Genomic DNA, 144,179 nt, shown 5'->3' on the forward strand with positions numbered 1-144,179 from the left:
GATGGGGAATACACGTAAATCCATGGCTGATTCATGTCAATGTATGACAAAACCCACTACAATATTGTAAAGTAATTAGCCTCCAACTAATAAAAATAAATGAAAAAAAATTAAAAAAAATAATCATAAAAATACGCTATTTTGTAATCAAAACATAGATAAACCTCTTTAAGGTGAGGAGATGGAGCTTGGTTAGGATGCAGGAAGATATCCTAGAGGTTCAAATATGAACCTTAAAAAAAGACTAATGGAAACTTTCAGAGTAAGGGTAACATTTATTTTCCTGTGTTTGGATTTGTGTCAGGTGTATAATAGTTGAGTGAAACAGGAAAATTAAGAATTTGGATTCTATCTTTGTTTTTCAGTGGGAGTTTCAGTGGGGCAGACTAATGAATACCTACACTCAAATGAATTCTGTTATCCAGAACCGTAGAAGAAAATCCTATATCCATCCTAGAAAATCCAGGTCTCTGTAAGGTACACTTCCAGTATCTTCAGACTACTGATAACAAACTCTCATTAGAATGACTGTGGAAATTGCCACTGAGTTTTCGGGTAAAGCTATGAAACAAAGACAAAGTTTAAAAAGATATAATTTTAAATTTATAATGGTTAAATAATCCCAAGATAAAATGTTAAGAATGCTGGCATACACTAAATTTCAAATCTTTTATGCCCAGGCAGAAGATATTTTTAAATCGTTAAGAGTCAAAGAAATGACAAGATCTAAACCTGAGATGAGCCCAATTTGGAGATATAGACTTCATATATTATGAAATATATGTGACATATTTGACATACATACAGTGATACCTTTGACAAAGGCCATTCCCTCTTGTTATTATGGGTTAGCTGTCAAAGCAACTCTAAGAGTTTAGAGCATCCATTCATTTCTATGATAAGAATCCAGTCAAACCCTTGACAAAAACTCCCATGCTTACTACCCTGAAGGACCCTGGAGAGGCGATTACCAAATTTTTATGGCATGACATAACATTTCACGTAGTTCTAAACACTATACTTGGCCAAGTCTTTAATGGAAAATGGCTTCAACTAGCTAGACTGGGGATTCTTTTCTTCTCTGAGTAGGTATCTTGATTTCAATAAGATATAGGGCTTCCCCGGAGGCTCAGTGGTAAACAACCCACTTGATAATGCAGGAGACACAGGTTTGAGGGTTCAAGATCTCCTGGAGAAGAAAATGGCAACCCATTCTAGTATTCTTGCCTGGGAAATCCCATGGATAGAGAAGCCTGGAGGGCTACAGTCTGTGGGGTCACGAAAGAATTGGACACGACTTAGCTACTAAGCAAAAATGATGGCATAAGTAGGCATAAAGCATAAAATGTTTTAAAGTATAAAATCTTTAGAAATATAGCAGTAGTATTAATAACATTTCATTGAAAAATGCGTACTAGTTTAGAATAATTTTGTAATATTTAAGAAAATGTAGCCTATTTAAATGCACAATAAATTCAGTTTTAAAATTTATAGTTGAGCAATCATTTAATTTTTTCTAAGTTTGATGCTTTTGAATTGTGGTCTGGAGAAGACTCTTGAGAGCACTAGTCAATCCTTAAGGAAATCAACCCTGAATGTATGGACTGATGCTGAAGCTGAAGCTCCAATAATTTGGCCACCTGATGCAAAGAGCTGACTCATTAGAAAAGACCCTGATGCTGGGAAAGATTGAGGACAGGAGGGGAAAAGAGCAACAGAGTATGAGATGATTGGATGACATCATCGACTCAATGGATATCAGTTTGAGCAAAATCCAGAGATAGAGACAGAGTTAGAGAAGGACGGGGAAGCTGGAGTGTTGCAGTCCATGGGTCGCAGAATTGGTCAAAACTTAGCCACTGAACAACAACAACAAGCTCATATGTAGAACTGAATCATTAAGAGTATACATGTCAGCAAAATTTAATTTTAAAATATTAGATTTGTATGAATTGAATTCATACAATGTATGTATGAATTTTTCAAGAGATGGCAATACGAGACCACCTTACCTACCCCTTGAGAAATCTGTATGCAGGTCAGGAAACAACAGTTAGAACTGGACATGGAACAACAGACAGGTTCCAAATAGGAAAAAGGGGTATGTCAAGGCTGTATATTGTCACCCTGCTTATTTAACTTACATGCAGATACATCATGAGAAATGCTGGGCTGGATGAAGCACAAGCTTTAATCAAGATTGCAGGGAGAAATAGCAAAAACCTCAGATATGCAGATGACACCACACTTATGGGGAAAAGTGAAGAAGAACTAGAGAGTTTCTTGCTGAAAATGAAGGAGGAGAGTGACAAAGTTGGCTTAAAACTCAATGTTCAGAAAACTAAGATCGTGTCATCAGGTCCCATCGCTTCATGGCAAATAGATGGGGAAACAGTGACAGTCTTTATTTTTTTGGGCTCCAAAATCACTGCAGATGGTGACTGCAGCCATAAAATTAACAGAAGTTTGCTCCTTGGGAGAAAAGTATTGACCAACCTGGACAACATATTAAAAAGCAGAGACATTACTTTGCCAACAAAGGTCCATTTGTCAAGGCTATGGTTTTTCCAGTAGTCATGTATGGATGTAAGAGTTGGACTATAAAGAAAGCTGAGCACCTAAGAATTGATGCTTTTGAACTGTGGTGTTGGAGAAGACTCTTGAGAATCCCTGGGACAGCAATGAGGCCCATCCAGTCCACTCTAAAGGAGATCAGTCCTGAATATTCATTGGAAGGACTGATGTTGAAACTGAAACTCCATTACCTTGGCCACCTGATGCAAAGAGCTGACTCATTTGAAAAGACCCTGATGCTAGGAAACATTGAAGGCAGGAGAAGAAGGGGATGACAGAGGATGAGATGGTTGGATGGCATCACAGACTCAATGGACATGAGTTTGAGTAAACTCTGGGAGTTGGTGATGGACAGGGAGACCTGGCGTGCTGCAGTCCACGGGGTCGCAAAGAGTCTTACATGACTGAGTGACTGAACTGAACTGAACTGATGAATTGAAGAGTTTAGATGCTCAAACAGTTGAAATACTTAAAAGTAAAACTGGAATCTAAATATTTAAATTTAGTTTAAATGTTTAAAATATTTTAAGGAATTTGTTATTGTAAACAGTATCACTCAAAAGTTCTTTGGAAGCAATTACTAAACTTTGTTGTGCTTTTTAACATAAATGCAAAGTAAATTATAGAAAAATTAGTTTCTTGAAGTTCAACATTATTAAATTCAATGTTGTTTGGTTAAACATAGAAATGAACTTTTCTGTACGTAAAAACTATGCTCAAGAACTTTACAGAACCTCATGTATACCACAGCTCATTTTGGAGATGAGGAACTGAGATCAAAGAAAAGTGTCTTTTCAAAGAGGAAAAAGCTAGAAAAGATGAACTTAAAATTTCATTTCTTGCTCTTCAAAGAATTATTTTTTTAAACAACATATTGTTAGACACATTTAGGCATATTAAATATGTGATGCAGTCAGTCTAACATTTTAAATAATTTATTATTTCTGATTGTAGCCTTTTATTTCCCATGTTGATATTTCAATTCTTTGGGTATATTCTGACTGGCATTTTTCTGACTATACTGTGATTTCATTGTTATAATTTCTACTGGCATTTATTTGTAGGTTTTCAGAGAGAGACTGAACATGAGTTTATTTTATCTTCTCTTTATTAAAATATACACAAGTTTCACAATTTGAAGGGCAAAAAATTCCAATGTTTAGTCCAAGCCTTTTATTAGCTGGAGACCCTCTAATCAGGTAGGATAACTTATGAACCCCTTCTCAGGTTTTCCTTGGAGATCAACATTCAGGAAAAGGAGGTTATACATTGCATACCCTCTTACTAACCCAGAAGTTGGATGGTGAGTTAAAAAACCAATTGCAACAGACACAGAGACATAAGGATACATGTACAGTTGGAATCACGTGGTATCTATCCATTTTAGATCAGCCACTCTTACTTAGTAATGCTCAATAAAGATTCTTTTGATGACTTACTAGATCATCTCTTTTTAATGTTGAATAATATTCCATTGTCTTGTTTGCCACAATTTATTTATCCATTAAGCTACTGAAGGGCATCCTGGTTGCCTCCAAGTTGTGACAAGTATGAATAAAGCTACTATAAACATTAATTAACAGATTTTTGTGTAAATATGAGTTTTCAACTCCTCTGGGTAAATACTAAGGAGCACAATTGCTAGATAGTATCATAAGAGTATGCTTAATTTTCTAAGAAACTACCAAATTGTCTTAAAAAATGGCAATACCATTTTGCATTTTCACCTGCAATGAATAAGAGTTCCTATTGCTCCAATCCTTGCCAGAATTCGGTATTTCCAGGGTTTAGGATCTTAGCCATTCTAATAGTTTTTTGCCCATTTTTAAAATAAAGTGCATTTTCCTATTGCTGGGTTTTAAGAGTTCTTCGTACACTTTGGATAAGTCTTTTATCAGATAGCTCTTTTGTAAATATTTGGCACAGTCTGTGACTTCTCATTCTCTTGTTAGAGTCTTTCACAAAGGAGATAAAAAAAAATTTTTTTTAATACCATCCAGCTTATTATTTCTCTCTTTCTTTCATTAATTCTGTCTCTGGTTTTGTAAAAACACATTGCCACATTGAAGGTTTTTCATCTGTTATTTCCTAAAAGTTTTAAAGTTTTGCATTTTACATTTAGATCTGTGATTCATTTTGCATCAATTTGTGTGAAGGATGTAAGGTTTGTTTTGATTCTTTTGTGTGTGTGTGTGTGTCCAGTTGTTCTAGCACTGTTTGTTGAACAGACTATCTTTGCAACATTGTATTGATTTTGTTCATTTGTCAAGGTCAGCTGACTATATTTGCATAGGTCTATTTCTGGATCTCTACTCAGTTCTATTGATCTATTTGTCTATTCTTTCACTGAAATCACACTATCTTGATTACTGAAGCTCTATATTAAGTCTTGAAGTCTGGTGGCATCAGTCCTCCAACTTTGTTTTCCTTCATCAATATTGTGTTGACTATGCTGAGTCATTTGCCTCTCTGTGGAAACTTTAGAGGGCTACCCATGTGTCACTAGTGGTCAAGAACCTGCCTACCAATGCAGGAGATGTAAAAGAAGTGGGGTTTATCCATGGGTCAAGAAGATGCCCTGGAGAAGGGCATGGCAACCCACTCTTGCCTGGAGAATCCCATGGACAGAGGAGCCTGGTGGACTATGGTCCATAGCATCACAAAGAGTCAGACACAACTGAACCAAAGTAGCATGCAAATGCAGAAATTTTAGAATTAGTCTGTCTATATCCACAAAACTAGTTTTCTGGTATTTTGATCGAAATTGTACTGAATCTTGAGATCAAATTGAGAAAAACTGACATCTTGCCAATTCTGAGTCTTCTGATCCACGAACTTGGAACTCTCCATATATTTGGATGATTTAATTAATTAGAATTTTGCTTTCCTTGGCACTTGGTAAAGAATCTACCTGCCAATGCAAAATGCTTAAGAGACACAGGTTCAAAACCTAGGTAGGAAAGATCCCATGGAGAAGGAAATGGCAACCTACTGCAGTATTCTTGCCTAGAAAATCCCATGTAGAGAGGGGCCTGGCAGGCTACCGTCCATAGGATCACACAGAATAGGACACGACTGAAGTGACTATGCACACAGTGATATGTACAAAATATTTTAATAGTTTTATAACTAAATATTGCTTTTTGAAGGAGTGCTAGCATAAAGGGAAACAGTTGTATGTTAAACTTGTATCATGCAGTCTGGCTATAGCTCAGTTCAGTCACTCAGTCGTGTCCAACTCTTTGTGACCCCACGGGCTGCAGCACGCCAGGCTTCCCTGTCCATCACCAACTCCTGGAGCTTCCTCAAACTAATGTCCATCGAGCTGGTGGTGCCAACCAACCATCTCCTCCCCTGTTGTCCCCTTCTCATCCTGTCTTCAAGCTTTCCCAGCATCAGAGTCTTTTCCAATGAGTCAGCTCTTCGCATCAGATGGCCAAAGTACTGGAGATTCAGCTTCAGCATCAGTCCTTCCAATGAACATTGACTGATTTCCTTCAGGATGGACTGGTTGGACCTCATTGCTGTCCCAGGGACTCTGAAGAGCCTTCTCCAAAATCACAGTTCAAAAGCAACAATTCTTTGGCACTTGGTTTTCCTTAGAGTCCAACTCTAAGATCCATTCATGACTACTGGAAATACCACAGCTTTGACTAGATGGACCTTTGTTGGCAAAGTAATGTCTCTGTTTTTTAATATGCTGTTTAGGTTGGTCATAACTTTTCTTCCAAGGAGTAAGCTTCTTTTAATTTCATGGCTGCAGTCACCATCTGCAGTGATTTGGGAGCCCCCAAAATAAACACCGTCACTGTTTCCCCATCTGTTTGCCATGAAGTAATGGGACTGGTTGCCATGATCTTAGTTTTCTGAATGTTGAGTGTTAAGCCAGCTTTTTCATTGTCCTTTTTCACTTTCATCAAGAGGCTCTTTAGTTCTTCTTCACTTTCTGCCATAAGGGTGGTGTCATCAGCATATCTGAGGTTACTGATATTTCTCCCAGCAATCTTGATTCCAGCTTGTGCTTCATCCAGTCCATCATTTCTCATGATGTATTCTGCATATAACTTATATAAGCAGGGTGACAATATACAGCCTTGACATACTCCTTTTCCTATTTGGAACCAGTCTGTTGTTCCATGTCCAGTTCTAATTGTTGCTTCTTCACCTGCACAAGATTTCTAAGAAGGCAGGTCAGGTGGTTACTATTCCCATCTCTTTAAGAATTTTCCACAGTTTGTTGTGATCCACACAGTCAAAGGATTTGGTATAGTCAATAAAGCAGAAGTAAATGATTTTCTGGAACTCTCACTTTTTTGATGATCCAACAGATGTTGGCAATTTGATCTCTGGTTCCTCTGCCTTTTCTAAATCCCTCTTGAACATCTGGAAATTCTCAGTTCACGTACTGTTGAAGCCTGGCTTGGAGAATTTTGAGGTTTAGTTTGCTAGTGTGTGAAATGAGTGCAATTGTGCAGTAGTTTGAACATTCTTTGGCATTGCTTTTCTTTGGGATTGGAATGAAAACTAACCTTTTCCAGCCCGGTGGCCATTGCTGAGTTTTCCAAATTTGCTGACATATTGAGTACAGCATTTTCACAGCATCATCTTTTAGGATTTGAAATAGCTCAACTGGAATTCCATCACCTCCAGTAGCTTTGTTCATAGTGATACTTCCAAAGGCCCACTTGACTTCAAATTCTAGGTTGTCTGGCTCTAGCTGAGCGATAACACGATTGTGATTATCTGGATCATGAGGATATTTTTTCGTATAGTTCTTCTGTGTATTCTTACCACCTCTTCTTAATTTCTGTTCTTTATCATGCTCATCTTTGCATGAAATATTTCCTTGGTATCTCTAATTTTCTTTAAGAGATCTCTAGTCTTTCCCATTCTATTGTTTTCCTCTAATTTTTTGCATTAATCACTGAGGAAGGCTTTCTTATCTCTGCTTGTTATTCTTTGGAACTCTGCATTCAAATGTGTATATCTTTCCTTTCCTTCTTTGCCTTTTACTTCTCTTCTTTTCACAGCTACACAGCCATCTTTCCTTTTTGCATTTCTTTTTCTTGGGGATGGTCTTGATCACTGCCTCCTGTACTATGTCACAAATCTCTGTCCATAGTTCATCAGGCACTCTATCAGATCTAATCCCTTGATCTATTTGTCACTTCCACTGTATAACTGTAAGGGGTTTGATTTGGGTCATACCTGAGTGGTCTAGTGATTTTCCCTACTTTCTTCAATTTAAGTCTGAATTTGGCAATAAGGAGTTCATAATCTGAACTCCCAGTCAGCTCCCAGTCTTGTTTTTGTTGACTGTATAAAGCTTCCCCATTTTTGGCTGCAAAGAATATAATCAATCTGATTTCAGTATTGACCATCTGGTGATATCCATGTGTAGAGTCTTCTCTTGTGTTGTTGCAAGAGGATGTTCGCTATGACTAGTGCATCCTCTTGGCAAAACTCTATTAGCTTTTGTCCTGCTTCATTCTATACTCCAAGGCCAAATTTGCCAGTTACTCCAGGTATTTCTTGACCTCCTACTTTTGCATTCCAGTCCTGTATAATGAAAAGGAAATGTTTTTTGGACATTAGTTCTAGAAGGTCTTGTAGATCTTCACAGAATCATTCAGCTTCTTCAGCATTACTGTTTGGTAGCATAGATTTGGATTAATGTGATATTTAATGGTTTGCCTTGGAAATGAACAGAGATCATTCTGTGGTTTTGAGATTGCATCCAAGTACTGCATTTACGACTCTTTTTTTGACTATGCTGGCTACTCCATTTCTTTTAAGGGATTCTTGCCCACAGTAGTAGATATAATGGTCATCTGAGTTAAATTCGCCCATTCTAGTCCATTTTAGTCCGCTGATTCCTAAAATGTCAATGTTCACTCTTGCCATCTCCTGTTTAACCACTTCCAATTTGACTTGATTCATGGACCCACCATTCCAGGTTCCTATGCAACATTGCTCTTTACAGTACTGGACTTTGCTTCCATCACCACTCACATCCACAACTATGTGTTGTTTTTTCTTTGGCTCCATCTCTTCATTCTCTCTGGAGTTATTTTTCCACTGATCTCCAGTATTGGGCACCTACCGATCTGGGGAGTTCATCTTTCAGTGTCCTATCTTTTTGCCCTTCCCTTCTGTTCATGGGGTTCTCAAGGCAGGAATTCTGAAGTGGTTTGCCATTCCCTTCTCCAGTGAACCACGTTTTGTCAGAACTCCCCACCGTGACCCGTCCTTCTTGGGTGGCCCTACATGGCATGGCTTATAGTTTCATTGGGTTAGGCAAGGCTGTGGTCCATGTGATCAGATTGGTTAGTTTTCTGTGATTGCGGTTTGGCTATAATCATTTAGCCAAATCATTATCTGTCTATAATCATTTATTAATTTCAGGAGTCTTTTTTCAACTTTTTCAAATTTTCTACATAGACAAACATGTGAACAGCCAAATTTTGTTTATTCCTTCCTAATTTGTATACCCTTTGATCTTCTTCTTTTATTGCATTAACTAGAACTTCCAGTATGATGTTGAAAAGAAGTGGGGAGAGGGGACATGTGATAGAGAAAGGGAGTATTTTTTCTTGCAGCTAATATTATGGGAAAGTTTTGAATGTCTCACATTTTAGGTACAATATTAATGGCAGGTTTCTTTGAAGACATTTCTTATCAAGTTTAAAAATTTCCAATTTTATCTCTCTCTCTCTTTTTTTAATCACAAATGAGTATTGGTTTAGTCAATTGCTTTTTCTGCATCTATCGATATGACCATGTTATTTCTCTTTCTTGTCTGTTTATGTGAAGAATTATATTAATTGATCTCTAAATATTGAATGAACCTCTCATACCAAGGTAAATTCCACTTGATTGTGGTGTATAATTCATTTTATGCGTTGTTGAACTCTGTGTGTGTGTGTGTGTGTGTGTGTGTGTATGTGTGTGTGTTGTCACTCAGTCGTGTCCAACTCTGTGCAACCCCATGGACTGTAGCCTGCCAGGCTCCTCTGTCTATGGGATTCTCCTATCCACTAATAATTTGTTGAGAATTTTGCATTCTTGTTTATGAGAGATAATGGTCTGTAGATTTTTCTTGTAATGTTTTTGCTTGTTGTTGACATTAGGACAATGCTGGTCTTATGGAATAAATTAAGAAGTATTCCCTCTTTCTAGTCTCAGAAAGAGATTTAGAGAGTTGTTATAATTTCTTCCTTAAATCTTTGGTAGAATTCACCAGTGAATCCATCTGGGCCTTGGGGTTTTTGATTTGGAAGGTTGTTAATTATTGGTTCAATTTCTTTACAAGATATAAGTCTTTTCAATTGTTTATTTCTTGTGTCAGTTTTGGCATATTGTGTCTTTCAAGAATTTTTTTTTCCATATAAGTTATCAAACTTATGGGCATAGATTTTTTAATATATTCTTTTATTATCTTTTTAATGTCCATGGAATCTATAGAGATGTCCCACATTATTTTTGTGATATTAGTAATTTGTATCTTCATTCTTTTTTCTTTGTTAGCTTAGTTAGAGGCTTATCAGTTTTAGTGATCTTTTCAAAGGACCAGATTTTGGGTTTATTGATTGGTTTCTTAATAATTCTCTGTTTTCAACTCCATTGAGTTCTGCTCTAATTTTTATTATTTCTTTTCTTCTGCTTACTTTGTATTCAATTTGCTCTTCTTTTTCTAGTTTCCTAAGGTGGAAACGTTAGATTATTTATTTTAGACCTTTCTTATTCTTTGTCTATATACTACCATCACTGCATCCCACAAATTTTGAAAAGTTCTGTTTCTTATTTCCCTTAGGTCAAAATATTTTTAAATTTTACTTGATGCTTCTTGTATAAATCATGTATTAGAAATATGTTGTTTAATTTCCATATATTTTGAGATTTTGTCATTATTTTTCTGGTATTATTTTATAGTTTTATTTCATTGCAGTCTGAGAACAGACATTGTATGATTTGAAAGTGAAAGTGAAATCTCTCAGTTGTGTCAGGGTCTTTGCGACCCCATGGACTGTAGCCTACCAGGGCCCTCCATCCATGGGATTTTCCAGGCAAGAATACTGGAGTGGGTTGCCATTTCCTTCTCCAGGAGATCTTCCCCACCCAGGGATTAAACCCGGGTCTCCCACATACCATCTGAGCTACCAGAGAAGTTTTGTATGGTCTAAGTTATTTTAAAATAGCAAAGTTGTGTTTTTGTGGCCCAAAGTATTATCTCATTTGGTTATTATTCTATGTGGGCTTGAAATAGGAGTGTGCTCCATTGCAGTTGGATTAAGTTGTCCATGAAAAATGAAAGCTAAAATTTAGTCCCTCAGTCATGTCTGACTCTGTGACCCATGGACTGTAGCCTGCCAGGCTCCTCTGTCTGTGGAATTCTCTAGTCAAGAATACTGGAGTATAGCCATTCCCTTTCCAGGGGATCTTCCTGACTTAGGAACTGAAGCCAGGCCTCTTGCACTGCAGGCAGATTCTTACCATCTGAGCCACCAGGGTGTCATTTATATCTGATTGATTGAAGGTGTTGAGTTCAGCTATGTCTTTACTGACTTTCTACCTGCCAGATCTGTTCTTTTAAAAAAAATTTTTTTTTTATATTGGAGTATAGTTGATTAGCAATGCTATGTTGTAATGTGTTATTTTCAGGAGTATAGCAAAGTGATTCTGTTATACCTATACATGAACTTATTCCTTTTCAAATTATTTTCCCATTTGGATTGTTATATAATATTGAACAGAGTTCTCTGTGCTAAACAGTAGGCCCTTGTTGGTTATCCATTTTAAATATAGCATGTGTGGATATATTCATTTTTGATAGAGGTTTTTTGAAGTCTCCAACTATGATACTGGATTAATTGATACCTCTTTGCAGCACAAACTGTGGAAAATTCTGAAAGAGATGGGAATACCAGACCACCTGACCTGCCTCTTGAGAAACCTGCATGCAGGTCAGGAAGCAACAGTTAGAACTGGACATGGAACAACAGACTGGTTCCAAATAGGAAAAGGAGTACATCAAGGCTGTAAGTTGTCACTCTGCTTATTTAACTTATATGCAGAGTACATCATGACAAACGCTGGGCTGGAAGAAGCACAAGCTGGAATCAAGATTGCCAGGAGAAATATCAATAACCTCAGATATGCAGATGACACCACCCTTATGGCAGAAAGTGAAGAGGAACTAAAAAGCCTCTTGATGAAAGTGAAAGAGGAGAGTGAAAAAGTTGGCTTAAAGCTCAACATTCAGAAAACTACGATCATGGCATCCTGTCCCATCGCTTCATGGCAAATAGATGGGGCAAACAGTGGCTGACTTTATGTTTGGGACTCCCAAATCACTGCAGATGGTAACTGCAGCCATGAAATTAAAATATGCTTACTCCTTGGAAGAAAAGTTATGACCAACCTAGACAGCATATTAAAAAGCACAGACATTACTTTGTCAACAAAGGTCCATCTAGTCAAGTCTAGTCAAGTCTATTAAAAAGCACAGACATTACTTTGTCAACAAATGTCCATCTAGTCAAGTTTTTCCAGTGGTCATGTATGGATGTGAGAGTTGGACTATAAAGAAAGCTGAGCACAGAAGAATTGATGCTTTTGAACTGTGGTGTTGAAGAAGACTTTTGAGAGTCCCTTGGGCTGCAAGGAGATCCAACCAGTCTATCCTAAAGGAGATAAGTCCTGGGTGTTCATTGGAAGGACTGATGAAGCTGAAACTCCAGTACTTTGGCCACCTGATGCGAAGAGCTGACTCGTTTTGAAAGACCCTGATGCTGGGAAAGATTGAAGGCAGGAGGAGAAGGGGACAACCGAGGATGAGATGGTTGGATGGCATCACCGGCTCAGTGGACACGAGTTTGGGTAAACTCCAGGAGTTTGTGATGGACAGGGAGGCCTGGCGTGCTGCGGTTCATGGGGTCGCAAAGAGTCGAACATGACTGAGTGACTGAACTGAACTGAACTGAAGTTTTTGCCTCTCGTAATGTGCTGCTCTATTGTTAGGTGCATACATATTAAGCTTGGAGAACTGACCTCTTTATCATTACCTAATACACTTCTATATTTATCTTTGATAACTTTCCTTATTCTGATGTTAGCTCTTTCAGCTTTGTGAAATTATGCCTGCTTTCTTTTGCTTGTGTTAGCATGATATTAATATATTTTTCTTCATCTATTTCCTTTTCAGCTATATGTGTTTTTATACTTAATGTGGGTTTCTTTTAGACAAAAAGAAGTTGAAGTTGGATCTTGTTTTTAGTCCACTCTAACAATCTCTTGATGCATTTTTATTGGCATATAATTGCTTTACAATATTGTGCTATTTTCTGCTGTAAGACAAAGTGAATCAGCTGTAAGTATACATATATCCTCTTCCTCTCTTGATATATTTAGACCATTGACATTCAGAGTGTTCATTGGTATAGTGGGATTAATATCTATTCTTTTCATTGTGTGTATGTGATTCTATTCATTAGTCTTCTATATATTGCCTTTGTTCTTTGTTCCTATTTTTGTCTTCCACTCCTTGTTGCCTTTTTTTGGTTTAATTGAGCATTTATGTATTTCCATTTTCTTTTCTTCCTTATTTTACTGGTTACACTTCTTTTCATTGATTTTTATTTATTTTGCTTTTATTTTACTTTTTAGTGGCTACCCTAGAGTTTTCAGTACATATTTACATATTACTTCACCTGAGGGCAGCCTTTGTTAGTAACAACATAATGTTCTAGTGCATTTCAAAATGGTTGCCCCTCCTCCTCCTGGAAGTAGGAGGAGGAAATTTTTCACTGATATTTTCTGTAGGAACCTGGTCAGATTTCTGGAGGTAAATTTCACAGTACTGTGGGGGATACCCTCTATGATAGATTTCTCTGGAATTTTTAACTGCCATATTTTTCACACTGAGGCTCCGACGATTTGTCAGTTATAGTTCAGGTTTTCCCATTCCCACCCTGGATCCTAAGATGGTTTCTGCTTGTGAGTCTGTGCTCTGGTAAGCTGTGATTCACCACATTTGCCTGCCTGTTTCTCCAATTTTGGGGGCAGAGGTTTGTCTTATGCCCTCCTGCCTCTTACAAATCCAAAAAAAGTTATTGATGAAATTTTCTTTATTATTATTGAAGTATGCTGTGTTGTACTTAGTTGCTTCTGACTCTTTGTGACCCATGGACTGTAGCCCACAGGCTCTTCTGTCCATGGGGATTCTCCAGGCAAGAACACTGGGGTGGGTTGCCATGCCCTCCTCCAGGGAATCTTCCCAACCCAGGGATCAAACCCAGGTCTCCTGCATTGCAGGTGGATTCTTTACTGTCTGAACCACCAGGGAAGCCCAGGAATACTGGAGTGGGTAACCTATCCCTTCTCCAGGTGATCTTCCTGACCCAGGAACTGAACCAGGGTCTTGCATTGCACGCAGGTTCTTTACCAGCTGAGCTACCAGGGAAGCCCTTATTGAAGTATAGCTAGTTTATAACATTGTGCCAATTTCTGCTGTACAGCAAAGTGACTCAGTAATACACATATAGTCATTCTTTTTAAATATTTTTTTTCCATTATGGTTTATCACAGGATATTATGGTAGCTAAGATGGTAAAGGATCTGCCTGCAATGCAGAAGACCCAGGTTCAACTCCTGCATTGGGAAGATCCCCTGGAGAAGGGAATGGCAACCCACTCCAGTATTCCTGCTTGGAAAACTCCATGGACAGAGGAGCCTGGAGGGCTACAGTCCATGCAGTCGCAAAAAGTCAGACATGGTTAAGTGACTAATCCTTTCACTTTCATTGACTATAGTATGCTATAAGTAGGACCTTGCTGCTTATTCAAAAGTTATTGATTTTAAAATTTGTTGAGCTTTGTACTGGTGTTTAAGATGGAGTGGCGTCTTCCAAGCACCTTACATGCAGAACTGGAAATCAAGTGTCACCAGTAAATGTTAAAAAAATAGTTTAAAAATAATTATAGTTATGCAGGAAGTTACAAAAATGTTAGAATGCTGTATACTATTCACCAAGCTTCTTCAAATAGTGACATTTCACCAATGGATTTTTACTAAATAGGGAAAAAATAATAGAAATCTTACATAAACTTCTAGAGAATAGTAGAGTCACTACCAACTTTCTTAATGAAGTCAGTATCATCTGGATATCAATATTTGATAAGGAAAATGCACATAGGAGAAACCACAGGGTAATCTCTCTGATTAAAAATTATAAAAATATTTAAAAACTGATAGATAATGGTTTATGAAAATTAAACATATTATGACCAAATGGCATTTATATCAATAATACAAGTGATTTAAGATTTTAAAATTGGTATAATTCACCCATATTAACAGATACAAGGGGAAATCAAATGATCAGATGATGAGAAAACATGTATGATTAAATTCAAACTCATATATAAAAGAACACTCAATGAACTAGGAATGAAAGGGAACATCCTTAATATGATGAGGTGGATCTCCCCAAAACCAATAGTAATATGTCATGATGAAATGTTGAAATCTTTCCCTCTGGGATCAAAAACAGTGGAAAATCTTACACTTTATATTCTAATTGTGCTACTTCAAGAAGAAATGTCTATTTTAGGGCAGTTGGGCACTTTCCCTTTATGGAAGATCCAAAAATCAATGGGCAGTATTCAAAAGTAGGCCTGCCAACAGGCGTTTCCTATGAAGAAATCCATTGTCTTTTAAAGGAAAGGGTTTGACCAAGAAATGCAGTGACCTAATCCAACTATTTTAAATGGCTTAATTGTATGTTTTGTTCTATTTGGATTGGATGGTAACTATGAAATTAAAGATGATGCATTTTGCTAATGTTGAAATCTGACTGGACTATGATTAATGAGATGTCTCATATTCTAGTCACATTGATTGCCTTAATCATTGTCCATCTCTTTTTTTCGTACCTTAATTACAATATGAATTTGTATACTTTTCAGTAGACTGACATTTTTTACACACGGGAATAAACTTAACTTAAATTAGTTGTTTAGAAAATTGACTTCAGCGAACCCTCTGATACCAATCATCCATCTTCATGGATTTGTATCACTGAGTAAAAGTGATTATTAAAAAGTCTAATTTTCTGTTCCTCACTAAGGTTAAACCTAGAAAAAGTTTTGCATACCCAAGGGCAATTGTGAATTTTCCCACATTTGATGACTACTCTAGTTCTCCCTTATCTATTTATTTTAATAATATGATTTTTATATTGGGAATTTTAGAGGTCAACAATCAACTTTTTCCCAATGCTTTGAAAATTGACTCTACTTGAATGAAATGCACTATTTTAGGAAGTCTACTGTTCCACTGCTGAAAAGTTAATTGTTGGGAAATTCTTCATTTCTCAGCAGATTCAAATATATTACTTGTGAGTGCAGTTCCATGTTTAACTCATTGATTGTTCAAACTTTCCCCTTTTTCCTTATCACATCATCATATTCGATTCACCATGTTCAGTACTCTATTTTAATTCTGTATGTTTTATTTTATTGTTAACTTATTTCATTTATTCTAGAAATCTTCTAGACAAAGACTCTAGCATTGTTCCCTCAGCTGCCATCTTACACAGTTAGGCGTAATTGAAGACATGTATGGTACACACAGTGGAGAACACAGCTGCATTATGGTCCTTTGAAACTTATTTGTTCTGGTTACTGACAATGGACCCCAGACCTGCTTATTTCTTTCCTGAAAATTTAATACATAAAATGGTCTTTCCTCTCATAGCCTTACATAATAACATAGCAATGCAGTAACATATCATTACAAGAGCTTCACTTCCATGAAGGCAGGGATAATTGTTTCTCTTACAATACCATGTACATGAAACCTAGCACAAAGCTTGGCATATAGATAGAATGTGGTACATATGCATGGAATGGATTAGTGAGGACTTTTTCTAAAATGTATTCACATCAGCATCCAAGAAGATTGTTCACCAATAATAGATGTGCCAGGGATGGCAACAAATCTGTCGATTTCCCTCTTCTTTTTCGTCTTCTATTAAGACCAGTAGCGTTTCTTGATTGGAGGGGTTAGTGTGTAGCCAGAAGATGATTGTAAGAAGATGGTTCCCTAATCTCCATTGTCATTCCACCTTCTACCCCAGTTCTTGATTGATTCTTGGTTCTTCAGGTTGTTGCTTAATGCAGAAGCACATCTGGCAGAGGTTTTGGGCAGGGACAGATGATAATTGCTTTCTGATGCTTGTTATGACCTGGTTTCTAAACATTCTGCTCTTGAAAAACCTATAACGTTGGTTTTCTGATGATTTGTGCAAATCATTGTTTGGATTGATATTAAAAATAGGACTTTAGAGAGGGTCATTATGACAATAGGACTTCCCCGTGGCTCAGCAGTAAAGAAACTGCCTGCAATGCAGGAGCCGCAGGAGACACAAGTTCGATCCCTGCATCAGGGAAGATCCCCTGGAGGAGGGCATGGCAACCCACTCCAGTTTTCTTGCCTGGAAAAATCCCATAGACAGAGGAGCCTGCCAGGCTATGGTCCACTGGGGCTCAGAGAGTCAGGCATGACTGAAGTGACTTAGCATGCTTGCATGCATTATGACAATAAAGATAAGAATTATGTGCACAAAGATGTAAAATGCCCTCTGTAGTCAAATGTAAGAGAAAAGGAATGGGGAATCTTTGATTTTTGCTTTATAAACATTTTCAAAAAATATAACTGCTGTGTTAATTCTAGATTAATATTCTTGTATAAAATAGATCTGCAATGAGTATAATAACTTTTGTTGCTCAAACGACAGTATTATATGTATGATGTTTCAGTTGATAACAAAATTTGATCCAGATTCTAACAAAGACTATAGATCTGGCCCAAATGCTTTTGCTCTCATAGTTCATATCAATGAGAAGTTTGCTATGACATTTAAAGGTTTAAAGAAGCCAATAAAATTATAGAATTTAGACTCTTTTATTTTTCTAGCTTTCAAAAATACCAATTTGGATGTTTTAAAAGCATACTGAGGAATATTTGAAGATAACAAACTTAAAAAAACATTTTCACAAAACTGTAAGAGGTCTATATATATATATATATATATGAATCATACAGACTACATATATAAGTATGTGTGTATATGTATGTATTTATATATATGTGTGTGTATGTACATTAGACATACATATGTATATAATATGTAATGTTTATGCATACATACATTTTATATATGGACATTTTGAATTTTTGTGAAATGAAAATACACATTTTTGTTTTTAAAATTTTTTAACTCTTTACTGAATTTCTTACAATATTGCTCTTGTTTTATGTTTTAGTTTTTTGGCCACAAGGCCTGTAGGGTCTTAGTTCCCTGACGAGGAATTGAACCTACATCCCCCACCAGGAAACTGGTTGTCCGGTGGTCAAGACTTTTCTTTCAAATGCAGATGGTGTGGGTTCAATTTCTGGTCAGAGAAAATGTACAGGATAGTGGGAAAGACTTAAAAAGTTTTAGGACAAAAGTCCTAAAAATACACATTTTAACTGGTTTTTACTATAGAATTCACTAATGGATTAAAAGTTCAAAATGCAAGGTTATATGACAGCAGGTGGTACTTGTTGCCGAAAGATTACCACCACTACTCCTGCAGGTCTTTCTTAATTATTCTGTCTTGGTTATTATTCTTTGGTTATTCTCTACTACCAAACTCTTCATAGGCTGCCTAGCACCCAACCTTCTATTATATTGAACCAATTGTTAAAGAGTTTCAGTTAACTTGTCCTTACCTTTCCCACTGTCTTGTTCATTTTCTTTGACCAATTCATTGCTTGAATATATAAAGGGAGCAGGCAAGTCGTGGGCAAATCACAGGAAAATCAATAAATGGGATACACAGGTGTAGAGTACACAGGAGTATCTTACATACTCTTTTCGCAGTTTGACTAAAAAATGTTTTTGTTCCTATATCTTTCGTTCTCAACCTTTTGTTCCCTCACTACTCTGAAGATATTTGGTTATCTGTGGAGATATGTTTAGTTGGGGTAAGGATTCCACTGCCATTTAACAGATAGAGACCAGTCACATGCATAAGACCACTAGCTACAATAAATAATTATCTGGTCCAGAATAATAATGTCAATAATGCTGAAGCTGCATAAAATTTTCCTGGATAACCTTTAAATATCTCTCATCAAACTCAATGAATCTTGCTGCCATGCATAATCACACTGCCTTATTTTTCTTCCCTCATCTACATTTTTAACTGCTTAACATTTAAGTGAAAGCAGAAGTACCATGGCCAACCCTTATCTGCTATTTCATTCTCTATGGTTTTAGTTACCCATGGTGAAACTTGGTCTAAAAATATTCAATGCAAAATTCCAGATAAACATATCTTAATTGTTAAATTGTGTGCCATTCTGGCTAGTGTGGTGAAATCTCACACTGTCCTGCTCTGTCCCACCCAGGATGCGAATCATCTGCCTGTTAGTCACTGAGTAGCTATCATGTTTACTGCAGTTCTTGTGTTCAGGTAACTCTTATTTTACTTAATCATGGCTCCAAGACAAAAGAGAAATGATGAGGCAATTCAGATATGCTAAAGAAAAACCATTAAGTGCTTCCTTTAAGTGAAAAGGTAGAAGTTCTAGACCTAGTAGGGGGAAAATGTATTCTGAGATTGCTAAGACCTATGGTAAGAACAAATCTTCTGTATGTTAAATTGAGAAGGCGGCAAAAGAAATTCAAGCTAATTTTGCTTCCACATCTCACACTTTAAGGCCTCAGAGCAAAATAAGTACTTAATTAAGACGGAAGAAGCATTAAATTTGTACAATTAGATATTTTGAAAGAGAGCCTACATTCACATAATTTTTCTTGCAGTATATAGTTATATATGTATATTTTGGATAATATTTTGACTGCGCCACATAGCATGAAGCATGTGGGATCGTTTCCCAACCAGAGATAGAACCTGGGCCTCCACAACGAAAACACCAAATCCTACCACTAAGCCACCGGGGAACTTATCATTGTAGTTATTGGTCTTTAAATCTTACTGTGCCAAATTTATAAATTAAAATCTATCACAGGTATGCGTATATAGAAAAAACATTATATGCAGGGTTCAGTACTATGAGTAGTTTCAGGCATTCACTGTTTTTTGTTTTTTTTTTAGCATTAAGGAGGGACTTCTGTAATAGCTTTGGAAGAGGCAATTGTTTTTCATTTAAAAAATACAAGTAAAGGTGATCTGAATTCACAGCTGCACTAACGTAGGCAAAGTTGGGATTAACGTGATGGATTTCTATCCTTTGCTCACGGTCTGTGATATAGATTCTCATACTGAAGAGGTGGCCTGTCTGCCTTGCTTCACTTGTTTCAGAGTTTCCAGCGGCAAACAACAGATCACATTCTGACTGGTTTAAACAGAAATGAAACTTACTGAAGGATTGATAGTTTAGAGGATCTACAAGAGGGTCAGATGTCAGAGATAGAAGCTATGTGCGCAAAAGCTGTGGCAGTTGCTGAAGCAAAGAATTCATTGCAGGGACCTGGAAACCAGCCAATGACACCCATGATGCTGGAGGGTGATGCCAGAGGCTTCCCTGAGAGAACTGACTTCACTATCCTTGATCAGTTCAGTCAGTTCAGTTCAGTATTTTATTATGCTGTCCAGGTTGGTCATAGCTTTTCTTCCAAGAAACAAGTGTCTTTTAATTTCATGGCTGCAGGCACCGTCTGCAGTGATTATGGAGCTCCCCAAAATAAAGTCTGTCACTGTTTCCATTGTTTCCCCATCTATTTGTCATGAAGTGATGGGACCGAATGCCATGATCATAGTTTTCTGAATATTGAGTTTTAAGCTAACTTTTTCACTCTCCTATATCCCTTTCATCAAGAGGCTATCCTTGATACTCTTCAGAAAAAATGGATTATTTCTGGTACTTCGTTTCTCACATTGCTTTCTTATAAATTGAAGTTCCATACTGGTGGCTATCTTTGTTGAAGCCTGGTTACACTTGTGTCTTATTTGCAGAAGCAGCTGAGACAGCAAACTATTGACTGGCCATGTCGAAGATTATTTAAGTAACACTGGGTAGACACAAACATGTGAAGTGTTTGCTTTACTGTTACTCCTCCATACTACCCACAGCAAAGCATAGAATTACATAATGTCTTTGCTAAGCACTAGGATGTAGTACTATCTAAGAGGTTCAAAATCAGTGGAGCAGTATGCTTCAGAGTGAATGTAGGTGCAACAAAACTATGTCCTGGTCTTAGTTCTTATAATGAATTAAAAAAAGAAATCAACTCTTTTGCCTAGAGGAAAATTTATATGATCTTTTGGGAAAGGCAACTGAGCATAATTTGTAACTTAGTGTGTACTTTAGAGTGTATTTTACTCAGGAATTGTTTAAAATAGATGCTGTTATAATTGCCATTTCATATATGAGAAAATTCAGGCACAGAAAAATTAAATACTTTACCTTGGGTTGCACAGAATATAAGCCAGAAACATTAGCATTAGAACCAGACATTTTCTCCAGAGTGCATATATTTAATCACTTTTTATTACTTTCAATTTTATACATGAAGATACTGAGGCTCTAGTGTTAAAGAATTTGGTAAAGTTTACACAGGTAGGGATTTGAACTCAAGCAATTAGATTCCAGACACTATTTTCTTAAATGTTACCATATATGACTCTAGGAGTGGGACAAATTTAACCCACTCCTGTTAAATCACTATCATAAAATACAAAATAAACAAAGGTGTGTAAATGTCAGGTTTACCTAAAAGCCATATGGACTTTCCTGATGCTCAGATGGTAAAGAATTTGCCTGCAATGCAGGAGACCCAGGTTCTATCCCTGGTCAGGAAGATCCCTTGGAGAAAGGAATGACTACCCATTACAGTATTCTTGCCTGGAGAATTCCATAGACAAAGGAGCCTCGAGGGTTACAGTCCATTAAATTCTACATATAAAATGTGTAGTTGATGCAAGATGTAGTGTTCAGGTGTAAAAGTGGATCCCATCCACCAGATAACAGTGCTCACTTTTTAGTCACCTTGGGGGAAGCATAGCCAGCACATCCTAACCAGAAATCAATAGAATGTATGACTTCAGCTGGGTCAAGACTGTCTTATTTTTCTTTCATTTCTGGAAATACCTCCTCTGGCAGCCCCTGATGATAGCCCACTCAATAGACATCCCTCTTCTACTACACTCTCCAACTTATACTCCTCTCTGCCTCTATTAACATAACTCTGATTTTTCTCAGGTGGTATTTCTCAAGGGGTCTTATTGGACTTTAGGAAGAAGACGTTTTGTTGTATATCTTTTAATCATTGCAAATCATTTAAGCACAATTTAGGAAGTAAATTAGAGAAGGAAATGGCAACCCACTGCAGTATTCTTGCCTGCAGAATCCTATTGACAGAGAAGCCTGGTGGGCTACAGTCCATAGGGTCACAAAGAGTTGGACATGACTGAAGTGACTTAGCAGGAAGTAAATAAATTATAAATTGACATCAACAAATTAATTATTAATATTTAAAAACAAAATCTTACTTGTGTTGGATTTAGTTACAGTTTAACTGAGTGAATCTATAATTACCACTTATCATTCAGTAGAATCACGTGTCCAAATTATTTATTTAAAAAATCTTTTGGATTATGTTATCATATATACCTGGGTCTTTGACCCAACTTCCAGATTTTGCACAAATCCCATAAACACTTTTATTTTTATTTCAAGTTTAATTATAGACAGTTCTATTGTCATTCAGTAAGTAGCATGACAATCACTTTCCAAAAAACTTCAGCTCTTGGAGGTATGGCTCTGTAAAATATTTTGGAGGAGTTCCAGGAGACTGGGAGTAACCGGTAGTCCTCCTGTTGGCAGCATTCTTGGGGCAGATGTAGGTGGCATGACAAAGGACAGGGGTGATTCAGTCTGGTATTGAATATACTGCATATTAAATCAGAACTGCACCCTTTTACTAAAAATCCACCCATCTGCTATTATCAATGATGATAATATCACTTTTTGGAAATGTGACATAATTGTTTAATAACATTAATGGAGTTTATAGCTTTTAGTACATTGTTTGTGTTCTCAAAGAATATCTTTGAAAATTATCTAGTAATACTTGCAGTATTATTTTATGGTTTTTAGCTACCATTTCACAGATAAGCTTGGAATAATATGTGCCTTGTGTCACTTCGATTGTGTTTTCCAATTTCTGAGGCAAGGACTGAAAAATATTTAATTAAGAAGACAGAAGTCCTGAGCAAATATAACACCATGCTGTCTATCTTTTCCTTGGGCTGAGGGTCTGGATTAATTTGGGGGCAGCACTTAGGATGTTTGGAGGCCCCTGATAGGCAAGATGTCTTCTTATAGCTAAAATGATCAAATTCACTGTGAATCTGGAAACAAAAGGAAAATATTTCAAAATAATGACTGTCATTTGTAAGTTCTTGAATATTTAAATTGTTACTTAAATCAATTGAGAAGTTTCAAAATGTGCATTCCTCTTTTATATTAGGCACATATTTAAAGGGTTCTATGCAAAACAGAGACACAGATGTACAGAACAGACTTTTAGACTCTGTGGGAGAAGGCGAGGGTGGGATGGTTAGAGAGAACAGCATTTAAACAAGTATACTATCAAGGGTTAAACAGATCACCAGCCCAGGTTGGATGCATGAGACAAGTGCTCAGGGCTGGTGCACTGGGAAGACCCAGAGGGATGGGATGGAGAGGGAGGAGGGAGGGGGGATCGGGATGGGGAACACATGTAAATCCATGGCTGATTCATGTCAATGTATGGCAAAAACCACTACAATATTGTAAAGTATTAGCCTCCAACTAATTAAAAAAAAAAAAAAAAAAAGGGTTCTAGTCAGAAAGCAGGAGTCAAGTCACCAGTGAAAGGGTCTCTCTCTACCATTGAAAACTCTCTCCCTCTGTTGATGTTATGTGGGAAAGCAGTGGACAGAAGTGAGGGAGAAGGAAATAGGAAAATCCTGCCCTATTCTCCTGTAAGTTTCAAGCAGAAGAGGAAATGGGTACCTAATACAACCAAATTTCTATTTATAGACAAAAGTTACAATGCCAGATTATACTATAAATTAAAGCTATTTTTTATTGAACAGATTGAGGCCCCCATTAATTGGTGATTTTAACTTTTCTCTTTTCCCATGTGGGAAAATAGACGTAGTAGGGGAAAAACAGCAAAAAAAAAGAAAAAACAAACAAACAGACAAAAAACCACACATACTTTGACAGCATTTATTAGAGAAGATTAGAACATCTCAGCTTGGTCTGTTATGAGGGGAGAGTGGTTAGTTAAACTTCTACAATTTTTAATAAGAGAAATAAGATAGTATTTGTTTGATTTAACTTCCACTTTTTAAGGAATTGAGGAAACATAGCCGTTTCTTTCCAAGGAATTCAAGAAGGTCCAAGACGGTTGTATCCTAAGTGTGTGAAAATGCAACTTGCTGTGTGGGCCGCTCTTTCTCCCATTTGCCTTCACAAACTCAGCCTTCCCAGGGACAACACATTTTTCTGTCTTTGATCTGACTGTTGGTGAATGCTGCCCTTTGCCTACCTCAGTACCAGATGAGAACTACAGGCTCACATCTGTGGCTTTGGTCTTCTTTCTATCTGCCTCTTGGATTGGACGTCCTTTCTCACATTTTAAGTCCTTTTTATGCTTAACTTTTCTATCTATGTTCTGAACTGAGGAAAATACCCTATTTGGGCAAACACTGTGTATTTTAATAGTAATAAAAATGCAATTATTGTATAATAATAAACAATATTATAAATTGTTCAAAGTCAAAGTGTTAGTTGCTCAGTCCTGTCTGACTCTTTGCGACCCCAGGCAAGAATACTGGAGTGGATCACCATTCCCTTCTTGAGGGGATCTTCCCAACCCGGGGACTGAACCCAGGTCTCCTGCATATCTCCTGTATACCTTTACTGCCGCAGGGAAAATGCCTGTGAGATGGGACAAGCAGGAAGGGACACAGTACATACTTACTATGTGATAGGAGCTCATGTGTGTCATCTCTTCCTACTTTGTTCCATTGCACAGGCATTTTCCTCCACCTGGATGGTTGCCTTCATCTTGGACCTTCTCAATGCTTATTTATACTTCAAGCCTCTTCTGTTGACCAGCAGTCTTTTAGGAATTCTTACTAAACCTCCCCATGGCATCATGAACTGCCCCTTCCCAGTTTACACCATTGTTGTAGTTTGGCATTTGTTTGTGTGATTAGTGTGAGCTTTAGGAACCACTATACTCAAGATCTCTCCTCCATCTAACTTTTCCCCCCAAAATCTTCCCATCTGAAACCGTCTTTTTCCCCATTAGCCTAACATCACTGACAGCATGACATGAGGGGAGGGTAAGATAAGCTGGTGAGATAAGAAGGAAAGAGATACTCCAAAACAATGATCACCAAAGTTTGGGGCTTTCATGAGTGATGTGAACCCATGGAAAATGGCAGAAGAATGGCTGTAGCTGATTTGAGACCTTCCAAGTCTCCAGAATACAGAGCCTTATGCTGCTCAAGCGTGGCCTTTAATTGGGGACTGAAAAGAATCTACAAGCCTGGATGGTAAGCCATTCAGTATTGATCATGTGACCAAAGGATGTCTTGAGGGGCCTGAGTGAGTGTGGGGTTCTGTATACATCCCTTAGTCCATCACAGACCATGGCTGTGAGGGGAGAGTAGATGCCAGGGAGAACTGGGTGAACTTTTCACCATCCAGGCAGAATGCAGTGTACTGTGACATATGAGGAAAATAAAGAAAAACTTCATTTTCTGCACTCACATTTTTTTAGTAACTTTCATACTTATCATATTTATGGTGATGGTGAGAAAGAAGAAAAGAGGGCATAGTGGTGGTCTTGCTTTCTCCAGGTGCTGTCAGGAATCTGACATTTGAGTTCCATTCCCACTGAAGTTATTTTTCGCATTTTCAAGGGTGTTGAAGGGGAAAAAAAGGGAGGTAATTTGTCCTTGTCCTTCCCTACCCCATTCCATTATTCATAGCTCTGTGACTTTAGCAAGTGATAATACTCTATACTACTAGCTTGAAAATAAGAATAATCTAGTGATTTACACTGAAAAAAAAAAAAGAAAATAAGAATAATCATATTTTGATTATTTTTAACTTAGGATGTTTGGTTAGAGGAAGTCATTAACATTCTTCAGAAAAGATTACTTTAAATATCTTCAACAAAACATTCTTCAATTTTTTTTTTGAGGTCAATATTTTAGCTTGAAACATTCCTGGTGCTGATATTTACTTAGTTCATCAGTGTTAGTTTCTGTATAGTTTTCCATTATGTGAACATATCACTCACTTCCTTTTTATGTCATTCATGCAGCAAATGTGAATTAAGTGTCTTCTTTAGTTAATATACCAGGTTCTAGGGATATAAAGGGGGACCAAACAGATGAAAGTACATTATGTAGCTTACATTCTTACTGAGAGAAGGAGAAACAGGTAATAAACCTATTGGCATATTATATGTCAGCTAGTATGTCATTTAAAGAAAATAAAGCTGGATAAGGGAATAGGCAGTGGTAGAGTGGGCTGTTTTAGATAGTGGAGTCCAGAAAGGATTTTCTTGTAAACTGACATAAGCAGATTGGGATTACAGTGAGACAAGAATATATCAAGCAGAGGGAATAATATTTACAAAGAAGAATGAACCTATTTCCAGGGCAAGAATAGAAACACAGAGGTGGAGAACAAACTTGACCTGAGTTGGGGAAAGGGAGGGTGGGATGAACTGAGAGAGTAGCATTGAAATATATACACTATCATGTGTAAAATAAATAGCTAGTGGGAAGCTATTGTATAGTACAGGGGGCTCAGCCTGGTGCTCTGTGATGACCTAGAGAGGTGAGATGTGGGGGGCATGGGAGGCAGGCTCAAGAAGGAGAGAATATATTACATATATCACTTCACTGTAAGCAGAAACTAACACAACATTGTAAATCAATTATATTCCATTAAAACAATAACAACAAACAAAGATGGGATAGGATATATGTATGTGTATATATATTTATATACATAGTTTTATATATATATCTGATTCACTTCACTGTACAGCAGAATTAACACACTATTGTAAAGCAATTATATTCCATTTAAACAACAACAACAAACAAAGATGGGAGGATAAGAGCATCCTTGGTACATTCCAAAAATAATGAGGAAGCACATGTGACAGAATTGAAGAAAGAAAGGGAGATAATGGTTAGAGATGAGGTCAGAAAAATAATGAAAGAACAGGTCATCTAGGACATTTTTAGACCATATTGAATATTTAATTCTGAACATGATCTGTTTCAATTGCAGGAATAACTCGATGTAATTTTAGTTACATGAGGATTATTCTACCTTATTAAGAATATAATGCAAGTTTACAAGTTTGGAAAAAGAGAAACCAGAATAGCATGGAAACATATATATTACCATATGTAAAATAGAGAGCAAGTAGGAATTTTCTGTATGACACAGGGAGCTCACCTCAGTACTCTGTGACAACCTAAAAGGGTGGGATGGGGTAGGAGATGGGAGCAGGTTTCAGGAGGGTGGGGACATATGTATACCTATGGTGGATTCATGTTGATGTACAGCAGAGGCAAACAAAATATTGCAAAGCAATTATTCTCCAATAAAATTTTTTTTAAAGATGTTATTATAATAGCCCAGGCAGATGATGAAGACATGGACCAAAATGGTAGTGGTGGAAATGATCATATTTGTATTATATATTCAAGTCATCAAGATACGCTGATGCTTGTAATATGGAATTGATAGGGAAGAGGAAAAGGTAACTCCACACTATATTAATAAAACTTTGTATTGATATTCAGGCTACTTTTACTTCCTAGTTTGTTCTCATTTTAAACTGCTGAAGCTGCTGCTAAGTCGCTTCAGTCGTGTCCGACTCTGTGCAACCCCACGGGCAGCAGCATACCAGGCTCCTCCGTCCCTGGGATTCTCCAGGCAAGAACACTGGAGTGGGTTGCCATTTCCTTCTCTAATGCATGAAAGTGAAAAGTGAAAGTGAAGTCGCTCAGTCGCGTCTGAGTTTTTGCAACCCCATAGACTGTAGCCTACCAGGCTCCTCCGTCCATGGGATTTTCCAGGCAAGAGTACTTTAAACTATTTGGTTTTAATTATTCACAATATGGTTTCCATTCTCACTCTCTCTCTTTAGATGTGTGTGTGTGTGTGTGTGTGTGTGTACTCAAAGATAGATATAAATATATAGCAAGTATACAATTTAAGTACTAGTAAAAGATCCAACTTGGGTATCATATAGGAAAGAAACATGAAAGGGAAGAGTTTGAGACAAACCTCGGAAGCCACATAAAAAGAAGATGTTAAGGAATTTGTACATCATTTGTATAGCGGAGAATCATCATTGCCTTTAGTGAAGTGATGCCATGTTAAGAAAGCTTCAGGAAGATTAATTTGAAGATTCCAGATTGGCAAGGAAATAGACAGGACAAAAGGATTCAGATAAGAGGTTCTGGAAATGATCTAGGAAAAAGGAAATGGGGGCCTGGGTTCAGATAGTGGTAGTGAATTTTTAAAGCCACATTTTACAAAGGGGAAACCTAAGGAACTACTCATGCTCCTCAAAGTCTAGTTATGAGTCAGTGATAAAACTGTAATTTATTCTGCAAAGCAATCTTTTAAAAATGGAAACCTTATCACATAGCTTTGCTATTTTAAGTCTTTTAAGAATTTCACATTGCTCTAAGATCATCCTAATTCATTGTTTTTGTCTACAAGGTTCTACCTGTTCTGAGCCCTGCCTAACTCTCCAACCTCATCTTATATATGAGTCCACAATGTTAAGACCATATTCCTCCCTTATCCACAGCTGCCTCACTGTCATCCTTCACATCTCAGACCAAACTTAATTTCCTCAGTGGCTCCTCATCACTCCCTTTTCCGCAGTGACCTTCTACAGACCTTCCCTTTATCAGCACTAATTAGACTTTACAATAATCTTGATAATTAATTTACTGAATTGATTATTGTTTATATGGTCAAGTCTTATAAGCTTCATGGAGTAGCACCCAGGTCATATTTAGCTGTTTCTCTAACATCTAGCACAGTGCCCAGTAAGGGCTCATAAACATTCACTGAATTCTAGCTATTACTTCAAGAATTTTTTTTTTTACTTCAAGAATTTGAGGCTTTTATGAAATGATCTATTTACAAAATTATTTGCTTCTGCCTACCAGATTTTAATTTAAAAGCTGTTAATAGTCATTAAATCCTTCTGAAAAGATATCATATTCATTTGGTAGTTAGAGTCTATCTAAATTGATAAGAACCAGCTCCTTTTTGTAATAGTAACAAGACTGGGTTTGAGTACTCTGAAACATTTATTTTTTTGATAAAATCTCATTAAGAATATGATCAGAAAATGGATCAATGAAACAACCAATGCAAAATCTTGATACTTGTTGAATCTTGGTGATGACTACATAGTCATTTATTTAATGTGCATGTGGGCATGGTTTTTCATACTGAAAAAGTCCATCCTAAAGGAAATCAGTCCTGAATATTCATTGGAAGAATTGATGCTGAAGCTGAAACTCCAATAATTAGGCTACCAGATGGTGATTGAAGCCATGAAATTAAAAGATGCTTACTCCTTGGAAGGAAAGTTATGACCAACCTGGATAGTATATTTAAAAGTAGAGACATTACTTTGCCAACAACGGTCCATCTAGTCAAGGCTATAGTTTTTCCAGTAGCCATGTCTGGATGTGAGAGTTGGATGGTGAAGAAAGCTGAGCGCCGAAGAATTGATGCTTTTGAACTGTGGTGTTGGAGAAGACTCTTGAGAGTCCCTTGGACTGCAAGGAGATCCAACCAGTCCATCCTAAAGGAGATCAGTCCTGGGTGTTCATTGGAAGGACTGATGCTGAAGCTGAAACTCCAATACTTTGGCTACCTCATGGGAAGAGTTGACTCATTGGAAAAGACCCTAATGCTGGGAAGGATTAGGGGCAGGAGGAGAAGGGGAAGACAGAGGATGAGATGGCTGGATGGCATCACCGACTCGATGGACATGGGCTGGGTAGACTCCAGGAGTTGGAGAAGGACAGGGAGGCCTGGTGTGCTGCAGTCCATGGGTCGCAAAAGGGTCGAACACAACTGAGCCAGTGACCTGAACTGAACTGAACTGATGCAAAGAGCTGACTCATCTGAAAAGACCCTGATGCTGGGAAAGATTGAAGGTAGGAGGAGAAGGGGACGGCAGAGGATGAGTTGGTTGGATGGCATCACCGACTTGATGGACATGAGTTTGAGTAAACTCCAGGAGTTGATGATGGACAGGGAGGCCTGGCATGCTGCAGTTCATGGCTCACAAAAAAGTCGGACACAACTAAGCCAGTGAACTGAACTGAACTGAACTGTGGGCATGCTAAGTCGTTTCAGTTATGTCTGACTCATTGTGACCGTATGAACTATAGCCCGACAGGCTTCTCTGTCCATGGAATTCTCCAGGCAAGAATACTGGAGTGGGTTGCCACGCCCTACTCCAGGGGATCTTCCTGACCCAGGGATCAAACTCACATCTTTATGTCTCCTACATTGGCAGGCAGGTTCTTTACCACTAGCGCCACCTGGAAAGCCCCCATTTACTTCATACTTCCATGTAATTCTGTGTTTCTTTGCAAATTATAACAGTAAAACATTAGAAAAGACATAATATATCCAGGATGTATCTTTGAGTTTTCCTGAAGGTAGAACCTAATGGGAGACCTTGAGTGTAAGTAGTTTGAGAGATGGTCAGTGAAAGGAGAAGGGAGGAAGTGAGGAGAATAAAAGGATGCATTGACGAGCAGGCTATCATTGTGGGCAACTGAAGATAGATCCAGGTGGAGACTCCCCGAGGAATCATGTGAAACACCACAAAATTGTTCTTCCAAAGGGAAGGGAGATGAAATGCTAATCTATTGAAGTCAAGGCCAGTGATGGAGGATTTTTCTCATGGTTTTGACTTCCTGTGTGTCCAGGCTAAAAAGGTTGAACAACCTACCATGGTTTTGGAGAAAGTTCCGAGGTGGCAAAGCAGACAGGTACAGATAACTTTCTAAGGGTGGAAAGGGAGTGGAATTGTCAACCACAACTGATGACACTGATTTGGGTTAAGAGTTGTAGCACTGGACACCGCAAGAATTTGATATGATACATGTATCTGTGGATTTGATAACAGAACAGCTGTTTTACTACCTCCTCCATTTATTTGCAAAAGAATTTACATATCCATTGCAGCTACAATGAATCCTCCATGACTGGGAGATTGGCATGTTGCCTATAAAGCAGGGAAGTATTGACTGTTTATTTATTATCTAGATGTAATTGAAAATACGATGTAGTGAACTTTGCTACTTTGTGACTTATCTTTTGAATTGTAGATATCATTTTTTGGTGATGTCATCTTAAGAGCAATGAAAGAAAGCCTGTAAGAAAAAAATCTAAGAGGAGCAAATACAGGTCATAGGAATTAGATGAAATGATTAGTCCTCTTATTTATCAAGAGTAATATTACAAAGTGTACTTTTGTTACCTTGTTGATCCTAAAGATTTTAGCAGTATGAACTTCTTAATATATTTTACTGTATTAAAACTTCAACCTGAGACTAAGATTTGATAAATGAAATAAAAACTGTAGCCTATAATGCATGAGTAGTGATAAGATTTACATATATTCCTACATATATCTGAACTCAATTTTAATACATCTAGACATAGACTAATTTCCCTTACTAATAAGATCAGTTCAAGAACATCTATGAAGCATGTATACTGCACTAGACACCTCATGATTTTGGGTCAAGGAACACAGTCATTCACTAGGCAAAATATCCCTTCTGAGCCCTCAGTTTTCCCCTCAATGTAATGAGGACAAAATGCAAAACATGCAGTACTTAACTAAAATGTAAAATTTAAGGGTGTGTCCTTAAAAAAGTTGTATCATGAATAAAATAATTACTTTTCTGCCTTTAGTGAATGAAAAGAGACAGACAATGAGAGAGGTAGCTTTACCTCAATCATAGAACCATAACACTTTAGAACTTCAGGTGGTTTGTCAACTACAATCACCTAATTTAATAGTTAAGTTCACACATGCACAAAAATGTCAATTAAGAAACGTGGGGGTGCAGTGGGTCAGGCTGCTGAACAAAGGATAAGAGTACTAGTGGGTCTTCTTAAGAGAAATTTCCAAACCCATTTCAAATTCATAGCTGGTCTTAACAAAATTTTTATTCTATGTATTTCTGATACTAATATTTTCATGGTCTCTACTGGTTGTTTCAAGTTTTCCAATAAGCCCTCATATTAGCTCAGAAACGGCAGTGAAAGACAGATATCTCATCTCATTTTTCCTTCCTATCAACTTTTATTAAAAGAGCTGAAGGATTAAGTAAACCAAATAACAAAAATATACTAATTAATTTGAGATCCCTATCAAGTAATAATTTTATCTGCTCTATCTATCTTCTATCTGTCCATTCAATCAACTGTTTGTCCATTCATCCATACCTCCATAATTAGGTATTCATAGACTTCTTCCCCAGTGGTTCAGCCATAAAGAATCTGTCTGCAATGGAGGAGCCGCAGAAGATGCAGGTTTGATTCCCGGATAGGGAAGATCCCCTGGAGAAAGGCATGGCAACCCACTCCAGTATCCTTGCCTAGAGAATCACATGGACAGAGGAGTCTGATGGATTACAGTCCAAAGGGTCACAAAGAGTTGGACACAACTGAAGTAACGTAGCATGACACCTACTCATTGATGGCACATATATAGTGGTGTGCTTGGAGAGAGCTTGTACTAAATGATGAGAACTGATTCCATACATCTTTTCCCAATTCCACATTTAATGACACTAAGGCAATAGCTTGAAATTGGACGTGGTGATACTTTTTATACTATAGAAAGCAGTGAATGCTGTAAGTTATCATTACCACTCCTGCCACAGTGAAGTGCTGTTAAATATTTACCGGCTGTAGCATAGTTATGTCAATATCTCAACTTGGGCATGGTTTGAAAATTTTAAAATAGTGCAAAATAGATGACGAACTTGAAGATAATGGGGAGTTTACTAAAGAAATTGTCAAGTGAGCCCCAAATTTAAAGAATAATTTGTTTGACTTAAAAATCATAAACCTATAAATCCTCATAAAATATAAATATTTCCTTGCAGCAGAACTGAGTCATATATATATATATATTTAGTATTGTAAAAGATGCTGTTGAAATAGGCAATTCTTTTGATGATCTATGAAGGCTAAAGTTATGCTATTTAAGAATATATGTCATTTGTTACTTTATCAAATTACAAAAGTATCATATCAAATATTGATTTTTCTAGCTTCTTTAGTTTAGATTATATAGTTTAATATTAGTTGTCATGAAAAATATTGTTTTCATTTGAGTTTAAAAAAATTTTCATGAATTTTTACATGTACATCTTCAGTTACCATTATCACTCCAAAGAGCTACTTTTGTTTTTTTCCATTCCAAATATTTGACTTGTAAATGTCACTCCTCTGCTATGAAGTTCTAGCATTATTTCAATATGATCAAAGCATGTAGACTAAGTAAATTCTACTCTTTCAAATATAGCAATTTTTAAATTACAATTGGATTTTTTTTGTTTAATGAACATGTATAGAGTTTGTGTTATATAGCTATTAACATCAGTTCATCTTTCAAATAATTAAATTTATCTGACTTTATCATATAATTTCTGTCTTCCTTATCTAGCATTGATGAAAGTAGATCTTTGTCAAGTCATCATGTCTGTATCATTATAATTTTAATATTACTTAGGCTAATCACTTATGTTTTACATGTTTCTAAATTTTTTTTTTCTAAAACTTTTTGACGCTTGAAATTTCAAGGCTAGACTATTCCTTCTTCACTGTGGACTACACCTTTATCAAGACAAGATGCCCTTTTCTTAAGATTTAACAGTTTTACCTAGAATTCTACTTCTCCTTATAGTCACATCAATATACTTGCTGTTTATCTATAGTTTCCTGTCATAGTTTGCATATCTCTCTATTTTTAAAAAAGTGTCATTTATTTTACCAGTATATTTTGTCATTTTTCAGTCACTAAGTCATGTCTCACTCTTTGTGATCCCATGGACTGCAGCACACCAGACTTCCCTGCCCTTCATTATCTCCAAGTTTGCTCAAACTAATGTCCATTGAGTTAGTGATGCTATCTAACCATTTCATCCTCTGCCACCCCCTTCTCTCTTGCCCTCAATCTTTTCCAGGATCAGAGTCTTTTCCAATGAGTCAGCTCATCACATCAGGTGGAGTTTCAGCTTCAGCTTCAGTATCAGTCCTTCCAATGAATATTCAGGAGTGATTTCCTTGACAGATTTGATCTCCTTGCTGTCCAAGGGACTCTCAAGAGTCTTATCTAGCACCACATTTGAAAGTGTCAATTCTTTGGTGCTCAACTGTCTTTATGGTCCAACTGTCTCATCCATATGTGATTACCAGAAAAACCATAGCTTTGACTATATGGACCTTTGTCAGCAAAGTGATATCTCTGCTTTTTAATGTGCTGTCTAGGTTTGTCATAGCTTTTCTTTCGAGGAACAAGTGTTTTTTAATTTTGTGGCTGCATTCATCATCCACAGTGAATTAAAATCTGCCACTATTTCCACCTTTTTTCACAGCTATTTGCTATGAAGTGATGGGACAGGATGCCATGATCTTTGTTTTTTGAATGTTGAGTTTTAAACCAACTTTTTCACTCTCCTTTTTCACCCTCATCAAGAAGCTTCTTAGTTCCTGTTTGCTTTCTGCCATTAGAGTGGTATCATCTGCATATTTGAGGTTGTTGATATTTCCTCCAGCAATCTTGATTTCAGCTTGTGATTCATCCAGCCTGACCTTTTGCATAATACTCTCCATAGATGTTAAATAAGCAGGATGACAATATACAGCCTTGATGTACTCCTTTCCCAATTTTGACCCAGTCCATTGTTCCACGTCCTGTTCTAACTGTTGCTTTTGCCCTGCATACAGGCTTCTCAGGAGGCAGGTAAAGTGGTCTGACATTTCCATTTCTTGAAGAATTTTCCACAGTTTGCTATGATCCACAAAGTCAAAGGCTTTAGCACAGCCAATGAAGCAGAATTAGACATATTTTTTGAATTCCCTTGCTTTTTTTTATGATCCAGTGGTTGTCAGAATTTGACCTTAGTCCTTCCTTCACAGTGTGTACATTCTAATTAACAGAATAGATTATTTTAATATGAAAATAACCAAAGGGAATATAGGCAGCATATGTAACTTAAGACAACTATAGGGAGAAAAGAGTTAAGAAAATTTAAACAATATCTCTAAAGGGAATATGTAAAATAAGGAATCAATAAATGTATATTTTCACTGATTTATTTTTAAATGACAGGTTCTTTCTTATCCAACAATTATTTTTTGACACTTGCAAGCTTCATAACTATATTTATAAGAGTTACTCAGACACCAGACTTGTGTTAGGTTCATTACTCACCATCTTTTCTTTTGAACCACACATCCCCTCAAATTGAGTTAATTTATTGGTTTTGATTCATTTCTTGTTTACGTGAAGCACTTCCTTGAGCAATTTTTTTCAAGACAGATAACTGAGTGGCACACTTCTTGAGTCACTACATCTCTGCGAGGGTCCTTCTATCTTTACTAATGAAGTAGACTTGGCTGAGTTTAGAATTCTTGGGTGCCGAAGATTGCTTCTGAAACCCCCAAAATATCTCCTCATTGCCTTATTCAATATAGTGCTGTGGAAGAGAAGTATGAGGGTATCTTCATAGGTCTTGTTTTACTCTGTCTAGAAGCTTCTAGAACACACTTTTTTATACTCAAAGAAATACAAAATAAATTATCATGTTTGTTTAATTGTAGGTTAATTTTTATTAATATCTAGTATTCTTAGACCTTTGAACTATTTCTTCAAAAGTTCCTTCAGTTCATAAGTTTTAAAATTAATTTGATTATTGCATCTCTTTTCTTTCTAAAATTCTGTTTCATATTTATTCTATCTCCTGGTTCTAAATATCTTACTTCTTACATTTTTGATCATTTGTTTTCTCCTCAGTTCATTTTACTTCTGAATTTTCAATAAGTTTCTTGAGTCCTCAAATGTCTCCTTTAGCTTTCTGGAATACAGCCAAATCTTTATTTGATTTCTTTTAAAACTTTGATGGTGATTATTTTCACCTGCAAAAATCATGCTAATAGCAAACTATCCTTTTCATAAATGTTATATTCTTTCAACCTGGATTAAGAATTCAGATTAGTAATTTCTTAGAGAAAAATTATTTCATGGTCAATACATGTTCTCTGCTTTTGAAGACATTTTATATTGAGCTGCTGTATTTTTCACATATAATAAAATATGTGATTCCAACTGCATTCTTTTAGAGATTATTTGAGTCATTAAAAGAGACAAACAAATAATCTCAAATGAGAGAAAGAGATTATATTTTCTATGGCTTCTTTAATAACTATTTGGGGATTTAATAGGCCAAAAGGAATAATGGAAAAGCTCTAGGAATCCAGTGTGCAGAAGGGAAGTTCATGGGGGTCTACAGTTTCCTACTCAGCTACTTTATGTACCTGTGGGTAGAGTTCCCAAAGTTGTTCTTTAAGTTTCTGTGCCTTGTGTAGACTGACCCTTGCCTACGTTGAACTCCATCTCCTGTGCATAACATAAAAATTACTTCAACTGTATGTGGCAAATTCCAAATTAAAAAAGCAATGACTAACTTTCTATTTTTCTTTCACTGCTGAATGAATAAATGGTCAATGAAGACATATAGTATTTTGAGAAAGGAAGAAGTAGGATAAGGTGCCCAGTTATATTTTTTGAGATTGAATAAAGGAAGCCAGAGGCCTCAACAAAGATATTTAAAACAAAAAGCTTTAAGAATGATTTTGATAAGAACATTTGACTTTAACAATGCAGATCATCCCTAGTGGAAACTATATTGCCATTATCATCCACAAATATTGAAGTCATATTAGATACTGTGGTAATCTAGAATATGGGTCATAGATTCTTCACATTTGGGTCCAAATCTTATCCTTGCCACTTACTAGCTATATGACCTTCAGCAAGCTACATCACTGCTCTGTGTCTCAGATTACTAAACTTTAAAAGGGGTGAAAGATTCTCTTACATGCTAAGGAAAGGACAGGCAGAAATATCTATGAAAAGCAAACATCGCACAGAAGTTCTCATTCAGCCTAGATATTATTATCATATAGAATAACAATGTCTTCCTAGTATGTAAGACATTGAATTGATCAACAAGCTAGAAAGAAAAGAATATCTCTCTTATTAAAGTATAACATTTGAGATGTTCTCAATTTTTAGAATTCTCTGATTAATATCCCAGGCTATGTTCAACAAATTCAGAAAATTAATGACTTTTAAGAACTCACACTCACAAGAACTCCACTATAAAAGAGTATGCGGTTCTATCTTGTTGCCAAGGAGTTTCTAAACTTTTCTTTATATTTGGATTGCCTAGAGATCTCTTAAACATTTTGAAGCCAATGTCATTCCCTAGACCAAATAAACTATAGTCTCTTGAGGTGGGACAGAGGCATCAATATTTTTTATGATTGTGACTCCAATGTTCCTATAAGTATAAAACCACTACTCTAACATCTGATACCCTTATCTGACATTTAGTATCTTTATTTATAGAATTTATAGCACCTCCACAAAAAGATAAACTTTAAAATTAAGTAAGAGATATGCAAACAGATATATATTCTAAATATTATATAACTATGGGCTCAATGAAAGTTTAATTCTACAAACTTAATTTTCTTTCAATGGATGCTTTAAATGATTTGAATTCATTTAGGCAGAAATGAGTGTTATATTTTTCTTCCAATCTAGAAAATGTCACCCTTTTAATTCTGCCCTTGTAAAGAGATGTGTCTCAACCAGATTTTAACAAAATTATCATAGCCTATTCCAAAAGAAAATGTTAAGACAAGAGATTTTAGAAAATGAACACATTTGTTTAAAAGTTCTATTGTGTAAACCTTAACATAATAGGGTAGTTAAGATAACACTACATGCTTCAGAGAGAATCTGTGGACTTCTAGGCCTCACTTACAGTTATATTTTTCAAAATCAAAATATTATATATCCTTTTCTTAAAATCTTCAATGTGGGAGAAAGACTATTGTCAAAAATTATATTAAAAATTCTGATTTAAAAAATTTTCTCACGTCCTTTTATTACTAAGAACAGTAAAATTGTTTATCATGTCTGATTGAAGAATGAGCAATACATTGGTCATTCTTTATAAGAGAAATACCGCATCACACAACACACTACACTGTATTGACGTCAGTATTCTGAAGCAATTTGTTTGCTAAAAGTCTCACCAAATCGATGAAAGTAAAAAGTCTCAAGAATTTTTTTTTTAAACGTGGTTTGTGGCTAGTGGCAAAACCCCACAATATCCACACATGCCTAGAAATGTAACTGTTTTATTTTTTTAAGATCTACCCACAAATAGGTGAAAGGACATTTAAAAATTGGCAGGCATTTTCATTTCTTTTCAAAAGAGCGACATCCAATATTGTTTTCTTAGCATTATGAATTTCTATGTGTCATGTCCACTTTTGTGGACATTTCCACTTTTATGGAATAGACAAGGGTGTGGTGAGAAGACACACTAGCTAGGACCACATAAGGAACCCCCAGTTGTGGGTAATGTCAGGAATTAGGACATCTTATCTTTAAAGAATCTTTTAATCTTTTGAAGGACAAGAATTTAAGACCAACATAGCATCTCTGGGGATAATTAATACATTGCAGGTATCATTCCAAGTATCACTTACTTCTATAACTCTGTTTAACTAAATTCCATTTCTTTAATCAAAATTAAATGGACCCCTGTCTCAAACATTGTGTACTGTAAAGTTTGGGGTGAGTGGCTCAGATGCTCAGTTGTGTCTAACTCTTTGTGACTCCAAAGACTATAGCTCACCAGGCTCCTCTATTCATGGGATTCTCCCAGTAAGAACACTGGAATTGGGTACCATTTCCTCCTCCAGGGAATCTTCCTGACCCAGGGATCGAACCCATGTCTTTTATGTCTCCTGCATTGGCAGGCAGGATACTTCACCACTAGTGCCACCTGGTTGGAATCAAATATGGAGTCACAAACCCTTGCTGATGTGGAACAGGTTAAAATAAGTTCCCTTTCACCAAATATTTTCAAAACTGGCAAAGGCATAGTAGAAAAGAGAACCACTGAAGGGAAATGTTTTGCATTTGACAAGATAATAAACTATTGATGGATTTGGGCTAAGGGATTTATAGATTCCAAGTTTACATTCTTCTATCTGAGTTTCTCACGGGTCCAGTGTATACAGAGTCTAACATTCTTATTCTGGACTTGGTTAAGAAATTTAGATGCTACTATCGGGGGGCATTTTACATGCATAAGCTTTCTGTAAAATTAGCATTAAACTATATTAAAAGGAATTAGAATTTCTAGCACTGGTGTAAGCTGTCCCTGAAGTCATAAGACAGGCTTTTGACATTTGTCAATGCTTAAAGATATCTCCCATCACATTGGCATTAGCTTTAACTGCCAGATGGAGAGGATATTGAAAATAGCTTGTACTCCAAAATTTAGAGTGAATATAAACAAATAATGTTCTCCAACCCCAAATACTTTCCTTGTAAGAAATTGCAACAATTCTTATTATTGCAATGTCTCCTTTGAAAGCCATACTTTGTCCTCTTGAGAAAAGAAAAAAAAAAAAAACCCAAAAAACTTTCCCATCCTTATGGGACAGCAATTATCCAGGAATGGAGCATGGCAGGAAATGGAATCAGGCGTGCTGGGAAGTACAGAGCTGGGCTGCATGGTCAGCAGAAACCCCCCCAGAAAATAGGCATTCAGAAAAATCTGTTTTCCTACTTAATAGTTTTTCTCCTTTTTTTTTTTTTTTTAAATAGTGGATGGTCTCAGACCAGGCTACTCTTTGTGTTTTCATCTCATGGTGTCATGCAAAAGCATGGCAGGTTCATTTTTCAGATGATGTGGGATGATGTTCAAGACTCAACACATAATCAGCAGTAAGACCGGCACCCTGGCCAACAGAGTGGAAATATTCACTTTGAAAAAGGATATCATAAACCAGAATATGGGAAGCACATTAAAGCACACGTCTATAAAACACAACCTCTGCCCCCAAAGCTGACATTTGACCTGTAATACTTGCATATGAGAAAACTATTTTCTGCTGCCTAAACATGCATTTCAGAAATTGATATGAGGAGAATTGATGACTTTTTTCATACACGGACAGGATTTAGAAAACCAAGCTTCTCTCTGAGTTTCATTTCATTTACTCTCACCTGTAAAGCTGAAGAACTAGAAAGTTATGTCTAAAAAGTTAAAAAAAAAAGTTCTTCCCTGTGACATTTATCTTCACTGTAAGAGTTGGCTTATGTAATCATCCTCCATTTTCCAATAGCAGCGAGGTCAATCCTACTGGATTCCTCCTCTTAATATCCTGTTGTTATCATAATTAATCTTCTTGTTCATCATTAAAATACATCAAATGTTGGTCTATTGGAGAGGAAACATACTCTTATTTTCATCCTAGTAGTGCTTTTTATTATCATTCAAGGTGGAATTTATTACATTTTAGACTTGGATAAACTAAGTTAAATAATGGGAAGCTCTTTCTCCCTAGGGATCCTGAAATCAGTTGTATGACTACATTTTAAACAAATTTGTCAACTGTCTTGTCATATGTCCCTTGTATCATCATGACATGGCAGGAATAAAAAAACAACTTTGGAAAAGGATGCCTTGAATTGAATTGAAGATGCTTCTCCTTTAGACATAGGGCCTTGAACAATTTGTTTTATCTCAGTAATTCCCCATTTTCTTGTGTATAAAATGGGTGTAATAACACCTACCTCCTGCAGAGTCCTTTTTAGAGCATCAGACAGAAATACTTGAGCCTTAAGTAGTCACACAGGCAGTATGCTTATGTAAATGTAAGAGGATGTGAAGAATAAAAATGGAGATAGGAATTTTGCTGCTTTCTGATGTTACTAAGGTTGTTCTGTAGACGGAAGGAATGAACAGGTACTGATCTGTGGTGATGGAGCTGATAATGAGAGTGATCTGCCCAGGTGCTTTTAGCCTCACAGCCGCGGCCTGGCCTCCCACCACTCGGCCTTTCTCTGGTGGGATCTCAGCACCGTGTATCTGACTCAGGACCTGTGGTCCTGGGGAGCTGGAAATCAGTGTCTCCCTGTACCTCTTGATTAAAGATTCATGAGAATTGGAGAATAAAGGCACTAGCTCCTTGACCCCTTGGGTGGGATACTGTGGAGGTGCATGTTCTACCTTGTCTCTTGGTTGCCTGGAAGCTGGATGAAACTCCAGGCCCAAAACAAAGACAAGAGGCTCCTACCGTTCTCTGGACCTTGCAGGGCAAAACTCCTTCTCTGCCTCCAAGCCTTTGCCCACTTCCTTCTGGCCCCATGGAGCTCTTTCAGTTCCTGAAACAGATTCAGTCTGTCCCTTTCTCGGGCCTTTGCTTGTTCTGATTCCCCTCACTGTACTATCTTCTGCCCTTTATCCCCCTGCACATCAGTTAATGCGTACTCATTTTTCTGATAGACTTCCCCAGTGTCTCAGGGTAGAGAATCCACCTGCAATTCAGGAGCCGCAGGAGATGCGATTTCAATCCCTGGGTCAGGAAGATCCCCTGGAGGAGGGCATGGCAACCCGCTCCAGTATTCTTGCCTGGAGAAACCATTGAACAGAGAAGCCTGGTGGGCTACAGTCTTTAGGGTCACAAAGAGTCCACAGAGTTGCAAAGAGTTAGACACAACTAAAGCAACTTAACACACACTCATACATTTTTCTGTTATCAATTCAAAATATTATTTTTCAAAAATTTACATTTCTGCCAAGAATGTTTTTCATCTTTATACACATCTTATCTTTAATCTTCATAGTATTGAGTATAGTTTTTTTTTTTTTTTGAGTATAGTTTGTAATTATATACATGTGGAATATTTGACTGTCTCCCCAAAAGTACTGTAGAACTCTAAGAGGGCAAAGAGCATATCAACTTTACTCAACTAATTTTTCCTAAACTCCAGGCCAAGTGCTTGTTGACTGTTTATTGATTGAATGAGTGTCATAACAAATAAACCAGATTATATGCATATTATAACTGTATTGATTTATTTTTAGCATAACTTTTCCTCCCAGAGATTTCACTTTAACAGCTCTTCCTTTTAGAACAAGACTCTTGGGACACCTACCATGAAAGAAATGGACCTCTGTCAGAACTTTTTCTAGGGTAGAGGAGGCAGGGCTGGTTGAGGATAGTGGAGATAAGGTTTGTTATAGTAGCTACGATGGACAGGAGGAAAGGAAACGACCCAGCTAGCTGTTGCCAGTGAAGACCTGAGTCTATGGGTCAGCTTGTGGACTGTTCTGGGGCTGAGGTTGAACACTGGAAACCCATATCCTCCATTTTGTAGGCTGGTTTCAGACGTTTTCTCTTAGAGGTTGAGTTTCCTTTTATGAACCCCATCCCACAGCTGCTCAGTGTACTTTTTAATCTATGTATCAGAATTTACCTGAATCAGAATTGGGTCACCTTAGTTTCCTTGGTCCATTGGACTCTCTGCTGGCATGGCCCATTTTATGGATAAAAATTATGTCTAATTTAAATTGTTATTTTAAAAAGTCTGAAAGAATGGATAACAATGTTCTAATATTCCAGTGGAGTATTAGAATTCTAAATAAAATTATTCAGCCTAAAATGTAAATCAAAACATGTTAAGTATATAACATTTAAGGAATTATACCAAATTCTCATAGGAAGTGTGTCTAGAAAACTTTGGAAGACAAAAACTTGTAAATCCCTGCAGTTCACCTTTGCAGCTTCCATAGGAGTGCCCATGTTCCTCACTATATCTCTTTCTCTTTAAAATTAATTAATTAGTTTGGCTGCACCAGGTCTTAGTTGTGGCACATGCCAGGTCTTAGTTGCGTGATCAGGGATTGAACCTGGGCCCTCTGCTTTGGGAGCGCAGAGTCTTAGCCATTGGACCACCAGGGAAGTCCCTATACCATATTTCTATATATCAAATCTGTCCCGGAAAAAATCCACTCAACTATGAGAATAACACAATCAACCTTCATCAGCCCTTGCCTTAGAAATCTCCAGATATCTGAAACTGAATAATAAAATTGTTTTCTATTTTTCTGTTTTGCTTGAACAATGACCTAGTTCTGGATTTTGCTTTGTGTGTGTTGTCATTATCCTTGTGCTCTGAGCAGGTATCTATGATCAACTGCACCAAGTAAGGGAATCACTCCCTGAATTTGGTATTAGAAATGATAGGGAGGTTTATGATGAGACCTCAGGAAATGACTCACATGTACAGAGAAATCATAGTAATATCAGTGGAAAGGATACCTGTTGGGTTTGGGTTTGTTTTTCTCTCCTTTTTTTTCCCCTAGAGCGACTAAAAAAAAAAAAAGCCTTAGGGGAACCGAAAACCTGGTGAAATGGTTACTCAAATTCATTTAGCAATTTTTCCCCCCCCCCCCCATTCCTGTAGGGGAATTAGCAGAGCGCTAAAGGTTTTAAAGAATTCAGATGAAAAGCCATCTGTTCCCTGGGCTTTGTTCAATCTCAATTTAAGGATGGCTTTTGAGATTTCCTATTCCCTAATTAATTCCTCTAGATGAGCTTGTGGGGTTGGCTCAATTTATTTTTTGAAAGATGGAAAAAATGCTCCCATCAATTAGTCCTTTGTTATGTTGTGACTGAGATGGAAATAGCTTTTTGCCAAGTGGAGCAAGGAGCTGAGAGATGCCTGTGTGTGCAGTGGCCAGGTGGCCTTTGTTAATAGGCCTGGCTTTGATGTAAGTACCATTTTATGGGACTTTCAGATAACTGGTGAGAAAGCACCCAGCCTGGCAGGAATCTGAGTAATATTTAGCCTGAAGCACAAGGGTGGGGAAACTGAAGCAGTGAGTAAGTCATATTTTAAAGAACATAATTGTTAGAACAATTTTTTTTTTTTTGTATTGCCATGTGTAATGCACTCTAATTGAAGGCTCCCTGAATGCTGTCCTCTGGGACTGTGTTTTCTGTGTGGACAAGCACTAGAAGGGCAACTGAAAGACTGAAAGGGGAAAAGGGAACGGAAGAGAGACGGGAAACTCAACACCATCAGCAGCAGGTGTACTTGTATGTTTCCTAGTGCCCTTACTGAGTCTGGGGCTGAGACCCAGGATCTGGCAGGGACTAACTTCTTCTTTGCAAGAGAAATTCTGACCCTTGGACTGTGGAGCTTTGGATATTACATGATATTAGGCCAAGATGTGATCAGGGACCAGGGTATGATGGGAAAATAAATTGTAAAAACTTAGAGCCAACTTTCTTCTGCCAGCTCAGGTCTTGTGACTGGAAGTAAAGGAGCCACAAGTCCCTGCCCTGGCACAGTCAGGAAGCTGGTTTTCAAGACCTGTCACTGCAGCTGGATTACACACTGACCGAGCAGCACGGTTAGCCAAGTGGGTGTTCTTGGTTGGGAAGGCATATACCTCCTTCCTTGACAGGACTGACAGTGGGAGAAGTGTTGGGGTCCAAGCTCTGCTGTTACCCAGAATTGATGGGCTAAAACCCTGACCATCGTAGGTTTCCCACAGAGCACTGCAGAAGGAAAACTTTTATGAAAGACCAGGCTGCAGGGGTCAGTCTTGGACAAGTTAACCCTTATCTCTCAATTATTACTTTATCTGCTCCTACTCCTTAAAAATGACACCTGTATCTATAAATATGGGGAATAGTAAGTCAAATAATGCATTAAACACTGCTGGCACAGTTCTTGGCAGGTAATAAGAAATATTTTATAATCATTATTATTTTTCTATGGCAGTTCATACTGCCATAGAAAATTATTGAAGATTTGCTTGCAACATTTCATAAAATACTATTTTCTACAAACACAAACTAGACTATATTGACCTTCTCTTTTCAATCTTGGGAACCTCCTTTCTGAGTAGTATAGTTGAGTTCCATCCATATTGTACTGTTCTCTATTGGTTTCCTACATATGTTCTGATTTCTTAACTAGATTGTAAAAGTCATGGGTTATACTTTTTTGTGCCCTATGGCCCTGATTCCATACCATGGTCTAGAGCTACAAATACACTCAACAAATATGTATTAATTATTAAGGTAGTTATAAATACCTTAAAACGGATATGTTTTATATCTCATTAAGTTTTAGCTCATATGGTCATACCTAGTTTGTAATATTTTCACAAATATCTTTCTTATTAGAATTAAATATAGAGTGCCACACAAAACCATATAATATCACTTATATGTGGAATTCAAAATATTGTTAATCTCTCTTGTAGCATTTAGTCTAAAGGAATTGATTCACTGATTTGACAGTTTACCAAATATTTTCCACACACATAGCTGTTTTATGTCCTCTACCTCTATTTTCTTCTTCTTTTAAAATTTTACAGATTTTTATATTTAATAACTTTTTAATTGAAGTATGGTTGATGTACACTATGTTCTCTATCTTGTAAATAAAACTGGTAATTCTAAAAGCCTAATTCTGTCATATTAGCTTAATGACCATCAAAAAATTTGCAAATCACTTAATTTTCCTACAGTTCCATGTCCTTTTCTCTAAATTTCATATAAATACTTACCTTACTTCTCTTATTTGGAGGTGAAATGAGAATACTAAAGATCTCCTAGCCATGCATGTATTAATACAAGTCATACTTATATGTTCTACTCCAGCCCCTCAAACCTCTCCCCACTGAGATTCTCCAAATCTCATCCAGTGCAGTGTATAGCGCTGTGATTGGAGAGAACACATGTTAGCTCTCCCTTTAAAACCTATAATTTACTGCAGGTATTTACCCTATTCCTGGCTGATTGATATAATTTGCATAAAATCCTTTGTGTTTGGCTTACCTTCTGCCCTTAGGGGGCTGCCCTGATAGCTCAGTTGGTAAAGAATTCACCTGCAAATGCAGGAGACCCTGGTTCCATTCCTGGGTCGTGGGGTCAGGAAGATCCACTGGAGAAGGGATAGGTTACCTACCCAAGTATTCGTGGGCTTCCTTTGTGACTCAACTGGTAAAGAATCTGCCTGCAATGTGTGAGACCTGGGTTCGATTCCTGGATTGGGAAGACTCCCTGGAGAAGAGAAAGTCTACCCACTCCAATATTTTGACCTGGAGAATTCCATGGCCTATGTAGTCCATGGGGTCACAAAGAGTCCACATGACTGAGCAACTTTCACTTTCACTTTCTGTCCTTAGGGGTAGAGAAAGATTTAACAAACAAAACTGAAATGAAAAAAGAAATAAGATGTGTAGAGAGAGACTAGGAAGGAGAAAAAGAGAATGAGAGTTGACCCAGTATGGACATCCTGGCAAGTAGAGAGTGTGGATGGACTTGTTAGCAGTAGTTAGAGCTGGGTCGGAGTAGACAGTTACGGAGGGAAAGGTGTAATTAAGGTGACTAATAGACTCAGTTTGCATGAGACTGAGGGGTTTCTTGGGACAGGAGACATTCAGTGTTAAGTGTGACAAGCTGATCATCTCAGGTGGAGTAGATGTACAGTGTACCACATTTAGAAACAAGAAACTCAATCAGAAGGCAAATGAGCTAGTTGTTGTGGAGAGTGGCTACAGAAACTCAAACCACTGGTTATTAAACCACTAGTTTGACCTGTGGTCAAAAGATCATTCTCACCTGAGCATGGGGAGCAGCCTGAATAACCCCTCAAGCAAAACACAATGAGGACCCCAGGTCAAGCCCACATCATTATGGATACCCCACGCTTTTCAAAAGTTCTCTTTACACCACTTCACTTTTGTGAAAGATCTGCATTAGTACCTGTTTTTGCTAAGTAAAAGAAATCCAAAGAGGAATTTTTTTTTTAATGGAGAAAAGGTGAAAATTGAAGCCCCAGGAGAGGCAGTGGGACACCCCAGCAAGGAGAAGGACATCCCTAAGCTCCTTCCCCAGGAACTATACTAAGTATCTCAGCATCAAGCTGCCAGAACTTTGTACTGATTCTGTGAGCATCTCTGCTTTATCCCAATTTATTTGTGCATCTCTTAGCAAGAAGTGTTCTAAGGTAACTGATTCTTCACTTTATGCCATTTGGGCTTACAACATTTTCACAGGGCTAGTGTACTTGTATTGTGGGGAAACTGAACTCCCTGTGAGTCAGTTCCAAGGATGATCTACAAATGAGGCAGCCTTGTCTGATGAGGCCCTGTGTACTGTTCCTCTTGAGTTCTAGTACTGCTTATGGGAAGCAAATAAATTAGCAAATGTCTCCCTCTCTCTTACTATCAATTTTCTTACCTTGGGCATCATCACTATGTCAGGCCCTGCCATAATCATCTCTTAATACAAAACTATGTGCCGTTTGTGCTGTGTTCAGTCACTCAGTTGTGTCCAACTCTTTGCAACCCCATGGACTGCAGCCCCCCAGGCTCCTCTGTCCATGAGATTATCCCGGCAAGAATACTGGAAGTGGGTTGGCATTTCTTCCTCGAGGGATTTTCCCAACCCAGGGATCAAACCTGCATCTCCTGTGTCTTCTGTATTGGCAGGCAGATTCTTTACCACTGAGCCACTGGGGAATCCCTAGTACAAAACTACTATGGGTCAAAAGGGAACTATCTCCAGAGAAAAGTTGATCTTTTCCATTCCAAGGCATAAGGAAGCAGTGGTGTGCTAGAACCTGAACTCAGGGTTTAAAATCTTCCAATCCATTGGAATGGGATCATTTTCAGCTTATTTAGTTTTCTATAAATATTATGGTAATTTTAAAAAGGATTTTCAAAATATGTGGTGCTATAATCAAATAAACAATCTGGAAAGCTCAACATTAAAACTCCTAGAACGACCTTGAATTATCATTAGTGCTAGAGATAGGCCTGCAATTTGAACTGTAAACTGTTCTCATTTGTGACTAGTTCTGATACAATTTTGTTTTATCTTTTACAGTATCAAAGAGCTGATAGAACAGGGAAAATCCAGATTTCTTTTCTCTGAGTTACTGGCCTCATGACAAGCTACATTAGACAGGCCCTTGTGGTGAAAGATTAAAATATTACCAGCTTTGTTTTGAAACTGTGACACAGAGTACTTTTTTGGAAACTTTCTGAGGTGGTTTGGGCCCTTAACTTGCCTGGTAACCACAGCTTCTGGACTAATCCGACACACCATTTGGGAATTTCCAATTTGGGAATTACTAATAGGGGCACTGGTTTATGCAATGCTTTCTCTTCTGGTTTGCAGGTGAGCAGACTCTTATTAAAGAAGAGTCTAATTACAGCAGGTGAGGGGAATTTTTTACACTCTACTTCCAGACAGCAGATTTTGGAGGGATTCTCTTAGACCAGAGCATCTCCAACTATAATGTGCGTGCCAATAATGGAATCTTCTGGACACCTTGCTGAATAATTAAGTCTCTGGGGTGAGGCATTTCCAACCAGGTGATGATGCCACTACTAGTTCATAAACCACAATCTGCACAGCAAGATCTTAGAGAGAAGTCAAGTGTGCCTGTAGTGGCAGGAGAGGACCATGTGCTTTCAGGGCACTTACAATTTACGTCTCAGGATTTCCCTGGTGGCCCAGTGGTTAAGACTCTGTGCTCCCAATGCTGAAGGCCTGGGTTTGATCCCTGGTCAGGGAACTAGATCCCATGTGTGGCAACTAAAAGACCACCTGTACTGAAACTAAGACCCAGTACAGCCAAATAAATAAATATTAAGAAATAACTTATGGATCTAATTTGTCTTTGGGCACCAGTAGAGCAATGCCAAATAGAGTAAACATCTTTAGCTGCAATAAACTTCCCTAAATTTATATATTATAGAATCTCTCCTGAGATAATTGTCATCATGGTATTTAACAGTACTCTGCCTGAGTTTAGCTGCATCTCTTCTGTGTTGCTGAATCTAATTGGGCAGGAATTGAACATTTTATTTCTTCAGCTGTGTTTGGTGTCCTTGCTTCCCACCTCTGAGGAACTGGTGATTCCTGCCAAGGTATATAATAGGTGCACTTTCTGATACTCTACCTAAAAGTGACGAGTAGACACAAGACATCATGTGTCCTCAGATTCAATGAAACAGATGGCTCTTATTCAAGGAAACTTACTCAAAAATATTTAAATAAGCATGGTTATTACTGTGAAGGGAAAGTGAGATATAAATGTGAAAACGTGGAAAAAGAATATCCAAAGACAAGGCTAAGGAATTAAAGACAGTGGTGCTATTTTTCGTTTATTTCACCTGGCCTCATGAATAGAGGGCCACAGGTCCTTGATACCAGGCAGAGTCTTAGGCATAATAATTGAGTTGGAATGCTTCTAGATTAGAAGCAGAGGACTTCACTTGTAAAGAATTAGAATTTGCACACATGAATCTCACTTTATACTATGTGAAGAGGGTATGTTTCTGAAGAATTTAATGGAGACTGAACTTTGTCCAGTTCTTTAAGAACACTATCATTTGGAAATCATCTCTCTTTTCTCAAGAATTTAATTCACAGTCATTTCCCACAATTGAGACCTATTAAGTATTAAGTCGAAAGGAATCTCTTAATGTGACCTTCTAATTCACTGCTGTGGCAATGTGGCTTTTAGATCTGAAAGTTTTTCCTCAGTGTGCAATTGATTGGAAGACTGTTTCCTAGTAAAGCATATTGTTACATTTCTGTGTGGTTGGTAAACAGAGAACAAAGGGACACTCACCAGAGGCTTCTGTTTGCACATCAAATAAAAGCCTTGTGGTGGTGAGAGATTTTGTGTTAACCAAAATAAAAACCCAAATGGGACAGGTTCCCAAAGGATGGTTTAGTCATTTATACAGTTACATGACTAACTTATATGTATGCCTTTTGAATATGCATTGATTTTTTACCTTCACACAAAGGTGATCGTTTTCAGTTTTTAAGTGCTTGTCATCCATTCACCAGCCATTTCTCCCTTTTCTATGACTCCAACTTCTAGTTGAACAACAGAAGAGTTGAATCATAAAAGAAAAGTCCAAAAAAACTTTTATTTGTTTGAAGGAAATTCTTTCCATGTGTCCCTGCTCCTTCCTTTGCTAATTTGGGTCATGTGCTCGGCTTTAGTCATCTGTCCCAGGCAGAGAGGGGCCAAGCTCCTCCCCCGCTCACCGCAGGGAGGTCTGGAGGTCTATGAGTGGTAACTGAAGATTGCTGGACCCACCACATCCTACAAAAAATGTAATAGCTGCTTGAGGCTTAGAGCTTCCACTGGAATTTGAGGCTAAAAGCATAAAATAAGCCAAAAACTAAAAGGTTTGCAGGCAAGGCATGAGTTGATTGAAGGAGAGGAGGAAGAAGAGGAGGGTAGAACAAGAAAGAGGCAATATCAAGAGTGGAGATGATGAGCCAGGAGGAAGAAAGGGACCTTTATGTTGGAATAACAGAGGCCCCTGTATTCTTCTGCACACCTAGGAGTACAGGTGGTATCTTCACATTAAGGATGGAAGTCAAGCTATTGGTGCAGATATCAGTTCCTGATGATAAAATGGCATGTGTATTAGATAAACAGAAGGACTGGCCTCTAAGAGTTCAGAATTGCCTAGGTCCATGCATAACTTGTACATGACAAGCTCCTTTAAAGTTTTAGGGAAGTAGAGGAATACGCTAGAATTTTGTACTTTGACTTTAGGAAAACCAGCAAACATTTTTTTTGGAAGCCAAGCTTACTTTCTCTCAATGATTTATCCATCTATTCTTTGTGAAACATTTATTGTCTATGCTACTCACTTGGCAGTAATTCAGAGTGCATGACGATGTACATCATTTGTACTGTTTTCTGATACTGTTTCTTAGTCCTTGAATTCTTATTTGAATTTCTACTTTATTTTGGTTTTCTCTGTTGCTAGGAAATATGGATACACATTTAAAAAAATATGGATACACATTCTTTATATTCTCATTTTCTCTTACTAGGAGAGAAATATGGATACACATTTATTTTGAAATATGGGTATACATTCTTTTAGATTCTTCTCATTCAGAGGTGGGTTACATGCCCCCTTCCAGGGAATCTGGGTGGGCTCTGACCACTTCAATCTATAGAGTAGAGCAGAAGTGATACTGTACTACCAAAAACACATGGCTGTAAAACCGCAACTCACTTCCAATGGTGACTCATGAAAGACAGCCTTGTTTGCTGGTCAGAATCACTCTTGGGTCCATGAGATACTGTATAAGAAGTGTGACTACCCTCAGACCACAATGCTGTAGAAACCATGTGTAGACAGATACTCCAGCTAACAGTTTATGCCAAGTTCACTATTTAGCTGTCTCAAGGTAGGTACAGATAGGTACCTATCTATATATATTGATATACCTATATATATATACCTATCTATGCTATATTGAAAATGTATTTTCTAGTCAGCCTTCAGAGTATCCTAGTTAAGGCTCAATACATTGGAGAGCAGAGACCAGTCAGAGCTGCCACACCTGTCCACAAACATTATGCAGTTGTAGTATTTTTATATCACAATGTATTTGGGTAGTTTATTGCACAGCAATAAAACTGAAATCTAAGGAAGAACTTTTAAAAGTTAAATTACTATTGGCTTGGAGGTAGTTTCAGCCAAATAGAAGCACTAGTCACAGATTGGAGGGTGAGAGTAGGGGTTCAACCAAGTTGTTGATGATATTTCTCTCTTCCTCTTTCTGTGGATCAAGCAGTGTCTTGTGTCATTGTGTCTCTTTTATGATCCCAGCTTCTGCCAGTCAGCCCTTGAAATAGTTTTAGAAAGTATTTGGAGGTGCCAACTCCTGGTCTTTGAGAACAACCTTCTGTGACCCTCTGATTCTAGTGGTGGCAGTGGATTCCTGCTACTGTTGATCTCCAGGTTTCCTACTTTCCCCTGATTGCCTTTCAGTTCTTCCTTTGGATTAGTTTTCAGTAGTAAAGTTCTTCCTTTAAACTACCCACTTTCTTGACTGGGCACTCATTGATACAGGCTACAGATCACATTTCTTTATATGCTTGTCTGAACAAAGTAAATATGAAATAAGTACTAAGTAACTGACTAAATACAGGTCAGTTCATAGAACAGTCATCTTGTTTGATGAAATAGTGTTGGGGCATCATGTTGACCCTTTATAATCCTTCTAGAAGTGTAGCATCTCAAAATAATTAGCTAGAGCTTCAACTTGGGTATGATTTTACAAGAACTCCCTTGCAATTGATCAAATTCCTTTATGCATAGTAGGAGTAGAATGCCAAAAGTTTTAATGAGTCTCTTTTTCATTGGAAGAAGGTGAGTTGAGCCACTGTTCTCTAAAGAATGTTTCCAGCTTAATCTTTGATTTTTTTGAGAGTAATAAAATGGAAAATGTATTAGAAGCTAATGCAAAGAAGGTCTATAAACTGATGTACTTGAGTTTTAGAAGTTGTTTCATTGGTATATTTTTTGAAAAAATGCTTTGAATTTGTAAAAAAGAAATGCATCCCTGTATCTGTATCTATATTATTGGCTTAAGACAGATATGACACATCCATATCGAGTTGTATTCCTTCTAGTGTTAGCATATTAGCTTAATATATGAAGGTAGCTTGAATCATTCATTCTAGCAGCATAGATTCAAAAGCAAATATCCTCTTTTTTTATCCTATATTATTGAGTTTGCTGTAGTGAGCTGTAGTCATGATTCTATAAGAGCCGTTGTGTAATCATGTCCAAATCACTTAATTCTTTTCATTCATAACGTCCATAAGTATAAAATTATAGGGTTGGACTCACCTCTCAGATAACTCCAACTTGAAAATACTGTGCCATTTTAAGTGGCTGATTTCATGCTCCTACCCATCCCAAACTATTCCATGCATGCTTTTTTCCTCTACAGTCTTCAGAAATGATTTTGTCATGATTCCTGTAAGGAATAATTATCATTATTGTAGTATTTCTATTTTAGGGTCCATCTTAAAATAAAATTGTTTTTTCAAGGGAGAAAAGGGGCAGAAAATGTCATTTTGTAAGTTCTTAAAATGAGAATCTATCTGAATGTTTGATTTTGGTTTGGTTTCGGTTTTTTAACAAACATATAGGACTCATTACAAGCTAGGCACTGTTTTGAGAATGCTTCAAATGTAATGTCATTAAATTCTTATAATATCTTTATGGTATCTTCATTTAAACCATAAACAAACAGAGGAACAAAAGTGTAAACTAACTTGCTTAGGATCGCACAGTTAGGGAGTAACAGAGCTAAGACTTGAACTCAAGCAGGCCACATTATCCACTGTTGGACTGTGCTGCCTAATAACTTAACTGAAAGCTGTAGGGATCATAATTCTTATAAGAGGTGAGCAACCCAGATGGTATACTGGTGGAGGTGTCACAGATCTGAAGAGGAAACTGGACAACTTCTCTGATGTGTAATTTCTGTAAATAAGAAAATGCAGAGCAAAGTGAATGCTTAAATTTCCTTAACAATAGTTCTGTTTGAATCCAAGTCAGCATTTCATAGAAGTTAAGGTCATCATCAAGGCTAGTACAATTTCTCCTCATCAAGTTCAGATGTGATCACTCCCGGAGGTAGGAGGGGATTAGATGCTTTATTAGTATTGATTCTGAAATTTGGATTTTCTAACTGATGCCATCTTGGTATGCTCTTGTTTGGGCCTGAATCCTACTTTATTTCCATAATAATTTGTGTCTATTTGGGCTCTTGAACTAGAAATATTACTCCAAATATTTCACACAGATGTAGTCTTTCTGGGGAAAAGTTTATATTTCTTCTTAAAAGAACTAAACTTAGTTTCCTTTTCTTTCCGTAAACTTTGCATTCCTTGAACTAAACTCCCTGAGACTGTCTAAGACTCACTGTTATGAATTCAATTATTTTCTTTCAGGATTTTATTTATTTATTTTAATTAATATATTAATTTTAGTTAGAGATTAATTACTTTACAATATTGTGATGGTTTTTGCCAAACATCAACATGAATTGGCCACAGGTACACATTTGTCCCCCCATCCTGAACCCCCTCCACCTCTCTCCTCACCCTATCCTTTGGGGTTGTCCCAGAGCACTGGCTTTGGGAACCCAGCTCCATGCATTGAACTTGTGCTGGTCATCTCTTTTACATATGGTAGTGTATACTTTTCAATGCTATTCTCTCAAATCCTCCCACCCCTAACTTCTCCCACTGAGTCAAAAAGTCTGTTCTTTACATCTATGTCTCTTTTGCTTCCCTGCATGTAGGATTGTTGGTACTATCTTTCTAAAGTCCATATATATGTGTTAATATACAGTATTTGTCTTTCTCTTTCTGACACACTTCAGACACTTCACACACTCTGTATAATTGGCTCCAGGTTCATCCACATCATTAGAATTGGCTCATATGTGTTCCTTTTTATAGCTGAGTGATATTCCATTGTGTAAATGTACCACAACTTCCTTATCCATTCATCTGCCTATGGACTGCAAGGTTGCTTCCATGTCCTAGCTTTTGTAAACAGTGCTGCAATGAACATTAGGATACATGTGTTTCTTTCAATTATGGTTTTCATGGGGTGTATGCTGAACAGTGGGATTGCTGGGCCATATGGCAGTTCTAGTCCCAATTTTTAAAGGAATCTCCACACTGTTCTCCATAGTGGCTATAGCAGTTTGCATTCCCACCAAGAGTGTAAGAGTGTTCCCTTTTCTCCACACCCTCTCCAGCATTTATTGTTTGTAGACTTTTTGTTGATGGCCATTCTGACCAGTGTGAGATGATGTCTCACTGTAGTTTTGATTTGCATTTCTCTAATAATGAGTGATGTTGAACATCTTTTCATGTATTTATTAACCATGTGTATGCCTTCTTTGGAGAAATGTCTGTTTAGGTCTTTTGTCCACTTTTTGATTGGGTTTTTCCTTTTTCTGGTATTCAGCTGTGTGAGCTGCTTTTATATTTTGGAGATTAATTATTTGTCAGTTGTTTCATTTGCTATTATTCTCTCCCATTCTGAAGGCTTTTCACCTTGCTTATAGTTTCCTTTGTTGTTCAAAAACTTTTAAGTAATTAGGTCCCATTTGTTTATTTGCTTTTATTTCCATTACTCTGGGAGGTAGGTCAGAGAGGATTTTGCTGTGATTTATGTCAGAGAGAGGTCTGTCTATGATTTCCTCTAAGAGTTTTATAGTTTCTGGTCTTACATTTAGGTCTTTAATCCATTTTGAGTTTATTTTTGTGTATGGTGTTAGAAAGCCTTCTAGTTTCATTCTTTTACATGTATTTGACCAGTTTTCCCAACCCCACTTGTTGAAGAGACTATCTTTTCTCCACTGTATATTTTTGCCTCCTTTGTCAAAGATAAGGTATACATAGGTATCTGGATTTATCTCTGGACATTCCATTTTGTTCCATTGATCTATGTTTCTGTCCTTGTGCTAGTACCATACTGTCTTGATGATTGTAGTTTTGTAGTATGGTGACGCCAGGAAGATTGATTCCTCCAGTTCCATTCTTCTTTCTCAAGATTGCTTTGGCTATTTGGGATCTTTTGTGTTTCCATACAAATTGTGAAATTATTTGTTCTTGTTCTGTGAAAAATACCATCGGTAGTTTGATATGAATTGCACTGAATCTATAGATTGCTTTGGGTAGTATCCTCATTTTCACTGTATTTATTCTTCCAATCCAAGAACATGGTATATTTCTTCATCTATTTGAGTCATCTTTGGTATCTTTTATCAGTGTTTTATAGTTTTCTATACAAGTCTTTTGTTTCTTTAGTTAAATTTATTCCTAAGTGTTTTATTCTTTTCATTGCAGTGATGAATGGGATTGTTTCCTTAATTTCTCTTTCTGGTTTTTCATTGTTAGTGTATAGGAATGCAAGGGATTTCTGTGTATTAATTTTATATTCTGTGACTTTTCTATATTCATTGATTAGCTCCAGAAGATTTCTGGTGGTAATCTTCAGGGTTTTATATGTAGAGGATCATGTCTTCTGCAAGCAGAGAGCATTTTACTTCTTATTTTCCAATCTGGATTCCTTTCATTTCTTTATTTTCTCTGATTGCTGTGGCTAGGACTTCCAAAACTATGTTGAATAGTAGTGGTAAGATGGGAACCCTTGTCTTGTTCCTGATTTTCCCTAAATTTTTTTTTATTATTGTGAAATTATACATATGTATACATATACACATTTATCTATATTATAAAAAGTACATGTGTGTATATATATATATACACACACACATTATATATATCTGTGTATATATACATATATATATATATATATATACACACACACACATGTATATATAGAGAGATAGAACACATGTGAATAATTTGTTGATGGGCTTCCTTTCTGCATATGACATAGTTCCTGACAGAATAATATGGTTCTCAAGATCCACTGTATTTGTGGCGATGTCTACATACTGTAAAATAATTGAATTGCAGTTGGTAGCATTAGTTCTGTCTACCTTTGTAATATTTTGGGACTGTATCACATGTGGCTAAAATGCAAGCTGACAGCTAGTGACTGAGCCTCTTTTGCTGTATTAGGAGGCAATTTGCCATGGACACATCTCTACTATTTGATGAAAATGAAAGGAAAATTTAAATAGCTTATGTAATCCTGGGTTTTTAAAAGTGGATTAAATATATCCACACCCAATATTATAAATATTTATTAATTAAATGACTGGAGATTGTTTTTAGGGTTATTTTTAAGAGCTAATATACAGGGCTTTTTCCCCCCTTACACCCTCCAAGCTGAACAAAGTATTTGCTCTCTGGAACTTATTTCAATAGTTGAATATTTTGTTAGATTTGTTTTAAAAGGGTAATTTTAGTGGGTAGTAGAGAATATACTCTGTGATTTCAATTCTTTCAAATTTGAGACTTGTCTATGACCCACTACATGGTCTAAATTTATTAATGTCCCATTTACACCTGAAAAAAAATATATATATATTCTCTTGTTGTGGGTGGAGTATTCTTTAAATATCATTTCAGCTATGCTAGTTGCAAATATTGTTCATATCTGTAATCATTCTTCCTGTTTTCTATATACTTTTTCTGACAATCACTAGCATTTGTGGGCTAGTTTTACTTTTAGTTTCTGCCAACATTTGCTTTATGCATTTGAAGCTTTGTAATTCAGTGGATAAACTTTTGGTTCTGCCTTATTTTAGCTTAATGAGTAAGTTTCATATTCCATGTTATCTCCACTCACTGGCTTATTTGCTACTTATTTTTGCCCTATTTCTGACTAGTCGTTTTCTAGGGTATACAATATACATCCTTATTTACAGTCTACCTGCAAATAATATCAACTGTTTTAATGTAAGAATTTTATAAATAGTACACTTCTGTTTTTCTTCTCCTGTGGTTTGCAACGTACCATACATTTCATTTATATATATATTATAAACTCCACAATGAATTGTTAATGTTTTTCTTTAAAGCTGGAGTCAGCAGTTTTTTTTTTTTTTTAATTCCTGAAGGGCCAGATAGTAAATATTTAAGGCTGTGCCAGGACAATGTCCCTATCAAAACTATTGAAACCTGCCACTTTGGTATAAAAACAGCCTTAGACAACACATAAACAAAAGGACGTGACTCTTTGCCAATAAAACTTTATTTTCAGAAAGAGGTGGAAGCTCAAAATTAGCCAATGGGCCATGGTCTGCTGGTCCCTGCTTTAAACAATTCACTTTCATTGACATTCAAACAAACAAGCATATTCACAAGTTTTTTTTTTTTTTTTTTTACTTCCTTCACTTTGAATAGATTTGAATATCCATTTGGTATAAATTTCTCTCTGCCTGAAGAATTTCCTTGAGTATTTCTTATCAGACAGTTGTACTGCAAAACAAACATCCCTCTCCCAACATATGCACAAAGATAAACTTCTTGGCATTTGTATGTCAAAAAGAATTTTATTTTATTTTATTTTATTTATTTATTTATTTTTTATTATTTTTTTTTCCAGTGGGTTTTGTCATACATTGATATGAATCAGCCATGGATTTACATGTATTCCCAATCCTGATCCCCCCTCCCACCTCCCTCTCCACCCGATTCCTCTGGGTCTTCCCAGTGCACCAGGCCGGAGCACTTCTCTCATGCATCCCACCTGGGCTGGTGATCTGTTTCACCATAGATAGTATACATGCTGTTCTTTTGAAATATCCCACCCTCACATTCTCCCACAGAGTTCAAAAGTCTGTTCTGTATTTCTGTGTCTTTTTCTGTTTTGCATATAGGGTTGTTGTTACCATCTTTCTAAATTCCATATATATGTGTTAGTATGCTGTAATGTTCTTTATCTTTCTGGCTTACTTCACTCTGTATAATGGGCTCCAGTTTCATCCATCTCATTAGGACTGGTTCAAATGAATTCTTTTTAACGGCTGAGTAATATTCCATGGTGTATATGTACCACAGCTTCCTTATCCATTCATCTGCTGATGGGCATCTAGGTTGCTTCCATGTCCTGGCTATTATAAACAGTGCTGCGATGAACATTGGGGTGCACGTGTCTCTTTCAGATCTGGTTTCCTCAGTGTGTATGCCCAGAAGTGGGATTGCTGGGTCATATGGCAGTTCTATTTCCAGTTTTTTAAGAAATCTCCACACTGTTCTCCATAGTGGCTGTACTAGTTTGCATTCCCACCAACAGTGTAAGAGGGTTCCCTTTTCTCCACACCCTCTCCAGCATTTATTGCTTGTAGACTTTTGGATAGCAGCCATCCTGACTGGCATGTAATGGTACCTCATTGTGGTTTTGATTTGCATTTCTCTGATAATGAGTGATGTTGAGCATCTTTTCATGTGTTTGTTAGCCATCTGTATGTCTTCTTTGGAGAAATGTCTGTTTAGTTCTTTGGCCCATTTTTTGATTGGGTCATTTATTTTTCTGGAATTGAGCTTCAGGAGTTGCTTGTATATTTTTGAGATTAATCCTTTGTCTGTTTCTTCATTTGCTATTATTTTCTCCCAATCTGAGGGCTGTCTTTTCACCTTACTTATAGTTTCCTTTGTAGTGCAAAAGCTTTTAAGTTTCATTAGGTCCCATTTGTTTAGTTTTGCTTTTATTTCCAATATTCTGGGAGGTGGGTCATAGAGGATCTTGCTGTGATTCATGTCGGAGAGTGTTTTGCCTATGTTCTCCTCTAGGAGTTTTATAGTTTCTGGTCTTACATTTAGATCTTTAATCCATTTTGAGAATTCTTAGAAAAGTATAACTTTCCAAAACTGAACCAGGAAGAAATAGAAGATCTTAACAGACCCATCACAAGCAAGGAAATCGAAACTGTCATCAGAAATCTTCCAGCAAACAAAAGCCCAGGACCAGATGGCTTCACAGCTGAATTCTACCAAAAATTTAGAGAAGAGCTAACACCTATCTTACTCAAACTCTTCCAGAAAATTGCAGATGAAGGTAAGCTTCCAAACTCATTCTATGAGGCCACCATCACCCTAATTCCAAAACCAGACAAAGATGCCACAAAAAAAGAAAACTACAGGCCAATATCACTGATGAACATAGATGCAAAAATCCTTAACAAAATTCTAGCAAACAGAATCCAAAAACATATTAAAAAAATCATACACCATGACCAAGTGGGCTTTATCCCAGGAATGCAAGGATTCTTTAATATCCACAAATCAATCAATGTAATACACCACATTAACAAATTTTATTTTATTTTAAAAAGATACATTTATGGGTCAAGATATTTTTGCCTAGTGGAATTATTTTTCTTTCAATATTTCAAAGATTCCTCTGCTTTCTGTCTTGAATTGTTTGACAAAAAGACTGAAGAAATTCTACTATCTGCTTCCTTATAACATGACTTCCATCCTCACCTACTCCCCTCTACCCTCTGTCTGCTTTTAAGATTTCCTCTTCACTGGTTTTCAGAAGTTTGATTATGATGTTCCTTGATGTAGTATATCCTATTTGGTTTATTGTGTGCTTCTTGGATTTGTGAGTTTATATGTGTGCTAAGTTGCTTCAGTCATGTCTGACACTTTGTGATCCTATAGACTATAGCCCACCAGGCTCCTCTGTCCATGGGATTCTCCAGGCAAGAACACTGGAGTAGTTTGCCCTCCTCCAGGCAATCTTCCTGATTCAGGAATCAAACCCACATCTCCTGAGGTTCCTGAATTGCAGGCAGATTCTTTACCACTGAGCCACTGGGGAAGGTGAGTTTACACCTTTTATCAAACAGAAAATTTTCAGCTACTTTTCCCCCTGCCTTTCCCCACTCTCTTCTTTCTTCTATAGTAGGGTGAATAATGTGTCTATTAAAAATGTCCATACCCTAATCCCTGGAACCTGACATATGTTCTCTTGCAAGGTAAAAAATAGCATTTTACCTTACATTTGTGGGGATGGTTAGTTTAAGGATTTTAAAATGGGAAATTAATTCTGGATTATCTGAATAGATTCAATGTAATAAGGATTCCTATAGGAGGGAGGAAGGTGGGCTGGCATGGGAAGGTGCTGTGGTAACAAAAGCAGAAGTTGGAGTGATATGCTTTGAAAATAGAAGATTGGACACAAGGCAAGAAATACAGATGGCCTCCAGAAGCTGGAAAAGGCAAGGAAATGTATTCTTGTTCAGAGTCTCCAAAAAGGAGTAAATTCTGCCAATACCCTATTTTAGCCCATGAAATCCATTTCTGATGTCTAGAACTTGAAGATAATACTTGTTTAAGCCACTAGGATTAATTTTATACAGTTGCAATAGGAAGCTAATACAGGCTCCATTGATACACATATTCAGCTACTTGATATTGTCCATAGGTCACTGAAGTTTTATTTTTCTTCAATATTTTTTACCCTGTTTTATGTTACACGACTTTGATGGCAACATCTTCAAGTTCACTTATCTTTTGTTTTGCAAGGTTTAATTTTTTGTTAAACTCATCTCCTCATTTTGAACAAAAGATATTATGGTAACTTTTTAGAAGTTCCACATGATTTGCTTTTGTAGCTTGTGTTTCTTTCAACCTGATAGTCATGTTTTCCCTTAAATCTTTGAGCATATGTATAATATTTCTTTAAAAACAATTGTCTTTTAGTATTTTATTTCTTACATTTCTATTGACAGATTATTCTTTTGGCTATAGTTTTCTGCTTCTTTATATGTTTCATCATTTTTTATTAGACAATAGGTATAGTGAATATAATGATTTTGAGAGTCTGGATTTTTTTTCCTTTAAGAAATGTTGAGCTTTGCTTTGGCAGGCATTTAAGTAACTTGCAAGTCAGTTTAATCCTTTGCATACTTTTTAAAAGATGTGTTGGGGCATGTCTACACTCTGTTTCTGCATTAATTTTGCTAGTAAGGTTCTCTTCTAGGCTGTCTACTGAATGTTCCATGTGTGCATTCAGGTCACTACACTCCTCCATATAGAACTTAAATATCTTCCAGCTCTGTCTACAGTCTTGGAATTGTTCAAGTCACATGTTACTGAGAACTATTAGGAAATTCTACCATATTCATGTGGGTCTTAGTATTTAGAAACAAGTTCAAAAATACCTTAAATATTAATTTCTGGACCTCTTTCCCAAGGCAACTCCACCATCTGTAGTTTCCTGTCCTACAAATCAAGCTTCCTCCATCTCTCCACATCTCATTTCCATCTTCACATCTCACTGGACCTTCTAATTCTGCTTGAGTTGCACCTTACTGTGGCACAGTCTGTGACATACCTCCAGGCAAAAGCTAGTGGATTGTAAGGCTCATATCATTTGTTTTACTTACTATCTTACTTCATAGTCTTGAAATACTAATTGTTCAGTGTCCCAAATCATTCTTTCTTATATGCTGTCTGATATTTTAGTTGTTTCTTCTAAGAAGACAAGTTAAGTCCCAGTTATTCTAATATGGCAAGATGAAAATCTCTATTCTAACTAATTTTTTTTTTTTTATCCTTAAGCTATTCTCAGGAGGTTTAAGATGTGAATTTTATACATCTGTATAAGACGACGACTTTTTGTCTTGTGAATAATTTCAATTTGTGGCTCAAGGATTTTCACAAAAACCATTTATAAATTTGAAAATCAAACATTTGCAAATAAGAAATGAAAAATATGTCCTATTTTATGCTGTTTAAACATGGAGTTTGTTCTTGGTGCAAGAGGAATATCTTTAAAGGAAAAGGAAGATATGTGTTTTGAGTTATACAAAATATGTGTCCACTTAATGAAATTATAAACTTATTTTTTAATGTGATTTTTTTCCAAAGACAAGTAAATTCTCCCCCAACCTTCCTTCTTCCCTCTTGATAAAAAAAATAGTTTAAGCTTGACAATCCTATCCCACTGTTTCATGTAAATAAGTTTCCTTTGAGATCTATATTGACTCTGTATGAGCATCACATTCTTGCTTTTCTATTCACTGAATGCTTTGTTGGTTAATCTAGGTCCCAATTTTCTTCATGACCTGTAAAATTGTCTTTTCCAACTTCTTGGCAACAGCAACTTGCAGCCTTGGTGATGTTTCATGTGGCCTACTCCTTACCTTGGCTAATCTCAGATCAGATGTCTATCATCGGAAGTTTACAAAATGTGGTCTAACCACGAAAGAGTCTTCCAAGACAAAATCATAAGTAGAGATGCTTTAGTTAAGAATGCCAAAATATCTGTACCATCTGTGAATACAGACTTTGCCAAAGAAAAATAAGTAGGAAATCTATGGTTTCCCTTTTGAACTTCCATGCTAAAATAGGACCAATGTTGAGGTTATTTGACCACAAAATATATTTAAAAAAATAGTGTTAATTATAGTTATGCTGGCTTTCGATATACTGCTTTCTTCTGTGATTATAGCATAAATACATCTGTGGTTTCATTTTTTATGCAATCAGTAAAACAGATTCTTAAAACATCTTCTGAGCAAAGACTAGTAGTAATAATAGTTATGAATATGATGAACCTTTACTGTGTATGCCCCTTATATATTATTTAATGGTGAGAATATTAAGGGCTTGACAGTGTAATTAATAGCTCATTTCATTAGCATTAAATATAAATTTCAAAAAATAGTAGCCTATTTAAAAATGATGACTTGAAGAATTACATACTGATTCAATTTAGTCAAGAAGTATTTTCTGGGGCAGGGAGAAGGAGGATTGTGGGAGAAATAATTTTTATTTAAATATTTTACCTTACCTATTCAAATCTGACCAGAGGGACATGATTTAAGCACTTGGGAATTCTTGAGCTCTTTAGCTTCAGACATTGTACATATTATTTAAAGTTTAAATATATTTTAAGTTCAAAATAAAAGATGAGATGATGATAAGACATTTTAAAATGTGTAGAGTAATGCACCTTTTAAGTACATTATACTGCCTAACCCCTTTAAATGGATAAAAATGTAAATAAATTGTCATTTAGAAAATAAAGTATCTCCTGGTGGATTTTAACCTCTAAATTAAATGAATACACCAGATAAAAATATAAGCAATACAAACTTAAGTACAATTAAAATATTCTTTAGCTATTAATGATACTTGCTATAATGAACAATTCTCACCCTACAAGGGTTATTATAATAAATAATATTTCTTTGTCACATCATAGTCTAATACAGGACAGGATTCTCTTCTGGGTGTCCTTTCTTCAAGTACCAACTCATAACTCCAGGCTTTGATCTTGGGTTTTTGGTCTTTTCCAAGTTTCCTTAAGAATCTAGTGCAGAGGTCTTTATAACAACCCTACACTTAGGATGTTGCCATTACCAATTCACAAAGGAATACTTTGATTAACATCCAGCTTTTTCTTGTGCTTGAAATCAACCAGATGACAAATAATATCACTCACTCACTTCTCACCCCTCAACAGCAATTTGGCATTTCTGGGAACTGTGGAATCCAGTGTCATATGTTATGGGACCTGGGAGAAGCTAGTGCATTGCATACAGACCTTGATCCTGACTGTGGACACTGCACTGGCCTTGAACTAGCTGGAGAACACTGTCTCAGACAGTCAACCATGGACAAGAGAGCCATTGTGGAAGTACACAGGTTTCCAGCAAAAAGGTTCCAGCACACTGTTTGGGGCGGGGGGCGGGGGGGAGGTAAAGTTGTGTGCACTGGAGAGGGTAAGAGGAACAGTTTGATTTTACTCACCTCATCCCTTCCCCAAAGTGACAGAACTCAGAGCCAAGAGAGACCTTCTTGACTCAGAATTTCTCCCACAGGCCAGAGGTTCAGGGACAGAGTGAACATGTGATTGAGAATCTTGCTTCCCCAGCTGTGGATGGTGCTGTCAAAGAGGCTTATTTCTCTCTTGCCTCATCCAGAGTATGCAGTAGTGAGCTGCTTGACTGAGGGGTGGGAAAAGGCTGGGAGAAAGGCAGATAGCAGCATTGCAGGGATTCAAAGGGACATGGATCCTACTAATCAGACCATGGACTCCATCAAGAAGCCCTCTGGGAACACCTTGCCCTTGGATCCCTGCAGCTGGCCCACAGGCACCATCATCACGCCTCATGCCTCACTGATATATAGCTCCACCCACCTGTGGAGGTTCTCTTGCTGTGCTCCCAATGGCAGCAAGAATGAACCCAGCAGATAGCTACTGAGCATATGCAGAAAGCCTACCCACATCTGCAGGACAAGGAGAAGCCACAAGCTTGAACTTTAGTGCAGCCCTTGGGAAAGCAAAAGGAGACTGTGAGCACACAACCTGATGTGTTGCAAGATCACAACCTGAAATGTTCTTCCACAAAGAGAGTAAGAAGCATGGAACAGGGGTATCCATTGAAGGTCTGAGCAAGGCTCAGAGCCTCTTGCAGGGCCATCAGAAAGGATTCCTCTCCCAAAGTCAGTCAGTAAGAACTACAGGAAGTGACTGCCACTTCAAACACAAAGGATCAAAGAAACAAATATAAAGGAATCTGGAAAATCAAAGAAACATGACACCACGAAGGGATCACAATAATCTCCTAACAATGGACCCTAAAGATGTGGAGATCTGTGATTTACCCCATAAAGAATTCAAAATAGCTGTTTGAAGAAAGCTCAGTGAACTACTAATATTAATACAAAAAAAATATAGAAAGACAATTTAACAAAATCAGACAATGAAATCCACAGAAAAAATGAGAAATTTAATGAAGATGTGTGTGGCATGGTAAGTCACTTCAGTGGTGTCTGACTCTTTGTGATCCTATGGACTGTAGCCTGTCAGGATCTTCTGTTCACGGGATTCTCCAGGCAAGAATACTGGGGTGGTTTGCCATTTCCTCCTCCTGGGGTCTTCCCGAGCCAGGGATTGAAACTGTGTCTCTTATGTCTCCTGCATTGGCAGATGGATTCTTTACCATTAGTACCACCTGGGAAGCCCAGATAAAGGGGTAGAAATCATTAAAAAAAAAAAAAAAAAAAGAGAGAGAGAGAGAGAAAGAACCAAACAGAAATTTCAAGTCTGAAGATATAATGAATGAAATGAAAACACAGCCAAATCTACAGAGGGATGGAACTGTTTCGGGGCTTGTTTCTGGGATTGCAGTGTGAGTCTTCCTCCTGGGCATGAGCCTGCCTTCTCAAATGGTCCACTTTGTCATGAGCTCTGCCAGGGTTTCCCAATCTCCTACTTGGATCCCAAAGAACCATAAAAAGACCCATATATCTTGCCCATGGATGGCTGTCAAATTACAGTCATTGAGATGGAAATGGAATGGTGACCTCCTCTTCCATCATTTTGCTAATGTCATTCGCCAGTATTCATTTTATTACATGACCATCTATGTGTGTCATAGTCTGGAAAATACAGTATTATAAACATTCCCTTCTAGCTAAATCATCTAGCAACATGATTCTAGCCAAGAGGTGTGCACCAGTTTGCTAGTCACAGCAGTGTTTGGCCTCTGAGAACTGCTAACCAGTTCTGTTACAGGTTTCAAAAAGGAAATGCTTCTCTTTAAATGTCTTACAATGATTCAGTGGGTAAAGAAACCACAATGTAGGAGACGCAGGAGATGAGGGTTCAGTCCCTGGATGGGCAAGATACTCTGGAGGAAAAAATGGCAACCCATTCCAGTATTCTTGCCTGGAAAATCCTATGGACAAAGGAGCCTGGTGGGCTACAGTCCATGGGGTCAAAAAGTCAGACGTGACTGAGCAACTAAGCACAAGCAAACGTCTTAGAGTAAAACAAAGAATCTATCAGGCACATAAGTAAAGGAAGTTTCCAGTGATTTTTATGGTTTCCTCTCCTGATAGAGTGGATTTTACTGACACAAAATTATTATCTCTCTCCCAGCACCAAAAGTTCCAGATACATCAAATATTACACTTTTATTTTTAATATTTGACTATTAGCTGAATTGGAGAAGAAGGTGGCAACCCACTCCAGTATTCTTGTTTGGGAAATTCCATGGATAGAGGAGCCTGGTGGGCTACGGTCCATGGAGTCACAAAGAATTGGACTTGACTTAGCAAGCTATTTCAAATCAATCCTAAAAGATGATGCTGTTAAAATCCTGTACTCAATATGCCAGCAAATTTGGAAAACTCAGCTGTGGCCACAGGACTGGAAAAGATCAGTTTTCATTCCAATCCCAAAGAAAGGCAATGTCAAAGAATGCTTAAACTACCGCACAATTGAACTCATCTCACACACTAGCAAAGTAATGCTCAAACTTCTCCAAGCCAGGCTTCAAAGTATGTGAACCGTGGACTTCCAGATGTTCAAGCTGGAATTAGAGAGGGCAAAGGAACCAGAGATCAAATTGTCAACATCCGTTGGATCATCAAAAAAGCAAGAGAGTTCAAAAAAAAAAATTCTGCTTTATTGACTATGCCAAAGTCTTTGACTGTGTGGATCACAACAAACTATGGAAAACTCTTAAAGAGATGAGAATACCAGACCACCTTACCTGCCTCCTGAGAAATCTGTATGCACGTCAAGAAGCAACAGTTGGAACCAGACATGGAACAACAGACTGGTTCCAGATCGGAAAAGGAGTATGTCAAGGCTGTATATTTTCACCCTGCTTATTTAACTTATATGTAGAGTACATCATGAGAAATGCTGGGCTGGATGAAGCACAAGCTGAAATCAAGATGGCCAGGAGAATTATCAATAACCTCAGATATGCAGATGACACCACCCTTATGGCAGAAAGTGAAGAAGGACTAAAGAGCCTCTTGATGAAACTGAAAAAGGAGAGTGAAAAATTTGGGTTAAAACTCAACATTCAGAAAACTAAGATCATGGCATCTGGTCCCATCACTTCATGGCAAATAGGGGAAACAATGGAAACAGTGACAGACTTTATTTTCTTAGGCTCCAAAATCACTGCAGATATGGTGACTGTAGCCGTGAAATTAAAAGACACTTGCTCCTTGGAAGAGAAGCTATGACCAATCTAGACAACTTATTAAAAAGCAGAGACATTACTTTGCCAACAAAGGTCCATCTAGTTAAAGCTATGGTTTTTCCAGTGGTCATGTATGGCTATGAGAGATGGATTATAAGGAAAGCTGAGTGCCAAAGAACTGATGCTTTTGAACTGTTGGAGAAGACTCTTGAGAGTCTCTTGGACAGCAAGGAGATCCAACCAGTCCATCCTAAAGGAAATCAGTCCTGAATATGCACTGGAAGGACTGATGCTGAAGCTGAAACTCCAGTACTTTGGCCACCTGATGCACAGAACTAACTCATTGGAAAGGACCCTGATGCTGGGAAAGATTGAAGACAGGAGGAGAAGGAGATGACAGAAGATGAGATGGTTGGATGGCATCACCGACTCTACGAACATGAGTTTGAGTAAGCTCCGGGAGTTGGTGATGGACAGGGAAGCCTTGTGTGCTGCAGTCCATGGGGTCAAAATGAGTCAGACACAACTGAGCAACTAAACTGACTCTCTGTCTCTCTCTCTGTCTCTCTCTCTGTCTCTCTCTCTCTCTCTCACACACACACACATTAGCTGAATGGATAAGAATTTTTTAGGAAAAAGAAGTTTTTAAAATTTCTGAAATCTGGATGGTGGAACATTCAAAATCTAGCAATATTAGAAAGTCATTATTGTCCCTGGAGCTGAAGAGAAGGGAAATAAAAAAATAAAAAGAGTTAACAGGTCTAGTGGGAAGTGCAACTGTGTAGCAAGAGCTGAGAGGCAGAACTGGAGGACACAGCCAAGGCTAGAAAAGCATTATTGAAGGTGGAGGAATAAGGTGAGTGCATGCTATTGGTTAAACCCAATGAGGAGCCCTGGAGCAAAGGAGCTCAGATGATAAAATCCATAGTTGCTGAGCCAACAAGGAAATTGATGAGAGGAGTATGGAAAGTAGATCTCTGGGCAGAGTGAAATTGAGGGGAGCCATCATATAGGGAGGGCATCCCAGATGGTTCTAGTGATAAAGAACCTGCCTGCCAATGCAGGAGACATAAGAGAGACTGTTTTGATCCCCTGGAGGAGGGCAAGGCAACCCATTCCAGTATTCTTGCCTGGAGAATCCCATGGACAGAGGAACCTGGCGGGCTATAGTCCATAGGGTCGCAGAGTCAGACACAACTGAAGCAACTTAGGACACATGCACATACCAAATAGGGAAGAATCTTTCAAGATAAAGAACACTTCTGAGTTCTCAAATACCAACATATACACAAAGTCCTATTTCACTTGACATAGGATGAAAAAGTTTTGATCTTTCTGTATGTGGACCATCTAGGACCAAGGTTATGATTTCATTTCCTACTTTTCAGCATTGAGTAGGTAGATCCATATGTGGAATGGCAGGCAGAAAATGAGACTTTCAAAAATCTTCTGGTAGATTAAAGATGGTTAAAAAATATTAACCAAATATTAATGTTTTTCCTATTGCGAGATGGTATTGATTCCCATTCTTTCTCAAGCCTGGGTTGGACTTTGTGACTTACTTGACCAACGAAACATAGAAGTTATCCTTGGGAATTTTGAGGTTCAGGTGTAAGAAGCCTTGTAGCTTTCACCTGTAATATTTGCTCTTGAGACATTCCCTCTCCAGAAACAACAGCTATACTTTGAGAGGATGGAAACACATGTGCAGCCTCTGTACAGGTACTTTTGTCAGACTTCCCAGCTATCAACCCAGGCCCACAGCAACTCAGCCACGAGAGTCAGTCATTTTCTGCTTCTGTCCAGGAGAGTCTTCTGGTGACTGTATTCAGCCATCTGACCACAATTTAATGGGATGCCTTAAATAACAACTTCCCAACTGAGCCCAGTAAACACATAGAGTTATGAAAGATAATAATCAATTGCAATTTTAAGTCATTTTGTTTTGGGGTGGTCTGTTGCCCAGCAACATATAAGTGGGGGAAAAAAACTTCAAGGAAATAGCTTCATAATTTCTAGAAAGCCTGGGGAAAATGATCAGTGATCACTTCTCCTATCACTGACTTGGAGAAATAACTTAAGGATTTAGTTTCAAGTTGATATTTTTGTCCAAAATTTAGAAAAAAAAAAGTTGAAAAAATTTTTTTGAATTTTATTTATTTTTTATTTGGAAGATAGTTGCTTTATAATATTGTGTTGGTCTCTGCAATACAGCAAAATGAATCAAGAAAATAATAGCAAATGAAGCAACCAACAAAGAATTAATCTCCAAAATATACATGTAGCTCATGCAGCTCAATACCAGATAAACAAACAATGCAATTAAAAAGTACACAGACGACCTAAACAAACATTTCTCTAAAGAAGGCATATGAATGACTAATAATTGCATGAGAAGATCCCAACAGTGCTCATTACTAGAGAAATGCAAACCAAAACTACAATGAGGTATCACCTTATACTGGTCAGAATGGCCATCATCAAAAAGTCTACAAGCAATAATGGTGAAGAAGGTGTGGAGAAAAGGGAATCTTTTTACACTGTTGGTGGGAATGAAAATTGATGCAGCCACTATGAAGAACAATATGGAGGTTCCTTTAAAAGTTAAGAGTAACACTACCATATGACCCAATAATCCCGCTACTGAACATATACTCTGAGGAAAAAAATGTTAATAAAAAGTTTTCTATGGACCCTCCAAACCAGGGTTATTTTAATTTTCAGGTAAATTTTTGCTTGGCATTTTTAAAATGTATATGATCATGAGATCTTTATGCAAATTTCTATTTTTCCTGTTCTTCACCTTCTGAGGATGAGCTCCATGGGCATCTAAGCATACTATGCATTTTATAGAAAGGAACTATAGTCTAGAGCTTGGCAATCTGATCATGTTCACACTTAATTCTCAACACAAACTAATGCTTCATGTTTCTCGAACTTCAGTATGCAAATTCATCACTGATGGATTTGGTGGAAATATAGATTCTGATTTGTGGGCTTGAGGTAGTTTCTGATAGATTATGCTTCTAATATTTTCAACTGATACTGACACTATTGATTCACATTGAAGAACATGGGCATAAAGACCCTGAACTTAAAGTGTAAATTTAATTCAAAGAAAGATGATTTTTAATCTTAGAGGAAAAGCAAGCACTTCCAAGCAGATAAATAAATGATTACCATACATCAGGCTTTACCATATTAAGTTGGTTATTACCAGTAATAATCATATCATAGCAAGTTAATATATCAAGGCTTGCCATCAGATCATAGTAAAAAATAAATCTATGGCTTCAGTTTTTGTTAAATAAATTTTCAGCTTCAGTTTGCTGTTAGAAATTGGAGATTATGTTAAATGCAGAATATAGATCTTATTACATTTTTACCCTCTTCCTGACTACCATGCTTATACTCTTGCATACCCACTGGTCTTCTGCAGAGAGGTTATAAAAACAGAGAAACATAATATTAAATTAATGCATATAAATTGCCCAGGTGATTTGCAGAAAAGTAGAGGACTGTTTATTACATGAAATCCATATATAATGTACTTACAGTAGAGCTAGCATGATTTATGATTACAAATCAGTCTAGAAGGGCTGCTAACATTGATGGTCTATTTAAGATAAAAAAATAACCAAATGAAAATGCAAATTGAGTCCTGCTGTGCAATTTTATTCCAAATTGTTTTGGTTTCCCTGAATGTCCATCTCTCTAATGCCTTGTTATAACCTAATTTCCATTCTATTTTTCATCTGTCAAAATGGCAAATGTTGATTTTTTAAAATCATAATTAATAAATATCAAGGAACTGGGCATTCTCAAACATTGCTAATGGAAGTTCAAATCAGTTCAATATCTTGGGATGATGCATAACAATCTGTATCAAAAATTTTAAATATATTTTTACTTTTAAACAACTATCACAAATATGGGTAAAGAATGATCTAGAATAATGACCATAATCTAATTTATGAGTCAAACACTTTCAATAATCTAAATATTTCAATAACCTAAACTTACAAGAGGCAATTTAGAAAATTATGGTGCATCAATGCAAAAAGGAATACTAAGAAGCTGGTTGGTAGGATGCACAGAAAACTCAGTATGAGTCCTAAAGCCTGAGAGAAAGGAACAATAATGTCTGAGAGCAAGAGAAAATGGATGTCTCAGCTCAAAAAGAGAAAGACAGAGGATTCATTATTGCTCTGCCTTTTTGTTCTCTCCAGAAACTCCATGTGTTAGGTTATAGTCTCATTAATGAGAGTGATTTTTATTATTCAGTCCACTGATTCAAAAACTAATGCCTTCTGGAACACCTTCATAAGCACACCCCAAAATAATGTTTTATCAGTTATCTGGGCATGCCTTAGCCCAGTCCAGTTGACACATAAAATTTCCCACTACAGCATATGGACATTTTGCTACCTCTTTGTCAAAATTTGTAAGTAAGTAAGTTTTAGTCACTCAGTCGTGACCGACTCTTTGTGACTGCATGGACTGTAGCCTATCAGGCTCCTCTGTCCAGGGAATTCTCTAGGCAAGAATACTGGAGTGGTTTGCCATTCCCTTCTCCAGGGGATCTTCCCGACCCAGGGATCCAACCCGGGTTTCCTGCATTACAGGGAGATTCTTTACCATCTGAGCCACTACTAGCAGTTTCATGTAAGATTTACAGAACAATATCAGAAGAATAATTCATATAGAAGAAGAAGAATAATTCATATAGTAAATTTTATAGAATTGGAATTTAAAGGATGTGACTATAGGTGATTTTATTTCCTTCTTTGTTCTTTATATACAGTTTCTTTTATTGAAGTATAGTTGATATACAATATTATATTAATTTCAAGTGTACAGCAGAGTGATTCAGTGTTTTTACAGATTGTACTCCATTAAAAGTTATTATAAAGTAACGTCTATAATCCTCTCTACTGTACAATACATCCTTGTTGCTTATCTATTTTATACATAGTAGTCTGTATCTCTTAATCCCATATTCCTAATTTACCCTTTCCCTTTTCCTCTCCCTCTGGTATAGAAAACTAATTTGTTTTCCATATCTGTGATTCTGTTTCTGTTTTGCTCTATACATTTGTTTCTATTATTTTTAGATTCCACATATAAGTGATACGATATAGTATTTGTCTTTGTCTGACATTTCACTAAGTATAGCATTCTCTAGTCCATTCACATTGCTGCAAATGATAGGATTTCACTCTTTTTATGGCTAATATTCTCTTGTATTAGGAATATTAATATACACACACATACCATATCTTCTTTATCCATTCATCTATTGATGGATATTTAGTTTCCACGTCTTGGTTGTTGTAATAGTGCTGCTAGGAACATCGAGGAAACCTATCTTTTCAAATCAGTATTTTCGTTTCCTTCAGGTGTATACCCAGGCATGGAATTGCTGGATCATATGGTTGCGCTCAGTAACCTCAGATATGCAGATGACACCACCCTTATGGCAGAAAGTGAAGAGGAACTAAAGAGCCTCTTGATGAAAGTGAAAGAGGAGAGTGAAAAAGCTGGTGCAAAACTCAATATTCAAAAAACAAAGATCACGGCATCTGGTCCTATCACTTTGTGGCAAATAGATAGGGAAACAATGGAGACACTGACAGTCTTTATTTTCTTGGGCTCCAAAATCACTGCACATGGTGATTGCAGCCAAGAAATTAAAAGATGCTTGCTCCTTGGAAGAAAAGTTATAACAAACCTAGACAGCCTATTAAAAAATAGAGACATTACTTTGCCAACAAAAGTCCTCTAGTAGTCATTTACGGATGTGAGAGTTGGACCATAAAGGAGGCTGAGCACAGAAGAATTGATGCTTTCCAACTGTGGTGTCGGAGAAAGAGTCCCTTGGACTGCAAGGAGATCAAAGCAATCCATCCTAAAGGAAATCAATCCTGAATATTCATTGGAAGGACTGATGCTGAACCTGAAGTTCCAATACTTTGGTCACCTGATGCAAAGAACTGACTCATTAGAAAAAGCCCTGATGCTGGGAAAGATTGAAGGCAGGAGGAGAAGGGAACGACAGAGGATGAGATGGTTGGATGGCATCACTGACTCAATGGATATGAGTTTGAACAAGCTCCAGGAGATAGTGAAGGACAGAGAAGCCTGGTGTGTTGCAGTCCATAGGGTCACAAACAGTCAGACATGACTGAGCAATTGAACAACATGGTAGCACTATTTTCAGCTTTTAGGAAAACTTCATGTATATTCTTAATCAGTTTTAGTGAGTAGACTCTTTTGGCAGTCATATTTAAAAATACTTTAAGCAGATTTGAAACATTATTTTTACATGAAAACATTTCCTCCATTTGAATTTGTTTTCTTTCTTTTTTTCCTTAGAAAATTTGCTCTGAAAAGAAAACTCAGTGTTCATAATTGTCTCAACTAGCTTGTGTGAAGTCACTCAGTCGTGTCCGACTCTTTGTGACCCCACGGACTGTAACCTACCAGGCTCCTCCCTCCATGGGATTCTCCAGGCAAGAATACTGGAGTGGGTTGCCATTTCCTTCTTCAGGGTATCTTCCCGACTCAGGGATCAAACCTGGGTCTCCTGCACTGCAAGCAGATGCTTTAACCCCTGAGCCACCAGGGAAGCCCCTCTTTACCTCTGAGCCATCAGGGAAGCCTTCAACTAGCTTAATTGTCTCAAATAGCTTATCATCAGATATTGGGAGTATAATTATCCCAGCTCCTTCATCTTTACTTTAATTGTTGTGAGCTTTTGTGTAAATTTTTATTATTCTTGTATCAACTTATCATTCATTTAACAAAAATATATTTGAGCACCTACTATGTGTCTTGCACCATTCTTGGTTCTTAGTCTCTCATAACTGCTTTATTTTTCTTTATTTGCAAAATTAGTCATCTCCCCTTGTCTATCCATTTATTCAACAAACGTTTTCAGCACTTATTGTGTGCCATGCACTGTTCCAGGCTCTTGGGGCACAGAACTGGGAGAACCTGATGAAAAAACCCCTTTCTCATGGAGCTCAGATTCTTATATGTAAAGAAAGACAATAAGTGAAATAAACATCTGCACTATTTGTCAGAATGAAATGAGGTGAAGAAAGGGACTCAGTAGAGTTGGGGGAGGGGCAGTCTCTGAGATGGTGATTTGAACCAATACTTGAAGGACTTGAAGGAGCAAAGAGCTAGGGGAAAGAAAGAAGTCTTCAGATGCTCATATTTTTGAGTTATGAAAAAAATTCTGGTCAACATCAAAACTTTCAAATTTGCCAAATGATCAGAATTTCATTTTTATTATTTGAGTATTAGCTAGTCAGTAAAGCATTATTTTGGAAAAAATCTTGAAATGAAAACCTTTCAAATCTGATTTTTCAAAGAAGACATACTGCATCATAAAGGAATCTGGAGGTCTAAATTAATAGGAAGCATGTGTTCAAAACAGATACCCTTTCTCAAAGGCAAAAACTTTGACCTTAAGAACACTTTAAACCATTCAAGAGTAGTATTAAGTCAGCAAGACACTAAGTTAAATGTTGATGAATTCAGTCACTGAAAATGGGTGAAAAACGTCAAAAAAAAAAATAAGAGGGCCTGTATAAAACTTCTTTTAAAATTTATGACCAAGAGATGGTAACTCATCTTTATGGCATCTCTCTTTAATAGATTATTAAGAAGAAATTGCCTTCAATAGTTAAAAGACCAGATGCGCTTCTGTTAAAATCTCCTACCATGCATTCATTACTGTAGATGGTTTCCTGTCAGAATACTGTGTAAATTAGCAGCTTGATGTTCTAAGACTGGGTTAAGTGGTCTGTTTCAGACAGGGAAGAATTTATGGCATGAAATACAAATGCTTAAGTAATCATAAAAGTATTCCATTTTCTGAAGCTGATATTACATTAACACTTGGCCTATCATATAGTTCATCATGTCCTTCCCTTGTAATCAGGAGGAAATGTGTTTTTTATCACAGAAAAGCACAGGGAAGTTTGCAAACTTTTTCAAGAAAAGAATCTTGTAATAGGATGGGGAAAGAGGTTAAGAAAACAATAGAAGTGTAAATGTCATTGGAGGGTATACATCTGTAAGCCATTGCCTTCTGAAATGTTGGAAAGGTTGCAATATAAATACTGCTCCATCACATGCTTTCCTTTTGTCTAGCTATTCTGTTGTCTGGAGTCTCGTGAGATGAAATGCACACCCTGAAACAGCATCCCCTTGAACCACAGTGGGAGGATATTATACTATTCTGTGGCCCCACTCACTCTATTTTCTCCCCTGGTATTTTCTTCTGCAGGTGCCAGGTCTGGTTCAGGGATGGAGCTCAAAGTTAAAACCAAATCAATTGCATACACAGGTGGTTACACTAGAATGTGTTTGAATCTGAAAACCAGAAAAATGCCTTATGTTAGAATGCTTCCAGAAAATAGTAGGAAAACTCTTCACGGCAAGATGATGCCAGGGTAAACAGTCATGGGCTGCTTCAAAGCCACTGACCCCTTTCAGGCTTACTCCTTCTGCATATTTACTTTGCTATTTTTCAAATTTAGCACAAAGCAAAGAAAATTGCAGTATTTTGACTACAAAAGAGGGTTAGTTATACTGTTTAGGCATGAAAGTAAAAGATGTGGAAGATAAGTTCCATGTCAAAATAAAATATGCATATACAAACATATATATATAAGTGCATTATACACACATATAAACAATGATAGGGTTCCATGCTAAAGTGCTTCTGCTTACATACACCAGTGCCTTTAAAGACAGTTGGGAATGAAATAGCCTGGACATATTCAAAATAGATCAGCTCTACAAAATTGGTAGATTTGTGGGACTGTAAATCTAGTGTTGCTAGTTTTTTTAAAAGGAGAAAACTGATATCTGATTCTGTGTTGTATGTGTAATTTTTTGTGATTTTTGTTGCTTAATGTGACTTTCAGGCATCTAGATTAAGACCATACACCTATGAATATATGAAAATCTCTTCATGATCTTAATGGGTTCAGAAAACTAAGATCATGGCATCCGGTCCCATCATTTCATGGCAAATAGATGGGAAAACAGTGGAAACAGTGGCTGACTTTATTTTTTTGGGCTCCAAAATCACTGCAGATGGTGACTGCAGCCATGAAATTAAAAGACGCTTACTCCTTGGAAGGAAAGTTATGACCAACCTAGACAGCATATTAAAAAGCAGAGACATTACTTTGCCAACAAAGGTCCGTCTAGTCAATGCTATGGTTTTTCCAGTAGTCATGTATGGATGTGAGAGTTGGACTATAAAGAAAGCTGAGTGTCAAAGAATTGATGCTTTTGAACTGTGGTTTTGGAGAAGACTCTTGAGAGTCCCTTGGACTGCAAGGAGATCCAACCAGTCCATCCTAAAGGAGATCAGTCCTGAGTTCATTGGAAGGACTGATGTTGAAGTTGAAACTCCAATACTTTGGCCACCTGATGTGAAGAGCTGACTCATTTGAAAAGACCCCGATGCTGGGAAAGATTGAAGGCAGCAGGAGAAGGGGATGCCAGAGGATGCTTGAATGGCATCACCGACTCAATGGACATGAGTCTGGGTAAACTCTGGGAGTTGGTAATGGACAGGGAGGCCTGGCATGCTGCACTTCATAGGGTTGCAGAGTCGGACACGACTGAGCGACTCAAATGAACTGAACTGAACTGATGATCTTAATATCTCACTTACAAGCCCTTGATTGATTAAGAGTTGATTGTATAGGCTAGTAATTGTAGTAAATTTTGTATATTATATACTGAGTTTTTTGTTTCTTAGTAAAAATCCAGTTAGCTATCTTTCTAAAGAAAAGGAATATTTCTTTTAATGGAATTAATGTTTATATTAGCATTTACAATTAATTGTATATTTTTAAGAAAAGCAAACTTAAGAAAAATTTTTTGAAATCTTAATCACCTAGACTTCAGAATTGTTCTGTGTCTGTAGGTACAAGAAAATTATAAAGGACTTAAATGTGGTAATACAAGGTGTAGTTTACCAACAAGTAAATTTATAATTACTTTTATGTTTTAATTTTTTTTTTACTTTTTAAATTTTAATTAATTACTTTTAGTTAATCTTTTTAAAATTAATTAATGTATTTTAATTGGAGGATAATTACAATATTGCGATGGTTTTGCCTGTATCAACATGAATCAGCCAGAGGTACACACACGTCTCCCTTATTTGGAACCCCCTTTCCACCCTCCTCTCCACCCTATCCCTCTAGGTTGTCCCAGAACATTGGCTTTGAGTGCCCTGCTTCATGCATCAAACTCTCACTGGTCAACTGTTTTACATATAATAGTGTATGTGTTTCAATGCTATTCTCTCTAATAATCCCACTCTCGCCTTCTCCTACTGAGTCCAAAAGTCTACTGTTTACATCTATGTCTCCTTTGCTGCCCTTCATGTAGGATCATTGGTATCATCTTTCTAAATTCCATGCATATACAGTATTTGTCTTTCCGACTTACTTCACTCTCTATACTCTCTATAATAGGCTCCAGGTTCATCTACCTCATTAGAACTGATTCAAATGCATTCCTTTTAATAGTTGAGTAATTTTCTATCATGTTCAAAACCACAATGAGATACCATCTCATACCCGTCATAATGACCATCATCAAAAATCTACAAACAATAAACGCTGAAGAGGGTATGGAGAAAAGGGAACTCTCTTACACTGACGGTGGGAATGCAAATTAGTACAGTCACTATGGAGAACAGTGTGGAGATTCCTTTAAAAATTGGGAAGAGAACTGCCATACACAATTCCCCTGCTAAGCATGTACCCTGAGGAAACCAGAATTGAAAGAGACACAACTACCCCAATGTTCATTGCAGCACTATTTACAATAGCTAGGACATGGGAGCAACCTAGATTTCCATCAGCAGATGAACTGATAAAGAAGTTGTGATACATAGACATTTGTGTTAATCTTGAAGATGGTAATACATATGACTGATATGCACAATCTACCAAGGATTTACTTGGTAAAGATATAAGCTTCCCAGAACCAACAGACATCTCTTTTCAGAAGAGGATACCAATAAACCTATGTGTAGTAGTTTATTCATTCCTAATTTTAAATACAGGAAAGTTATCAATCATACTTTTTAGAAGCTCCTGAGTACCCTGGTACATCCACTTAGACCATCATCATGTTATATTTAAAAGGGATGCTCTTTGGATTGAAGAGTCCAGTATCAAACTAAGACTGAGTTATATAAGGAGTGAGACCAGGTTTCTCTAAGAGCATGTGAAATTGCAAAATCTAGGATCTGTGTAAAAATTTTGTTCTATCTTGAACCAATCATTAATCATTACCTGGATAGGTATTTTATTCTTTATATCCACCCTTGTGAATAGAGATCAAGGCAACACTTATGCTAATTTCTCTGCCTTAAGACAATTCTCCTCACTCCTGAAACACCTGAGTATCTTGGCAGTTCTATATTTTGTGGATTGTTTCCTGACATCCATTTAAAGGTCACAAAGAATATGTATGTGAGTGGAAAAAATAATTGGCACATATGGAGAATGGAAAAGATAACTAACAGAAATTCAGAACTATTTTCCATTTGGAAAGATCAACTTCTGCCATCAAATTGATTCAATCACATACTTATGGTTGATTCCTGCTGACTTGTCTTTACTTATGCTTAAGGAAATATGGGAAGAGTTACTAAATTAGCCAGAAGACCACTGGGCATAGGCCTCAGATATCTACTATCTATAAATATTTATCAAGTACACGCCATATGCGAGTCTCAGTGGAGAATGTGGCTGTGGTATGAGACACTGGCATTACACTTGAAGTTCTGAAACTAGAAGGGGAAAATGGAAGTAGGATGCGCCAAAATCAGTTATGATAAGATGATTGTAAGTGTTCTGGCAATTGTAAAATTAGAGATTTCACAAGAGGCTAGAGGGGCTTCAAGATGGGCATAGAAGCCTTTGGAGATGACTGGGGAGAAGAATGTGGTGTTCCACTGGGGAAGGGTGGACATCATAAGCAATGCATCTATCTCAGACTGTAGAGCAGCCTGGAAGTGTCTCTTTGTGGACATCTACACAGTCTATATTATCTCAGCTTCACTCATTGATGCTCTTCTCCTCTCCTGGGGTAACTACTATATACTATGAGAATCTTTACCATCCTATTCTACTATAAATGCACTTTTATTTTCATGAAAATATTTGTCTTTCCAGAATCTTGCAAAAATGGACACCAAACAAATTCTTGAAATGGAATAAGAATCACAAAAGGAGTGTCATGTGATGCCTAATATGTTTGTATGTGAGAGAAGTGCTGTATGTGTGTTTGTGTGTCTATTTGTGTGTGTGTCTGTGTGTCTGAGATAGAGAGAGAATAATTTTGCAGTTTTGGAGCCAATGCTTGCCATCACTTTTCTAACTTGGAGATCTTTTTAATGTCTAAATTTTAGCTCTTTTCTGAAGGAGATTATCTAGTTCAGATATGACAACCTGCATTCAAATACATATTCCCTTATTAATTAAGTAGTGACCTTTGGCAAGATACTTCTCTAAGATTCATGTCAAATAATAACTCAGAAAATTTTAATTTATTGTCAGTGATGCAAGGATGGCTCAATATCCACAAATTATTCTATGTGACAGAGCACATTAAGAAAGAAAAGAATAAAAATTATATGATTATCTCAATAGAGGCAGAAAAAGCTTTCAACAAAATTCAATATATGAATTTATAATAAAAATTAAGCAAATTTGGTATAGAGGAAACATACTTCAACATAATAAAGGCATTTATGATAAGCCCCCAGCTAACATAATACTCAACAGTGAAAACTGAGAGCAATTTCGTCTAAAATTAGTGATGAGACAATGTTAGCTATTCTCACCACTGTTATTCATCATAGTATTAAAAGTCCTAGCCACAGTAAAACAGAGAAGAGAAAGAAATAAAAGGAATCCAAACTGGAAAGGAAGAAGTAAAACTATCATTGTTTGCAGATGACATGATATTATACATAAAAAATCCTCAAGACACCATCAAAAACTACTGGAAGTCATCAATAAATCTAATTAGCCTGCAGGATACAAAATTAATACACAGAAATCTTTTCATTTCTATACATTAACAATGAGCTATCAGAGAAATTAAGGAAACAATCCCATTTATAAGTGCGCTGAAAAGAGTAAAATACTTACAGTTAAATCTAACTAAGGAAAGACTTGTACACAGAAAACTATGACACTAATGGAAGAAACTGAAGAAGTTACAAACATATGGAAAGATACACCATGATCATGTCCTGGAAAAATCAATCTTGTTGAAATGACCATACCACGCAAAGCAGTCTACAGATTCAAAACAATCCCTATCAAAACAGCAAGGGCATTTTTGACAGAACTAGAAGAAAGAATTCTAAAATTTGCATGGAAATACAGAATACTTGAATAGTCAGTCTTAAGAAAGAAGAACATATCTGGAGGTGTCATGTTCCTCATTTCAAACTATATCACAAAGCCACAATAATCAAAAGATTATGGTAATGGCACGAAAACAGACACACATAGCAGTATAACAGAAGAGAGAGCCAGAAGTGAACCCACACTTACGTGAGAATTAAATTATGACAAAGACAACACAGGTATACACTATCCGTAAACCGTGTTGGGAAAACTGGACAGTTACATGCAAAAGAATCAAACTGTGTTGCTCTGGCAAATCATGCACAAAAATATATTCAAAATGGGCTAAAAACTTAAATGTGAGACCCTAAACCATAAAACTTATGGAAAAAACATAGGCAGTATGCTATTTAACATTGATCTTATTAACAATTTTTATGACCTGTCTTCTTATATAAGAGGAACAAAAGCAAAAGTAAACCAATGGAACTACATCAAACTAAAATTTTTTTGCACAATGAAGTATACTATCAACAAAATGAAAAGACCACCTACTGGATGGGATAAGACATTTTCAAATGATATATATGATAAAGGGTTACTATGCAAAATATACAAACAACTCATACAACTTAAGTAAAAAAAAAGTATCAAGCAACCTGATTAAAAAATCATGATACTATATATAGAAAACCCTAAAGATAGTATCAGAAAATTACTAGAGCTAATCACTGAATTTAGCAAAGTTGCAGGATACAAAATCAATGCACAGAAATCACTTGCATTTCTCTATGCTAATAAAGAAAAATCAGAAACAGCAACTAAAGAATCAATCTCATTTGCTTTTGCAACAAAAGTATTTAAATATCTAGGAATAAATGTACCTAAGGAGACTACAGAACTGTACACAGAAAATTATAAGACACTAATGAAAGAAATCAAAGATGACATAAACAGATGGAGAGATAGTCCATGTTCCTGGGTAGGAAGAAACAATATTGTGAAAATCACTATATTACCAAACACAATCTACAGATTTAATGCAACCCCTATCAAATTACCTATGGTATTTTTCACAGAACTAGAGCAAGAAATTTCACAATTCATATGGAAATGCAAAAGACCCTCAGTAGCCAAAGCAGTCTTGAGAAAGAAGAATGGAGCTGGAGGAATCAAGCTTCCTGAGCTCAGGTTATACTACAAAAGCTACAGTCATCAAGATAGTACAGTACTGGCACAAAAACGGAAATATAGACAAGTGGAACAAGATAGAAAGCCCAGAAATAAACCCATGCACCTATGGGTATCTTATTTTTGACAAAGTAGGCAAGAATATACAATGGGGCAAAGACAGCCTCTTCAATGAACGGTGATGGGAAAACTGAACAGCTACATGTAAAAGAATGAAATTACAACACTTCCTAACACCATATAGAAGGATAAAATGGGTTAAAGACCTAAATGTAAGACCAGAAACTAAAAACTCTTAGAGGAAAGCATAGGCAGAACACTCAATGACATAAATCAAAGCAAGATCCTCTATGACACACCTTCTAGAGTAATGGAAATAAAAACAAAAGTAAATAAGTGGGACCTGATTAAACTTAAAAGTTTTTGCACAGCAAAGGAAACTATTAGCAAGGTAAAAAGACAACCCTCAGAATGGGAGAAAATAATAGCAAATGAAACAATTGACAAAGGGTTAATTTCCAAAAATACAAGCAGCTCATGCAACTCAATACCAGAAGAACAAACAACCCAATCAAAAAGTGGGAGAAAGACCTAAACAGGCATTTCTCCAAAAAAGACATACAGATGGCTAACAAACACATGAAAAGACGCTCAACATCGCTCATTATTAGAGAAATGCAAATCATAGCTACAAGGAGATATCACCTCATACTGGTCAGAATGGCCCTCAACAAAAAGTCTACAAACAATAAATGCTGGAAAGGGTGTGGAGAAAAGGGAACACTCTTGTACTGTTTGTGGGAATGTAAATTGATACTGCCACTATGGAAGACGGTATGGAGATTCCTTAAAAAAACTAGGAATAAAACCACCATATAACCCAGCAATCCCACTCCTAGGCATATATCCTGAGGAAATAAAAACTGAAAGGGACACATGTATCCCATTGTTCATCACAGCACTATTTACAATAGCTAGAACATGAAAGTGACCTAGATATCCATCGGCAAATGAATGGATAAAGAAGTTGTGGTATATATACACAATGGAATATTAGTCAACCATAAAAAGGAACACATTTGAATCAGTTCTAATGAGGTGGATGAACCTAGAACCTATTATATGAGTGAAGTGAGTCAGAAAGATAAAGTTAAATACTGTATTCTAACACATATATATGGAATCTAGAAAAATGGTACTGAAACATTTATTTACATGGCAACAATGGAGAAACAGACATAGATAATAGACTTATGGACATGGGGAGAGGGAAGGAGAGGGTGAGATGTATGGAAAGAGTAACATGGAAACTTACATTACCACACGTAAAATAGATAGCTAATGGGAATTTGCTGTATGTCTCAGAAAACTCAAACGGGGGCTTTTCATCAACCTAGAGGAGTGGGATGGGGAGGGAGATGGGAGGGAGTTTCTAAAGGGAGGGGATATATGTATACCTATGGCTGATTCATGTAGAGGCTTGACAGAAAACAGAAAAATTCTATAAAGAAATTATTCTTCAATAAAAAATTAATTAAAGAAACAAAAATATACAATGTTAATCATAAAAGTAAATGCAAAGAAATTATAAAATATAGGTAACTAGAAGAAAATATTTATAACTCCATAAAACAAATATTTAGAATAAAACATATATTGGAAAAAAAAATGGTCAAAGGATCTGAATAGACATTTTCCACAAAGACATACAGATGGCCAATAGGCACATGAAAAGCTGCCCCAAATCACTACTAATCAAGGAAATGCAAGTCAAAATCACCGTTTAATATCACCTTGCACCTCTCAGAAGGTCCATTCTCAATAATACAGCAAGAAAAAAGTGTTGGGGAGGATATGAAGAAAATGAAAGCATCATGCACTGCTTGAGGGAATGTAAGTTGGCAGAGCCACTCTGGAAAACAGCATGGAGATTCATGAAGAATTAAAAATAGGATGACCATATGTTCTGTGCTAAATTGCTTTAGTCATGTTCAGATTCTTTGCAACCCTCTAGACTATAGCCAGTCATGTTCCTCTGTCCATGGGATTTTCCAGGGAAGAATACGTAAGTGGGTTGCCATGACCTCCTCCAAGGGATCTTCCCTACCCAGGGATTGAACCTGCATCTCTTATGTCTTCTGCATTGGCGTGCAGATTCTTTATCATGAGTACCACCAGGGAAGCCCATAGGATCCTACAATTCTACTCTGGGTTATTTATCATAAGAAAAACAAGACACTAGTTCAAAGAGATACATGTATCTCTATGTTGATTGCAGCATTATTTATGATAGCCAAGATATGGAAACAATAGATGAATAGATAAAGAAGATGTGCAGATATATGATGAATATTACTCAGCCATAAAAAAGAATGAACATTTTGCTCTTTGCTACAACATGGATGGACCTAGAGAGCATTAAGCTAAATGAAAAAAGTCAGACAGAAGAGATATATGTATCTCTATGTTAATTGCAGCATTATTTATGATAGCCAAGATATGGAAACAATAGAAAAATAGATAAAGAAGATGTGCAAATATATGATGAATATTACTCGACCATAAAAAAGAATGAACATTTTGCTCTTTACTACAACATGGATGGACCTAGAGAGCATTATGTTAAATGAAAAAAGTCAAACAGAAAGACTAATATTGTCTGATTTCACTTATATGTGGAATCTAAACATCAAAACAGATGAAGTAAATATGACAAAACAGAGACAGATTTATAGATATACAGAACAAATGGCTGCCATAGAGCTGGGAGATGGAGAAGTAAAAAAATAAGTAAAAGAGATTAAGATGCATAAACTTCCAGTTGCAAAGTAAATGAGTTGTGATTATTAAATGTGCAGTGTGGGGAACATAGTCATTAACTAAAAAAATAGAAATAATTCATTATCTACATGCAAATGTATTCATAAGGGAAAATAGGTAATAGATGGTCATCAATGTAAAAAGGGGAAAGTAAAAGGATCATAAGAGAAATACGAAAGAAGGGAAATATTGTAGACAGTTTGTTACAGTAAGCCTTATTTTAACATTTTTGTCATTGTTATTATAGTGATTGGCATCTAGCAAAGAAGCTCCTACCCAAGGTCTTTTGTCACGACAAGACTGTGATCTATGAAGGGGATGATTAAAATTCTTCAAGCTAGGTTTCAGCAGTACTTGAACTGAGAAATTCCAGATGGACAAACTAGGTTTCAAAGAGGCAGAGGAACTGGAGATCGAATTATTTGTTGGGTCATGGAGAAAGCAAAGGGTTTCAGAAAAGCATCTTCATTGACGACACAAAAGCCATTGACTATGTGAATCACAAAAAACTGTGGAAAATTCTTTTTTTTATTTTTTATTTTTATTTTTATTTTTTTTGGAAAATTCTTAAACAGATTGGAATACCAAGCCGGACCTGTCTCCTGAGAAACCTGTATGTGGGTCAAGAAGCAACAGTTAGAACTGGACATGGAACAACAGACTGGTTCAAAATTGGGAAAGGAATATGACAAGGAGGTATATTGTCACTCTGTATATTTAAATTATGTGCAGAGTACATCATGTAAAATGCCAGACTAGAAGAATCACAAGCTGGAATCAAGATTGCTGGGAATAACATCAGTGAACTCAGATAAGATGATACTACTCTAATGGCGGAAAGTGAAGAGGAATTAAAGAGCCTCTTGATGAGGGAGAAAAAAGAGAATTAAAAACTTGACTCGAAGCTCAACGTTAAAAAAAAAACTAAGATCATGGCATCCAGGCCCATCACTTCATGGCACACAGGATGTGAAAAAGTGGAAGCAGTGACAGATTTTATTTTCTTGGGCTCCAAAATCTCCGAGGATGGTGACTGCAGTCATTAAATTAAAGGAGGCTTGCCCTTTGAAGAAAAGCTAAGAAAAATCTAGATGGTGTATTAAAAAGCAGAGACATCATTTTGTTGACAAAGTTCCATATAGTCAAAGCTATGGTTTTTTGCTGTAGCCATGTATGGATGTGAGAGTTGGACCATAAAGAAGGCTGCAGGCTGAAGAATTGGTGCTTTCAAATTGTGGTGCTGGAGAAGACTCTTGGGAGTCCCTTGAACTGCAAGGAGATCAAACTAGCCATTCCTAAAGGAAATCAACCCTGAAGATTCATTGGAAAGACTGTTGCTGAAGCTGAAGCTCCAATACTTTGTTGATGTGAGGAGCTGACTCATTGGAAAGACTTGGATGCTAGGAAAGATTGGAGGCAAAAGGAGATGGTGGTGGCAGAAGATGAGATGGTTAGATAGCATCACTGAATCAATGAACTTCAATTTATGCAAACTCTGGGAGATAGTGGAGGAAAGAGGAGCCTGGAGTGCTTCAGTTCATGCAGTTGCAGAGTTGGACACACCTTAGCTACTGAGTAACAACCTAGAAGCTGCTATTGTCATTGGTGGCATATTTTCAAGTAGGCTGACCAGTCATAGATAATCACAGTTTCATTTGATGTATTCTCAATCCTCATACCACTTGAAAAACGCCTTTGAAGTTTTAGCTGTGGAGCACCAAACGGCGATTTATTTTTTCTGTGCCATGTTTTGTATCATGATTCCTTGATCACTTTCCTCACCTATACAATGAAGTCAATAACACCATGTCATTGGATTTTCATGAGGGTTAAACAAGATGTTGGTATTGCTTGGTTCAAAATAATCAGTTAGTAAACACTGTTTCATCATCACTATATCATCATTCAGCTCAGTTCAGTTCAGTTCAGTCTCTCAGTCGTGCCCGACTCTTTGCGACCCCATGGACTGCAGCATGCTAGGCATCCCTGTCCATCACCAGCTCCCAAGGCTTGCTGAAAATCATGTCCACCGAATCGGTGGTGCCATCCAACCTTCTCATCTTGTCATCCCCTTTTCCTCCTGCCTTCAATCTTTCCAGCATCAGAGTCTTTTCCAATGAGTTAGCTCTTTGCATCAGGTGGCCAAAGGATTGGAGCTTCAGCTTCAGCATCAGTCCTTCCAATGAATATTTAGGACTGATTTCCTTTAGGATTGGCTGGTTTAATTTCCTTGCAGTCCAAGGGACTCTCAACTTCTCCAGCACCACAATTCTTCAGCACTCAGCTTTCTTTGTGGTCCAACTCTCACATCCATATGTGACTACTGGAAAAACCATAGCTTTGACTATACAAAACTTTGATGGCAAAGTAATGTCTCTGCTTTGTAATATGCTGTCTAGATTGGTCATAGCTTTTCTTCCAAGGAGCAAGCTTCTTTTAATTTCATGACTTTAGTTACCATCTGCAGTGATTTTTGGGGCCCAAGAAAATAAAATCTGTCACTGGTTCCATTGTTTCCCCTTCTATTTTCCATGAACTGATGGGACCAGATGCCATGATCTTCAGTTTTTGAACGTTGAGTTTTAAGCAAGCTTTTTCATCCTCCTCTTTCATTTCATCAAGAGGCTTTTTAGTTCCTCTTCACTTTCTGCGATAAAGGTGGTGTCATCTGCATATCTGAGGTTACTTATATTTCCCCCAGCAATCTTTATTCCAGCTTGTGCTTCATCCAGCCTGGCATTTTGCATGATGTGCTCTGCATAGAAGTTAAGTAAGCAGGGTGACAATATACAGCCTTGACGTACTCTTTTCCCAATTTGGAACCAGTCCATTGTTCCATGTCTGGTTCTAACTGTTGCTTCTTGATTTGCATACAACTTTCTCAGGAGGCAGGTAAAGTGTTCTGGTATTCCCATTTGTTGTGATCCACACAGTCAAGTTTTAGCCTAGTCAATGAAGCAAAAGTAGATGTTTTTTTCTGGAATTCTCTTGCTTTTTCTATGATCCTACTAATGTTGACAAGTTTATCATTATTACTGAAGGACCCTAATTTATAGAGCATAGAGGAATTATTTCAATCTTGCAAACACTATAAAGCATTCTGCTATAGTGCACATATCTTGGCTAAGAAAACCTAAACATGCGCTGGTAACATCCTTCCTTGAGAAGCAAAGCAAGAGGACATTAGGAAGAAGATGCCAAGTTTTTCAAACTCCTTAAATAAAAGTACTCTTTGATTAAGGAGTACATCTCAAATAATCAAAATCTCCTGATGAATCTCTAAGATGAATTCTTCCTGGATCTAGCTCTTATTTCCATTTTCCCCATTCTACTCTGCAATGGCATGGGATGTTTTCAAAAATAAGTCAGAATCAAATCTCTAAGAGTGAGCAAACTATGCACACATCATCTGAAAAGCCTAGAGCATAATCAGAAAAACAGTTATTCAGGAATTACATCCTGTATTATTAGCAAGGAGCTCAAGCATTTTCCTATACTGCTCCTCAAAATGAGATAAATCTCATTTGCCCACATTAGTGTTAACTTCTCCAGTGACCATAGGGTCTTTTGGTAGCCAAAAGACTTGATCACATCATAGGAGAAAATAGTTGTTCCTAGAATGTTGTCTTCTGTTGCCACTTACTTTAATAGAGTAAGTGGAAAAGAAATGATAAAATAGGTTTGAAAGACTAATATAAATACCTTTTCCCTTTGAAATCTGTGGTTTGCTTTGTTTCATTTTTTGTTTCTGTTTTTTTCTGAGCTCTTCTTGGAAAAGTAATTTCTCTTGCCCTGGAAGAGGCAATAAAATTCTATACAATTTTTAAAATTCATTTACTTTCTCTCTCTCAACTTCTCTCTCTCTTTTTTTTTTACAGAGTACTATTTACAATTATTAGTTATGACAGACTCCCTTCCTTCCTGGGGGAAAATTTAAGTTTTAATTTAAATCAATAATTACCCTTGGACAAAGGTGCTTGTTCAATCTGCATTGCTGCTTATCTGACAGTTCTCCAACAGTGCAGAGGGGAAAGTATTCAGTGAACTCTGATTCTCTTCCTTTGGTATTTTATTCTAGGATAGATAGCATTGATTCAGTTTTAGGGGCATGCAGAAGATAGTTAGAGGTCTAAGTAAAGCTGCGGGTTAACATGCATTCAACACTGAGCATCTGCCAGACAAAACACAAGAGTTATGTGTACATGAATTTGCTTTAAAAGTTTTACAGATTTTACAGATCACATCTTACAGATTGCAAATTTTGTCCCTAGAGAGTTTATATACCTTTCCAAGAAGCAACTGTTTGAATTTACACTCCTATGCTCTTTGATATATCACTTCTTGTATGTCGATTTTGTTTTTAAGTTGCCAATGTTGAAATCACTGGAGGAAACATTTATTGGATGTTTACTTGAAGACCAACCTGATCTGAATACATTTTCAATAACTACCAGTCTGAGTATTTTGTCATCTCAGGCTCCTTACTAGAAGCTTCTGAGACACTGAGTAAAGCTGAGCAGATGAATTGAGCTTTCAGGTGTGCATCAGAGGACTTGATAATACTGATCATTTCTTCTTTGTCGTCAACAAGGATGCACTAAATGCTTATTCATTAACTCATTCCCACAGTCATCTTACCAGCTAAGGAAATTCTATTCTTTCCCAAGGATTTAATTCATTCTGAAATTTTTTAGCTCATTATGAAAATATGTTACCCTTTCATTGACTTCTTCCTGGTTATTATCTTAAAATAATAACTTTAAAAAGTCCTGCTATTATCTTAAAAAATCATAGTCTACCATAAAGGAAGTCTGCATGACCTTTGTTTTGGTGTTTCTAACCTTTGAACCTTGGGCAAATCAGAGATACTCAGTTTGCGCACATGTTTGTTGGACATAGTGTTGCCTACTGTGTTGATTTCACAAGGTGATTGTAAGAATTAAATGTTCTAAACTATGTGCTTTGGGAGAGATACTTTCCAGTACGTGATTTTACCTCACTGGGCAGCCTCTGCAGGCATTCCACAGCTTTTATATTCTAAGGCCCTGTGCTTGGATGGAGCCATCAGAGACAGTAAGATTCACTTCTGCTTAAGAGTGTAATTACACCATTCAAAGTTGCCCAAAGAAGCCTCACCTCAGATCAAAATCTGTAAATAATTAATAAGAAACATGAAAAAGTTTACTGGTTAATTATTCTGTGAAAACTAACAAGGCTATAGCTGGAATAACAGCTGGGGAATTATCTTTTTACTGCAATAGTCAATAACGTTTTAAGAACATGGAAGACATAAATCTGGGCATTACAAGTTCAAGAGTCAGTTGATATGACTGACTTATAGACATACTTCACATTGCTCTCTGTGTGTGCTGAATGCAAGATCTAGGGCTTCATTAATCCAGATGAATTGAGCAAACGACTGATATCTGACCTGAATGTTTGCCCTTTGATGATTGCAGACAGATACATCGATGTGTGTTGTTGCATGAGCCTCACAGAGAAATGAGCCTATAAATCTCAAGTAATAAAAGGTATTGCAAAAAAAAAATAGGTCATGGAATAAAGATGAGTTACAAATGCAATACATTTTTTTTCATGGTTTGTATAACATCATGTTGCCTTAATGTTTTAGTGTTTTATATGTAATTGGCATTACTCTAAAAAAATACATTAAATGGCCTCTTGCCTTTATATAATATTCCAACTCTGAAGAGTATAGGATCCAGTGATTTAAAAGGGCATTTATATGTATGTCTTTACTGTACTGTCTCAAGAAATAAAAATGTTCTGAGTTGATGAAGGTGAATACATTAATTTTGCTCTGCAGGTAGAATAAGACAGTTTGTTTCCTAAATGTATCACTGACAGCTCCCCTGATCTGCATCAGTCTCCTAACCTCTCAAGTTCTAGTTGAAGAAGAACTTCTTTACTGAGCTATTTACCAACACCTAAAAGTTAAGAATGCAAGAAATGGAAGTGTCACATTGCTCTGTCTCATAAACAGTGATTGAAATCCAGCAATGTGTCAGGTGCTCTGTTTGGGTGCATATTACAGTGCCTGCCAGGTGCAATAGAAGAGAATGTGTTGGGGTCAGATGAATTAGGTTTGGATTTCCTTGACATTTACTAGCGTGACCATATTCCCCTCTTTAGAATGCTCTTCCTTCTACTCTTTAGTCAGAGAAGCAGTTATCATTTGAATGGTAAGGAGTCTTACAACCTAGAAGGAGAGACAAAACACATACACAAATAACTACAAATGTATGGTTTTCATAATGCTATAGGCAAAACACAAAGACCTAGGGGAAATCATATAAAAGAAGATGACTTTCTGTGTGAATAAAAGGTTGGATTAAGAAGAGTTTTATTGGTAAGACAGTGTTTTATCTGGAATAAGGTTGATTGTGAAGAATGAGACAGTTGCTGACAGGTGAGTATGAATGGGAAGACATTTCAAGTTGATTAGGAGATTTGGCAAAGTTTGGAAAGAAAGAATAGATGTTCTTTGATAACATGAAGTTCTACAACATAGCCATACAGGCATTGCTACTCAAAGTGGATCTGTGGACCAGAAGCATCATAGTAATCTGGGAGCTTGTTAGAAATGCAGAAACCTCCAGCCTTACTACAGTTTCACCAAATCAGAATTTGCATTTTAACAGGATTCTATGTGATTCAGACATTACAGTGAAGTTTAAGAAGCACTGATTTGGGTTGCATATACAGTGAGTGTTCTCAAAGACAAGATTTAAAAATAAATAAAATACTAAGTCTGAAAGGTCCTTAGAAGTTGTCTAGCTTGACATTTGGTTGAGGAAACTGGTTAGAAAGTAGTTGATCCTAATGGACTTGAACTTCTTTTTCCTGACATCAATGTAGAACTTCTTTCATTGTGTCATATTGACAGCCTTCAATACTGGACTCAGGGTTTTAACATGGTGTATCAGGAAGTGAAGAACAGTTGAAAGTCTCTGACTAGGTTTGTAGGAGAAAAGTAACTGGAATTTAGGGAGATAAATTTAGTGGAAAAGTATAGAATAAACTGAAGGACAAAAAACCAAACTAAGAAGATAATTAAACAGCCTTAAGGAGAGTGAGAAGTAGAAAACTGAGAACCACTTGGAAGTTAATGTTTTTCACCTACTTCTTTTGAATAAAATCTTATAGATATATTTGACTCTTCCTACCTTGAACCCTTGCTCCAACCCATCATGTAAAACAACACCTCAGTATTTCTCAAAAAAAGTTTCAACAGCCTGCTTTTCCCTCAAGAATGTTTATTTAATGGCTTCCTAAGGCTAGTAACAGTCAACCTACGTACCATGTTTTATATTCCACTGCTTCCATGACATCACCTTTACTTAGAATATCTTTGCATTTGTTCACTAATTAGTTAATTCAAACAATCAGGTCATTCATTCATGTGCTCAATAATCCATTCACATCATACATATTTAATTAATCCCAATGTGTACTAGTCTCTCTGCTATGATGGTCCATATGATAGATTCATCTTCATAGAATTTAAAGGTTAGCACTTATGGAAGTTCTGCTGTGTATCAGGAATACAGCTAGATGTGCAAGATTAAAATAGTATTTGATTTTAGCTAGGGTTCTTGTAAGGCGTGTTCAACCAGAAATAGTGGGCTCAAGTGATTTGCTGACCCTGCGTATTGTGGTCTGCTATTTGTGAATTTTGCTAACCTGCTGCTGTTTACATATAGAGGCTTATTATGTTGATAAGGACACCTTTCTCTGTATTCGTATGAACATGTCTTGTTCAAATAAAGAAAATGATAAGATATATTCAAAACTAATGTTCAGATCCCTTTGGGTTTGGTCTGTTGGGTGATAGAAATGCAAGATAGCTTTGATAATCAAGCCAAAAAAGTCATCATATATTCCATTGGGAAGAAGTGGGAAGACTGACAGACTCTTACATTGTTATTGTTATCTTTTGTACGAGAAAATTTGTATAAGAAATAGATCCCACTTTAGAAAGACTTCATTCATGTTGTTTATCTGTAGCAAGAATCTTTAAGCTATGGGTGTGGAGGAACTGTCATTAACATTGTGCCCTGGAGTAGAGCCCAGGCCACCATTTAACAGCTTGCAGGTCTCTGTTAAAAAATGACCAGTTTCCTTATATTGACCAAAATATCAACGATGATTTCTAACAGTTCTCAGTTGTCCAGTATGCCCTTGTTTTATCTCACCCTCACAGGAATTGAGGAAATTCTTGCTCATGAGAGGGAAAATGTGGTGAAATGTTTTCTGGTAATTTTTTCAAGGGAAAAACAAAATCTGTTCTCTGACTTGCTAGTCTGTTTAGTTAAATTATCAGAAGTCCTCTGAAGATTTATGCTGGTTGGAAGAACCAGAGGCTGAAGTTGTAGAACAAAGCATGCATTTCTCTCTTAATTCTTGTTGGAATTAAGGAATCTTGTTAAAACTTGTGAAACTTGAGTGACTTAGTGCAATTTGAAAGCCCTTTTGGGGGATTTCAGAGGGGAATGAGTACCTCCTCTGCTGCATTTAGTATCAGTCCTTGCTGTTGGGAGAAAAAAAAATCCAAAAAAAAAAAAAAAGCTATTTTGGGATGTTTTAATTTGCACACAGCTGGTTATCTAGGCGGAGTATCATTTTTTTTTTTTTTTTTTTAAGTTCAAGATGTTCCATATTATGGTTGACCTTTTGGGATAGAGAATAATGAAGAACCAACAGACATGGACTACACCCACTTCTGCAGATTACTTTAAGAGGCAGAGAAAAATGACTGCAGGGCATGACCTTGAGGACTGCATATGTGTGATAAGAAATGCCCTGCATGTGGAATCCCTCTGAAGAACAGTAGAACAGAAAGAAGTTACGTAGTGGGATCAAGGTGATGTGTGGAAGGGGAGAGAGATACCTATTTTTAGAACTATTTTCTTATTTTCTTTCATTTTTAACACCTTACATTTACTGAAGGACATTTTCAGTCCATGACTTCATTCAGTTTCCAAAGAGACTTAATTTCCTCTTTAAATTCTTTCCCTAAGTGAAGGCTGAATTCTCTCCCCAGATTAAGCTGTTCTTTTATTTTTCTTTGGAATGTTGAAGTTTTGAATCATACAGCTAGATGGATAATTTTTGTGTGAAAGATGTTTCACATCAGAGTTCTAAGAGAACATGTTCCCAAAATATATGGTAAGTTTTAAGGGGAAAGACAAAATAGAGAGAGGTATTTCCATTTTCTCTTTTCAAATGGAAGATAAAGGAGACACAGTACTTTACAGATTCTTCTTCTCTGAATTGTCTTTGTTCTAAAAGGAATCAGTATTACTTTCTCTTAGTTTTATTAAATATTGGGTTGGCCAAAAAGGCCATTCAATTTTTCTATATGCTTTTATGGAAAAACTCGAATGAACTTTTTAGCCAACACAAAAGATATCCCTGAAAGTCATGTGTTTCCTTCCTTTATTTTGGACAAGAGCAGCCACACAAAGATGGGAATTTACATGCTAACTGGTTGATAACCTATGACAGAATCTAAAAGGAATAAGTAAAATTTTCTGTGACAAGAAACAGTAGCATCAAGATACAAATAAACCTTTTTGAACAGGGAGGCTCAAAGGAGGCAGTTTATGGAAGGGACTGGAACCTTTGGTGCAGCGTGTCAAACATCTCCCATGAGAGAAGAGGTTCACTCCTAATGTATCCACAGTTCAATGGCTTCCAAAAGGCTGTCTGTGGACATGTAATTGTAGGAAGGTTGCCAATGGATCACAGTGAAATTGGAAGAAAAACAAATTAAGTGGTCTTTCATTAAACATTTATTCCAACTTAAGAACTTTCCTTTAGTCTGATATTTTATAGGTTAAATTGCCCTTTATTTTTAGAAAGTGGCTTTAATAGTTAATAGAGAGCTTGTGTGTATTTGTGTGTATGTGTGTAATATCCTTAGTTGGCCAAAAACATGCACACACAGTTTATTTTTAAAATATTAGTGGTTCATGACACCCCAAATTCTAGGATAGTATACCCTATTTTAACTAATGATAAAGTCTGGTAAAAAATGAGGAACTTTTTTTCCTTTAATTTTTATATTCTGTAATGAGAAAAATATTTGACATTTAGGAAATTGATTAATATGTAAATAATTCCTATTTTTAGTTCTATGAAGACCTACAGGACCTTCTAGAACTAACACCAAAAAAAAAAAAAAAAAAAGAAAGAGAATGTCCTTTTTACCCTAGGGGATTGGAATGCAAAAATAGGAAGTCAAGAGATACTTGTAGTAACAGGCAAGTTTGGCCTTGGAGTACAAAATGAAGCAGGGCAAAGGTTAACAGAGTTTTATCAAGAGAACACATTGATCACAGTAAACATCTTTTTCCAGCAACACAAGAGATGACTCTATATATGGACATGACCAAATGGCCAATACTGACATCAGATTGATTATGATCTTTGCAGCGAAAGATGGAGAAGCTCTATACAGTGAGTAAAAACAAGACCTAGGAGCTGACTGTGGCTCAGATCATGAGCTATTTTTTTTTTTTTTTGTAAATTTCAGGCTTAAATTGTAGAAAGTAGAGAAAACCACTAGGCCATTCAGGTACAACCTAAATCAAATTCCTTATGATTATACAGTGGAGATGATGAATAATTTCAAGGGATTAGATCTGGTAGACATAGTGCCTTAATAACTATGGATGGAGTTATTGTACAGGAAGCAGTGACCAAAACCATCCCCAACAAAGTGTTTATTGGAGGTGGCTTTACAAATAACTGAGTAAAGAAGATATGTGAAAGCCAAGGGAGAAAGGGAAAGATATACTCAATCAAATACAGAGTTCCAGAGAATAGCAAGGAGAGATAAGAAGGCCTTCTTAAATGAAGAATGCAAAGAAATAAAGGAAAACAATAGAATGGGAAAGACTAGAAATCTCTTCAAGAAAATTAAAGATAGGGAATATTTCATGCAAAGATAGACATGATAAAGCACAGAAATGGTAAGGATCTAACAGAAGCAAAGGAGATTAAGAAGAGGTGGCAAGAATATGCAGAGGAACTATACAAGAAAGATGTTAATGACTCAGATAGCCACAATGGTGTGGACACTCACTTAGAGCCAGGCATCCTGGATGGCGAAGTCAAATGGATCTTAGGAAGCATTATTATGAACTAGTGGAGGTGACAGAATTTCACCTGTGTCATTTCAAATTCAAAAAGAGGATGCAGTTACACTGCTGCACTCCATATGATAGCAAATTTGGAAAATGTAATGGTGGCCACAGAACTGGAAAAGGTCAGTTTCCATTTCAAACCCCAAAAAAGGCAATGCCAAAAAATGTTCAAACTATGGTACAAATGTGTTCATTTCACATGCTAGAAGGAGAAGGGAATGGCAACCCACTCCAGTATTCTTGCCTGGAGAATTCCATGACTAAAGGAGCTTTAAGGGCTATAGTCCATGGGGTCGCAAAGAGTCAGACAGAATTGAGCGACACACACACACACACACATACACACACACACACACACACGCTAGCAAAGTTATGTTCAAATACCTTTAAGCTAGGCTTCAGTAGTATGTGAACTGAGAACTTCGAGATATACATGCTGGATTTTGAAGAGGCAGAGGAACCAGAGACCAGATTGCCAATATTCACTGGATCATGGATAAAGCAAGGAGATTCCAGGAAAATATCACTTTTGCTTCACTACAACACTAAAGACCTTGTGTGGACTGCAATAAATTGTGGAAAATTCTTCAAGGGATGGGAATACTAGACTACCTTACCTGTATCCTAAGAAATCTATATGTAGGTCAAGAAGCAGCAGTTAGAACCAGACATAGAACAACTGGCTGGTTCAAAATTGAGAAAGGAGTACAACAAGGCTAAATGTTGTCATCCTGCTTATTCAAATTATTTGCAGAGTACATCATGCGAAATGCTGGGCTGGATGAATCACAAGCTGGAATCAAGATTGCCAGGAGAAATATCAACAACTTAAGATATGAAGATGATACCACTTTAATGGCAGAAATCCAAGAGCAACTAAAGAGCCCCTTGATGAGTGTGACAGAGAAGAGCGAAAACCTGTCTTGAAATTAAAGATTAAAAAAATTAATATCATGACAATGGCAACCAGTCACATCATTTCATGGCACATAGAGTAGGAAAAAGTGGAAGCAGTGACAGATTTTTTTCTTGGGCTCCAAAATCACTGTGGGTGCTGACTGCAGTCATGCAATTAAAAGACACTTGCACCTTAAAAGGAAAACTACGACAAACTTAGTTAGTGTATTACAAAGCAGAGACAGAGACATCACTTTGTTGACAGACATCCATATAGTCAAAGCTATGGTTTTTCCAGTAGTCATGTACAGATGTGACAGTTGAACTATAAAGAAGGCTGAGACCAAAGAACTGATACTTTTGAATTGTGGTGTTGGAGAAGTCTCTTGAGAATCCCTCGGACTGCAAGGACATGAAACCAGTCCATCCTAAAGGAAATCAGTCCTGAATATTCATTGGAAGGACTGATGCTGAAGCTGAACCTCCAATACTTCGGTCACCTGATGCGAAGAGCTGACCCACTGGAAAACAGCCTAATGCTGGGGAAGACTGAAGGCAAAAGGATGGCAGATGATGAGATGATTAGATATCATCACCAACTCAATGGACATGAATTTTAGCAAACTCTGGGAGATAGTGAAAGTCAGAGGAGCCTTGTGTGCTACAGTCTGAGGGATCACAAAGAGTCAGATATGACTTAGTTACCGAATAACAGCAACAATTCTTGTTTTCACCTGTGTTTTGGAAGTAGTTGAACTGTACAAGCAGCACTAGAATTTAGTTAGTTCAGGTTTTAAAATTATGGAATTAAGAAATCACAATCATAGGATAAATTTAGGATAAAATAAATAAAATAGGATAGGATTTAGGACTAAAAAAATAAAAAAGTCATAAGATAAATCATAGGATAAAATTAATGATTTTGAGATTTTTATGCTATAAAAATACCAGCATATTTGAGTATTATCAAAGTGGTGCCAAATGCTGCCAACTTCTATTTTTTTCACAAGTAGTAATAACAGCAACAATAACTGTATTATAGTCTGTTTTAAAAAAGACTCTGGAGAGATCTTAGAATCATAAACTCAATGCTCACAGCAGCTCCAGAGGAGGGAAGATTAGGGATTGTTCAACTTTACAAAGGTGAAAATCTAGTTTGAGAGACTTGAAGAGACTTTCCCCAGCTCACAACAGGGTCAAAGCGCGGGGTTGGGTCCTAAGTGTGTGTTCCTCTCCCTTTTGCCACAATTGGGTAACTATCAATTCAACAAAAATAAACATGGAGGAAGCTACAGAAATCATTTTTAAACTTTGTTTTACTTTGCTGCTAAGATTTATTTTTCATTTTTGCCAAATTATTCCCATTAATTTTATCATGGAAGTTAAAAGAAATTTTATATCTTCTTTACAATGAGGCAGATCATAGATGTTTACAGTTGTTTCTTTCATTTTAAAATGTTCATCCAAAAGCGGTGTTTAAAAGGCAAGGGGCTTTGAAATGGTGCAGCTATGGTTGTGATTGTAGCTCTAAAATATATACAACCTTGGATCAATTACCTAACTTCTCTGAACCTCAGTTGTCTTATTTGAGAAATTTAAATTAATTGTGTGAAAAATGCCTCACATAGCAACCTGTCCATAACAGGTGCTTAGTTAAGTTAGTGTCCTCCCCCTGCCCTCCCTCCTTCTCCTTCTCACCATCTTCATCACCAACAGTAGTATTAGAATGCAGCAGCCTCAGAAATGCAGATTGGAATATTGAGGGGAGAAAGTGCTGAGTGGAGAAAAGAACCACCTACTTAGGACCCAACCACATATCCTGGAGAAACTGAACATGAGAGATAATATAAATCAAGAAAAGTGAGAAGTCCAACTCCAAAATCAAAAGTTAATTTATTAACTTGGGCTTCAGACTACCTTAACTCCTGGCAGAAGATTCACAGATAGGAATCTTTGTAAAATTGCCTTAGCATGGAAATATTTTCTTTCCCTCTATCTCATCCTTAATTTAAATCTCCTCTCGCACCTCTCACCTCATTTCCAGCTCTCAGATACAACTTCTTATTTTACCTCTGGTTCTTTAAGATTTCTCTGTATACTGCTCCCATTCTTCTTGCTCTAAGAAAAATATGGACATTAGTGTGTTTCAGCTATTATATTACTGAGACAATGATTACAAGCTAATTAGAATCTTTATCAAAATATTTATTTTAAAAAATTAACCTACAGAAAAGTCACAAAAGTGGTAAAATGAATCCCTTAGATTCACTAGTGTTTAAACTTTCATCACATACAACTTAACTATCTCTAAGTCCATTATTCCTGTTAAAAATATTCAGTGAACACTAATCATATATAAACTTTAATTATATTTTTATTCATTCAAGTTAATGATTGTGCCAGCAATAGATTTGGTAAAGAAGTGAAACACTCCATCCTACCTCCCCCATCTCCCAGGAGTTCCAGGTACTCAGAGAGAATGGACTGGAAAATCTTATTCAAGTAAATATTTCATACTAAAGTATGAATGAAGTCTAACCACTTGAGGGAGCATTTGCACTTAATAAAATGAAGTTGTTAATCTACTTAAGTCTGTAGCTGGGGTTATAGAGTGAGTACGTTTCATGATATATTTGAGTAGCAAACTTCTGCTGATCCTTGCCAGTCCAAAATTGTGTCCTCTGGTCTTTCCCCACCATGGGGTATGCATTTTAACTACACACTAATGTTTCCTGTATCCCTAACATATCCTTGAAAGTGGCTCTGCGGTCTGCATGTGGCAAATAAAAAATGGTGCAGGGACTTGAAAATCAGAACTGACCCAGGAAATCCATTTTGTGTGTGGTTCTTATATCTAAATGTGTAAGTGACATAGTAATTTCTTTGGGATAAATTATGGTTTGGAGAGATAGGCAAATATTTGCAACCACAAATCTCTAATCTAGATTCAGGATGGGCACCATGTGTTTCTTAAGGCAAGGCATGCTTATGTTGCCATTGCCCATAAGCATTTTGGTTAAATGTGAATCAGAGTTCGGGCTTCCTCTTAGACATGCTGACCAGGGGCTCCCAGCACAGCTGCAGGCTTCTAAAGAGGTTGCTCTAAAGAGTGATCCTACATATCTGATAAACCACAGGATGTCAACAAGACACACCCATTGGCCCACATTTGGCAGGCTCTAAAAAAAGAATGTAGCAATGAGCTTGGAGCAAGCCAAACCAACCCAGACCATAGTAACGGGCTCTTCCAAATGGGTGCGGCCAAGTGGATCACATTGAAAAAGAACAGCCTTAGGATAAATATGTCTTAAATAACAGCAAAGCAGGCTTAACTGTCACAAAGAATGGAAGGGAGTTATGGACCCTTTCAACCTCACCAAAATTTGAGAGTGTTGATTGCACAATATTGTTCCAACTTCAAGCTTTTTCCTTGAATTGAGAATCTTAAGAGTGAGGGGAGGAGGTTTAAACTCATGTTGAGTATACCACACCTTAAAATCAAGGATAGGGTGAAGTTCTTAAGTTGGAGCTTAAGAGATGAGAAAGGCCCAAATAACTTTTAATTTGGACTCAGAATAAAGAAAACATCATTTCCCATAACTGCTGCTCATTTTAATACACAAAAGAATAAAAGTGTAATCTTCTTTTCATCAGAAGGTACACTATTTGTTCAATTACTCCTTGTACACGTTCACACCATACACACGCAAACAACCCATGGATGAGCTCTAAGAAGTATGTGTAAGGCCATGTGACATTTATACAGGTAAATATAACATTGATTAGCATCACACATGCAAGGTAAAAGAAAATTAAATATAATTAACAAAACAGTCCTTCCACTGAAAGGTTGTGTAATCAGACTGTGAAGTGTGAATGAAAAGATCGTGTATTCACAGCTTTGACGAGTTCTCTGGAACACTAAAGATTTGTTGGGTTTTACTATAATTTGAGTTCTAGGAGTAATTTATCATGTTCTAGAAGCTAAAATTTGACCAAATCTGGTGAATATGTCTGGGAAATCCAAGCCGTCTCCTCCATCTCTGTCAGTGATCTTATCACGCACCTCATAAACCACCTAAATCAAATTCATATCAATGTATGACAAAACCCACTGGAAAAAAATAAATAAATAAATAAAGGAGAGGAAAAAAAAAAAAAAAAAAGGCAGTCTATGGGGGGGAGGAGCCAAGATGGCGGAGGAATAGGATGGGGAGACCACTTTCTCCCCTACAAATTCATGGAAAGAACAATTGAACGCAGAGCAAACTTCACAAAACAACTTCTGATCAGTAGCTGAGGTCATCAGGTGCCCAGAAAAGCGGCCCATTGTCTTCGAAAGGAGGTAGGACAAAATATAAAAGATAAAAAGAGAGACAAAAGAACTAGGGACGGAGATCCGTCCCGGGAAAGGAGTCTTAATAGAGGAAGTTTCCAAACACCAGGAAACTCTCGCACTGGCGGGTCTGGGGGAAGTTTTTGAATCTCGGAGGGCAACCTAACTGGGAGGGGAAAAATAAATAAAACCCACAGATTACATGCCTAAAAGCAACTCCCAGCAGAAAAGTACCCCAGACGCCTGCACCACCACCAGCGAGTGGGGGCGGAACGGAGAGGAGCGGGCGGCATTGCTTAGGGTAAGGACCGGGCCTGAGTGCCCTGAGGACAATCGGAGGGAGCTTTTGTGAGTTACCAACTTAAATTGTGGGACAGCAAAAGAGAGAAAATTAACCGGCCCAAACACACTGCCGGCCGTTCACAGAACAAAGGGACCGAGCAAGTCCAAAGGAGCTAGCCAGCTGCGGACTGGCCCAGCCCCGCCGGAGGCAGGAGGCAGAGGGGAGGGGAAAGGGGCAGGCTCGGCCCCAAGGACTGCATTCCCTACCACACTGCAAACAGGCCTCCAGTTTCTAACCAAAGACTTCCTGAGATTCTGGATGGTGGACATCCGCTGGGAGGGTTGCGGCGAGACAGAGGGCGCAGGCACCCGACTAGCGCGGGCGGAAACTGAGGCTGGGATAGCGTGGGCGGAAACAGAGGCTGGGACCGTGGAGGGGAGAAGGCGTACTGCACCCGGGGAGAGTGCGCCTGTCAAGCTCCAGGCTGCCTGAGCCGCTCGGAGGGGGAAGGCACAAAACGCAGGCACAGCCGAGTCCGCGCTTTTGTGGAACACCGGAGGGCTGGAACCGCGCGCAGCGCAGGGCACTCTCCATATAGAGCAGCGGGGAGTCTGAGCAGCATAGACGGGGAAAGCAGCGCCAGCCCCTCCCCGCAGCGCGACAGAACTAGCAACCTGAACAAGAGACCACCTCTGCCCGCCTGTGTCAGGGCGGAAATTAGGCACTGAAGAGACCGGCAAACAGAAGCCAAATAAACAAAGGGAACTGCTTCAGAAGGGACCTGTGCAACAGATTAAAATCCCTGTAGGAAACACTGTCTACACCTGAAGGGGCCTATAGATATTGAGAAATGTAAGCTGTAACGAGGAGCTATCTGAAACTGAACTGAACCCACACTGACCGCAACAGCTCCAGAGAAATTCCTAGATATATTTTTACTTTTTTTAAAAAAACTTTTTTCTTTTCTTTTCTTTTTTATTTTTTCTCTTTTCTTTTCTTTTAAAATTCCCTATTACTCCCCCGTGACTCCTTAGCTTTCATTTTCATAGATTTTTATGATTTTTTAATTAGGAAAAAATTTTTTTTTCTTGTTTTTTTTTCTTTTTTCTTTTATCTTTTCTTTTTTTTTCTTTTTCTCTTATTTCCTTTTAAAGTCCTCTATTACTCCTCTACTACTTCTTAATTTTCATTTTCATTTCACTATAACCTTGCAAAAAAAAAAAAACAAGAGAGAAGCCCTATTTTTAAACCAAACTTCATATATATTTTTAAAATTTTTTGTGTTTTTGTTTTTAATATTTTTTAATATTTAATATTTAATATATTTTTAAGAGTCTAACCTCTACTTTAGATTTTTAATCTTTGTTTTTCAGTATGTGATATAAATTTTGGACATTTAAGAATGCAATATTCAGTTCCCATTTTTATTCAGGAGTGTGTTGATTACTCTCTCCCAATTTTGACTCTCCGTTTTCTACCTCAGAACACCTCTATTTCCTCCTTTCCCCTTCTCTTCCTAATCCAATTCTGTGAATTTTTGTGGGTGGCTGGGCTACGGAGAACACTCTGGGAACAGACAACTGTGTAGATCTGTCTCTCTCCTCTTGAGTCCCCCTTTTTCTCCTCCTGCTCATCTCTATCTCCCTCCTCCCCCTCCTCTTTTTCATGTAATTCTGTGAACCTCTCTGGGTGTCCCTCATGGGGGAGAATCTTTTCACCATTAACCTAGAAGTTTTATTATCAGTGCTGTATAGTTGGAGAAGTCTTGAGACTACTGGAAGAATAAAGTTGAAATCCAGAGGCAGGAGACTTAAGCCCAAAACCTGAGAACACCAGAAAACTCCTGACTACATGAAACATTAAGTAATAAGAGACCGTCCAAAAGCCTCCATACCTACACTGAAACCAGCCACCACCCAAGAGCCAGTAAGTTTCAGAGCAAGAAATACCACGCAAGTTCTCCAGCAATGCAGGAACATAGCCCTGAGTGTCAACATACAGGCTGCCCAAAGTCACACCTAACACATAGACCCATCTCAAAACACATTACTGGGCACACCATTGCACTCCAGAGAGAAGAAATCTAGTTCCATGCACCAGAACACAGACGCAAGATTCCCAAACCAGGAAACCTTGACAAGCCAGTCGTCCAACCCCACCCACTGGGTAAAACCTCCACAATAAAAAGGAACCACAGACCTCCAGAATACAGAAAGCCCACTCCAGACACAGCAATCTAAACAAGATGAAAAGGCAGCGAAATACCCAACAGGCAAAGGAACATGAAAAATGCCCACCAAGTCAAACAAAAGAGGAGGAGATAGGGAATCTACCTGAAAAAGAATTTAGAATAATGATAATAAAAATGATCCAAAATCTTGAAAACAAAATGGGGTTACAGATAAATAGCCTGGAGACAAAGATTGAGAAGATGCAAGAAATGTTTAATAAGGACCTAGAAGAAATAAAAAAGAGTCAATGAAAAATGAATAATGCAATGAATGAGATCAAAAACACTCTGGAGGGAACCAAGAGTAGAATAATGGAGACAGAAGATAGGATAAGTGAGGTAGAAGATAAAATGGTGGAAATAAATGAAGCAGAGAGGAAAAAAGAAAAAAGAATCAAAAGAAATGAGGACAACCTCAGGGACCTCTGGGGCAATGTGAAACACCCCAACATTCGAATCATAGGAGTCCCAGAAGAAGAAGACAAAAAGAAAGGCCATGAGAAAATACTCGAGGAGATAATAGCTGAAAACTTCCCTAAAATGGGGAAGGAAATAGCCACCCAAGTCCAAGAAACCCAGAGAGCCCCAAACATTATGAACCCAAGGTGGAACACCCCAAGACACATATTAATCAAATTAACAAAGATCAAACACAAAGAACAAATATTAAAATCAGCAAGGGAGAAACAACAAATAACACACAAAGGGATTCCCATAAGGATAACAGCTGATCTATCAATAGAAACCCTCCAGGCCAGAAGGGAATGGCAGGACATACTTAAAGTAATGAAAGAGAATAATCTACAACCCAGATTACTGTACCCAGCAAGGATCTCATTCAGATATGAAGGAGAATTCAAAAGCTTTACAGACAAGCAAAAGTTGAGAGAGTTCAGCACCACCAAACCAGCTCTTCAACAAATGCTAAAGGATCTTCTCTAGACAGGAAATACAGAAAGGTTGTATAAACGTGAACCCAAAACAACAAAGTAAATGGCAACGGGCCCACACCTATCAATAATTACCTTAAATGTAAATGGGTTGAATGTCCCAACCAAAAGACAAAGACTGGCTGAATGGATACAAAAACAAACCCTTATATATGCTGTCTACAAGAGACCCACCTCAAAACAAGGGACACATACAGACTAAAAGTGAAGAGCTGGAAATAAATATTTCATGCAAATGGAGACCAAAAGAGAGCAGGAGTCACAATACTCATATCAGATAGAATAGACTTTCAAATAAAGGATGTGAAAAGAGACAAAGAAGGACACTACATAATGATCAAAGGATCAACCCAAGAAGAAGATATAACAATTATAAATACATATGCACCCAACATAGGAGTACCGCAGTAAGTAAGGCAAACGCTAATGAGTATGAAAGAGGAAATTAAGAGTAACACAACAATAGTGGGAGACTTTACTACCCCACTCACAACTATGGATAGATCAATGAAACAGAAAATTAGCAAGGAAACACAAACTTTAAATGACACAATGGACCAGCTAGACCTAATTGATATCTATAGGACATTTCACCCCAAAACAATCAACTTCACCTTTTTCTCAAGTGCACATGGAACCTTCTCCAGAATAGATCACATCCTGGGCCATAAATCTAGTCTTGGAAAATTCAAAAGAGTTGAAATCATTCCAGCCATCATTTCTGACCACAATGCAGTGAGATTAGATCTCAATTACAGGAAAAAAAAAAAAAAAATTTGAAAATTCCAACATATGGAGGCTAAATAACACACTTCTGAATAACCAACAAATCATAGAAGAAATCAAAAAAGAAATCAAAATATGCATAGAAATGAATGAAAATGAAAACACAACAACGCAAAACCTATGGGACAATGTAAAAGCAGTGCTAAGGGGAAGGTTCATAGCATTACAGGCTTACCTCAAGAAACAAGAAAAAAGTCAAATAAATAACCTAACTCTACACCTAAAGAAACTAGAGAAGGAAGAAATGAAGAACCCCAGAGTTAGCAGAAGGGAAGAAATCTTAAAAATTAGGGCAGAAATAAATGCAAAAGAAACTAAAGAGACCATAGCAAAAATCAACAAAGCTAAAAGCTGGTTTTTTGAAAAAATACACAAAATTGACAAACCATTAGCAAGACTCATTAAGAAAAAAGAGAGAAGAACCAAATCAACAAAATTAGAAATGAAAATGGAGAGATCACAACAGACAACACTGAATACAAAGGATTCATAAGAGACTACTACCAGCAGCTCTATGCCCAATAAAATGGACAACTTGGAAGAATGAAAAATTTCAGAAAGAGTTACTTTGCAAAAATAAAGAGGAAGAACAGAGCCATCACAAGCAAGGAATTGAAACTGTCAATCAGAAATCTTCCAGCAAACAAAAGCCCAGACCAGATGGCTTCACAGCTGAATTCTACCAAAAATTTAGAGAAGAGCTAACACCTATCTTACTCAAACTCTTCCAGAAAATTGCAGATGAAGTAAGCTTCCAACTCATTCTATGAGGCCACCATCACCCTAATTCCAAAACCAGACAAAGATGCCACAAAAAAAAAAACTACAGGCCAATATCACTGATGAACATAGATGCAAAAATCCTTAACAAAATTCTAGCAAACAGAATCCAACAACATATTAAAAAAATCATACACCATGACCAAGTGGGCTTTATCCCAGGAATGCAAGGATTCTTTAATATCCACAAATCAATCAATGTAATACACCACATTAACAATTGAAAGATAAAAACCATATGATTATCTCAATAGATGCAGAGAAAGCCTTTGACAAAATTCAACACCCATTTATGATTAAAACTCTCCAGAAAGCAGGAATAGAAGGAACATACCTCAACATAATAAAAGCTATATATGACAAACCCACAGCAAGCATTACCCTCAATGGTGAAAAATTGAAAGCATTTCCCCTGAAATCAGGAACAAGACAAGGGTGCCCACTCTCACCACTACTATTCAACATAGTGTTGGAAGTTTTGGCCACAGCAATCAGAGCAGAAAAAGAAGTAAAAGGAATCCAGATAGGAAAAGAAGAAGTGAAACTCTTGCTGTTTGCAGATGACATGATCCTCTACATAGAAAACCCTAAAGACTCTACCAGAAAATTACTAGAGCTAATCAATGAATATAGTAAAGTTGCAGGATATAAAATTAACACACAGAAATCCCTTGCATTCCTATATACTAACAATGAAAAAACAGAAAGAGAAATTAAGGAAACAATACCATTCACCATTGCAACAAAAAGAATAAAATACTTAGGAGTATATCTACCTAAAGAAACAAAAGACCTATACATAGAAAACTATAAAACACTGATGAAAGAAATCAAAGAGGACACAAACAGATGGAGAAACATACCGTGTTCATGGATTGGAAGAATCAATATTGTCAAAATGGCTATTCTACCCAAAGCAATCTATAGATTCAATGCAATCCCTATCAAGCTACCAACGGTATTTTTCACAGAACTAGAACAAACAATTTCACAATTTGTATGGAAATACAAAAAACCTCGAATAGCCAAAGTAATCTTGAGAAAGAAGAATGGAACTGGAAGAATCAACCTGCCTGACTTCAGACTCTACTACAAAGCCACAGTCATCAAGACAGTATGGTACTGGCACAAAGACAGAAATATAGATCAATGGAACAGAATAGAAAGCCCAGAGATAAATCCACGAACCTATGGACACCTTATCTTTGACAAAGGAGGCAAGGATATACAATGGAAAAAAGACAACCTCTTTAACAAGTGGTGCTGGGAAAACTGGTCAACCACTTGTAAAAGAATGAAACTAGAACACTTTGTAACACCATACACAAAAATAAACTCAAAATGGATTAAAGATCTAAATGTAAGACCAGAAACTATAAAACTCCTAGAGGAGAACATAGGCAAAACACTCTCCGACATGAATCACAGCAAGATCCTCTATGACCCACCTCCCAGAATATTGAAAATAAAAGCAAAACTAAACAAATGGGACCTAATAAAACTTAAAAGCTTTTGCACAACAAAGGAAACTATAAGCAAGGTGAAAAGACAGCCCTCAGAATGGGAGAAGGTAATAGCAAATGAAGAAACAGACAAAGGATTAAACTCAAAAATATACAAGCAACTCCTGAAGCTCAATTCCAGAAAAATAAATGACCCAATCAAAAAATGGACCAAAGAACTAAACAGACATTTCTGCAAAGAAGACATACAGATGGCTAACAAACACATGAAAAGATGCTCAACATCACTCATTATCAGAGAAATGCAAATCAAAACCACAATGAGGTACCATTACACGCCAGTCAGGATGGCTGCTATCCAAAAGTCTACAAGCAATAAATGCTGGAGAGGGTGTGGAGAAAAGGGAACCCTCTTACACTGTTGGTGGGAATGCAAACTAGCACAGCCGCTATGGAGAACAGTGTGGAGATTCCTTAAAAAACTGGAAATAGAACTGCCATATGACCCAGCAATCCCACTTCTGGGCATACACACTGAGGAAACCAGATCTGAAAGAGACACGTGCACCCCAATGTTCATCGCAGCACTGTTTATAATAGCCAGGACATGGAAGCAACCTAGATGCTCATCAGCAGATGAATGGATAAGGAAGCTGTTGTACATATACACAATGGAATACTACTCAGCCATTAAAACGAATTCATTTGAATCAGTTCTAATGAGATGGATGAAACTGGAGCCCATTATACAGAGTGAAGTAAGCCAGAAAGATAAAGAACATTACAGCATACTAACACATATATAAAGCATTTAGAAAGATGGTAAGGACAACCCTATATGCAAAACAGAAAAAGAGACACAGATGTACAGAACAGACTTTTGGACTCTGTGGGAGAAGGCAAGGGTGGGATGTTTCAAAAGAACAGCATCAAAACATGTATATTATCTACAGTGAAACAGATCACCAGCTCAGGTGGGATGCATGAGACAAGTGCTTGGGCCTGGTGCCCTGGGAAGACCCAGAGGAATCAGGTGGAGAGGGAGGTGGGAGGGGGGATCGGGATGGAGAATACATGTAACTCCATGGCTGATTCATGTCAATGTATGACAAAACCCACTACAATATTGTAAAGAAATTAGCCTCAAACTAATAAAAATAAATGAACAAAAAAATTCCTCATATGGGAAAAAACAAAAAAGGCAGTCTATGATTCTTTCCTACCAGCATCTCTCCCATTCAAATAGGTTTTTTAAAAAAAATCTTTTTCTTCCAGATGTCTCAGTGGCCAGTCTACTTCCCATTTCAATCACCAAACAATTCAGACACATAGCCTCAATCCACTTGCATAGTGTTCTGCTGGGTGGTCCTCAGTTTCCAAACTCCAAATCATTTACTCAGTTCTCATGATAACCATGGTGCTTATCGATTTTGCACATGGCAATGCCCTACTGTGATGTTCATATGTAGAATAGTTTCATGTGTTGTGGAAAGGGGATGTTTGCTATGACCCGTGAGTTCACTTGGCAAAACTCTGTAGACTTGCTCTGCTACATTTTTGTACTCCAAGGCCAAACATGCCTATTGCTCCAGATATCTCTTGACTACCTACTTCTGCATTCCAATCCCCTACATCTTTTATGGTGTTAATTCTAGAAGGTCTTGTAGTTTTCATGGAACCTGTCAACTTCAGCGTCATCAGCATCAGTGGTTGGGACATAGACTTGGGTTACTGTAATGCCAAATGGTTTTCCTTGGAAACAAACCAAGATCATCCTGTCAGTTTTGAGGGTGAACCTAGGTACTGCATTTCAGACTTTTGTTGACTATGAGGGCTACTCCATTTCTTCTATGGGATCCTTGCCCACAGTAGTAGATATAATGGTCACCTGAGTTAAATTCACCCATTCCTGTTCATTTTAGTTCAATGATTCCTAAAATATAGATGTTAAATCTTGCTATCTCCTGCTTGACCACATCCAATTTACCTTGATTCATATACGTAATCTTCCAGGTTCCTTTGAAATTCTTTATAACATCAAACTTTACTTTCACCACCAGACACATCCACAAATGAGTGACATTTTCATTTTGACTCAGCCTCTTCACTCTTTCTGAAGGTATCTCTCCACTCTTCCCTAGTAGCATATTAGACATCTACATACCTGGGAGCCTCATCTTCCAGTATCATATCTTTTCACCTTTTCATACTATTCATGGGGTTATCAAGGGTGAAATACTGGAATGGTTTGCCATTCCCTTCTCCAGTGGACCAGGTTTTGTCAGATGGTCAATAGTCAATAGTCAATCTGAACTCAGATTGATTACATTCTTTGCAGCCAAAGATGGAGAAGCTCTATATAGTCAGCAAAAACAAGATCTGGAGCTGACTTTGGCTCAGATCATGAGCTCCTTATTGGAAAATTCAGGCTTAAATTGAAGAAAGTAGGAAAAATCATTAGACAATTCATGTATGACCTAAATCAAATCCCTTATAATTATGCAGTGGAGGAGACAAACAGATTGAAGGGATTAGATCCGGTAGGCAGAGTGCTTGAAGAACTATGGATAGAAGTTTATAGCATTGTACAGGAGGCAGTGACCAAAACCATTCCTAAGAAAAAGACATGCAAGAAGGCAAAGTGGTTTTCTGAGGAGGCCTTACAATAGCTGAGCTATTTAAAATCCTAAAAGATATAGGATTATATCTTTTATATCTGTTATAGTGTTTCAATCAATATGTGAGCAAATTTGGAAAACTCAGCAGTGGCAAGATGACTAGAGAAAGGTCAGTTTTCATTTTTATCTCAAAGAAGGGAAGCGCCAAAGAATGTTCAAACTACCATACAACTGAGCTCATTTCACATGCTAGCAAGGTAATACTCAAAAGCCTTTAAGCTAGGATCCAGCAGTATGTGAATGCAGAACTTCGAGATGTACAAGCTGGATTTAGAAAAGGCAGAGGAAACAGAGATCAAGTTGCCAACATTCATTGGATCATAGAAAAAGCAAGAGAGCTCTAGAAAAACATCTACTTCTGCTTCATTGACTATGCTAAAGCCTTTGATTGTGTTGCTAGAAACAAACTGCGGAAAATTCTTGAAGTAATGGGAATACCAGACCAACTTATCTGTCTTCTGAGAAACCTGTATGCAGACTAAGATACAACAGTTGGAACTCCACATGGAGCAGTGAACTGATTCAAAATTGGAAAGTACATCAAGGCTGTATATTGTCACCTTGCTTATTTAACTTATATGCAGAGTATATCATATGAAATGCCAAACTGGGTGACTCACAAGCTGGAATCAAGGTTTCAGGGAGAGAAATCAACAATCTCAGATATTCATATGGCACCACTCTAATGGCAGAAAGCCGAGACGAACTAAAAAGCCTCTTGAGGAGGGTAAAAAGGAGAGTGAAAAAGGTGGCTGAAAGTTCAACATTCAAAAAACCAAGATCATGGTATCCAGTCCCATTACTTCATGGCAAATAGATGGGGAAAAAATGGAAGCAGTGACAAATTTTATTTTCTTGGGCTTCAAAATCACTGTGGATGGTAACTGCAATCATGAAATTAAAAGAGACTTACTCCTTGGAAAGAAAATTATGACAAGCCTAGACAGCATATTAAAAAGCAGAGACATCATTTTGTTGACAAAGTTCCATATAGTCAAAGCTATGATATTTCTATAGTATGTACAAATGTGTGACTTGGACTATAAAGAAGGCTGAATGCCAAAGAACTGATGCTTTTGAACTGTGGTGGTGAAGAAGACTCTTGAGAATCTCCCTGACAGGAAGGACATAAAATCAGTCAACCCTAAAGGAAATCAACCCTTAATATTAGAAGGACTTGTGCTGAAACTGAGGGTCTAGTATTTTGGCCACATGATGGGAAGAGCTGATTCATTGGAAAAGACCTTGATTCTGGGAAAGATTGAGGGCAGGAGGAGAGGGGGGCAACAGATGATGGAATGATTGGATGGCATCACCCAATCAATGGACATGAATTTGAGCAAACTCTGGGAGATAGTGGGTAAAGAATCTGCTTGCAGTATGGGAGACCCAGGTTCAGTTCCTGGGTGGGCAAGATTCCCTGGAGAAGGGAATGGCCACCCTCTCCAGTATTCTTGCCTGGAGAATCCCATGGATAGAGGAGCCTGGTGGGATATAATCCATGGGGTCACAAAGAGTCAGACAAGACTCAGCAACTAACACTTTCACTTTTTTGGGAGATGGTGAAAGATATGGAAGCCTGGTGTGCTGCAGGTCATGGGATCACAAAGAACTGGACATGACTTACCAACTGAACAGCAGCAATAATCACCATCAATGATAAGACTGATGTAACTCAGTATAATATTAAAAGGAAATAACCTTGCCAATTAAATTATGATAGACCATAGACTTTTTTTTCCTTTTATATTATTATAGTTATTAATGATGATCCTTTTATTTAAGAAATAGATATGAATACTCTTAGGATTTAAGAAAATCAATGTTATATATTTTTGTTAGTCCTTGAAGTTTTTACAAATATATTTATCACTTTTTTATTGGGAAATAACTAAACAAAAGTCTTAGTATTACTTCTGTTTTAAGAAGTAGACAACCACATGGCCTTCTTAAAGTGAATTTATTAGGAGTTAACATTTTTATTTCCTCAAATTCTTATTTGAAGGAGAAACTGATGATGGACTTTAGCCCCCTTTATCTTTGTCATAGTTCTGATGCCTTTTACTATCTGTGACCTCTCACTGGAGCCTCCTGGTTTCCTGGACTTTTTAGGACTGTGCTCAAGTCCGCTCTTCACGTTAATCAAATCTCAGCTCCAAATCCTGGTGCAAAGAGAAGAATCAATAGGTGAGTAGTAGCTGAATCCTGCACGCTTTTCACACCCTCAGATAAATTTGAGCTTTTATTCTTTGTTAAATTAATTAAACAAGGAGACAGTTACACTGAAGGTGACCTATTACTGGGGTGAACCAAAGCCTAAGCTCATAAATACTCAAGGTTAAGAAACTGATACGCTAGGGACAACCTGTCACAGTCAACTAAGATGTAGTCAATTAAATTATGTCCTTTTTTTGCCTCCAATTTCAGTTTCCCCTGGATTCTGTAAGTCCAGCACCCCAACCACTTCAGGTTTGACACTGAGGTATTCAAATTGATTTTTGTTCAAATAAACTGTTTATTGTTTTAATATGCTACAGTTTATCTCAGTATTCTCTGGAGAAGTTTATAAGCAGTGACTATCATGATTAGATTTTCATGACAAAACCTATTTTGATGGCATTTTGGCTACAGCATAGAAAGTGAATTAGATGAAAACAAATTTCTAATCTCAATTTGTGCATCAAATTCTTTCTTAAGCAGGACTAAGCTTACAAATAGACTGAGTTGAGTAGGGAATCCACTCCTTAGTGGGTTATATTTAAGGGATTCTGAGAAGCTGGGACTTACAATTTAGCTTTAAGACTAACAGTGCCCAACTCTGATCATATTCTGTCAAAGAGCATCTTTTGAGCTCAGGATTGGCTTAGACAATGAATGCTTTGTGACTTGGGGGTCTTTTGTCCTAGAAGAATGAGTTTTTCAAGGATTTACCAAATTTCTTAATGGATGTGCTGTGCTAAGGGACATAAAGAAACTCAGCATATGATACAAGTTAGGTATTCAATTAATCTTTAAATGAACACATGAAGGAAAAAATGAAAGGAATGAAGGAATTGAATTAAAAGAGACATGTAGGTATTGGAGGCAGATGTGATGGGGTAATAACTGCCTTTGAGAAATGAAGTGAAAAGGTTCTGAGCTTAAATATCAGATTAATCTTTTTAGAGATATACTGAGAGGCCAATCCTGCTGTGAAAAATACTTTCTATACAGCAGCTAATGGAAATATATGTATATATTTTAAAATCAGTTTTAAAAAAAGAAAGAAAGAAAAAAACAATAAAAAGAGGAAGAGTTTTTGGATATTGATAAATAAGATAAAAGTAGAGCAATGACACACAAAATAAAGCAGTTACAAATGAAATCCTAGATATTTTACTTTTCTCTTTTTGCAACACGCATTCCCCCTATTGCTTATATAATCTATATTGTTTATTAAACTTTACCCTACATTTGTCTTCATGGTCTGGGTTTAATCTGGAGGAAATGAGAGAGGAAATGATGTCTTTTCTTTAAAAATGTTTCTTACCAAACACAGAAGCTGTCCCAAATTGTCTGAGAAGCAGAGTTTTCCATGAATCCAGGCTCTATTTTTAAAAGTCAAAGGGATTCCGGGCAGGCAGGTTTGGTTTAGATAAGCATCCGGATTTGGGGATGGTTATCTGAAGCCCTGCTGTCATTACATTTCACAGCAATGAAAGAATGTCCTTTCTTAAATTCTAAATCTGTGGAGAAGATTCAATGAACATCTCAGTTTGCTTTCTTGCCCAAGTCACTGTAATATTTCTCACATTTGCACTTCACTTATCCAAGTGTGTGGATATCAGTGTGTAATCAGCACTTCCTATCCTGTTTGTAGATATGTTACTTCCTACCCTCTTAACTGATCCTTAAAAGAGAGGTCAGGATGAAAATGTGCTCTTGTGAGTTCTCATGAAGCACATGTTAATGTTAAGAGTTCCAGATCCTAAGAAACTAAAAAAACAAAGGGAATTATTTGGAAGAGAAGGTGAGAAACTTCTTATCAGGAGATATCATTGCAAGACTTGATTACTATCAGGAAAAGCATTCAGAGATAATAGGATAGAGTTAGAATGAATATAGTCAGAATGAACTGACTACAAAAAGCAATACTTTCTGCAGAAATAATCCCAGGTGAGTTGTGCCCTGCTTTAAAAAAAATTATCAGATATAACTGTCAGCATAAAACAGGGCTTCAGGTTAGCTAAACAGGCTTCTGGATAGCTTTTAAGATGAAGAGGAAGTTATGTTTCTTGATCTGAGAGTTGTTACACAGGTATTCTCAGTTAAAGAAATTTCATCAAGATTATAATATGCACATTTTTTGTATGTCATGTATCTATAAGAATAAACAAAAACCTATTAAATCTTTATTTGGAACAACTACAGAAAGTTGTCATTAAATATTCAAAACAATGGCCCATTTCATATCCCACTCAACTCAACACCTACTCCCAACTTGTGACCCTGAAAATTTCCCCCCAAAATTTGGTTTTGGAGTGTCCAAAGATGAATGGTTTTGGATTTCATTATTGTTACATATTGAAGAGTCAGAGAATGATGAAAGAGACATCTCAGAATGTAGTAAATGTGAATGCAATTACATATTGTGATTCCCTGCAGTGGCTGCTTATGGTGCTGTTAACCACTGCTACTGTTATGCTAGAAGGCTGCTTGTGGTGCTGTTAACAACTGCTACCTTGGCTTGCAGTGGCTTGAAGCAGGGTTTCAATTCCCAGCTAGAGATTGAGGTCCTTCCACAGCAGAGAGAGCACTGAATCCTAACCACCAGGCCAGTGGCCAGATATAAGGTCCTGGACCTTTGGCTTTGCAGAAAACAATTCCCACAAATACAGAGAGTAGTGAAATAAGTTAAATATTTACTAGGAAGAAGAAGTGTGGATACACACCTGGGCAGACTCAGAGAGAGAGAGAGTCACACCCTTGTGGTAGTTTAAATGACTTATTTGGGGCACGTCTTCCAGGTTTACTTTGATTAATCATTTAGATTATCTTGGTTCTAGGTCTGTTTTTGGTATATTTCAGGATCCTCCCCTGTTCATGTGCACCTCTCTTAGCCAAGATGGATTCCAGTGAAGAGATCTGTGGGTAGGTTGACATAATTCCCCTTTTGACCTCCAAGGAGCTTTATAGGAAGGTCTCCTTGGCTTCTAGAATGAGAACTATGTGGTCTCTTACCTTTTGTCTGGGCAGGGCCCAGCTTCCTTTATTATCCTGCTATTATGGAGTTTCTGTCCACAGGGAACAAACTACAGTTGCTCAGCCTGGGTCCCGTCTATCTCCTATCTCAGGAATGGCTCCATTTTGTGTAGGTAGAATGTGGACAGATGCATAAAAACACACTGCAAGAGATAAAATCTAGGAATTTGTTTTTCCATTGCTCCTGAAGGCCATTCACTCCACCAAACTGTCTCTTGTGATAACTAGTCTAGTGGATTCCTTCTAAAGGATTATTATTGATTTCTTTCATCTGTCATCTCTCCATTAGCCCAGGTCTATATCTTGCTTCTCCCCCAATTTTCATCATCTTTCTAGATTCTGATCACCATTTCAATGCCAGTATAAAGACCAGTACAAATCATGTGGGCCAAAACAGAAATTTCTGATTCAAATAATCTGTAAATTAGCTTCATCAAGGAGTCTGAGAATCTCTGAAATTTTATACAAATATTATGCATATACATACATGCAGTTTCTTAAAAGCAGGTCTCTAACATCTATTATGAACTGTCATGGTTTATAACCCCATTCACCCAAATTTAAGGACTATAAATGTTAGGGGAAGCACACTGACTGAAACTGCCCACCCTGACCAGGCACCATAGTAACCATTTGCATGAGTTGTTTTACGACAGGAGGTCCTGGTAAAGAACATGGAACTAATAAGCCACCACCAACCGGAAGAGTTCAGGAGAAGTCAAAAGTAGACACCACATGTCTGACCAGCTTCCAGAATCCTTCTCTCTGGCATCCATCTCAGCTGAACAAGGTATGCACCACCAGGAAGAACTTTGAGTCAGAATGATTGGCTAAAGGCCTCCTGGAAGCTAATCCCATCACCATAAAACCTAGCTAGCCACGTGGCAGAGCTATTCTCCCAGTTTCCCTTAACCTACTGCTCTCCACCCTGGTGCCCTTTCCCAATAAAATCTCTTGCTTTGTCAGCACATGTGTGTCCTTGGACAGTTCATTTCCGAGTGTTAGACAAGAGCCCAGTTTCGGGCCCTGGAATGGGTACCCCTTCATGCAACATAAACATAGATTCTCTTTGTCATTATTTGGACACTTTTATTATATTGTCTCTTAATTTGCCTTCCTATAAAACCAATACATTTTTAACAAGGGACAGAATTTTTTGGCCACAAATAGTAATACTCACTTCCCTCACTCATCCAGATCCTCTTTAGAGGCAGGTGAAACAAATCCCTAGCTGTCATGAGTACTGGCAGCTATCAATTTAGGACTGTCCCTTCTGCAGAAAATTATCATCCACCTAACTGTAAGTTTTGCTCAGAGGATGAGAACAGCCTGCATCAAATAACCAGTTAACCAGAGTACCAAACGCCTGCCTTCCTGCTTAAAGAAGGCATCAAATCTGTCGTACAACTTACACTTCAGAGATCTTCATGCAATCAAGCCAAAATTCAACTCCAGCTGAGACCGCATCCTTATTCAGTTCCTTCTGTCCCATCCTGCTTTCTTTTTACCTTTCTCTGAGAGCATCTGAATCTCTATCTTAGTCTCTGCTTTTGTAGAACCTAACCTACAAGAGTAGCCCATGCTCTTAAACCTTTAAGCTAAATTAATGTAGCTGATTGTCTCACCGAGACACTGGTCTAACATGGGCAGTTGTACAGGATCATTAACCTAAAATAATTTCTAAGTCAAAGCTTTACTCTGAACATTTTCTTGGTTTATTTATTTAGAAGTAGAAATAATACTTTGAACTTAAGTAAGACTATTTTTCATAAACTGTGGTGGCAATAGTTATTATCAACAACTCTAAATAAAAATAATATATGTGACCTTTTCAAGTTAATCTGAAATGGGATTAAAATTATCTACTTTCTATCGTATTTATTATTAATACTTGAGCTCTCTCCCATTTTACATTTATATAACTATTTCAAGTTAAGTTCTGATGAAGGTTCAGTTTATAAATTTGTAAGGTTAGCCTGGTTGGCACCCTCAAAACTTGCCTCATTCCTTAGGTAAGTCACAGGCTTTTGATGGGGCATAGGTACTTGGCTATAATAAAAGGACTGTCTTTTGGCAAATTCTAAAGATATGCCAGTCCATGTGCATGCTCTGTCTCATTTGGAGGTCAAAGCACCATTATGATGTGAATAGGATCATCTCCATTTCAAAAGTGAAAACCTTATATATGTTAATATTTTCTGTATAATCTCAGAACAAGTGACTGGTAGAAACAAACAAAGAGAAGTTGCTCAGTCATGTCCAACTCTTTGGGGCCCCATGGACTGTAGCCCACCAGGCTCCACCGTCCATGGGATTCCCCAGGCAAGAATACTGGAGTGGGTTGCCACTTCCTGCTCCAGGAGATCTTCCCAGCACAGGGATTGAACCCGGGTCTCCCGTGTTGTAGGCAGACGCTTTACCGTCTGAGCCACCAGGGAAGTCCAATTGGTAGAACTCAGATTTAAAAATAGATCTTATTGACTTTTAATCTTTTGTTCTTAACAGTTACTGAACCAAGCTTGAGTCTACTCACTAATCTAGTAACACTGGATTGTAGAGAAGGAAAGTTCAGCCGTTATTTCAGGGTGTCAAGCAAGGAAAGTCTTCCTAAGTGAACAATACAAAGAAATAGAAGAAAGCAATAGAATGGGAAAGACTGGAGATCTCCTCAAGAAAATTAGAGATACAAGGGAACATTTCATGAAAAGATGGGCACAATTAAGGACAGAAATGGTATGGACCTTACAGAAGCAGAAGATATTAAGAAGAGGTGGCAAGAATACACAGAAGGACTATATAAAAATGATCTTAATGACCCAGATATCTCTGATGGTGTGATCACTTACCTAGAGCCAGACATCCTGGAGTGTGAAGTCAAGTGGGCCTTAGGAAGCCTCACTATGAGCAAAGCTATGGAAATGATGGAATTCCATCTGGGCTATTTCGAATCCTAAAAGATGATGCTGTGAAGGTGTTGCACTCAATATGCCAGCAAATTTGGAAAACTCAGCAGTGGCCACAGGACTGGAAAAGGTCAATTTTCATCCCAAACCCAAAGAAGGGCAATGCTAAAGAATGTTCAAGCTACCACACAATTGCACTCGTTTCACATGCTAGAAACATAATGCTCAAAATCCTTCAAGTTAGGCTTCAACAGTATGTGAACCAAGAAATTCCAGATGTACAAGCTGGATTTAGAAAAGGTAGAGGAACCAGAGATCAAATTGCCAACATCCATTGGATCATAGAAAAAGCGAGAGAATTCCAGAAAAACATCTACTTCTGCTTCATTGACTACGCTAAAACCTTTGACGGTGTGGATCACAACAAATTGTGGAAAATTCTTAAAGAGATTGGAATACCAGACCACTTAACCTGCCTCCTGCAAAACCTGTATGCATGTCAAGAAGCAACAGTTAGAACCAGACGTGGAACAACAGACTGGTTCCAAGTTGGAAAAGGTGTACATCAAAGCTATATATTGTCACCCTGTTTATTTAGCTTATATGTAGAGTGCATCATGCCAAATGCCAAGCTGGATGACTCAGAAGATGGAATCAAGATTGCCAGGAGAAATATCAATAACCTCAGATATGCAGTTGACACCACCCTTATGGCAGAAAGTGAAGAGGAGCTGAAGAGTCTCCTGATGAGGGTGAAAGAGGAGAGTGAAAAAGCTGGCTTAAAATTCAACATTCAAAAAAAACTAAGATCATGGCATCCGGTCCCATCACTTCAAGGCAAATTGATGGAGAAACAATGGAAACAGTGACAGATTTTATTTTCTTGGGCTCCGAAATCACTGTGGATGGTGACTGCTGCCATAAAATTAAAAGATGCTTGCTTCTTGGAAGAAAAGCTGTGACAATCCTAGACAGTATATTAAAAAGCAGAGACATTACTTTGCCAACAAAGGTACTTATAGTCAAAGCTATGGTTTTTCCAGTAGTTATGTACGGATGTAAGAGTTGGATCATGAAGAAGGCTGAGACCAAAGAACTGATGCTTTTGAACTGTGGTGCTGGAGAAGACTCTTGAGAGTCTCTCGGACAGCAAGGAAGTCAAACCAGCCAATACTAATGAAAATCAGTCCTGAAGATTCATTGGAAGGACTGATGCTGAAGCTCCCATACTCGACCATGTGATACAAAGAGCTGACTCATTAGAAAAGACCCTGATGCTGGGAAAGATTGAAGGCAGGAGGAGAAGGGGATAGCAGAAGACAAGATGATTGAATGACCTCACCAAAGCAATGGAAATGAGTTTGAGCAAATTCTGGGAGATGGTGAAGTACAGGTAAGCCTGGTTTGCTGCAGTCAATGAAGTCACAGAGTCAGACATGACTGAATGACTGAACAACAACAATAAGCATGAGTTCAGTGCAGCATCTCAAAACACCCAAATTTCCCAATGGGTTTCAGGAAAGCATTTTTAAAGACCACATGAAGGAAGGGTGTGATAGTGTATGTGATCAACTTCTGCACAATTCTTTGATTGGGTGATGGTGAGGTAACAGGGTAGTGTCACAAGAGTTAACATTATCATTCCTTTGGCATCAGTAAGTCTGGGGACTGTGTGCTTATGGTCATCAAGTAGTTAAGTTTTTCCATTTGGTGGGAGTTTTCACATCCATAAAACAGGGAATGGCAAATTTATATTAATCTGATCTTTCTTCACCTCAAGTGGTTTTGATGATTTCTTGTAAGGAAGATGTCACAAAACTAAATTAGGTCCAATGGGAACCTGCGATATATTCAACAAAGGTGGAAAGAACATTACTGAATATTAACTTTTTCAGGCATGGTTCTACACTTAGATTTCACATTTATTAATCCTTATGGTAGTTTAATGAGTTAGATGCTGTAATTAATCCTATTCTCAAACCAGAGATGAGACATAGAGAGACTAAGTACTAAATACTAAGACTACACTCCTAAGATGGTAGAGTGGGAATTTAAATCTTGGAAGTTTAGATCTGGATTCTATGTTCATAAATTTGATGATATAGGTTTGTATCCTTGAGAAATTGTACCTCAGTCATCTCCTACTTCATGCAAAATTTCCTTAAAATAGAAAATTGTTAACTATGATCCCTGGTGGTAGGTTGAAAACACATTCATCCAATTAATTTGGCCCTGAATACATTAAACTGATATTTAAGAATCTTGATATGAAATGACAAGCCAAAACAGGTAAGATGAAACAGACTGAAAAAATCTGTAATTTGTGCCTTTATTATTTTCTTTTCCCTCTAAGTTATGTGTATTTTACTTAAGAACTTTGGAGAATTTTCAGCAATGTGCAAATTATGAATCCAAAATAGACACCTTTGCACTTTGCTTCACAATGTGGAGTGAATAAAATATAACTAAAAAATAAAAGAATTGAAAATTAAAACACTCTTGGCACTTAATTAGTGTTAATTAGCAACAGTAACAATTTCTATACATTATTTCATATCACCAGACTGGTGGCATTGGAGAATTGGCTTCTTGCCATCATTGTCTTTGGAATGTAGAAACCCTTATCAAGTATTGCTTTGCAAAGAAAACCTACCAGGATGGAATTTCAGGCAGCTGTGAATAACATAGCTTGAATAAGGAAGTGAGTGACCATGTGGCCCTTCTTTGATTCTTACTGCCTTATAGTAACACAAGGATTATTACACTGTAATAGATCCTGTTAGGGCCTTATCAAGATTCTATTTTCCTCCTTAGTACACTCATCTGCCAGCTGCTCTGAAAGTTTCCTGCTCATGGCTTAGAGTTGCCATTTAGTCTCAAAACTTCCCCTTAGCAAAAGGGAGTGATCCTACTCAGAGGTGCAGGGGAAGCTACACTGGAGAAGAGGGCAGGTAGTCAATGATCAAGTGATGAAAGAGTACAAAAACCTCTACTCTCTTGACTTGCTCTACCATTCACATTCCATGATCCCTATGGGATCAGGCTGAGGCTGGACTACAGCTGAACCATCTGTCTGTATATTTTCTTTCTCTTTCTTCTATTTTCCTCATTCCCTTATACTTTTCTTCTGAGTGCATTCTTCCAGTGAATCCTTTTCATGCATACACACTCACATACACACAAATATATCAGGTTCTGATTTTAGGGAATGTAACCCCCAAACACTCATTGAAACCATCAGGGTTCACAGGAGACTGCTAAGTTTCTATGTAGAGGGAGATCATTGAGCAAATAGGATAAAGTTGTATATGACATATAAATGTGTAAATGAAGTTACTTCTTACACAGTGCTCTGAAGCCAGTATACTCTGGATATTTAAACTCCTACAAATTAAATTGCTCTGGTACTATGTTGTAGCTGGAAATCAATGTTTTAAAGTTTCTAAGCTATAAAATAATCTACAAGATTAGATGCCTTTTAAAAGTAGGTGTTGTGGATTTGCATGTTAGGAAAGATACCTAGAGATTCCTTATATCCAAGTCTCAATACATATATAAGAATTAGGTGTCTTTGCCTTTTTTACACACTCTGAGAGAACATTTATAACTTTAGTCAGTAACTCGCTTCAGTGGCTAATGATTCTAACAATTTGAAAATTATTCATTTTTACCTTAATACAGATGCTCACTATCCAGTGAAACTTTCTTTCCTCTCTTCCACCCTGTGTAGATTTAAGGAATTTATGAGTTATAATATTCATTGACTTCATCAGAATTCATCTTACTGTCGTTTTTTTAAAGACAGAAATGAAATGAGGGTTTCTGTTCTTCTAACTTATGGACAGGGGGTTGGACCTCCCTCTGATTACAAACAGCTAGATATTTTGGGTAAGATATGCTAATATCTGCATCGAATTTTCTTTTAAAGGCCCTAGAAACAAAGATGGAACCTAAAACTAGGATAGCAAAGAATCTGGTAACCTGGAGTGGTTATGGATATAGTGTATGTTAGGAATTCAGGGCAGCATTTTTTTTTTTTTAATTTTTAAATTTATTTATTTTTAAATTGAAGGATTATTGCTTTACAGAACTTTTTTTGTTTGTTTTCTGTCAAATCTCAACATGAATTTTCCATGGGTATACATATGTCCCCTTCTTCTTGAACCTCCCTTCCATCTCCTCCATCCCACCCCTCTAAGTTAATACAGAGTCCCTGTTTGAGTTCTCTGAGATATACAGCAAATTCTCATTGGATTTTACATATGGTAATGTAAGCTTCCATATTACTGTCTCCATACATCTCACCCTCTCCTCCCCTCTCACCATGTCCATAAGTCTGTTTTCTATGTCTGTTTCTCCACTGCTGTGAGGAGCTCAGTTGAGCTGGAAGAGAGGTCTTAGTTGCCAGGTATCAGAATGGCAATTAAAGAAACAAGCCAAAAATGAAAGATTTAACACTTTAATCACTGTGATGATATAAGCAAGAGGCTAAAATAAGACAAAGTGCCAGTTGTCTCTTGTTGGCTAGGTCAGAATAGACATGAATGAGGGTTGCCTAATTGTTCAGATAGCTCTGAACACCTGGGGGCCCAGAGATGGTGTGTTGCTAAGAGTGGAAAAGTACCCAGGAATGAGCTTGGGGAAAGTGTCTTCCCCTCCAGCCCCCATAAGCAGGCTCAACAGAAGTGTCTGAAAAAGACCTCTCTCTGTCCAAGGCCTCAAAAAAATAACCTAGGAATGAAGGGACTGAGCTAGGAATGCAAATGTGTGAAAGAGTGTGGGCAGCAGAAGGGACTTGAGACCTTGATGGCAAGTCCCCTTGATGCTTCCACCTAGGCTGGTGCACTGTTTCCCTGTGAAGCTCGGCATGTAAAGGCTTTGTCATTGCTTCTTTTCAGGCTTGAAAAGTCACATTTAGGTTTTTAAAAAAGAACTAGATTCATTGCATGCAATGTAAGGACAGGTAATCTGTCCTTGTATTTGTAAGAAGATATATCCTTGGAACAGATAAATCTACATTAAGCTAGCATCCTGGAAGAGCTTTTTCTTTGGTAAAAAGAAGAAATTAACCTCATACAGCCAGTCCATAGAAGGGAAAAATAAAAGTTTCTCTTTATCTGGTTTTCTATGTGTATCAACAATCACACATGAGAAGTGCAAGTCCCAGGACTATCATTCTGGGAGTTTGCAGTCTAATTTACAGTATGAATGTGGTGGGAACCGCCCCCCCCCCCCCCCCCCGCCAAAACTAGGGTCTGACAAATGAAAGGCATGAAAACCTAGGACAGGATTTGTAGCAACCTTTCTGGAGCAAAGAATACACAAGATTTCCACAGAAAGCATTTAGTAATCAATCTGAGATGAAGATGAGTTGTTAGTAAAAAATTACAAATGATGAAAAGAAATTACCCACCAATCGCTATGTGAACAGTTAACCGTATGATAATTAGACACATAGTGAAACTGCAGAACATTACAGACAAAGAAAAGAATCTCATAAGAATCAGAAAGAAGGAGCAGATTTTCTAGGAAGGAATAACAGTTATACCAACAATAAGGTATACTATAGACTGGAAAGAGTGAAAAAAAATATGCTCAACTGTTATTTGAAAATAACTGTGATAAAGGAAGAAATCTATTTTTTGAAAGATAGTATCAAAGTCTGCAGAAAAGTCGGACATTAAAGAGTTATTTTTGAGGGTATAAATTACTATACAAAAATCAAAAGCTTTTCTATAGGGTTATCATTACCATCTTTCTAAATTCCATATATATGCGTTAGTATACTGTATTGGTGTTTATCTTTCTGGCTTACTTCACTCTGTATAATGGGCTCCAGTTTTATCCATCTCATTAGAACTGATTCAAATGTATTCTTTTTAATGGCTGAGTAATATTCCATTCTGTATATGTACCACAGCTTTCTTATCCATTCATCTGCTGATGGGCATCTAGGTTGCTACCAGCCCAAGCCAATTAGAAATGTTAATATATTTTACAATGACTGCATTCACTATAAAAGCAAAAGCTAGAAGGCATCTCAGATCAAAAGGATTAAAATGCATTTAAAAACAAAATCATTAAAATTCATTTTGTCATAAAAGAAAACCTTATTGTTTTTAAGGAGATATGTTCATGGATAGAAGGACAATGTTAATTTCAGTAAAATAACCTGTAGATATATTTCTAATTAAAACCACAAGATTATTAATTTAAAATTATTCATTATTAAAATCTTTTAGAAACTTGGAATACTTTTTCACAAACCTTGCCAAATAGATTGTTAAACTCTTATGTAATAAGGTGTATAAAACCAATTTGAAAAAGACTAACAGAAAAACATTTAACAGGTGTGAACACTAGTGATTAAGTTACAGTTATTAAGGCAGTGAGCTATTAGAATAGACAATAAATAAATGTGATGCTGGTATACACACTAACCCATTTAAAACAATAACTAAATGTGTTGCTGGTATACACACTAACTCATTTAAAACAGGAGGGAAGAATGACATAGCCATAGGACACGACAAAGACTGGATAGAACCAACTGAGCCCAAGATGGTGAAATATTCAACTTCCAATAGATTGTGAATCTCATTATATTCTCATTGTAATATATTAGCATGCTAAATGACACACCCACCCACACCATGACAGTTCTGAGGCTAACTATCAAGGTCAAAACCTAGGCAGTGGCCCAGTTAATGAAACTCCTCACCCTTAGAATAATCCTCTCACTCAATAGCCTATGAAATTACCCAGCCCCTAAAAACTAACCACTCCATATTTCAGGGATCTCTCTCACTTTCTGACATGGACCACAGTCCCACACTCTGTCAGTGGAAAATGTTTCTTTCTAAATAAATCTGCTTCTTACCTACCACTATGTCTCTCATTGAATTCTTTTTGTGAGAAGATATCAAGCATATCACCAGGAACACAATGACAGAATGGACCTCAGAAAAAGGTCTACATATACATATATGAATATTTATGACAGAAGTGGCATTACCAGTCATTGTGAACAGAATGTACTATGCATGTGTAAAAAATAAAATTACATTACTACTCCACATAATACATAAAAATAAATTCACAACAGAGTAAAATTCTAAATGTGACTAGCACAAAATTTGAAACTTTTAAGAGTTTCTTAAATAAGAAACTTTAAGAATTCCTATAAAAGAATTCCCTCATGGCCACAAAGTAAAGTGGAATCTCATAAACAAGACAAAATGCACAAACCATAAAGGGAAAGAATGATAAACTGACCACATTAAAATGAATACTGTCTCTGGAAACAAAATAACATCATGAACAAAGTTAAGATCCACACCACAGACTGGCAAAAGATATTAACAATGAACATAGTCACAGAAGGAAGATTTAGTAGCCAAAATACACAAGGGAGTCCTCTAAAACAATGGGAAAAGAATAGACAGGCTTGGTAGCCAATGGGTTGAAAATGGGCAAGAGATGAATAAGCAAGTTTTAAAAAGAAGAAAACAAATTGTCAATAAACATGGAAAATATTACTTAACCTCACTAGTACAGATAAATACAATTTGACACCATACTGAGAATCTTATAGTCATTTGTCTCATAAACTTAAAATAGATAAAAATATTTTGTTGATAATTTCAAAAGGAGGAGAAGATGGAAAGAAATGTACATGTAGAACATCAGTTGATATTGAGCATGTGTGCGCACACACACACACAATCTCTGTTGAACCAGAAACTCATAATCTCAGTGGCTTAATACAAAATAAATTAATTTATTGTTTTTGTCCCAGTCCAGGGGACATGTTCCTGGTCAGATAGCCTCTGATGAGGTCATTCAGGAAGCCCAGTCCCCCTCATAATGTAACTCAACTCTGTTCAAAGTCCTTAGAGAACTCTCCTTGCAGCTGGATGGTGGAGAAGGAGACCATAGGGAAGTCTCACTTCTTGATCACAGAAGCTTTAAAAGACCACACATCTATCCATATGTCACTAAGACTCTGGTCTTCAGAAACACCGAACTACATGAAAGGCTAGGAAATGGAATCAAACTTTATGCTCGGGAGGAAAAGAAAATGGGACTTGGTAAATAAGCATAATCTCTTGCCACAAAATGTTTGTGCATTTCTGGTAAGAATACACTTCATTGTAATCATTTCCATGGCAATATTTAATAAAATTCTCACTACACATACCCTCAAAAACGACAATTCAACTTTAATAAATAACTTAGGAAAATCTTATACACATGTTCAGAGGATCACACACAAAGCTTTTAAAATATATTCTTTTCAATAATTTTTATAATTTTGATAAAAGGAAAATAGCATAATTTTCTGTTGAGGAATGCAACTGTGAGCTATGATTTATTTATACAATGGAGCATTTATCGTGTAGTTAAATAGATTTTAAAGTTAAATGTTATCAGTGTAGCTACTTTTAAATATGAATTAAATTAATATAAGATGGTCAATCAGCTTCCCAGGTTGCTCAGTGGTGAAGAATCCACCTGGCAATACAAGAGATGCAGGTTTGATCCCTGGGTTGCGGAGATTCCCTGGAGTAGGAAATGGTAACCCACTCTGATATTCTTGCTTGGAAAATTCCATGGACAGAGGAACTTGGTGGGCTGCAGTCCGTGGGGTTGCAAAGTCAGACATGACTGAACGACTGAGCATGCACACAAGTTATGAAATAATAAAAAAGCACAAAACCATGTATGTAAAATTGTAAACTTTACAAAACAACATTTCTACTGTTCATTCAGTTCAGTCACTCAATCGGGTTCAACTCTTTGCAATCTCATGGTTTGCAGCTCACCAGCCTTCCTTATCCGTTACCAAAACCTAGAGCTTGCTCAAACTCATGTCCATCGAGTCAGTGATGCCATCCAACCGTCTCATCATCTGTCATCCCCTTCTCCTGCCTTCAATCTTTCCCAGCATCAGGGTCTTTTCCAATGAGTCAGCTCTTCGTATCAGGTGGTCAAAGGACTGGAGTTTCAGCTTCAACATCAGTCCTTTCAATGAATATTCAGGACTGATTTTCTTTAGGATTGACTGGTTTGGTCTCCTTGCAGTCCAAGGGACTCTCAGGAGTCTTCTCTAACACCACTGTTCAAAAGCATCAGTTCTTTGTTGCTCAACCTTCTTTATAGTCCAACTCTCACATCCATACAAGACTACAGGAAAAACCAGAGCTTTCACTAGACAGACTTTGTTGGCAAAGGTACTGTTTATTAGTACATGTGTATAATAATAGCACAAAAGCATGCAGGAAATAATATGCACTATTTTCAGGATAGTGGTAAGCTCTGGGGATAAAATGACAAGAAAGATGATTTGAATTCTTAAAAAAGGAAAAACAAAATCTAAATCAGATCTGGCAAAATATTACCATGTTTTAAATATAGACCTTTTTTTCCATTTATTTTTATTAGTTGGAGGCTAATTACTTTACAATATTGTAGTGGTTTTTGCCATACATTGACATGAATCAGCCATGGATTTACATGTGTTCCCCATCCCGATCCCCCCTCCAGCCTCCCTCCCCATCCCATCCCTCTGGGTCTTCCCAGTGCACCAGCCCTGAGCACTTGTCTCATGCATCCAACCTGGGCTGGTGATCTGTTTCACACTTGATAGTATACTTGTTTCAGTGCTATTCTCTCAGAACACCCCACCCTCGCCTTCTCCCACAGAGTCCCAAAGTCTGTTCTGTACAGACTTTTGTGTACAAAAAGTATCTGTTATATGTCCCCAAGTGTATATTTCAAGTGGGCTTCCACTTCAAATTAGGTGGAACTAGTGGTAAAGAACCCATCTGCCAATGCAGAAGATGTAAGAGATGTGGGTTCGATCCCTGGGTTAGAAAGAGCCACTGCAGGAGGGTCTGGCAATCTACTCCAGTATTCTTGCCTGGAGAATCCAATGGACATAGGAGGCAGGTGGTATACAGTCCATAAGGTCACAAAGAGTTGGACATGACTGAAACAACTTAGAATGCATGCACATATATTTCAAATATGAATAAAGCATATTAATAAAGTTATTCTAAAATAAAGTGAAAAATATGCAAAAGATATTTTAGCACTGACTAGTCTGTACTAATTTTCAAATCATTTTAAGGTTTTTACATACATTCACATATTGTAGTAGATAAATTATATAAAATAACTGATTTTAGCATAATTTTTAAATGAAGATCTTTCAGCAAGTGAAATGGGAAAACACATTATCTAAAAATCATTAGAGCACATTAAATACAATGTTTTAATAAAGGCAGATCTTTCAGATTTCTATGAAGTCTTCATTACAGTAGACAGGAAAACAGCCTCATTCAGTCCCCTTGACTTTCCATAATTTCCAATGGGCAGATTCAAACAGTTGCTTACCAGAAACGTTTGGGACTGCAAAAGGAGGAACAGTTTAGAAACAACAGTGCAGGGTTCTGGCTCCTCCTCAAGGAATATACATAACAATATGTATAGTATGAGTTCTTCTGCAGGCACTAAAGCCCCCAGCTGAGCTGAATCAACACACTGCTGCTTTACCACCAACCAATCAGAAGAAAGTTCGCACACTGTGGAAGACAATGAAGACACTGACTCTTACCCCAAATGATTAACTGTCATTAACTTCTCGTTTCTCTTTTTAAAAACTTTTGTAGTCAAACAGAATCCTCAGAGTTGGTTCTTAGACATGAGGCTGCCTTCTCTCCAGGTTGCTGGTCTCCTGAATAAAGCAACCTTTTCTTTCCAACCAACACTTATCTCTCAAATATTGGCTTTTGAATGGCAAGCAGCCAAACGTTGTGAACAAAGTATCACAGCAGATTTTTAAAAATGGATTTATTGCTCCCTTGCTCGCCTACTCTCCCCAATATGCAAAAGTTAGAAACACAAATTAATAAAAAAATAGCTTATATGTCACTAAATGGCAATGAAACAGTCATGTCCTGATCTTCCTAATCCGTTTTTTTTTTTTTTTTACTTTATTTTTTTCCCCATTTATTTTTATTAGTTGGAGGCTAATTACTTTACAATATTGTACTTAATCCTTTAACATCATCTTATTATTTACAAATATCATTTTCAATATCTCAGTGGAAGCATCTTGCTATTTACACACTGAATATTATTTAGAGGTCCACTGAATCCCATTGACTCTGATGAGTGCCCCATAATAACAGGTTTTTAAAATTTTTAGGTCATATCAGCTATTCTGCTCTGTCTCTTGAAAACTTACTCAAATTCACTTACATTTCTTTGAGATTTTGAATTCTTATAATGTGGTTTTGAAACCAAGCAGGACGCTATGGGGCCCTCTCTGGTAGGTTCAAAGGCTTTTCACTGTCCCTTGTTTCTTGATTGTAGGAAAGAGGCTTCAGCCTTCTAGACCTTCCCTAAGTTCCAAAAGGGAGGTTTATTTTTAATTAGGGAAGCAAAGGAATGCACAAACTTAAGAGGATCAGTCAAGAAACAATAGTACAGCAAAGGGGGTACCCTTTTGCCCCCTTCTGATGCCTATGTCAGAAGCTTTCTCTATCTCCTTTATACTTTAATAAAACTTTATTACACACACACACACACACACACACAAAAGAAACAATAGTACAGTGATACAACAGGGTCCTGGTTCCTCCTCAAGGAATATACATAGCAATCTATCTTTGAGTTCTTCTGCTGGAACTAAAACCCTCACCCAGATGGAGGATGGTAACTTTAAACTGAGCACATGTTAAATGGAAACTCACCTTGTTACCTCACCACTAAGCAGAAGAAAGTCACACACTCTCCAGCCCTCACCCCAAATTTTGCCTCTAAAAACTCTTTGCTGGAGACTTCCTTGGTATTCCAGTGATTAAGAATCTGCCTTCCAATGCAAACAACTCAGGTTTGGTTCCTGCTCAGAGAATTAAGATCCCACATGCCATGGGGCAACTAAGCTGACATATCTCAACTAGAGAACCCATGTACCACAAACTACAAAGCCCATACAGTTTGGAGCCTGTATGCCACAGCTAGAGAATCCATACCCCACGACTACTGAGCCTGCACACTCTGGAGCCCATGCACCACAACTAGAGAGAAATCCACAAGCCTCAACCAAGAACCAATGACTACAATGAAAGATCCTGCATGCAGCAATGAAGATCCCGTGTGCCACAACTAAGACCTGATGTAGCTTTAAAACAAAAACAAAAACAAAAACAAATAACCCCCCCCCCCAATCTCTTTCCTGAAAACCCATCAGAGTTCAGGCTTTTTGAGCACAAACCACTCTATCTCCTTGCATAACCCTTGTTATTAACTTTTCTCTCCTCCAAACTCTGACATTTAGACCTCTTTGTACCTTGGACACACAGATTTCTGTTTGGCAACTTATGTTCAGTTTCTACTGAATGTATCAATACTTAATTAACTGAGTTTCCAGGGAATTAAATTTTCTGATTACACTCCAGAAAATGTGCTCACAGTAAAGAGTTTATATGGTTAAGTGTTTCCAAACAGCCACCTCATATTAAGGAGTATCATAACATCCTGACAAGGAGAAGGTACTCCAAAAGCAGGGCTCAGATAAGTGAAAATCATTCTTTCTGTATCCATGTGTCTTTAATAAAAGCATAGATAATAATTTAAAATAGATATCAATGTACTAATATATAGCTAATACCAATATATGGAGGTTATACTAATACCTACTCCAGAAAGATTTTATAAGGATCTTAATAATTTAGTATATGTAAAGTGTTTAAGTAATAATATATAGTAATCACTTTATAAGTGCTTATTACATAAATACATTCTCATATTTTATAGTGCATGATTTCTCTTGGACTGGAACCACATTCATAATTGTGAGTCTGGAACCTCCCAGACTTGTTGATGCAATGCCAGATTGACTTAATATGTTATGTAAAAATGAATTATTGAACAACAAATCTCTACTATTGAGCAGATTTGTGATGGCACTTATTGCCAAACAACAACAGAACAAATCTTTCACTGGCAGATGACTTGAACAACCATAAATGACACATTGGAAAAGAGACTTATATCAGTGAAAAATATAGGCTTATTATTAGTGAGCTGATCCTGATGCCAAACACCCAGACTCTGTGCACCAGTGCCGAATCAAATCTTGGAGACAGAATTTTGGGTAAAGTAGAAAATAACTGAGCAACTTCACTTTCACTTTTCGCTTTCATGCATTGGAGAAGGAAATGGCAACCCACTCGTGTTCTTGCCTGGAGAACCCCAGGGATGGGGGAACCTGGTAGGCTACCATCAATGGGGTCGCACAGAGTCTGACATGACTTAGCAGCAGCAGAAAATAATAGCTTTTTCACTTTGGCAGGCAAAGGGAAACACAGTGGGTTCATACCCCTCAAAAATTGTGTGTTTCAACCTGGGAGAATTTGATGATGAGTTTTATAGCAATAGTTCAGGGGTGGGATTGTTGATAAGATTAAAGTGTGTTCAGGACCTACACTCCTTTAATCTGGACTTGGGTAATCTGATGCGTTTCTGTGATTCCTTTATATTGGCCTTAAGTTGTTTTCTCTGAAATGAAGAATGTTGACATCTTCCACTTGATGGGTTTCAGTTCTGCAAAGAGTTTAAAGATATTGTTATGTGTATCCCTTGAGGTGGAATGAGGACCCTGCCCCAAGGTTACACTCTTTTCTGGTTGCTCCTCCCTTTTCTCTGCATTTTCTCCCTTCCTTGATTAACAACTATTCCAGTATGCTCTTCAGAACTCAGGGAGGGTCATGGAGGCTGGAGTCTGTTCCCTACAAACAAGGAGTGGAGGACATGCACGGCTTACATGCCTAGGATTCACACAGAAACTCTTCGGTTTCTACCCTAAACTTTTTCTCCACATCTGAAACATCACAGCACCTTTGTGGTGCCAAGTTTTAGAACTATACAAATGAATATTTCTTATGATTTAATAATTTTACTTTGTTTTATTTTTTTTGCATTCAATAAACATTTAATTTTAGAATAGTTGTAGATTTACAACAAAGTTTTAAGGATATTACAGAACTCCCATATACCCAGAGAATCCCTGATACTTCAGTGCTTACCAATGCTTGATTCCTTCAGATATTTCCTCCTCAATATTAGCCATTCTAAGATTAAGCTAGGTGTGTGATGGTATCTCATTTCTTCATTTGCATGACATGTGATGTTAAGAATCTTTTCATATGTTACTCACTATCTTTTTTGATAAAGTATTTGTTCAGGTCTTTAGTCTGTTTTAAATTGATTAATTTATTTTCTTTTTGCTGAGTTTTAGTGTTCTCTGTATAATTTGGAACAAATCCCGTATCAGATAAGTATTTTGCAAATATTTTCTCACAAACTGTGGCTTGTGTTTTCAGTCTCTTTAACAGCACCTTTCACAGAACAAGAGATTTAACTTTTATAAAATCTAGCTTATCAACTTATTCTCTCACGAATTGTGTTTTGTTGTTGTATATAAAAACCCATCACCAAATTGAAGATCACACGGATTCTCTCCTATATTTTCATCATTTTGCATTTTACATGTTGGTCTTTAATTCATTTTTATATTTTGGTAAAGGATAGGTCAGAGTCTAGGTTCACTTTATTTCATTTCATTTTGTTTTTGCATAAACTGTACATCTCTAGTACAGTTTTTAGAAAGATTACTCTTTATCCATTAATTTTTCCTTAAAAATTTGTCAAAAATTAGTTGATTACATTTGTGTAGGTCTGTTTCTGACCTCTGCATTCTTTTCCCTTCATCAGTATATCCATTAGTTTGCCAATACTATACTGTCTTGACTAGAGTAGCTATTCACTAAGTCTCAAAAAGAGTTTCCCTGATGGCTCAGTGGTAAAGAGTTTGCCTGTCAGTGCAGAAGATGAAGGTTCAATCCCTGAGTCAGGAAGATACCCTGGACAAGGAAATGGCAACCCACTCCACTATTCTTGCCTGGGAAATCTCATGGACATGGCAGCCTGGCGGGTTACAGTCCATGAGTCACAAAAGAGTCAGACAGAACTTATTGACTAAACCTTAGCAATAATATCAAGTAATGTGAGTCTTTGAACTTTGCTCTTCATTATTGTGTTGGATATTTTAGACTATTTGATATTGCATGTACATTTTAAAATCAGTTTATTGATATTCAGAAAAAAAGAGTTCTTGGATTTTGAATGGGAATGCATTAATTTTATAATTTAAGCTAGGAAAAATTGATATGTTAATAACATCAAGTTTTCTAAATCATGTCAGCATGGATTTCAATCTTCTTTGCTTTTGTTCAGTTCAGTTCAGTCACTCAGTTGTGTCCGACTCTTTGAAACCCATGGACTGCAGCACGCTAGGTTTGCCTGTCCATCAGCAACTCCTGGAGCTTGCTCAAACTCATGTCCATTGAGTCAGTGATGCCATCCAACCATCTCATCCTCTGTCATCCCCTTCTCCTCCTGTCTTCAATCTTTCCTAGCATCAGGGTCTTTTCCAAATAGTTCTTCGCATCAAGTGGCCAAAGGATTGGAGCCTCAGCTTCAGCATCTGTCCTTCCAATGAATATTCAGGACTGATTTTCTTTAGGATTGACTGGTTTGATCTCCTTGCAGTCTAAGGGACTCTCAAGAGTCTTATCCAACACCACAGTTCAAAAGCATCAATTCTTCAGTACTCAGCTTTCTTTATGGTCCAGCTCTCACATCCATACATAACTACTGGAAAAACCATAGCTTTGGCTAGGCAAGACTTTGATTTTTTAGTATTTTGTAATTTTTTGAATACATTTTGTGTATAAAATACATAAAGTAGCTAGCTTTTTTTTTCTAAACAGTTTAAAATCTTTATTGCAACATAATTCATTTCATGTGTGCTGTGCTGTGCTAAGTCACTTCAGTCATGTCTGACTTTTTGCAGCCTTATGGATGATAGCCCACCAGGTTCCTTCTTCTATCCATGGGATTCTCCAGGCAAGAATACTGGAGTGGGTTACCATTTACTTCTCCGATGCATGAAAGTGAAAAGTGAAAGTGACGTCGCTCAGTCGTGTCTGACTCGTAGCGACCCCATGGACTGCAGCCTACTAGGCTCCTCCGTCCATGCGATTTTCCAAGCAACAATACTAGAATGGGGTGCCATTGCCTTCTCCAAAATATGCCACTAGAGCTAATCAACAAATATTGTTGAGTTACAGGATATAAAATTAATATAAAGAAAACCCTTGCATTCTTACACACTAACAAGAAAAAAACTAGAAGGAGAAATTAAAGAAACAACGCCATTCACCATTGCAACCAAAAGTGTTAGGGGAAGCACACTGATTGAAACCGCCCACCCTGGCCAGGCACCATAGTAACCGTTTGCATGAGTTGTTTTACGACAGGAGGTCCTGGTAAGGAAAACGGAACTAATAAGCCCCCACCAACTGGAAGAGTTTGGGAAAGGTCAAAGGAGACACCACATGTCTGACCACCTCCCAGAATCCTTCTCTCTGACATCCATCTTGACTGAACCAGGAAGGACTCTGAGTCAGAATGATTGGCTAAAGACAACCCGGAAATGAATCCCATCATCATAAAACCTGAGACTGTGAGCCACATGACAGACCTGTCCTCCTGGGTTCCCTTACCCTACTGCTCTCCACCTGGGAGCCCTTTCCCAATAAAATCTCTTGCTTTGTCAGCTCATGTGTCTCCTCAGACAATTCATTTCTGAGCGTTAGACAAGAGCCCAGTTTTGGGCCCTGGAAGGGGTCCCCCTTCCTGCAACAAAAGGATAACATATCTAGGAATAAATCTATCTAAAGAGGCAAAAGACCTGTATACAGAAAACAAAAAGACACTGGTGAAAGAAATCAAAGATGACAAGTCTTGGGTTGAAAGAATCAATGTTTTGAAAATGATTATACTACCCAAAGCAATCTACAGATTCACTGAAATCCCTATCAAACTACCAATTATATTTTTCACAGAACTATAGCAAAAAACTCACAATTTGTATGGAAACACAAAGAACACTGAATAGCCAAAACAATCTTGAGAAAGAAAAAGGGAGCATGAGGAATCAACTTTCCTGGTTTCAGACTATACTGCAAAGCTACAGTCAACAAGACACTATTGTATTGGCACAAAAACAGAAATATAGACCAATGGAACAAGATAGAAACTCGAGAGATAAACCCCTGTATCTATGTGCACCTTATCCTTGACAAAGGAGACAAGAACATACAAGGGAGAGAAGACAATCTCTTCAATAAATGGTGCTAGGAAAGCAGGACAGCTACATGTAAAATAATGAAACTAGAACACTTACTAACATCACACACAAAATAGACTAAAAATGGATTAAAGACTTAAATGTAAAGGCAGAAACTATAAAACTCTTAGAAGAAAAACATAGGCTATACTCTGACATAAATGACAGCAAGATCCTCTTTGATCCACATCCAGAGTAATGGAAATTAAAACAAAAAATAAACAAATGAGACCTAATTAAACTTAAAAGTTTCTGCAAAACAAAGGAAATAATAAACAAGATTAAAAGAGAAATTAATTGCAAACAAAGTAACTGACAAAGGATTAATCTCCAAAACTGTTCAATAAACACATGAAAAATGCTCAGAATCACTAATTTTTAGAAAAATGCAAATGAAAACTACAATAAGGCATCACCTCGCACCAGTCAGAATAGTCATTATCAAAAAATCTACAAACAATAAAAGCTGGAGAGGGTTTGGAGAAAAGGGAGACCTCCTGCCCTGTTGGTGGGGATGTAAACTGATGCAGCCACTATGGAGAATAGTATGCAGATTACTTTAAAAACTAAGAATAAATCTACCATATGATCCAGCAATCCATAACTGGGCATATACCCTGAGAAAACCAAAATTCTAAATGACATGCATAACCCAATGTTCATTGCAACAATAGCCAGGACATGGAAGTAACCTAGATGTCCATCGACAGATGAATGGATACAGAAGATATAGTACATATATATCATTCAATATTACTCAGTCATAAAAAAGAACAAATTTGGGTCAGTTCCAGTTAGGTGGATGAACCTACAGTTTGTTATACAGAGTGAAGTAAGTCAGAAAGAGAAAAACAAATATCATACATTAACACACATATATGGAAACTAGAAAAAATGGTATTGATAAACTTATTTGCAGGGATGGAATGAGGATGCTCATGTAGAGAATGGATTTGTGGACTCAGTAGGGGAAGGAGAGAGTGAGACAAATATAGAAAGCAGTATGGACATTTATACACTATCAGGTAAAATAGATAGATAGTCAGAAGTTGCTATATAACACAGGGAATCCTTCCTGGTGCTCTATGATGACCTAGAGGGGTGAGATAGGGAAGTTGAGGGAGGCTCAGGAGGGAGGATGTGCACATAATTGTTACTTGTTCATGTTGTTGTACGGCAGAAACTAACATAACATTGAAAAGCAATTTTTCCTTCAATTAAAAAACAAATTTAAAAAATAAATAATGCTAGTAATAATAAAAGATCTAATCCTCTGCAAAAAAAAAAAAAAAAAAAGGCAGAAAACCTAGAATAATAGTAAATACAATATTGAACAACAACGTTGAAGGATTGACATTAACTGACCTCTTGTAAAACCACAATAATCAAGACAATACAGTACTGATGAAAGGATATAGATTAATGGAATAGAGTAGAGAGACCAGAAATAGGTGCAACTAAGTACAGATGGATGATCTTTGATAAAGTAATAAAGGTCACACAGTTGTGCTAGAACAACTGGACATTCAAATGAAAAATAAATTCACAGACAGATCTTACACTTTTCAAAAATTTTACTCAAAATATATCACATATCTAAATGTAAAAGACAACACTACAAAACTCCCAGAAAATCTAGATGACCTTGTGCATGACAGTGAACCAGTATCTTGGTCATCTGACATGAACAGCGGACTCTTTGGTTAAGTCCCTGATACTGGGAAAGATTGAGGGCAAATGGAGAAGTAGGTGTCAGGGGGTTAGATGGGGATGGCATCACTGATGTAATGGACATGAACTTGGGCAAACTTAAGGAGATGGTGGGGAACAGGGAGGCCTGGCGTGCTGCCGTCCATGGGGTCACAAAGAGTCGGACACGACTGGGCAACTAAAAAACAACAATGACAATAACATTTTAGTTATAACACTGAAGACAAAATCCATGAGAGAAATAACTGATAAGATGGACTCAGTAGAGTTTTAAAAATATACTTCTGCATTGTGAAATACAGGGTCAAGAGATTATGATGATATGCCAACGTCTTGGTGAAACTATTGAAAAGACACATATGATAAAGAATGATTATCCAAAATTCCACCATACGGAAAAAAAAATTTAAAAATTAGCCAGAGGCTTTAAAATCTCACGAAAAAAAATTTATAGGTAGCAAACAAGCATTAGAACAGATGTTCAACATCATTATATTACCAAGTAAATGTAAATTAAAGCAGTAATGAAATACCTATCAGAATGACCTAATACACACCTTTAGAATGACCAGATCTGGTATGCTAACACCATCAAATAGTGGCAAGATGTGGAGCAACAAGGATTCTAATTCATTGCTTGTGAAAATGCAAAATGATACAGTCACTTTGGAAGATGATTAAGTGCTTTCTTACAAAACAATACATCCTCTTGCAATATGATCCAGCAATTATTTTCTTTGGTATTTACTAGAAGGGAAGCTTTTATTTCAAACTTATGTCCACAAAAACTCTACATATTGATGTCTATAACAGCTTTAAGCATAACAGCCTGTCCTTGAAAAACACCAAATGTCCTTCAGTAGGATAATGAATGAATAAATTATGACATACTCAGACAATGCAGTATGTTGTTGTTTTTCAGCTAGCTCCTTTCTGATTAAGCTTTCTTTCCCTAATAGTTTGTTATGGAAACTTTTACCCAGCAAATTCACTCTCTTCACCACTCTGGTTTTAGAGGGTTGATGAATTGAACTGTATCTATGTTCCTCCATTTCGTTGTTCAGTCCCTAAGTCTAGCCTAACTCTTTGTGACTCCATGGACTGTAGCACTCCAAGCTCCCCTGTTCTCCATGCTCTCCCAGAGTTTGCTTATATTCATGTTCATTGAGTTGGTGATGCTATCTAACCATCTCATCTTCTGCTACTCCCTTCTCCTTTTGCCTTCAATTTTTCCCAGCATCAGAGTCTTTTCTAATGAGTTTGCCCTTTGCATCACGTGGCCAAAGTACTGGAGCTTCAGCTTCAGCGCTAGTCCTTCCAATGAATATTCAGGGTTGATTTCCTTTAGGATTGAGTGGTTTGATCTCCTTGTCCAAGGGATTCTCAAGAGTCTTCTCTAGTACCACAGTTCAAAAACATCAATTCTTTTTCACTCAACCTTCTTTATGATCCAACTCTCATATTCTTACATGACTACTGAGAAAACTATAGCTTTGATTATACATTCCGTTGTCAGCAAAATGATGTCTTTGCTTTTTAAATATGCTGTCTAGGTTTCTCAAAGCTTTCATTCCAAGGAGGAAGCGTCTTTTAACTTCATGGCTGCAGTCACTATCCACAGTGACTTTGGGGCCTAAGAAAATAACATCTGTCATTGCTTCCACTTTTTCCCCTTCTATTTGTCATGAAGTGAGGACCAGGTGCCATAATATCAGTTTTTCTGTTTTTTTAATGTTGAGTTTCATGCCAGTTTTTTCACTCTCCTCTTTCACTCTCATCAACAGGTGCTTTAGTTCCTCTTCACCTTTTTTGCCATTAGAGTGGTATCATCTGCATATCTAAGGTTGCTGATATTTCTCCCAGTAATCTTGATTTCAGCTTGTGACTCATCCAGCCTGTCATTTCACATGATGTACTCTGCAAATAAGTTAAATATGCAGGATGACGATATACAGTCTTATCACACAGTTTTCCTGGTTTGGAACCAGGCCATTGTTCCATGTCTGGTTCTAACTGTTGCTTCTTGAACTACATACAGGTTTCTCCGAACATAGGTAAAGTGGCCTGGTACTTTCATCTCTTAATGAATTTCTCACAGTTTTTTGTGATCTTCACAGTCAAAGATCTTAGAATAGTCAATGAAGCAGAAGTAGATTTTTTTTGGAACCCTCTGCTTTCTCCCTGATCCAATGATTGTTGACAGTTTGATCACTGGTTCTTTTGCCTCTTTTAAACCTACCTTGTACATCTGGGGGTCCTCAGTTCACATACTGCTTAAGCCTAGCTTGAAGGATTTTGATTATAGTCATGCTAGTATGTGAAATGATAGAAACTGTACAGTAGTTTGAACATTATTTGGCATTGCCTTTTCTTGGGATTGGAATAAATCTGAGCTCTTCCTGTCTGTGGCCACTTCTGAGATTCCAAATTTGCTGACATATTGAGTGTGGTACTTTCACAGCATCATCTCTGGGGATTTGAAATAGCTCAGCTGGAAATCCATCACTCCCACTAGCTTTGTTCATAGTAAAACTTCCTAAGGCCCACTTGACTTCACACTCCAGTGTGTCTGGCTCTAGGTGAGTGACCACACCATTGTGGCTATCTGGGTCATTAAGACTTTTCTTGTATAGTTCTTCTGTGTATTCTTGCCACCTCTTTTTAATCTCTTCTGCTTCTGTTAGGTCCTTACAATTTCTGTTCTTTATCATGCCCATTCTTGCATGAAATGCTCCCTTGATACCTCCGATTTTCTTGAAAAGATCTCTAGTTTTTACCATGATATTTCCCCCTCTATTTCTTTGCATTGTTCACTTAAGAAGGTTTTATCTCTCCTTGCTATTCTCTGGAACTCTGCATTCAGTTGGGTGTATCTTTCCCTTTTTTCCTTGCCTTTCACATTTCTTCTTTCTTCAGCTATTTGTTAAACCTCCTCAGACAAACACTTTGCTTTCTTGCATTTCTTTACCTTTGAAATGGTGTTGATTACTGCCTTCTGTACACTGTTCTGAACTTCAGCTCATAGTTCAGTCCATAGTTCAGTCTGTAGTGAATGAACCAATTCAAATATCATTTCTGAAATACTGTAATTATAGGGATGGAAAACAGATTGGTGATTTCAAGGGTACAGAGCTTCAGAAGTAAGGAATGTAGGTGGCTATAAGGTTTTAATGTGGGATAGAACAATTCTTCATCTTGATTGTAGTAGTAGCTTCATGCAGCTTTGTATTTAATAAAATGGCATAGAACTATATATATACACACACACATGCACATGAATGCATGTGTGACTTTTAAAATTCTGAAAACGGTCTATGGTTTGTATTAACTCAATTCCGTGGCATTGATATTTTACTATTAATTATGAAAGATGCTGACATTGGGGGAAGGTACTTAAAGGGTGCTCAGGACCACCGTGTGTGTGTGTGATACAAAATTTCCTGTAATCCTATAATAATATTAAAACAAAAAAAACTTAGAAATAATATATTTCTCATAACAGAAGAAAATTTGACAGAAGCATTTTGAAGTGAATTAAAATATGCTTAATCTAGAATTGCTGAATAATTTGATAACATTATAAGTGGAATTTTCATTTAAGCAGTAACTAAGCTTTTTTAAAATTGCCATAATATTGAACAAATTTTTGTATTGTATTGTATAAAACATACTGACAGAATTATTTGGGGATATGGTCGCTCAGGCACAGATACATCTATTGGATGTATCAAATATCTTTGTTACTAACATTTTCCCCTGAAATTGATTTGTGTGTGTGTCTGCCTATGTATGTGTGTATATGTGTGTGTGTGTGTGTGACTGGCCCAGCTCCTAGAACTGATAGGAATCTTTCCAGTCCCTGTCCATATCTATCAAACCCATCATAGCCTGGCTGACTGGGCTCCACCTCACCTTGTCCTTAAAAATGATTTTTAACTAACATATAATTTTGTTTTAATATTGTTGATTTACTCATTTCCTTTTTTTGTACTAATATTTCAATGAGTTCTACACTATTTAATATCTATTTGAATTACTTTAAGTATTTATATCTTAGTTGGCAAATCTCAAGGTTCATTTTTAAACTTCCTCTAAAACATCTGCTTCTTCTTCAGTGACTAAGCTAAAGACCTTGATGTGTAGATCACAACAAACTGGAAAATTCTGCAAGAGATGGGAATACCAGACCACCTTACCTGCCTCTTGAGAAACCTGTTTGCAGTATAAGAAGCAACTGTTAGAATCAGACATGGAACTACAGACTGGTTCAAAATTGGGAGAAAGGCATACGTCAAGGCTGTATGTGTATTGTCACCCTGCTTATTTAACTTATAGGCAGAGTACATCATGTGAAATGCTGGACTGGATGACTCAGAAGCTGGTACCAAGGTTGCTGGGGGAAATAGCAATAGCCTCAGATATGCAGATGATACAACTTTAATGGCAGAAAGTGAAGAGGAACTAAAGATAGAAAAAACTAAGATCATGGCATCCAGTCTCATTACTTCAAGGCAATAAGATGGGGAAAAAGTGGAAACAGTGATAGATTTCAACTTCTTGGGCTCCAAAATCACTGCAGATGGTGACTGCAGCCAAAAAATTAAAAGACACTCCTTGGAAGAAAAGCTATGACAAACCTAGACAGCCTAGTAAAAAGCAGAGAGTTTGCTGACAAAGGTCTGTATAGTGAAAGCTATGGTTTTTCCAGTGGTCATATACGGATGTGAGAGTTGGACTATAAAGAAGGTTGAGCACTGAAGAATGTGGCTGTTTTCAAACTGTGGTGCTGGAAAAGACTCTTGATAGTCTCTTGGACAGCTAGGAGATCAAACCAGTCAATCCTAAAGGAAATCAACCCTGACTATTGATTGGAAGGACTGATGCTGAAGCTGAAGCTCCAATACTTTGGCCACCTGATGGGAAGGGCCAACTCATGGGAAAAGGCCCTGCTGCAAGAGGGCAACTGAGGATGAGATGGTTAGATGCTATCACTGACTCAATGGACATGAATTTGAGGAACTCAGGGAAATAGTGAAGGACAAGGAAACCTGATGTTCTGCAGTTCATGGGGTCACAAAGAGTCAGACATGCTTAGCAACTGAACAACAAAAAAAGGATTATTTACCATTCACATTCACATTGCCTTATGTAGAAGGTTATAGTAAATGTATCTATAAAAGTTGAAATGGGATTAACAGCCAATTGCATGATATTAAAGATACTTTGCATTGATGTTTTCATTTTTTAAAAAATATTTGGACTCTAATGTGAATTAAAAACTCTGAGTATTAAGAAAGACATTTTCATTCTGAAAATGAAATCATGAGAATGTACTTCATTTTCTCTTTTCTGTTGTACTGAATTATTTAGTGACAATTACATGAAACTCTAATACCCTTCATATATGCTCATATATGCTTCATATATCCAGGAATATCTTATATAAAGGAAAATGGGACAAGTAGCATAGTGACTTGTTCAATATAAGTGACCAAAAGATGAGGAAAAATATCTTTAATGAAAAAAAAAACAAAACCAAAACCATTGTTTAGTGTTTTCTGTGTATGAGATAGTTTGATGAGTAGAGATGCAGTAGTGGCATACAAAACAAATAAAACTTTGTGCACATTGAACATACATTCTAAGAAAGTATTTTTTTTTCTTTTTTGACTCAAGGTAGTGTGAGCCTATTTCCTTACTAATGTAAGTAGTTTTGATAATTAACCTGTTCTCCAAATTAATTAAGGACTCTGGGTGATACTGAATTGGAAAAATTAACCATAGTTTTATAAGAAGAGAAAGATAATGTTCATGGATTGGAAGAATCAATATTGTCAAAATGGCTATTCTACCCAAAGCAATCTATAGATTCAATGCAATCGCTATCAAGCTACCAACGGTATTTTTCGCAGAACTAGAACAAATAATTTCACAATTTGTATGGAAATACAAAAAACCTCGAATAGCCAAAGTAATCTTGAGAAAGAAGAATGGAACTGGAAGAATCAACCTGCCTGACTTCAGACTCTACTACAAAGCCACAGTCATCAGGACAGTATGGTACTGGCACAAAGACAGAAATATAGATCAATGGAACCGAATAGAAAGCCCAGAGATAAATCCACGAACCTATGGACACCTTATCTTTGACAAAGGAGGCAAGGATATGCAATGGAAAAAAGACAACCTCTTTAACAAGTGGTGCTGGGAAAACTGGTCAACCACTTGTAAAAGAATGAAACTAGAACACTTTCTAACACCATACACAAAAATAAACTCAAAATGGATTAAAGATCTAAATGTAAGACCAGAAACTATAAACCTCCTAGAGGAGAACATAGGCAAAACACTCTCCGACATAAATCACAGCAGGATCCTCTATGACCCACCTCCCAGAATATTGGAAATAAAAGCAAAACTAAACAAATGGGACCTAATGAAACTTAAAAGCTTTTGCACTACAAAGGAAACTATAAGTAAGGTGAAAAGACAGCCCTCAGATTGGGAGAAAATAATAGCAAATGAAGCAACAGACAAAGGATTAATCTGAAAAATATACAAAAAACTCCTGCAGCTCAATTCCAGAAAAATAAATGACCCAATCAAAAAATGGGCCAAAGAACTAAACAGACATTTCTGCAAAGAAGACATACAGATGGCTAACAAACACATGGAAAGATGCTCAACATCACTCATTATCAGAGAAATGCAAATCAAAACCACAATGAGGTACCATTACACGCCAGTCAAGATGGCTGCTATCCAAAAGTCTACAAGCAATAAATGCTGGAGAGGATGTGGAGAAAAGGGAACCCTCTTACACGGTTGGTGGGAATGCAAACTAGTACAGCCACTATGGAAAACAGTGTGGAGATTTCTTAAAAAAACTGGAAATAGAACTGCCATATGACCCAGCAATACCACTTCTGGGCATACACACTGAGGA

Source organism: Cervus canadensis, chromosome 10, assembly GCF_019320065.1.
Source record: "Cervus canadensis isolate Bull #8, Minnesota chromosome 10, ASM1932006v1, whole genome shotgun sequence".
Classification (NCBI taxonomy): Eukaryota; Metazoa; Chordata; class Mammalia; order Artiodactyla; family Cervidae; genus Cervus; species Cervus canadensis.